Below are 121,810 nucleotides of genomic sequence, written 5' to 3'. Positions count from 1 at the left end.
AAAAAAATATAAAACATGTTACAAATCTTGATTTAAAGCTTTCGTGACTGCAGTGATTCATATTCTTGGTTCTTTCGGTAAAGTCACGTTGAAGGGAAACAATACAATAATAAAAATATATAAAACAATAAAATTCTCACGACATTTCGACTGCCGTTGGTTTTCACACTTGATGATGACTGCTTGTGTTGCAGTCGAAACGTCGTGAGAATTTTATTGTTTTATATATTTTTCTTATTTTATTGTTTCCCTTCAACGTGACTTTACCGAAATAACCAATAATATGTTACAAATCGCTTTAAACTATTGTCATTGTAGTGCGTATTTAATGTGGCGCTGCACTCTGATGTTGTAGGAGAAAACATTTATCAAAAAAGTCTAATTAAGTAGAACGTGTTGTCTATATTTATTTAAAGTTGCGCATTTTGATGTGACGTCACATTTCTCAAACCACCCCCCCCCCTCTCGTCACACATCGTCACAAACGTCTGACCCCCCCCCCACCCAGGTGCCTGACGTCATTTATGGACGGCCCCCTTACATTATCACACCATAGGGCACAATCTGCCGGTCGACTGTGGTGAGCCCATGCACACACTGCTGGGTGGACAGAGGTGGGGGTACTTGGGGAACTTGCTCATTGTTCAAACTTCCGTGCGCGTAGGGATCGGCCCGGTTAATCTCCGGGTGTGCTCGCCATTAAATCGCCGGCAGAATCCCAGTGTATGTATATTCATATCGAGCGCAGCGCCATTCATCTATCGTTTTATCCGTATGTGTGTGATGTGTTGCATGAAGTCTTGTATATGCATGTGATACTGTTACCTTCAGTGTGAGCAATTTCCACCAACACAATCATACGTTGTAATGTACAATGCAAGTCATTAATACAGACGTGAAGAAGACATTTGTGTTATATTTACGAGTGTTTCAGTAAGCAAATACATTTTTTATATATATTTTTTTCTAACTTATTTTAGCGTGATATATGTAAACAAATGCAAAGTGAATGGGGCACGATCCTGGTACTCATCAGTATTTCCAAATTGTGCCACTAAATTGCAGACATATCACGTGTTCAAAAATGGCAACGCCCTTGCACAACTACACATTAGAAGAGCAGTAAGCTGCTGTTCATGTTTGTGTCCCCATTAACACTTTCTTTAAGAATCAACCTGCAACATTTCAATAATCATGTGAACTGTGAAAACATTTACAAATGGGTGCAAATGGCTGCTTTGAGATTAAAAAAATGCATTGATTTCACATACAAACATAGCCAATGATACACCACAGATACAATTCCTGTTTTCTTTATGACCTCACTCGTGTAATGTTTGACACCTATTGAGCTCACACTTCTTGGTAATTGAACTCGTCATGGATTACTCAATCAACTCTGCACACACGAATCCACACAGCCACTGATATGTGCTTAATTTCGACTTGTCCGTCATCTAAAATCATCCTGTAAACACAATGTTTGTTGGAGCTGAACCATCAACTGGCCTCCCACTTATTATGCCATCGCAAACATGTTCACATGTGTTTGCAGTCATTCCGCCCATTTGCAAGTGTGACCACAGTTTGTGCAGTTGTCGCCCAAATCGAAGTGGACAAAACAAAAAGGAAATAATGTTCTTCCAATGTGTGGTTGTAATTCGGGCTCCACCACCATCTTTGATAACATGATACAATCTGCCATCTAAGTGGCACAATCTGAAAAGAAAAAAAATTACAGTAGCAGGGTCATGCTCCATTCACCAACCATTTTTTTTCAAAACAAAAAATTGCACTCACTTCGCATATAGAATATTTTTTTTAAAAAAAATCTCTCTACCAATGAAAGCTCTATCAATGATTTGAAACCACATTATACTGAAAAATCACAGCACTGTGGGACTGCAATGCATAACTGCTTTTAATATTATTCACAACATGCATTACAAATAGGTTATGCGCCTCGAGTCTGGCTCGGAGTAATTGCAGCATTAAACAACGGATCATCTGGTGGCATCGCCACGCTGCCATTGACAGATAGAGTGCCAGCGTCCTCCTCCACTTCCCATTTATGAAAGTGTGCTCTCATTACTGTACGCTCAGCGATTCCTTGCGACGTGGCATGAATCAAGGGCTGCTTGTGGTTCGAGCAGGGCCTCGGGGATTCCTCTCGGGGGCAGCGCTAAGGCCTGAGTTGGCAGGCACCGGGGCCTCTCCCTTTGAGACTAATTTTAAACTCTGCCTTGAAAATGTATCCGTGTGTGCCCCGATCGAAAGATGACTGATGTCGTGGTGGCTGAAGGCTCCGTGAAACTCAGGGAAGGGAAAAAGGTTTGTTGCGTTCCTTTCTTTTTTACATTTCTTCTTCCTTTTTTTCGTGAGTTCCAATTAAATTTTCAACAACGACACTATCACCTCGGTAACTCTGTCTCGTTCGTCCAGTGGAAAACGCGATGGGTCGTGCTGAAGAAGCCCTCGCCCGTGGCCGGTAAGTCAGCTGCGCGGGATAGCCAAATCCGCCTTGGGCTGTTGACGCTCACCCGCTCGCGGGTCTTGCGGCGTTACCGCTACGTGCCTTCTACTTTCCAAGGGTCGACGGGGATGCGACAAACGTGGAAGTTTGTGCCGCGATTCAAGCGAACGCTTATCTGCTTTGCTTTGGCCGGCGTTTCTTTCGCGGAGCGAGGATTTGCGACAAAATGTATTTCTCGCCGTGGAAACGAGCGCGGATTGGGATAGGCGGTTTTTTTTTTTGCACGTCGCAAATCGCTTTCACGTGCGCGGGTCTGGGACTGAATAGTGCTGTGGTGAAGGTGGTTTCTGCTGGTCAGGCAACTTACTTGCTGTAGGTTTGCTGAATATCATGGGGGTTTTTTCTTCTTTTTTTTAGCGCGTGCATGTACACAGATATACTTAACTATTTCACCGCAACTCAACTGAAGAGGAACACGTCGGAATGGGAAGGACACGGATAGCGCTGTATTAATAGCGTGAGAAAAGGATTATATAAGTGCGATATGTATTTGCTTTGATCGTTAAAACTTGATGATGTCTAGCATAGCAAATCACATTTATTTAAGTGACGTGTATGCTTTGCCGGCCAATTAATGTTTTCACATTACATTATAAAAACACACGCAAAATAACTGCCTTTATAGATCCATGCAAATAAAAAGTGTGTTTTTTTGTATTCCCGAATCATCGTCACACAAATATATATTAAATGATTTAAGTGATAATGTATAGGTGAATAAATGTTTAAAAAAAAATGCGCTAATGTTTTGTAACAACTCCTTTGTTCAAACAATAATACATGCGCGTACTATTTAACGTTTGAAAATGTACGGAAGAGCCGTGGAAATCTCTACCTGTTTACACGCCACCTGTGTTCATTGCGGATAGTTCTCGATTATATTTCAGCATGATTGATTGAACATGCCAACAGCTGGTCAAGCAGCATGACCGGTCGTACATGGCTTTAATGAACCATGAGCGCTGTTCACAAGAACAGATGAAATGCATTAACTGGAAATAGGGTTCATATTCATAAAGGTGCCAGTATTTTGTTTGCCTGCTGTGCCACTAAAACATCATTCACATTGAAGTTCCGATGCGATGAGAATATGCTCCTCACACTAAACTAATAAAACATTTTAATAATAGGGTTTTTCCCCTTTTTTATGGCAACAAAAACTGAAACCTTTTTACAAGGATTCATGTCTGCATTAACCACAATACCTGCAGTCAAAATGCAAACAAAAAACATAATATGATAATATATGCATTGTCCATAGTGTGTTTTTTGTTTGCATTTTGACTGCAGGTATTGTGGTTAATGCAGACATGAATCCTTGTAAAAAGGTTTCAGTTTGTTTGCCAGAAAAAAGGGGAAAAACCCTATTTAATACATTTTGGTACTGGCAAAGGAGGTCTAATGATGTAATAAAACATTACAGCATGTTAACTATGTATATATATAAAAAAACACCCATAGCGAAGGCGTTCGTGGGTATGTTGTGTGCGAAGGGGGTGACAGTGGTGCTAGAGTTTGCACTCTGTGCCATGAAACCTGGTAATTGGAGTTTGATTCTCGTCCATGGCTAACATCAGTGGCGGGTTATATTGGAAACTGTCCTGGACCCCTCCTTTACCAACCCGCATTGAACATCGTGGTGAAGTATGGTCAAATCATACCCATGCCACGGTGTTACAAAAAAAAACCCCTTCATCTAGCAGGGGATTGACAGAAGATGTATACCATGAACTACATCAAAATTAACAAGTGTAAAACAGACGTGTCATGATTTCACAATGGCGGAAAGTACATAGCATTCAAATTCTGTAACAATGTTTTATATTTACAACACCTACCAATCAATACAGCGGTAAACACTATCAAAATATTTCGGAACATGAAATGTAATAAATAATGGCATATTACTTTTAAGTTTCTATACATCAGAAGAAATGTATCGCAACAGTATTTTATATCAATGATGGATAATTCCCCAAGAATGTGGAATTATTTGTATGATGCTGTGTATATATGTAACGCATTATTGCATAACATCCCATACTTTCACAGTACTAATTGCCATATATACATCATACTTCCAGGCTCATATACGTTTCCCTCGTGTTTGATAGCTTTCTTAACTCGCACAAACTGTGTGTAGTTAAATATTACTTTTAAAACGACCGCCATGGAGATGGAGCGATGAGACAAGCTCATGTGCGGGTGCAGGTGGATCATCACAAGGCATGATTGTAGGAAATGGGGGGGGCGGCTTGGGAAGGCCTTCATCCAGCAGCGGATTTACTCTGGCTACTGATGATCATGATGATACCTCATTCCATTGTGTCAAGATTAGAACAGAAACAAGCATGTTGTGAGATTGATCTTGCTTGCTGCATCAAGTTGCCCTTGAGAGTACGTAAGGTATTCCACGCGTGACCAAATGTAATTCTAAGACCGAAAATTGTGACATCACCTCTCAACAGCCATGCATGTGTATGCACACTGCAAGGGTTTATGTTGACGGAGGTATGTTTCAATGTGAACAAGGATTTGCCTTTTTCCAAGTGGTGTGGATGCGTGATTAGAAGTGGGATGCCCTGGCCGCAGTCCACATTTCTAGGTCATGTGATTACAAAAAAAAAATCTCGCTGGAGCCAATGAGGGAGTCCCAGGAGTCCTGGGAGACGGTTCACAGGACTCTGCCGACGGGAAATTATGTAACATAATAATTGTTATTTAAAGTCGCAAGGTGCAGCGTGTGTGTTTTGTAGCTGCTGCATCTCAGTTTATTAATAGATAGGAAAAATACAAGAGGGGGAGGGGGGGAGAGATCTTACGTACTTGAAAAGACACGCGTGATGGTGACCGCTTCCATAGTACTATTTTAGTCTTATCAGCCCCAACACTTTGCTTGAGCTATCCGATATTAATTTATCCGATATATATGTGTCGCTTGCATTCTTATTATAATTGGTTTATTATCAAGAGAAGCGAAAGTAGAACAACAACAAAACCCCAAAGGTGATTTCACAGAGTCTATAACGTGACAACATGATCATATTCAAAAATATATTGTTGAGAAGACCATGTGATTGCCTTGAGCAACTGGGGTTGTGCAACACAAGTCTGTTAGGTCATTTGAACGTAATCGTAATAAGATGAACTGCCGTTGTGTAATTGAACACGTTGACTGCCATATGACCCGCCTGTGGGTCATATGGAACTTTCGCTGTGGGATTCATGTGATCCACCTGTGGGCCATTTGCCACTTTAGATTTGAAAGGCTCTGTATTTTTCTCACCCTCACTGTATGGCTTGCATAATGGTCCATTTAAGATGCCGACTTCCATTAGAAAAAGTATTTTCATTCCGTCTTCTTTTGCTCAATTATTCACGGCAAAGTAACGCATGTACCTGTGATGGGTACAAATTTGCACTTCAGTTTTAGTTGCATAAGGGGAGTGCCGATTCTTTTGTCTTCAACCGAAATGAAAAAGGGTAGAGCATGCTTCTTATATACGAATTCGCTCGTGGAACATTAGCACGCGAAATATCGAGCAAACCGAGCAATTGCTCCGCAACGTTGGCGCTTCTCTGGTGGCAACGGTTGAAATGAAGACAAGCAGCCACGCGTGTCCTCACACGCTACGTTACGCTAGCGGCGACAGAAAAAAAACACAGTCGACATGTTCTATGTTGAGGGCTATATGAAAACCCCAGTGAGTTATATGGTCTCACAGTGATCCAATATCACTCAGAGGCCACCACCACTGTCAGTGTATACCAAAAGTTGGATTCCAAGATTGGGAAGCTTCATGGAAAACGTTTGCGCCAATAATGCACTGGTGGTCCTAATCATGCTTTTGGACACGGGGGAGGAATAAGGGAACAGGCAAAGAGAGGGCTTGGCGGTCAATTATGTTACATGATGTGAAATATTACCAAATGCTTTTGTCACAAATATAAATCTGAATAACATTGAGCCTTTTCGTTTGTGATCATTTGTGATAATTAGATAGGTGTAATGCAATTGTTTTAACATTTTATTCGCAATGCGAGAAATATTCAAAGTTACATAAATGCAGCTGAAAGATGAATGACTGTGCTAAAATTAACATGTATTTTTTTTTACGGAATGGGTGAATCAGTGATGCATTGTATATGGAAATGCAGCAAAACCATTTTGCTAATTTATCCATATATACCACATAGAAGCTTTTCTGTCACGATATTTTACCTTGTTGCATTTGTGGAACAAATGAAATATCTGACATTTTCATGTGCACATATTGCTTTATCTGTAAGAGTAATGTTTATTGGGATGTTATGTTTTGTAAACATTGACCTTAAGTACTAATAGTAAGAACAATACATATTTTTTATCACTGACTGAATTACATGCTAGTATACTTGTGTATAAATTATATATATATTTTAAAATGTATAACTATTATGACTGCACATATCACTGACTGAATTACATGCTAGTATACTTGTGTATAAATTATATATATTTTAAAATGTATAACTATTATGACTGCACATATTAAACATTTTGGGGTAGCTGAGCCCACTCAGATTGCTTTACCACATTTAGTCATTTTGTACGGACCATTAGTTGCTTAATTAGAATGGAACTGCAGGCTTTTGTTTGTCCACAAGGCAGGCTTAATTGAATGCATTGCTTCTGCCAGAAAAATATTGGTTCTTTTAAAAGCCCCGCACTAGTGTATTGAACTGTATTTCAATTCAGCGATTAACCTCTGTATTCCAATAAACCAACCAAATACCTGCTCCTCATGCATGCAAATGAAAGCCTCCTCAGTGTTTGATCATACTCAAGTTCCCACCTACGATACTTCTGTGTTGTAGGGAAGATTGTTCCAAAAAAATTAAATTTTTAAAGATGCTAACTGAACGTGTCTCTCTGCTAACAAAGTCACATCGCCTGATGCCACGTGACATCACTTTAAGAGGTAAAAAACATGAAAGTGATTTAACGTGACGTTATTTCCCGTGACACAAAACATTAATATCTTCCAGAATACACCATTGGAATCCTCCTTTGCCAGCAGTACATAACTCTGATAATGTAACTCTGATAACTCTGATAATGTATGCACTGTCCTTCAAGGGCAGTACATACATTATCAGAGTTATGTTTTTTGTTTGCATTCCGACCACAGGTATTGTGGTCAATGCAAACATGACTCCTTGTAAAAAAAGGTGTCAGTTTTGTTGCCAGATAAAAGTGTAAAAAAAACTGTTATCTTCCAGAATCTCGTGTCTAGTCCCAATTTGGAGACTTTTTTCTCGGATGAATCCGGAAATTGTGAGCACATCCCCCCCAGTCTGTTGTTTTCAAATGACCATGTCGACCGCAGACTGCCTCAACCTCCTAGCCTTCAAGGACAGGCGAGACAGCTGCATCGTGGAGAGCAAGAAGGAGAGAGGCAAGGCAGAGCGCGAGCGCCACAAGGAGAGGGACAAGCAGAAGGAGAGGCTGGAGAGCGAGCGGGAGAGGGCTGACCTCTTCCTGGAGAGCGTGTGCGGCCTGGAGGGGGGCCTGTCGCTGGAGGGATGCGACCACGTGCTAGCCATCATCTCCCTCACCCAGGTGCTGCTGCTGGGCTTCGACTCCCCGCGCAGCCTCGCCGAGTGGGATGAGCAGCTGCGCGACTGCCTGGGAGAAGGTGCGGGGACGGTGGTGGCCGCGCTTCCGGCAGCTTTCACGACACTTGCGTCGTCGCTCGAGCGCTTCTGCCCTCCGACATGTACCGCGGTCGTGCGTTCGGCATCGCGTTTCCAAAGAAGCTCCCAGCCGGCACGTGGTGTGAAACGTTGGACACCGCGCCGAATAAACACGCGGTTCACCTCGATGGCACATTGGAGAGCTATCAGCACGGCGGTAAATGCGTTCGTGTACATTGCCCGGTTACAAGTAGTATGCACGTTGCCAGTAAATGTGGCTACGTTTTTAAAGGATTACAGACGGCGGTTTCAGCGAGGTGGATAAAAATTGCGCACACAAATACTTGATAGTAAAAAAAAAACATACGTTTTTAAATGGCCCTTATGACCCAGTATGAATGTGGTCAGAAGTGAATTTTGGTTAAATAATGATGGGCGATGGACAAAAAGTGGAAAAGGATGGTTGGTGTTTAGCTGAGCTAGAGGAGTTGGTCATGATCGGCACCAACTGAGTCGTTCACGCTGGTCTTGCTGGCGTTGTGAATATTACAGGAGAATCGTAAATAATGCTGCAATGGTTTTTTTTTACTGTATATCGATCATTCGTATCTTGCCGTTTTTCATTCAACGTCATTTTTGACAGTGTTACACCTTGTGACATATAATTATAATGAGGTGAAATTAGTAAATGGCAATGAAAGGCGGAGTGACACATTACAATTATGCAGGTTGAGCAAACGCATTAACTCAAAATACATAAAACAAAGTAACACGCACTCAATCAAATACGCAATGCTTCCAAACGAATGCACGGCAGCAAAAATAGGTTCGTACATAATATGACTGTTTCTGATGTCAACGAACAAGGTGAACAGCACCTAGGACATCACATGGTAAAAACCCAATTTGGCATGGAAGGCGCTGGAAGCCACATGCCATCAATCAGTGACAAAGAAATGAATTTTTCCTAACTTGATCAATCAAAATCCATTTCACAACATATGGGAGGTGCAGTCGTCACCATATCTATAATTGTGGTCTAGATTTATGGGCAAATAATGTCATAGGATTAATGACACAGCAAGCGTGCCTGGGAGGTCTTGGTTGCCTGATGGGGTCTGACCTCTACCCATACTGTTAAACAGCTACGATCAACAACTGATACACAGCAGACCGGCCATCATGCATTCAGAAGATGTCAGCATATTACAGTTATTATCATATTTGGGAGACCTACGATTTTATATGGGCTCTTGCAATGAGCTATTAGCCTCGCCAGCACCACCACCACCACATTTCATTTCTAAATCATTGACCCCACGTGCAACAAACTCATCAAATCTGTGCAGTGAATCTTGCTCGGGAGCATTTCATTCACTGGTTTAGGGTACAGTACAACGTCACGTATCTGACTGTCGCATATCCACCACGATCTATCCGCCGTTTACACCCAGTGCCGTGTTGGTGTGAGGTGCAGCTAATTGTCTATGGATGTTCACAAATCCAACCTTTTCACACGCAGTGAATACCGTAACGTGTCCTTAATGTCGCGTACGTTCGCTTGCTTCTAAAGCAACAGTCAAACATCGTCCCCATGCTTGACACGGTTTGTGCTGCATAATTGTCCAGTCACCTCTTTGTGCAATGGTTGTTTAACTGTCACTTGCTATGAATGTTCACAAATGCAACCTCTTCACACATTCCCAGCGAGTTGGATATGCGACGCTGTGCACCTTGTGACATGCGATGAGTGTACCGCCGAGTGTGAGTGGTAGATTTACACAAAGGAGTGCAATAGTTTCACTGCAATGAGCATCCGTGTGCATTCCCAATTTGGCAACCATAAAACGTCAACACAAATCGACATCCTTAATCTACGTATGCAAGTCTACCTGGATATTACATCTGCCTATCAGTACACCATGTCTTTACATGACTGCTTAGTCATTTTATTGGCAAACACAAAATATTGGAGAGTTAGGTACTATATGAATTGCTTTTTGTATTTGATTGACTGATACATTGTTCAACTTTTAATGATAAACGAAGCATATATCCCAGAAAGTATGGGCATCTATTACCAGGCCAGATCATGCAAATTCAAACATTTATAGTTGTATTTGTTTAAGGGAATGTTCCAATTTCGTAATTGTTTTTATTATTATTTATAAATGTTTTATTTAGGCCTCGATATGTGAGATATTTGATGAATTGCTTACATAAGTGGCCAACTTTAGTATAATTTCGAATAGATCTTAGTGGTATTAAGAGGGCCTTATTAAGACACAACGGTCCTGCAGTCATTTCAGAATATGACTTCAAATAAACTCCCACTTGTATTTGACATTTCCTCACGGATGTGGTTCCCGTTATAGTTAATGACTTAATCGCTCAGATATTTTGTTGATACTTTTTCCAACATTTGCCATTTTCGTTGCGGTTGAATATAAAGCATTTCACCGCCATTCTGTGGCTGTAATGAGTAAAAAAAACCTACATGATTGGGTGTGAATACAGGCACCATTTCACCGAACTAAAATTCAGTTATATCCAATAAGTAGATGTGAAAAGTGTGATATAAATGTCATTATGAGATACAGCAACATATATATATTACTGTGGCCTTCCAGTATATACTATATATTGAAATAAATATGGAATTTATTCCATCACTTAATACAAGGAGATCGCTAAACGGCTTTTCACGGTGTCCCAAAAATTATGAAACGTAACTCAATATCCATGGCAGCGTCTTAATGAAATATGCATCGTAATTGCACTTTTTATCCCGAATTTCTTAGAAAATATATATATAAAGCCACATCAACCATTCATTTCAATGACGCCACTTTTTATTAGAAGCTTCATATAATTATTGTACAACTTCCTCCGTTCTAATAAAATCACACCAGTTTAAATCACACCCCATTAACCTGATGATGATTGCTTGTTTTGCAGTCGAAACGTCGTGAGAATTTTATTGTTTTATATTTTTATTATTTCATTGTTTCCCTTCTACGTGACTTTACCGAAAGAACCAAGAATATTGTGCAACACTTAAAAACACCCACATATCACACTGAGTATGATCCAAAGCTCAATGTCATGTAGCCCAGGTTCATACATTAGGGATGAGATTCTGCAGCTGCAAACACAGCAAATATATTATACTATTTGATATCCAGTGAAGACCCCATTTCTGAATATATGAACTCAACTTCTTTTTTGTACATTTAGCACATGCTATGGGTCTTCTCAATGCCTCTCTTCAGTGTATTGCATTACTTATGAAGCGATTTTCTGCCTTATTTAAGATTACAGGGATATTTTATTTTCTGAATGGCATGGGATGCAATACAGTATATATATTCCTGCGATGCAATACAAAACCTCACAATCACATATATCCAGCAGCGGAACAAATCAACTGAACGTGAATCGTGTTTGCAATAGCTCTTGTTCATGCCAACGATAAATTCAAGGTGCAGTTCTGCATTTGCAGACAGGACCTCCACTAGTGGGAGCTCTAGAGAGCACCTCTAGAGGGTATTTAGCCTACTCTTCCATTTATTCCGCTGGGTGGACAGAGATTGGAGGTTTGAACTCTTTCCCATTCCAAGACGACTGCAAGTTGCAGGGTGGCTCCCGTTCACCACAGTCTCGGAACGTGCGAGCTGTTAGCATTAATTTTATACAGAGACGTAGTGCCGTTGCTTTTATACACATTGTACTCGCCGCAGAGAACTGTAGCGACATGACCGCACTCCCGCTGGGGCCAAACTGTGCCACACGCCCTCCCACATGGCCTTAAACTTTCGATTCCGTTCCGATGACGTACAGCTACGTACGTGCGTGTATGTCTATATAACCGATGACGTACATGCACGTCATCGGAATGAGAAAGGGTTAAGGAACGTGTCCCATTGTTTAAATGCCAGGAGGATAAACTGAACCTGCGATTTCTGGATTGCAATTCCATTCTAGATTTAAAGGTTTCGTGACTGCTAGGATCCATACTCTTTGGTTCTATTGGGTAAAGTCACGTAGGTGAAAATAAAATAACAAAAAAATCACGACGTTTCGACCACAACACAAGCGGCCTTCATCAGGTCCCTTCACCTGATGAAGGCCGCTTGTGTTGTGGCCAAAACGTCGTGATTTTTTGTTATTTTATTTTCACCTACGTGACTTTACCCAATAGAACCAAAGAGTATTGCAATTCCAGTTTGCCAACCAGCAGCAGCAGCAGCATCTTCCTCATGCCTCGTATGGATAATTAAATATACACATTGCGAACTGCCCTCAGCACCACTCACGACCTCTTACATGTATTACCTCACTCTTGTTCATTCTGCAGTCATTAAGCTGACATAGGTTATTCAGCCATCGCCTGCCTTAATATTAATTCAGTAATTCACTCCTTTCCCCACGGTGCAGTGCATCCAATACTTCCTACAACCTCAGTCCCTGCGTTAATTAGCAACAGTCCACTCAAAGGCATTGCAAAGTGCCCTCGTCAGCCATCACCAGTGAAGATAATTAAGTGATGAATAGGTTTCGTATATATATACACACACAGGCAAATTGCGTGTTGTCAATACTGGGCTATTAATTTGAAATATATTAAACTTAATATGCATCTACTTGGTTATAAAGATAGCAAAAAATAATACAATTTTACATCAATATTTGTATATAATGAATATATAATAAAACTATTAATTTGTGCTGAAAGAAAAAATGTAAGTTGCCTGCCATCATCACCAAATATCCCATATACATGATGCCTGTTCAGCAGAATACTAATGCATAACATACTGCAGATAATAATTGATACACTTGTTTACAATGCAGGTCGATATCACAAATAGGAAAAACTAAGTTAATGTAGTTAAGCTTCTTAAATAATTCTACAAAAAAAAAACACATCAAAGTGCTCAACAGTACCAACAGTAGCATATTGATTTGGCTGCTATTGGACCGGCAGCAGAAATAAATCTCAACAAAGCACAGCCACTGTTGCCTGACCACCACAGGGTTATCCACCAGGTGGTATTAATTGCATCAACCATGAATGGACAATAGGCTGAGTCATCCATGGCCGGGATTTTAACCCCCACGCCCTGATAATTTGGGAGCCCTACTGACTCAAGGAAAACTCAAAGGTATTTTACGACGCGGCTAGCCGCAGCGTTTGGGACGAATGCCACTGGGCTTAGGCAAAGGGGCCAGGTTGTCACAAAGGAATATCTGGCCAACAACGAAAAGGATTGTTATAACATGCACAAAGTGAAACCACGTGTTTGTGAGTAGGCAATGAATTACACTGTCGTCAGTTTATTCCCCGAAGCTTCACTCGATCCTTTACCCGGGTTGAGGCTGTTCGTCTCACTCACACCGCAAGCCAAGCCACGTTTTCTCTCTGCCTCTCTCTCCTTGCACTGGTCAACTTCAGAATTTCCCGCCCAGAAGAATTACCTCCCATTACCCAACTCATTATTTTACTCAAGGCAAAAATGTATACCGTATTCTCCAGATGAGAATTTGTTGTTGTTTAAATGTCAATGCATTTTAAAGCAAAACTAAAGAGGGTGCGCTCTTATACTATGGTCGGTTTTGTTGTGATAAGAATTGTGGTATAATAATAATAAAAACAATAACAGCACACGACTCGCGCGTGGCTGAACGTGTGGGGAGCGGTGGAAGGAGCGGTTAGCTCCACCCTGAGTGCACCTTTCCGGCTTTCATTAGTTTGTGACTCGCTAACAACACTTGCCCCAACAGTCTGCGGAGGCTATAACGTGGTAAGGGGCCATCCATTGAGTACGTACGCATGGAGGGGGGAGGGACGAGTTAACCCAAATGCGTACGCTTGTGTATGGGAAACAGGGGTGGGGGGGGGGGGGTGAAGCCTCGATAATAATTTGTCTACATTGGCCTTCAAATGAGCCACAGTTCAGTGTCTTCAGTTGTCAGACAACAAGTACTAGCGTGAGAAGTGGGTCTGTGGGAGAGGTGTCACTTCGTGTGCCCACTGACTGCAGCCATCACGCAGCTCAGCAAAACAAGTGGCCAGGGTACGTGACTTTAATGCAGCCGACGGTGCACTATCTGTTTGCTTAAACACGTTAATACATTCGTTTTATCCTTGATCGTTTCTGCGTGGATTAAATATCGGCCGTCCTATAGGATTCGGGGTGGTGGTGGTGGTGGGGGGGTATGCGTCAGGCGTACGTACACAGGTACTGGTGGTGCTGGTGGTGGTGGAGTGTAAAAAGTACGCGTGCGTACATGGAGTGTGGGGGGGAGGGCTCAAAGTTTAGACAGATTTCTGCGGTCCTACTCAGTGGATGGCCCTCTAGCTGGTTGTGGATGTTGTTATTGGTGGTGGCCGGTGAATCTTTGTTTGTGCCCCCCCCCACCGCCCCGCCCCCCGCCCCCCACAGTGCACAGCTTCGCGGTGTGGGTGCCGTCGGGTAGCCGTCTGGAGAGCGGCCCGGCCACGCTGCACTTCCGACACAACGCCTTCGTGCTCACGCGCCACTCGCCGCCCGCCAAGCTGGCACACTGGCGCCTGGCGGAGCTGCGCCGCTACGGCGCCGTGCCCGGGGGGTTCGCGTTCGAGGGTGGCACGCGGTCAGCTGCAGGTCCCCCAAAAGCAGTCGCGTCGCACCCACACCCACCAAGCGTAGACCGTGATTGACTGCTTGGGGCAAGTGCTGTTAGTGGGGGGGGAGAGGGGGGGTGGTTGGTTAGTAACCACGCCCCGGACGCCTTTGTCTCTCCCCGGCGGCGATGTTTACGCACCGCGCCAATGTTATTCTATTGAGGCTGAGTCGACCTAGGGGAGGCCCATGACCGGTTCAGATATTCGCCACTGGTGTTGGCCGGGTTTGTGGCGCTAACCTCTACACACCGCTACACGCTACCAACCACCAAAAAAAAAAGGTCTCGACAAAAATCATGGGGTATTCTTTTTAGTGTTTTGTATTTTTCTCCCTTCGACAAGGTGACACCGTTGCCATGCGTGATGATGATGATGATGTGAATCTTTAAATACACAGCAGCGTTTGGAAAATAGGCTCACTAGCGAGCCATGGAGTTAGTCGTTGCAAAGATTTAATTTTAATTATGGTACATCGATGACCAAGTGGAGGGGGTTGAATTTTGTGGGTCTCCTGTCTGTAAATCAAACCAAACGCCAGCGGAAACCACCCCCCCCCCCCATGCCAAAGTGTGGCTTCATCTTCCTGGCAAATTCTGCAGTTAATTATAAAGTAAACCAATTCCCAAACTATTTACCAGGTAAGGCCCACTGAGCTATGTAGCTATTTTTCAGAATCGAGCTGGTCGCAAATGATAGCTCAACAAAGTGGCTTATCATGTGGAAATGTATAGCAGCCAAATAATCTATACGCATGTTAATTCTAAATGTGGAGGGGGAAAAAAAGCTGTAAGACTCGGAGAAAAATCTGAGGGACCACGGGGAGAACATGCAAACTCCAAATATGCAGGCATCACGGTTGAGGTTGAATCCACGGTCTCCTGTATACCACGCGAGGTAGCTACCATGTCGCCACCTGTTTTTTTATGTATAGTAATTCATTAATGTCATACCCCACGTATATCTATAACCATGGAGTAGCCAAGTCTCTTTTGTAAGAGAGATTGAGTAACATCCAGCTGATTTGTCCTGGCTTCTGATTACTCAAGCTCAACGTTTTTTTTCCTTTCTTTCTGCAATTGAGACAGTTGAATTAATGAATCACAGGACTGGACACTGGAGAGCCATGTGATGTGACTTTCACATGCACACTTGTGCATGTGAACCCTCCTTTAAAAAAGAACAAACTCTGCCCTAGTTCTGTCCAGTATGGATGACTTCGCCGCTAAGCTCACGAGCGCAGTGCTTTAGCTCAAGCTCTCTAAGGGACACAACATCAGTGTATGTTTTCACAATCCTTACATTTAGCAGGTAACGCAAATACAGAGACCAATTATTCACATTTTACATCTTATAATTTACCTCCCTGAATAGAATTGATATTCTGCGCATTTTATACTCTGTTAGAATATTGTAGTGTAGTGTATAGAATTTAACTAAATGTTCATTGGATTGAGTGGATCGCCTTTGTGACTTTTAATAAAATCCCGGGAAACACAACTTTGGGCACCCTGCAATCAAAAAGGACTCCCCGTGTTGAATCGTGGCTATGTGGGTAGCTTTCAATGCCATTGCTAACTGAGTGCGTAGCTTGCACGAATGCTTTCTCCAGGGTGATGTGTGCAAATTCCTAAGAGGATAAAAGTAGAAAAGAAGATGGCGAGCATTTGGAAAAGGCCTAGCAATGCCCCATGCCTTGGTTCCCCTGGTAGAATCAGCTTTCTCACAATGTAAATCATTCCAGCAACCACCGTCTCGTCTATTCTCTGCTTCTACGCAACTCAGAGCACTGGGACATCACCTCCGTATAGCGCCGTGCAATGTATGTGCAGAATTTGCCATTGCCTCTTTATCCTGTTGTGCATGAATCTCATTAGTGCAATAAATGGTAATTGAAGAAACTGATTTTTAAATGCTTTAATGGGACTCTTTGGCAAACAACTTGCGGTGTTTCTCATGCAATGCTGGCACAAAATGATTGCTTTTACAAACAGTCTTGTGGGAGTTTTAGCATTCACAGGCAGATGACATAGCAAGTATAATGCATGCCCACTCTAGCATGCCCACTCTAAAAGGGTAGTTTATTTGGCCATCGTGAAGTACCTTTGTGTTTCCATTGCCAGGTGCCCTGTTAACTTTGTTATTGTTCAGTCTTGATTTGTTATTGTTCCTTGTATTGAACTAATGCACCCAGCTCTGCACTTGGGGTGACGTTTGGGTAATGGATTTGGCTCTTGACTCAGGTGCCGGTGTGTTCTTCCTGGCATGCACGGAGGCCGATCAGATTTGCTTCCTCTTCGACTGCTTCGTCGCGGGATTTGCGTCGCCAAGAACCTTCCGCAGGGCACCCACGCTGTCCGGTAAGAGGGTAACGGCGACCCTGTGTGTGTGTTTTTTTTTAAGCAAGACTCGAGGCTACTTCCGGTGATGAGCTGCCATGATTGATGTGATGGTTAGCACACAGGACTTGCAATCCATCGCCCTCCAGTTCGGTTCATCCTCCCGGCAGTTGAAACAAAGTGGCAAGTTTATTATATCTCCCTGCCTCTGTCCACCCGGCAGTACAAATGTATCCCCTACAGTTAGTTGATCAGCTGTTTTAGTGGGATAAATTGTGGGGTACACCCACCTTTTCAAACATGTCTGCCCAGGGCAGAAGATGAGGCCAAATACCCCCGAGCGGGGCTCTGTAGAGCTGCCTTAGTGGAGGTCCGTCCGCCAGCAGTGGTGTGAGTGTGCAATTGTAGGGCTGCACCTTTAACTTTTACAGTTACCAGTGATGAGCTTAGGGCATCAATCAAATGGTACAGTACAGCTAATCATATGTATAGCAGGACTGACTGTTTGGCTGGCTAGCTAGGCAAATTGGCATGTCAACTGGGAACTGCTAACCGGTTTACTCTATAGTCTGCTATAGGCTATTCCATGAACATCACATAGCGCTTGGCAGCCTAAGGATAATACAGGAATAAATCCTCCCTTGGTGGAGGGCTTAATACGACACCAACTGAAAGTCACTTATCCACAACAAACGCTACCACATTGCTCTCTGATGTGATTTTGAGTCGTATCGTGCGTTTTTCGGTATAATGTCCGACGTTTCACTCTATGTCCAGGGAGCTTGTTCAGGAAGTAACTCGTCATATATCTTGCGAAACAATGCGTGGCACAACCCGAAAACACATCGTGTAGCTAGAGAGCTCTGCGATGTGTATAATATACAACATTATTTATCTTGGCTTTAAAGTATTTAACACTTTATACATTTGTCCAGACAACGATGTACACTTTAAAAAGCACCGCATCATTATCTTTCAGGAATTTCATGCTTTAATGAAAGTAGTATTAGGCCCAAATGGGGCATTCTGTTTGGTGTAAACATCTCAAGTTTGGATGCAGCTGGATTTCATGGTGTCAAATGGGATTTCAAAGTACACTTCAAAAGCATTCATTCGTACTTGATCACACACACATATAATCAGTGTTTAAGCATCTGTAGAGTAATATTATACAATAACAGTGGTCGCACACATTAAAATGCTGGCTCTATATCACATTGTATAAAAAATATAGTACACTATGACATAAAGCAGACTTTCTTTACTCAGCAACGCATCTCAAGAGATGTCTTTTATTTTCATCAGTCTCTTTCACATCACTAGTGACGCTTATTTCTCTGATTAATATAAATTGCTATTGATGTTTTTGAAATAGTCATGTTTTAATTACTAGTTGGTGTGATGTTATTATTTTACTGCTCCGAGATCCAAGAAAAGCCTTTAGTGACTCCTCTTAAGGCTGTTTCGAGAAGGTTCTGCTTGGTATGAAATTTGGACAATTCCCTACTGAGTATTCAATCCTCATGTTTGTGTAGCCCTGTAATTGTTTGCTCATTCCACTGCTGGTAGAAGGGCCACCACTCGACGGAGGTCTACAGAACTCTTTTAAAGCATATTTTGGCCTTTTCTTTCATGCTATTTAAAAACAACTTTTTATTTTAGCAGGTAAGGCCCACTAAGTTATACCTCTTTTTCAAAAGCAAGCTGGCCACAAATGATAGCGAAACGAGGTGGCTTATATTGAAATTCATCGCAGCCTATTTACTCTAAACGCATGTTTCTACATGTGGATGGGAAAACTAGAGGATCCAGAGAAAAATCCACACGACCATGGAGAGAACATGCAGACTCCAAATATGTAGGCGTCAGGGTCGGGATCGAACTCACAACCTCCTGCATACCAGGCGAGGGAGTTAACATCTCACCACAATGGCACTGACTACATGTCTTGGAGTAACAACACTTTACCCCACTTCCACACGTGACCTGCCACGCAGCTAACTGTAGTGACCCATTTATATCGCTGGGTGAACAGGCGCCGGGGGATAAAAAAAGACCATTATTTAAACTGCCACACCGGCAGACTGAAATCAACGGCCTATGGGAGCACTTTCATGTATGGAGCACAAATAGAATATAAGATTGAAATAGTTTATAATAAGATAGAGTATTTCAAATGCAGTACATGTCCATGTCTGGAATGGGGCTTAGGCTATGTACAGGGCTCATCCCCCATGCTGATGCACTGTGCAGTAATGCCCAGTTCCTTTCTCATCATCACATTGAAGCAGAATAGCAACGTGAATTATAACCTCAACTTAATTAACACTGCACCCACTGGGGACAAGAGGAGTGTTTGACTCAATCATAATAATGATTACTTTAATTACATTGTGCGAAAAAGATACGTGTAAAATTCACAAAAAATCTTGTAAAGCTGCTAATGAATGCCTCATAGACTATGGCATTTCGTGCTTTCTCAAAGTCCATGGACTGCCGTTGATCAATTAAGGTTGAAAACAAGAATTTATTAGCTGTGTCTATCCATCCTCTGTAGCAGGAGGCCAAGATAACGCTTGTAAAAAAATAACCATTAGAGACAAAATGTTAGTATAAAGCAGTGTTGCTATTAGAAACTTATCCTCTAGAAAACTTGGCAAATTAATTAAAACTCGGCGATTAAGAAAATCATTTGTGGTCAAGACACTGATGTAACAGCATTCTGCTGGAAATCATTACAGGAACCATGCACATGCATGCTTTTCCTTCCTTGTTTAATGGATACATTTGCTAGGCTGTTCTTTCCTGAATGTCTACTGGGGCTTAACACAATTCTATGAAGTGCCGTGAATGATCCCCTCCAGACATATTTTACCACTATTTAATACTTGACTTCATCATTATTCTGAGAGTACAAATTCTAAAAAAATATATTATTGATTAAATTAGGACCCTTGTTGTGATTCATATCACCTATACGCTCTGTTGGTTTCATAGCCACAAATCTTCATCGCTTTAGCTTTATTATCCATCCACTACTGGATGAATGCCTCTCCATGGTGGTTGTTTGAAATTAATGTACCACACTGGTCAGTGTGGGTTGGTGAAAGGTGCAATGGCCAGTACTACTGATGTTAGCCACAGTCAGAAATTTAACATAGGTGGCTGGATTTACAGTGCAATGTGCTAACCACTGTTGAAAACATTTTCTGCGGTGGTTGGGATTTAGACTGAATATCTTTGAACAAAACTATACAACTTTTCTTTTCCCAGGTAAGGCCCTCTGAGCTATATAGCTTTTTTTTTCAGAAGCGACCTGGCCACAAATGATAGCTCAACAAAGTGGCTTATCACGTGGAAAATTATAGTGGCCAAATACACTTTATGCTTATGTTTCTAAATGTGGAGGGAAAAACCGGAGGACCCAGATAAAAATCCACGCGACCACGGGGAGAGAGACATGCAAACTCAAATATACATCAGGAGTCAGGGTCGGGATCAAATCCAAGACCTTCTGTATACCAGGCGACGTATTTAACATCTCGTCACTGTGGCACCCATCTTGGTGATATCTTTCCTTACCCATGATTGGTTAGCTAATGACTGTCGCCACTCCAGTCTCTTAGATGTAATGCATGATAACGCTCGATACCTAATTAATACAGTTTTAACATTCATAATATAGCTTTTTTGGGTTAGATCGTGTAAATATAAATGTGTCGTTAAACCTGCCACCACCCGACACAGCCAATTAATAAGGTTCGTCACGTAAACAGAACATGCTAATTCGTTACTAGTAGAGCACACTTGTGAGAGCAAATCCACAACATAAAAAATCTGAGTGTGGATTTACTCTAAGTGTGCTTACGTGACAAACCTTACTAATTGGCTATGTTGGGTGGTGGAGGGTTTAACGACACATTTATACTCTTTGGTTCTTTCGGTAAAGTCACGTAGAAAGAACCAAAGAGTATGGATTCCTGCAGTTACGAAAGCTTCAAATCAAGACACATTTATATTTACGTGATCTAAACCAAAAAATATATTTTATGGATATTGGTCACGAAAGCCTATGTGTTAAACTGAGTTTTAACATTATTGTGTGTCGTCGTTGAAACTACTTTCCAATTTACAAAAAAAAACATTCCTAACCCTTTAATATAAATTAACAAAAATATGAAACAAGATTACTTTATTTATAAAAGGAACCTTGTTTTTACGTGAATGAAATTATATCTGTGCAGGATTGTATGCACAGAAACAGAAGTAGAGGAATTGGCAGGTGCAGGGCTATATGTGTCTTGTGCATATGCCTTGGCGTTTAGATAGCAGAGGACTGGTGATCCTTATGAAACCCAACCCCTGGGAACTATGCAGACATGTTTGCGCGTTCATTTTTACAATATTCCATCCTTGTGTGCTGAGCCTAACAGCCTGTTGCATATGCTGATAGAATAAGGGCACCATGATGATGATGATGATCATCATTGTTAAAATAATTAACATCGAACTTGATTAGGCGCTTTCGTGACCGCAGGAATTTACTCTTTGTTTTTTTCGGTAAAGTTACGGAGAAATAATAAAAATATATAATTAACATCACCATCAAAGTACACTTGTCCTGACAACATTATAACCAGAATGGGACAGACCTAATAGGGTTTCTGTTTTTGTGTTGTTGGCTCACCATATGGTCTTGGTTTCTAGTTGACATTTCAGTTCATAGGATTATGCAAGCTTCCCCAACCCCTGCCATGAGGTCGTGGTATTGTCACTCTTTGTCACTCTTACTTTCGCCTGAGCCTGCTCGTGGACCAGGAATGCTTTTGACCGTGCTCTGGGTCGTAGACAGTTGGGGTCCAGGGCTAATGAGCTGCAGATCAGGTTAACAAGTACTAATTTTGTAAACCGTTCTAGATTAACGCTGCATCTTAGGCCGGTATAAACAATGAACAGACTCTCAGAACAGTCTCTCGTGTTACAAATGGGAAACCATTCTAATAATTTAATTCTGTTCTCAGGGTTTTGCTGGCTGTGTAAGATCTCAAATTGAGCTACAATTACACTGGTAATTGTGAATAAAATGTAAAACGCTTGATTTTTTTCTCTTTGAATATATATATACTCTATACAGCGAGTGAGATTATTTCTTCTTGACATGCTTAACTGCCTCCTGTCACTAATAATAATGATTCAGTTTGCAATAGTACATCCATAACGGCCCTTACATGCATTGCTAAAATAGTTATTCTCTGACATCTATTTATACTCTTATCTGTAAATGTTTTCAATGTAATAATACACTTCGTATATAGACTGTAACACAATTCCTAAAAGTTTCGGAGCGAGCAAAAGCATTATTTTAGTCCCTAGAGTGTTAAATCTCCTAAAACGTTTATTTTAACTTTACACGCTTGCGTTCATAAAACACCTCTTTCCATGGTTGATCACTTTAGAGTCTAAAAAGGTCTTCAGATATCTATAGCCCAATATATGTAGCCAATTTCAAATAAACTAAACATTGTTATCCATGCAATAGATATTGATTCAATTTACATTACTCCAGTCGGTGATTGTAACACTGCAATTATCAATATGCTGCCGAGCGAGAACCTTGATGGCTTACAAATCAGTTCACTCATTAATGGAGCCACTTAACTCAAGTCAAAAGTTGGATTCTTGCTGAATCAGCGATGTCTGGTACTGTACAGTATAGTGAATAAATAAATAAAAAACCTTTTCTATCATCATTGAGTACCACGGTCATAGGTATTGTCCAAATTCCAGATTTAAAAATGACCCACAAATGTGGTGCTCCAAGTATCCCTTGCAAAATATATCAATTGCAATTGACATGCTTGTTAATAAATCCATTAGAGGTTTGGTTTTTTTGGGGTTAGATCACGTAAATATAAATGTGTCGTTAAACCCGTCACCACCCGACGCAGCAAATTAGTAAGGTTTGTCATGTGAATAAAACATGTCAATTCATGGCTAGTACAGCACACCGGTGTGTTGGAGAGTAAACCCACAACATTTACAATCTGAGTACGACGTTTCGCCAGTAATTACAACTAGCTTCATCAGGCGACAGCCAGATTTGTGGAGAACTCCTCCTGTTTCGTTCTTAAATAGAGGGATAAATGCGATGTCACCTGTCAGCCAATCAGGTGCGAAGGCCGGGGGTGGGGGTTAATGTAGGCATATAAATCAACACATTGAAGGGTTATCACTTGTAATCACCATCTATCCACTGTTGGACGATGGCCTCCCCAATCCGTCACCATCTTTCTCGATCCTGCGATGAAGTGGTCCACCAGACACCTGCATACGAGTTGATTCGCAGGGTACTGCAGCATGCGATTCATTGTTAGTATCGATGTACAGTAATTCCAACTACAAATGCTTTACATGGTCATGCATTCCATTTGCAAATAACCACAATGCTCGGCCAGTGTTAGGCTTGGCAGGTAGTTTTTCTTTTAAAATACCATTTGTTGAAGAGGAGTGAAACATCATTAATCATATGAGCGGTTTCCTTATGTGGAATGCCCTCGCGTGCATAAACATAGGCATAAAAAGCCACTATTGTTCGCTTAACAGCTAAAATAATGCACACTACGATTCAAAATGTATTTCAAACACAATCACAATGCTCTCTTGGTTTGTTTATGTTGCCATCAAAATAAATGTTTCCCCTTGGCCAAAATTCAAAGTGTGCGCAATTAATCACGGATATCATTTATAGGCTACAGTAATTGGAATACTGTGTCTATTGGGGAAAGAAAAAAACATTAATCAAAACAATGATTAATAATTCAGAAAGACAAATCATACTTGCAGAGGCCCGTCCTAGAATTGTACACAAAGCATAAAAGTCCACGTGGCCCATTTTTCCTATCGCAGATAATTCTCATAGTTTGTGGTACCGTTAAAGGTTTGTTTATAGACTATGTTTAAGATATGAAGACTATGTTTAATGAATATGTTTTTACAAATCAGTTCCACTTTTAGCTAGTTGCAATGATTCATACTGTGAAGTAAACTGCTTATTGGGGCTTCAAATTCTGAGTTATGTTAGCTGCCATTCAATTTTTTTCAGCAACATTTTTTTTCCATATAGACTTTTCGAAGCTCACCTTTACACTCTAATCTCGCTGCTCTCTCAGAGTTTATGAGCAGTGCAGATTATGCTGTAAGTATGGTAGGTGTACGGAAAGTGCCAATTATTATTTTTCTCCAAAAATAACATGGTTGAATTGTAACTTAAGCAATTGTCCAGGATGCGAGCGTAAACCGTTGTGTTTATGCACAGGTAATCACTGCTAATTGAGATCGTAATTACCCAGAAAACCCGTGCTTAGATGGCGTGCAAGGCTATAATTGAATTATTTACCGAAGAGGTAAAGTCAGGCAGACATCTGTGGCATGCCTTGTCCATTAAGCTCGTTTCCTTGTCTATAAATCGCTACACCCACCCCCGTCACGTTACTCATGTCTGGAGTAAATTCCCCTTTGCACATCCTGAACACAATGGTGCATTTCACTGCCAAACTCTTGACCTCCTCGGTGGATGCTGCAATAAGTATCCTCATTTATGAGCAATACCTCCAAATGAGCAATAAGGATTAAACATCTGCATGCAACTACAGTGCCTTGTTATCATATTATTTGGATTATAAGATGCTCCAAAAAGTGAGATGTGCACCACCAAACTTGTGCCGCGGGTGTCATAAAATTATACAAATCTGGTCAAAGGCACCCACACGCACAAACCTACCAGATTAAAAAGCGCACCCTCCTACCATTTGTTTTCAAATATCGGGGGAGTGCACCTTATGATCCAGAGAATATGGCACAGTTATAGCAAATAGCATGCCATTTGGCATGCCGCCTGTACCAGAGTTACTGTTATTTAGAGGACGTATTGCATCGTGTGCCTTGTTCACAATCCAAGAATGTTAATATTTCACAAGAGGACTGGTGGAGACCTACGAACATACTCGTCTGTCTCTGCCCCACGTGGATAGGCATAATTTAAAAATAATTACTGTTGTTTTGGATATCCCAGTTTTAGACACCTTAATTACACACCTTAATTATATGGCCACTTAAAGCCCCACAGGACATTGCAATGGACGAGTAAAGCATTCACACGTCTCCTTATAAAGCTTTTAAACTACGGTTAAACTATCCGATGGTACTGCGATTATATAATAATCTGTTTTAACGAGGCAACTCAAATAATCCCACATCTTTTACCAACAAATTCTCCCTGCCTCTTGTACGAATTTGAATTGAGCAGCAACTATGATCGATGTCTTACAAACGAAATGCATCTCAGTTGAGCCGATGTATCAATTAACAATAATATTATTAATTTTGGAGGTGGCACAGTGGCACACTACACTCTGAACCTGGCCACATGAGTTCGATTCCCAGGGTCCAAGACTAGCATCAGTAGTGAATGACATCTCATACAGAGTCCTGGGGTCCCCATTCACCAACTCACAATGACCAACGTGGCGAAGTATAGTCAAGCAACACCTGTGACTTACATGGCTTGGGAAGGTCGTCATCTAATAGGGCATTGATAAAGGGCCGTCAACTGTTAACGTTATTTAATAGGACTCCATAAATCATTAAAATATAAAGGGTTCAACCACTGCACCACTGCTCCCGGTGTTGACTCATGATCCTTTTCATTTACATAATGAATGAAATCATGAAATGTTATGGGCGGGACCGGGGAGTTGGGAGGTCCGATACTCACAAATTGGTTCAGAGGTTATATTATTATAACAGTTCAATATACACAATTAAAGTATTGTGTGTTCTAAAGTACTGTATACGTATGTTCTTTCTGCTCGTGCATAGAGAGAGAGAGAGAGTTGTGTTGCGCTTGCAGTTTATTTAATAATGTGGTCATGCAGGACAGAATTGGGTCACTGCTCTGTCAGCCATGCTCCATGACCCATGAAAACGCGGGCGTGAAGAGTTGGTTTCTCGGCCATGTATCATTACTTTCCCATCGCTGAAACATCGGCCTTTGCGAGATTTTAAACTTTTGTTATTCCGTAGCTGGAGCCCGCCACATCTGTCAAACAATTTAACCGTGCCATGTGACGCTAAATTGAGAGCAAGCGAATTGAATGAGCGGAAGGGGGACACAGGTTTGGAATTATTTATTTTGCTTCCAGTTTACTGTATTCAACATGGAATTGAACACTTGGTATGACAAGCGTGGTGCCAACACACAACTGCCATTCCCCAGCTGTCACTGCCTCTACTGTACTGTTGTCACCTGAAATATTTGATCGCTCGTGTGAGGTGTTGGTGGTTTGCGGTAGCCAGTAAACACACACCTCTCTACTACGTGTGATTAAGCAATCATCCAGGTTGGAAAATCTTGCACTTTGCCTTGGGTTGAATCCCCATGCCTGTTACCTATTAAGGAGAAAAGAAAGATAGAGGACAGCTCACTTTTGGATCCTACTCAGTTTTAATGCAGTATGAATATCAGCACAAATTCATTCGATGTAAAATATTGCCGTGCTGTGTATTGGAAGGAGGGCGACTTTAGCAACGACTGGGTAATCAAATCAAATGCGAAGTGACACCCGAGTAAAGAAACAATAAAATGGTTTCATTCAAGGCTACGGAAACTGAAATCTCAGCTCTGTATTTTATCCACTTCACACCCATCGTGTATTTGAATAGAATGCCCCACACACTGAATTCAACAAACACACAGCACTCGTCTTCCCCAAATCAACCAAACTCTGCAAGCAATATACTGTACAGTACTTGAAACACTCGAATGTTAGACTAGTGTGAAATAATCAGAATACAAATATAGATGATGTTGCTTGGAGTACACACCCTTCGTGTGGGATTTGTACTTTTTGTTTTAACTACAGTCCTTATAAATTACGTAATTTTAACTACTAGTACTTCGAATCAATCTGTCAGAATGGGTTGTCTTATTGCTTATATGCCAGCCATGCAACACTGTCCCCAAGAACGTCCTTTTGGCTGGCCATACCAATGTGATATATGGGATCTGGTTTCACATTCCAGCAACTCATGGCTGGCCAAGGGGTGTCATCTCTGCTGCTGGGTATGAGCTGGCGTAGGCCTCTCGCTGTGGCACTAATTGAGCCGGATGTAGGCCAGCTTTGAATTGTTGTGCTTCGTGGGGTGGCCCACAAAGGGCATTTGGCACACATTCAAATAAATACATGGTTAATTAAGTAGGAAATTGCTACATCCTTCTGAGGAAAAAAGGGACACAGCTGCCAAGGTATTTGATGGATTTGTAAAAAAAATGGGCTACGTCAAGACGGGGCTACGTCAAGACGGCCCTTTGCGTATTCACACGAATTGTCTTCAGTCTTCTACAGGTACTCGGGGGGGAAAGGGTACTTTGGATCGAGCCACGGCTACATTATATATTGCTGTGGTGTTTTTTCAACGCCTTTATACTATTGTAAACTGTTTACAGTATATATAGCTAGCATGATCATGGTTTAATAATACTTTAATCATCTCATGGGAATGCACATTTAACAAATAAAATGGGAGGGAGCTTATTGCACACTGAAGCTGATTTTTTTCCACCTGCTTGGTCCAGGGAATGCACTTTCTACTGTTGGGCTGTCTTGATTCAAAATGAAGCTTGAGAATTGTTTTTTTAAAAGTCAAAAGATCCATCATTAATTATTTGGTAGGATGGCCTGTGTGATACTTTTATCCAGGCAACCTCAGAGGAACAGCTGGCAAGCACCTCCAATAAATGGTTCAACTTGTGAAATAAAATCCTAGAATTAAATGAAAGCAGTCAGTTAAACTATTGCAACCAAGCATCTCAGAGCATGAATTCACATAAATGTAAAAAAAAATTCTGTCACAAATTGTGAAAGTAAATACATAACATTGGTCGATTAAAGCCTCTGTGGATGAAAGGCCCTTCAATTATTGTCACGATAAAAAAAGCGGCACACGGAACAATACCCACACTGTTTCAACGTCATCAAAACAGACCTGTCCGTTTAAAATCATTCTTGAGAGCCAAGGCGATATAATGAGCGACACATTCAACTGTACTCCCAAAACATTGCAGCACATTTGCAAACATGAACAAACTGCTCTTACAAAAAAAATCAAAACAAGTGCACACAACTGTTCAAGTTCATAGGGCTCTTATTTCCTCCTCCATGCTAATTCTACGCAGGCGTTTTATACACGGGCCTTTCAAGCCGTTTCGAACACCCAATGGCTTGACACTTTGTGCTTGCTCGCCCATGAACCGCATCTTTGTCCTCCTCATTTGCACACGTCTGAGTCTCATTTATAAGAGGAGCAAATTCACTTCGGCCCGTACTCACGCCGCAGAGGACTGCAAACTGTCTGTGACCACCCCCGGTCCCCATGGTGCAAGGTTTTTGGGAACAGGGCACAGCCTATCTGCAGCGTTATGAATGCAGCTAAAGTCAGACAGTGAATGGGAAAGCCACGTGGAATATTTGAGCGTCTGTGTGCACCCACGCAGACGCTTGTGCATTTTGTTTAATTTGTTTTTGGTGACTGCCTACCTGTCCTATTTTGGTCGCACTGGAGCTTCAAGGGTACCGTTAGGAAACAAAAGACTCTCCCAAACTGCTTTGCTACACGTAAGCGTATAACAGGCATAGCAATGCATTCACGTAAGAACCAATGAACCAATTAATGTAGTGCTGTTTGTTTTTCTATTCGTATTAACTTTTCCTGGAATTGGACACATTGAAATGTGTCATTTGTAGCTCGAACAGTATTCTTTTGTGTAAACATATTTATACAATACCAGGCATGATGGCGCACACCTCCAATCCAAGTCACTTTGGAGGTTGATAAGAGCATCAAGATTTAGCTATCGGTGTGACACTCCCAATCTGTTACAAGGCCAGTTAATTTCAGTGATTAAATAGCTTGTCGACCACCCACATGTATGAAGTTTTGAGTCTTATCCCCTCATAAGCACACATGTATCTAATTGCTCTAGTTGCCCCCATGCAAAATACTCATTCAGGAATTGGCGGAACGGCCGATTACATAACACTCATGTAAAATATCATTCATTATCGTTTCTTCAAATGTAAATGAGAGCTGTCCTGTAATTTATTACGCCCATCATTCTCTCCATTGAGTTGCTCGTGAGTCGTAGTACCATAAGCCTCTGGTAATTAAGTTTCCACGTGTATAAACCAACAAAGACACGGGAAAATTGCTGCATGAATAAGCTATCAGGCCTGCCATGGGGGTCACTACGCGCCATGTAAAGCCATGGCTTGAAGCACGGAGAGCAAAGTTCTCAGCATTCATCAAAGGATTTCTGAATGAAGGCACGCATGGCGATAGGGTTACATTGCACGAGGCCAGAAAGCACTTGCTTGGGCCGCAATGTTACTTTTTGACGCTAGCAGGTTTCACGTTGCGATGTCTTCACTCCCCCTGGTGAGCTAAATTGGGCCCCTGTTTTGTCAGGGGGAGCTGTAAACAGTGGCCACACATGGTGGCTCAGTTGAAAACCAAGTGGCCTTAAGCAAGGCACCAAAGTTGTTTGTGTGTGCACAAAAACAGATGTCTCCAGAAAAATAACTGTTCCTTTTCACACGACATGGGAAACCTTCATTCGAACTTGTTTTTGTTACTGATGATAGTTTGTTTTCTAGAACCAGGTTTAATACGTTCAGCCACCCCGAACAGAGTCGTGCCTATATCTCACGCGCAGCTTATAGAGTGAGGGATGTTGAGGCTACTGGCGTTTGTAAAAACCCACTGGCTTATGCAACACTGCACAGCACTCTGGAAGACAGGCTTAGGAAAATGTCTCAAGTTCTCCTGTGATGTTCTCAGCTGACGGAAGTTGTGCCCATGGCCAGATTAACGCTGGGGCTTGAGGAGCTGCAGCCCGAGGCCACAGATTTTGAGAGGCCCCAAACAAAAAGTAGAACGCCGTTTTATATGGTAATAGAGGAAACACAATAAGGTAGCACATCATATGGTAAATACTGTAAAGTCATAGCATCACTGTATGTATTATGTATCACCAGTCATGCGCCAAAATCTAAAGAGTTTTGTTTATTTTACCTTTGATTAGCTTTAAAAGAAGTAAGCAATAACGGAGCGTTTTGCTTTGGGCATGGGTGGTGATAAAACAGTAAAGGAGGGAAAGGAATGGGGCCTCAAAACTATAACAACCCCAGGCTCCTATCAACACTTAATCCGGTCCTGGTTGTGCCATGCTGAACATGGCTATGGGTGTGATATGAATGGTACAACGATCTCAAAACAAAAGTTTATACGTTCCGTAACCATGTACATGTTTCCTGTCCAGACAATTTATTGTTTGAGACAATTTGTTATATATATGTATGTATCAACATACAAGTATAGATGCAAAGGTTTATTAGAACTGAAATTCAGTTTGTACTCTCATATGAAATGTCATGGTAACCTAATCAGATGCCCTTTCAAAGCCAGAACTTTATGGACTAATGAAATAATGATATTCATATGAGTGACTTTGGATAAATGTATTACATTAAGTGTGAATCTATGCACATTTTATTTATATGCCTTCCTTTTAAGATTTTTGGCTGTTTCTTGCATGCATATGCAATTTAACGCGTGTGCATGGTTAGATAAAAGGCTAATAAATCTGTGCTTTTGTTGTGGCGAGTGTGCTAACGCAATACTGCTCTATATACCTAGGCATGATAGATGACATACACATACACCATTGGGCAAAAGTCATACAAGCTCAGTAATAGAACACGTGGAACGGCTGGCGGCTCCGATGAGACAACTCTAGTTAATCCCATTCTTCATTCAAGCACAGGTGTGACATTTCCCATTGGTGTTCTATTGCTCCTTGTTATGGAAGTTGGAATTATTTGATGAATGGGCCCTCGTGCAACAGCGAGTGAGCTACATATTAGGGCACATTTATACAATGTCCAGTTGATGAATCACTTTTCAATACACAATGCTTTATTCAAAACTTCCCCATAATCATATTGTCATAGTTCAGATAACAAAGGAGGAATTGTGGTGCAGTGAGTGTTCATCCTTGTTCCAGAACAGAATGGCAAATTTTTATCCTTGGGATGTAAGCATAACAATGTTTAATACCCTGTCAAATATTGATATTAAAACTCTTTATCTACTTAAGATATAGGAAAATATTACATGACGTAATTCAAAGCAACTACTGCAATGCCTACAACTTTTCAGAAAGGGAGGTGTCATACATTTAGCAAAGTCCCATTGTTAATGCTGCCCAGTGCATTCTATTCTCATGCATATAGACAGCCTTGCCTGGAACTAAACCCAAGGCACTGCAGAGCATCTTCATTCATAAGCCTGACACAAACCAAACAATGACTTCCTTGTAGTGTAACATCTAAAACTAGGACTGACGAAGCTTCACTATGTTCTTTAAACAACAATTTTTTTGCAGAGACTTGATTGTGTAAGACCCACAACAGTTAGGTATCTGTTGCTTTTTGGCATGTTATTATCTTTCTTAGAAATATCCACACCAAGACAGTTAATGTATGTGCATGCTGTATGTACAGTGAGGGAAAAAAAAATATTTGATCCCCTGCTGATTTTGTACGTTTGCCCACTGACAAAGAAATGATCAGTCTATAATTTTATTGGTAGGTTTATTTGAACAGTGAGAGACAGAATAACAACAAAAAAATCCAGAAAAACGCTTGTCAAAAATGTTATAAATTGATTTGCATTTTAATGAGGGAAATAAGTATTTGACCCCTCTGCAAAACATGACTTAGTACTTGGTGGCAAAACCCTTGTTGGCAATCACAGAGGTCAGACGTTTCTTGTAGTTCGCCACCAGGTTTGCACACATCTCAGGAGGGATTTTGTCCCACTCTTTGAAGATCTCCTCCAAGTCATTAAGGTTTCGAGACTGACGTTTGGCAACTCGAACCTTCAGCTCCCTCCACAGATTTTCTATGGGATTAAGGTCTGGAGACTGGTTAGGCCACTTCAGGACCTTAATGTGCTTCTTCTTGAGCCACTCCTTTGTTGCCTTGGCCGTGTGTTTTGGGTCATTGTCATGCTGGAATACCCATCCATGACCCATTTTCAATGCCCTAGCTGGGGGAAGGAGGTTCTCACCCAAGATTTGACGGTACATGGCCCCGTCCATCGTCCCTTTGATGCGGTGAAGTTGTCCTGTCCCCTTAGCATAAAAACACCCCCAAAGCATAATGTTTCCACCTCCATGTTTGACGGTGGGGATGGTATATTCTTGGAGATGGTGTTCTTGGGGTCATAGGCAGCATTCCTCCTCCTCCAAACACGGCGAGTTGAGTTGATGCCAAAGAGCTCCATTTTGGTCTCATCTGACCACAACACTTTCACCCAGTTGTCCTCTGAATCATTCAGATGTTCATTGGCAAACTTCAGACGGGCATGTATGTGTGCTTTTTGAGCAGGGGGACCTTGCGGGCGCTGCAGGATTTCAGTCCTTCACAGCGTAGTGTGTTACTAATTGTTTTCTTGGTGACTATGGTCCCAGCTGCCTTGAGATTATTGACAAGATCCTCCCGTATGGTTCTGGGCTGATTCCTCACCGTTCTCATGATCATTGCAACTCCACGAGGTGAGATCTTGCATGGAGCCCCAGGCCGAGGGAGATTGACAGTTCTTTTGTATTTCTTCCATTTGCGAATAATCGAACCAACTGTTGTCACCTTCTCACCAAGCTGCTTGACAATGGTCTTGTAGCCAATTCCTGCCTTGTGTAGGTCTACAATCTTGTCCCTGACATCCTTGGAGAGCTCTATGGTCTTGGCCATGGTGGAGAGTTTGGAATCTGATTGATTGATTGCTTCTGTGGACAGGTGTCTTTTATACAGGTAACAAGCTGAGATTAGGAGCACTCCCTTTAAGAGTGTGCTCCTAATCTCAGCTCGTTGCCTGAATAAAAGACACCTGGGAGCCAGAAATCTTTCTGATTGAGAGGGGATCAACTACTTATTTCCCTCATTAAAATGCAAATCAATTCATAACATTTTTTACATGCGTTTTTCTGGATTTTTTGTTGTTAATCTGTCTTTCACTGTTCAAATAAACCTACTATTAAAATTATAGACTGATCATTTCTTTGTCAGTGGGCAAACGTACAAAATCAGCAGGGGATCAAATACTTTTTTCCCTCACTGTATACTCTATGCACTATTAAAGACACGAAGCATGCATTGTAGTGCCTGAACGAAGGTGGTTTCACAGGGACATCGATCCTCTTTGGCACAAATGTGCTCATTCCCCTGTAAGACATCAGAAAGCATCATTATATGCAACGTTGTGTATGACAGCATGACTGGGACATAGTGTCAAAGGAGTGAAACAATTCATCTTGTACAACTCATTTCTCATTAGTGTAACATTCCTTGTGCTGAAAATCCTAATAGACTACCGCATCCCCATGGGATTCCAAGATATTCCATGCTGGCCCATGTCAAACTAGCTAGACTTTCATTCCCACTGCCTGAATTGTGCCTGACAATGTTGGTTATTCCATGGAAATGTTGCACCTAACCACTATGGAGATGAGGAATTTACACCACAGACTCAGGAATGTGAACACAGATAAGCACCACGAAAATCACAATTTTAAGTATGGGAACTCATCTATTTGCTTGCCATGAGAAAGACAATAATAATGTATTTACCCAGAAAGGTCACACTGAGGCTGAAGGCTCTTTTTCTGGAGGATCTTGTAATATATCAAATCACCGTGGAGTATGATTGTCTTCATACAACCCAACAAATACAGACACCATTTCAGCACTGATTATACATCATGCATACTGCACACATGTAAAACAGGACACAAGTTGCATCGTTAGCAGTGTGCAGCTTAAAATTTGCATTGGTATAACATCACCATAGGCATCAAGCTGCGCCTATTTGGGAAGTGGTCAAGTGAGAATTAATCCAGACACAATTAAGAAAAATAATATTCTAAATGAACGTCGTATATGATTCTGGTTTGGAGCCTCTGAGCTCAAATGATACAATCTGAATATTTTCTTTATTTATAGAGGCTCTCATGCAGCGAATGCAGCGTTCTCATTCCAGTCATTGAAGATTCACAATTGAATGACCCAAAAAAATGTGTGCTCAGATTTTATTTATTAACGCTCAGTGTGATGAGTACAAAATGGGGAACAATTCGTGAACAGAAATTTAAATGAATTTGTCAGCCCAGTGGAGGGTGTTCGCCTTGTTCAGAAAGCGAGGCTCAGTATTAAGGGATGAAGCTTTTAAAATACACAATCTGTACCGTGCATACATAGGCAAAGCTCTTGTTAAAGCAGCAATTGAGACCGCTTCGTAGCAAAGGTGGCTCAGCAAAATGTACGCACAAGGCATATCGAGCGGGAGAGAAAATCGCAAAATAGTTTAATCTAAAAACAATAACCACAAGACAAGGAGTATCCTTTAAAATTATACAATTTACAGACGCCATTCATCTAGGTATAAACCTTAGTTTTGCAGTGAACTTCTATCTTAATGCTTATATATTGGTCGTTTTAGCACCAGAAGGCCTGGTGATAAATGGGGGTGGATGCAAGAGTTACAAAGCAATGAAAATATATCACATGGATGTGTCACAGTAAATGACTTTTCACAGATGCAAAACACATTGGGTCATCACAGTAATTTAGATGAGTGCACATTTGAAATGTTTAGACATTTTGCTTTACTACAAAAGGTTGTCGAGTTGAGCGGTGGCGCAGTGGTGCGCACTCTCATGGCACTTTGAACTCAGGGGCCTGGTGAAGTATGGTCAAGCAGCCCATGCAACCGGCACGGCTTGGAGAACCTTCCCATCCGGCAATGGATTTATCGACGGCTGGGCATTTACAATGCAATAGAGGTTGTGTTTTGAAAAGGGATTTTTTTTTTAAAAGCATTATTAACCTTTAATTTTAAGGATTTGGTGATGCCATTTTAATGCAATATATGACAACAGGTAAAGTGAAAGTTAAGTCAAAGTCCTCGTTGAAATGCGTGTCAGGCTGTGTTAATTACCAAGGTTGGTCTTGAGCCAATCTCTGGAAAGCCTAAATTGCATTAATCGGCATGAACACGTTTATCCAATGGGAATCTATGCTGACCAATAATTTTAAGTTAAGTCACATCCAAAATTCTGCCGAGGTTCACGCTCCAATTTTGCAAACTGTCAGTGACACCCACACACATGCATTGTTATTATTTTTATTTTTGTTCTGAGCTCACTGTAAGTCTGTGCATATGAATCGTATCGAGGGACTATGATCACATAGCGATTTAACAAAGGCATAGATAACATGGCCATTGAAGTCGAATCCTAACTTTTGGTTAGAAGACATCTCTCTATTTCATCGAAGCCCTTTTTGAGATCATACTTTCCACGTTTGACATTTCCATCCAACGATTCCATAGTCGCACGCACAATGAGCGTCCATGGAACATGGCACGCAGAGACATTCAAAAGTGCGTGGCCACTGACAGCTTTGATGTAATTTACCTGAAAACGCAGCAGCCAGCAGGGAAACGTTTCACTCAGCAGCATTGTCATTTGAAAGTCACATGACCACCTGTGGTTACCCGATCGTCATATGCACCGCTGGGTATTGTGATGCATAAACATCGGGCAGGGTCGCCCAGTCCTCGTTATATTTGTGCTACTGCTTAGGCTTTTTCACGGTCGCCCCGGGGAGCTCTCTCTCTCTCTGATCTGTTTTACAGGTTGTACTGCGTGTTCTTTCGCGTGATGTCCGACGTTTTGCTCCATGTTCTGGGAGCTAAAGCATGTGGTGCAAACGTCAGACATAATGCAGGTGCAACTCAAAAACACATGAGAGTAGTTATATGTATCTATATTATAGATGCTATTTGTTTATTGTTGTTGCTTCAGGGACCATACAGGCTATTGAAGGCAATGTCCCAGGAAGCTCACTTTACAGTGGCCTAACATAGCTTGCCAAGAACGTTCATCATAGTGCCATGTGACACCTGAGTTGTTGATTCGTAACTTTGATTACCAAACTTAATTCTTAAAAAACATGTACAAAAAACTGATCAGGTAGTACGTATGGTTAAAGTCATTCCGTATTACACTCAATGAGTGTTCCAGCATCTTCAACATTGAGCTGCCTTCAGTGAACTTCCAAACGTAACACAGAGGTGACATTTTGCAGACTGAAAATCATCATTAACAAACACAGCTTCCAAAACGGAATAAATACAAAGTTGCAGTGGGTAAATACAAATGTGGAAAATGGACTTGCTATATATTAGTATTACATTCAAGTATGCATGAACTTAGTCAAATTAGTTGTCAGTTCTTTGGTTAAAAAAAATCAGTCTATTCAATCGCTTGTAAAACGTTGAAGGCTGTTTGATTCATTGTTACCTTATATGTTTCAGCAAATAGCACATTTGATCAAACTGACATTTTTAAATGTTGTTATAAATGGCTGAGAAGAACCCACCCTTTTAAAGAAAGATAAAGCCACGGTAGTTTGTATTACGTTTATGCAAAACAAAATGTAATTACTTCATTTACTGCATTCAAACGCACAATTATCGAAATGCAAAACTCTTTGAATGAGACTTGCGCTATGCGTGAAAACAAAACAAGTCTTCAATCATTCAAATGTTGCTCAGTTCCGTTGATCATAACTCTCATCATGACTAAGGGGCCATTTTTATTGGTGGGTATGAATAAGCAATGCGATAAGTGATGTAAATAGCCGGCACATGCATTTGAACTATAAAAGCACGTTTCGGAAAAGTGTCAAATGCAAATATGAATGTCTTTTTTTTCTCGTTTCAGCTGTTAACCCTCGTGCTAAAGCAGCGCGGGCGTTCACAGACAGCTCCGGTGTCTCCGGATCGACAGACGAGCAGTCTGATGGCAGCCCGTCAGACAGCCTCATATACACCTCCATCCAGCAGCTCACGGCACGTGCCAGCCCCCCAACACCCCCCGCCGCCTCGAGGCTGAGAGGCTGTGAGCAGCAACGAGCGGCAGTAGATCTCGCCCTGTTTATATCCACAGGGTGATCCGTTTACAGTATAGCCACCCCCACTAACATAATAGGGAGAAATTACACAATCATAGATCGTGATTGAGGGCTGCCAAGCACGACATCCTGTGAGCGCAACAAATTCCCTCCGGTTTCTTAGTTTTCCTTTGGCGCGTTTTAACAGGAACCTCGTCACGGCATTTGAAATACTATTTTGTAATTCGATTTCCTTTGCGGCGGCGCACCACCGCATTTCTCCCCGGGAATGGATGGCGCACGCCACAGATCAGCGAATGCGAACCACCGCTGTCCTTCTCTGTCCCCCTGGACGAGGCGGAGCCGTCGCTTTCACAGTTACTCTTTCACCCGCTGAGAATGCACAAAGAGGATCATTGGAAATCAGTGGGATGTCTATGAATGGATCATCCTGGTGTTTGCGGCGATACGTTAATTACATCGCCTGCTATACGGGGAGGACGTGGGTTCGATACACGACCCTGGCGCCTCCTGTATATTTGGAGTTTGCGTGTTCTCACCGTGCTCGCGTGGATCTTTCTACGGGTCCTCCGGTTTTTCCCCACCACGTTTAGAATCAACATCACGCGTTTTGAGTATTTGGCTGCTTTTCATTCCCACATGATGGACCACTTATTTGAGCTATCCTTTGTGGCAAGGTTGCTTCTGAAAAAGAGCTTTATAGCTAAGTGGGCCTTACCTGGTAATATAAGAATGGTTTCACACCTAGGCTTCCGCGACCAATATCATCCATAATACAGATTTTTTTTTGGGTTACATCGCGTAAATATAAATGTGTCATTAAACCCGCCACCACCCGACACAGCCAATTAGTAAGGTTTGTCACGTAAACAGAACATGGCAATTCGTTACTGGTACAGCACACCGGTGTGTTGGATAGCGGGTTTAACGACACATTTATATATTTATGCGATCTAACTAAAAAAAAAGTCTGGATTATGGAAGACATTGGTTTCATTTAAATATACACACACAGACCCTCGTTGTGGCAATTCCGCATGAAGCTACCTCATTTTACAAAGAGGAACATTGGCAAAGCCAGCAACGTGCACTGCCTCAACGTTCATTTATGGAAATGATTGCACCTGCTAATGTGAACATAACGTGTTTTAAATCGCCTCTGTTTTTTTTATTGGCAGAGAAAACCTCCTGTAAGTATTTGTACTGTGCAATGAGACTTTAGCTTTATAGCAAGATGGAGCCCAATCTGCAAACAAATCGTTTCTATCTAATTATGACAAAACCAAGACTACAATGTAATATTATTTGTTCTTTCGGTAAAGTCACATAGAAAGAACCAAGAGTATGAATCCCTGCAGTCACGAAAGCTTTCAATACAATGTAATACCCTCACAGGGTTCAGCAACCAAAATAACAAGAAGAGGCAGTTTTTGTTTGCGAATTTGGTAAGCACAAAATAATACTCAGTATTTCTAGAACCGCATTGCACGTGAATACGAGATGGTGGCCCTTAATAAACGTCGTCACGACGCGGTCCTTAAAGTGCGGCACGCAGCTCCGTCGCCGCAAGGTTGCCGGCTCCTGATCTAGGAGAATCTGTGGGGTATTCACTCTGGAACTTTCTTCAATACGTTACGAACAGGAAGTACATGCTATATATATATAAGAATCCCATTTGTCACGGATAAAGACGAATATATATGTTCAAGTCTTTTTTGGTTGTTGTGTGAATATTACACTTGGTATTTCCTAATAACTGTGTACTGTTATATTGCTGCACAGATGCCACCAGAGGCAAAGCTAGCCAGGTCCCCACTCCTGCAAAGAGCTTCCGCTGTGATTACTGACAAGTCCAGACTTCCCACGAAGCCCCACCTGCCATCGACGGCGACAGAACCATCCCGGAGGATATCATCAGACAGCGGGATAACGACAGTCACCCGCTCGGGCTCGGGGTCTGCCTCGGGCAGCTTCTCTTCTTGCTCTGGCAGTGCCGGCGGCTCGGCGAGCGACGAGTTTGAATCCCTCTCCATCCCAGCCAAAGGGCCAGAGGCCTCCTCAGCGGTCCCACCGGCCTTCCACCGAGGTGCAGAAAAGTCCGAGTGCCGCTTTCCATACGTCACCAACTGGTGGTATGCCGTGCCGCGCAGGGAACTCCACTCGAATTGCCCCAGCACCTGCCTGTACAAGGAGAGGCATTCGCAGCAGGAGGTGGGGAAGTCGGCCCCTTTGAGAACTTCAGACACGGCGCAGAGGATGGATGCTGCGACGGCAGCAGAGCCGGTGTCATTAGAAAAGTACGCGTCAATCAGAGTAGGCGACGTTCCTGCCGAGACGGAGGCTTGCGCCAGCTACGTACAAGCTGCCAGAGTGCACGTTGGAAATGCGACTGAGCCCGGAGATTGTCAAAGTGGACACCGTGCGGGCTCTTCGAAGGAGACCTTCCAGGGGGATTTGGCCGAGGCAGCTTTGCAGAGGCTCATGAGGTGCTCCCTGGTGCAACCGCAACCTTCGGTGTCCTCTGCAGCACAGGAGGCGGCCGGCGCCACCGCATCTGGAGCGTGCGCTCGGGGGAGCCACCAGATCGCACCGACAGATGTTGCGGTCCATTCCGACGAGATGCCGCAGACGGAACTGGAGCCAGCAGTCCAGTGCTCCGCTGTCCACACCCTGGCGCGAGATTACAGGGGACCCCACAGGATGCCAAGCGGTGGCCAGATCACCGCTGAGAAGGTAAGATGATAAGCAACTTCTTTTTTTTTCTACCTCCACTTACGATTATGACAACTTGTAATTAATTGCTTTGCTCTGCCAGATGCCTCAAATGTGAGCGTGCCCTACTTTTGAGACAATTTATGGGACACTGAATGTCTGATTTATCTATGTAACAATTGTTGAGGTTGATACAGTACATGTTTCAGCAATAGATATAATGAGTATATTACATACTGCACAGGAAACATTTCTGATAAGTATATAAACTAGTAATTTTTTTAAAATGTTACGCTTACAGTGTACGTCTAAAATAACACTCATGAATACGAATATCTATGCAGCATGTGTATGCCAAAGATAAGACTACAAATTCGCGTCTGCATTGGTTAGATAAGGAGATATTTAGGCACTGCAATTGTGGCGGTAAAAATGCATATATTACATATCGTGCTGCTATTACAGATTCTACATCACGATATAAAATATCTAATCCAAGGTTAGCAATGCAAAAGATGTGTACAATTCCAAGGAGACTGGCATGTTGTGAGATACAAGATATATAACAATATATTGTAATGCTTTTCACTAATTTGCATACAGAAACACTTTTTCTGTTGCTGTATGTAAAAATATACCCATTTTGTCCCGCTCGTTCAGTTGAGATTTGCGGCAAACAATTTCAAGACCTAATCTGAGCAGATTGGAGCTTCTGAGTTCAACATTATTTATGAATATACGATACTCTGAAAGCTTGTGCGTGTTGAAAATACCATCCTGTGTACCGAGAATAATGTGTACGTAAGCATGAGCGTTGGGTCAAAATGTTTTGAGACGAAAACAGTGATGTCTCACACACACACCGTATTCTGCGGCTCGCTTAGAAGACACAAGAAAACAGCTGACAGGTGTTTGTGTTGAGGGTAATTTAATGAAAATTTTTAAGAAAATGAATGTGGCAGTATGAACACTTACACATAACCAATTCTCAAAAAAAGCTCGGCTCTCACATGTACACAAAGATAGCGCAACATATAACCTGTGCTAATTATTGAATAATTTAAATTTCCCCACTGTCATTGGCCGCCACATTTCGTATCGTCGCGATGATTTGAACGAGAATATCACGCGATAAAATGTGATCCGCGTTGTCTCGCCCCTTGTTACGACTGCATGTGCATGCGGGACTTCGAGATGTCTACACCGCTGGACAAATCGGTACCACAGGACGGTTGCTTCGACCATTGCTTTTCCCATCAGTTTAAACCCTCTTGTGCAGAGAAGTTGCTGTAAAGTCGTTAACTTTTGAACATGCTAATTGCCTCCTCTAAAAAAAATGCACAAAACACCACGATTAAAACAGATGTGCATTAATGATTTACCAACTAATTGTTTCAAAAACCTCGCGCCTTGCTAGTCTCGTTAACGCAGAACTGTGGGGCCTGGGATGGGGTGGGTAAGTTTGCGGGAGGCATCACGGACTGTTTGCCCAACTAATATTTGGATCTGCTCTGTGGTGGCAATAGATAGAAATGTAGGCAGCAGCAGCAGCAGCATTGCATCGACCGTGTTGACTCAAAGTGCTGGAATTTGAATTGATGGCATGTGAATGTACACCCGTGGACTCGAAAGACAAAACAGGCTCCAAAGTAACTGTACCCAAACGCGTACACTTGAGTACTGGGGCTAGTCCGTGCATGAACCACCACACCACACTGAACCACAAAGATAAAGATCCCCCGTATAGCCGTCACAGACTGTTGGGGCAAGTGCTCTTAGCGAGCACCTATGAAGGCCATCACGGCACACGAGGGGGTGGGTGGCCAGCACCACGCCCCCGAGTGGCGATGTTTACACACCGCACCAGGTATTCATTTGAGGCTGAGTCGACCTGTGTGTGTGAACCACACACAACCACCCCCCCCCTTGGGAAAACAGGCACACGCACGCACCAATGCATGCAAGGGCACATGCTAATGTGCAGGCTCGGAGGTAATGCATGAGCGCACGTGCATAAATGCACTCATATGCAAGAAAGTGCCTTTAGTTGGAGTTACAATTTTTTTGCCAATGTGGCAAAAAAATGTTTTTATTCTTCCACCAACTGCAACTCCATCTGATCTTGTTGTTGCTTATATTTTTTATTGAATGTCTTTTTTTGCATTGGTGCTATCCTGGTATACAATATATTGGATAGGGGATAAAAAAAATGGTACCATAGTGTACCAGATATATTGCATGTGACTATTCGGTGCGTTTCAATATATACACAAACACTCTGCACGTAGATATATACTTGTACTAACTACTCTATACTCTATGTACAGTATGTGAATCCTGTATACAACTGTATGCGTCACATTTGTATCTAAATGCATTTGCGTGTATTACCATAAGCATACTTGAAACACAATCTTTATTACAGTACAGTTAATATAATTTGAAAAGCGCCAAGTTTACAACTTTCTGCAATACTGCAGAGTACAGAGATCTCAACTTGGGCATTATCAATACTGTCCGCCTGACTTTGTAAATAATACAATGGTGTGTCCATACATTTATTGCTGGGTGAGTGATTAGCTGCGTCCCTTTTCGAGGTAAGATTAACAGGCTTCTTTGTGTGCTTACCCACAGTCAGGATTCTTAGGACACAACCGAAATCCTGAAGGTCCGGGAGCCAAATACAGGCCCTCTGACAAGACAAACTGACAAGACACTAGCACATTGGCAAGACTGCAGTCTATCACTCACAAGACAGGACAAAAAACGGTGGTAACAGAATGCTCAAACATTTCCACACTCACACCAAAAAAAAAGAACAAAACAAACTATATCCCATGGAGAAAGGAAAACATCATGTGCAGAAATTACAAAGTTATTGGCCATTGACTCTTCTGCAAGAGGTACAGTGAGGGAAAAAATAATTTGATCCCCTGCTGATTTTGTACGTTTACCCACTGACAAAGAAATGATCAGTCTATAATTTTAATGGTAGGTTTATTTGAACAGTGAGAGACAGAATAACAACAAAAAATCCGGAAAAAACGCATGTCAAAAATGTTATAAATTTATTTGCATTTTAATAAGGGAAATAAGTATTTGACCCCCTCTCAATCAGAAAGATTTCTGGCTCCCATGTGTCTTTTATACAGGTAATGAGCTGAGATTAGGAGCACACTCTTAAAGGGAGCAATCAATCAATCAGATTCCAAACTCTCCACCATGGCCAAGACCAAAGAGCTCTCCAGTGATGTCAGGGACAAGATTGTAGACCTACACAAGGCTGGAATGGGCTACAAGACCATTGCCAAGCAGCTTGGTGAGAAGGTGATAACAGTTGGTGCGATTATTCGCAAATGGAAGAAACACAAAATAACTGTCAATCTCCCTCGGCCTGGGGCTCCATGCAAGATCTCACCTCGTGGAGTTGCAATGATCATGAAAACGGTGAGGAATCAGCCCAGAACTACACGGGAGGATCTTGTCAATGATCTCAAGGCAGCTGGGACCATAGTCACCAAGAAAACAATTGGTAACACACTACGCCGTGAAGGACTGAAATCCTGCAGCGCCCGCAAGGTCCCCCTGCTCAAGAAAGCACATATACATGCCCGTCTGAAGTTTGCCAATGAACATCTGAATGATTCAAAGGACAACTGGGTGAAAGTGTTGTGGTCAGATGAGACCAAAATGGAGCTCTTTGGCATCAACTCAACTCGCCGTGTTTGGAGGAGGAGGAATGCTGCCTGTGACCCCAAGAACACCATCCCCACCGTCAAACATGGAGGTGGAAACATTATGCTTTGGGGGTATTTTTCTGCTAAGGGGACAGGACAACTCCACCGCATCAAAGGGACGATGGACGGGGCCATGTACCGTCAAATCTTGGGTGAGAACCTCCTTCCCTCAGCCAGGGCATTGAATATGGGTCGTGGATGGGTATTTCAGCATGACAATAACCGAAAACACACGGCCAATGCAACAAAGGAGTGGCTCAAGAAGAAGCACATTTAGGTCATGGAGTGGCCTAGCCAGTCACCAGACCTTAATCCCTTAGAAAATCTGTGGAGGGAGCTGAAGGTTCGAGTTGCCAAACGTCAGCCTCGAAACCTTAATGACTTGGAGAAGATTTGCAAAGAGGAGTGGGACAAAATCCCTCCTGAGATGTGTGCAAACCTGGTGGCCAACTACAAGAAACGTCTGACCTCTGTGATTGCCAACAAGGGTTTTGCCACCAAGTACTAAGTCATGTTTTGCAGAGGGGTCAAACACGTATTTCCCTCATTAAAATGCAAATAAATTTATAACATTTTTGACATGCGATTTTCTGGATTTTTTTGTTGTTATTCTGTCTCTCACTGTAAACTTACCATTAAAATTATAGACTGATAATTTCTTTGTCAGTCGGCAAACGTACAAAATCAGCAAGGGATCAAATTCTTTTTCCCTCACTGTAGCTACGTAAATATAATTTCCAGTACACATTTCAAAGTGTATTTGAAAAAATGGTAAGCGAAAAGAACAAAAATAACATGGTGGTAGTAATATTAATGTATGTTTTATGTGTTTCTTTTTATTTTAACGTGCCAATGTAATATTTATTGTTTTTTTTAGAATATACTGTGCAATGCAAAGTTCAAATGAAAAAATGTATATCCAGTGATGTATTATATATAGTAAAGATACCCAGTTGAAGTTGCAAGTGTATTGAAAAGGCAGTGGTGTGCACACAACCTGCATGCCCTTGGTGCATTAACAATTTAAACATCCAGGCAATAACTTCTTCTGTCAAATGCAAGCACAGGAATAGTAATTGTTCATATCTGGCACAATTATTTTCCCACGTGCTGAACTTCCGAGGGTGTTAGACAGCCATTACCGCTGCCTCCATTTCATTATGAGCTTGTGCCATTACGTTTGTGCTGTTTGATTCCAGTCTTTCGCAGCTCTAGGCTAAATATTGCACATTATCGCAAGGTGTATAATTAGGGGCTGGTTTTCTCATTTAAGATAACTGACGGAATGGGTAGGCAAATTAATAAATGTGCAGCACTGGCAACTCATGAAGTATTATGCAGAGGAAGCCATGGTTATATCTTTTTTTACAGCGCATGTGGATATAAAGTAGCGCATGCCTGTCACCCGGCACTTTGGAGGCAGGGATGATGGCTCACACAGATATGGTCATGTGAGTGACACTGCTGACCCGCATGAGTGCTGTAGAATTATTCTAGTTGAGATAGCTTTCTGACCTATTCAAATGGTTTTTAAGTCTCATCCTCTCATGCATATTTCCCCCCTCCCCCCCCCCCCCCTAGGTAATTAGGTTTCCCCTGACACAAAAAAAAGACTTAACTGGGAATTTAACCTTATGACGGTACCCCGGGGTAGCATAGTACCCGGGGCTCTCGCATAATGTCCGTGATGCGGTCATTTTAATCTGTTGACGGTCGGCGATGTGGCAATCGACTCATCTCGACGAGCCGTACACGATGCACCACCACGGTGCGTACGAGCGTTCAGGGTTTCAGCGAAATCATCCTCGCTGCCTTTCGACATTGCAGAGAGTGGCACTGATGTCGGATTGATTGGTACCCCAGTCGCGGAGTGAAGTACACCCCTGGAAAAAAAGAGTGTTCCAGAAATAAAATATTTAGTTGCCTCGGCCCATTTTGTATTATTTGGTACCCCGGGTTACCGCCATAGGGATCAATTGGCCAAATATCCCAAGCGAGATGCTCATGAACAGGTTTTGAGACTCAGTGAGGCCCTTCAGGGTTCAATCCGCGACACACATTTGTTGAATGAACTGTCAGTAGCTTCGCTGAAGATGTATACATTATCGTGGAAAGTGGATTTACTACATTTATTGCCAGTGACTTTCATTTCATTTTTTTAAGGAGAAGTTTCGACAGGATTTGAAAAGTTAATGTCATTCTGAATAGCGTGATTTTAAAATTGCTATTGATCAAATGCCATCCTGGAATGTAGAAATATATTGAGGAAAATATTTTAGATCTCATTGCCAGTGAAGACATTTGTGTGACGGATAGCATTGGCAATGTAGGACTTAACAGATAGCCAAATTGATTTAACATTAGTACAACGCGATAGCAAAACTCGACGCATGCTTGTAATAACTGAAATCAATGTTGCATAAAACCCTTTACAATATTTGGAACGCAACCAGACGCATTTGGCAACAGCATTTACAGTGATGTAATTGCATTGCTGCAGATATTCGATAACGAAATTTTTCATGTGCATTCTTGGTGATGGAATTCTGAACCAACTCAAAGTATATTGCCTATTTATTCACTAATCACCACACTGCCGACCTGTTAAGAGAGATTGATGGTCATTACAAGTGTACAACTTCATATCTACCACTGGACAATAACAGTGAGAGCAATTGCCTGTTGTATGTATGTATGTCGAACATCTTTCGCACCGCACATAGCCAACCGTACTAATTGGAGGGTGCGATGCACAAGGGGTAACAGAGTGCATGGCCAAAGCTGTTCGTGTCACCGTGCCTCGCCAATGCTCCCACGACCCCCCTCCAGCTCCCACAGCTGCTGCGCAGTGGTCACAGGGCCTCCAAGATCTGCCCTAACAGTGTCCCACCATCTGGTCTTAAGGTCTTGTCCCTTGGTTGTCACTCATGGAAACTATTCCAATGCCCACCTCAACATATCTGCAACATTCACCCTGCCATGTTCTTTTCAGCGTTGCTCATCTTGTCTTACCCACGCAATTACTAAAACCCTTCGGAAAATATTACCGAGTGTATTGAACATTTGTTTATACAGTACGGTGTCATGTTACCCTTTGTGTTTGCTATCTGTTAAAGAAGCAAGCTTGTTTTTGAGACAGAATAAAATGTTGACAATTGATTTTTTTTTATCCTGTTTCTTTTTTTGTTCGTGCCCGAAGCTACAGATAAACCATACAGGGAAACTGTACACACGAGCTTTCATTAAACAAGAATGAGATGCTCTCTGACAGCATGCCAGGTCAAATTTCTGAACATTTCGAGTGGCATTTTCTAAAAAGAGCTGAACCACTGAAAAAGAACAGTGCCTACAATATTTAGTTCGCTTTCAATTTTGCCCACCATGTAACATTTATACTCTTTGGTTCTTTCGGTAAAGTCACGTAGGTAGAAAAATAAATAATAAATCACGACGTTTCGATCGCAACACACGCAATCGTCATCAGGTGGAAAGATACAGCAGTAGAACTGCTGAACAAGACAGGGCTGCTGCAACAAGAGGTTATTTGTAGAGGTTTGAGGTGTGCGTCACCCAAGGGTAAGTAGGCGGGGTCAGAGATGGAAAGGAGTCCCGTCGCCGCACGCACGCACAGCAGCTGCATTAGAGGGAGAGATTGGCATGTCAATGTAAATGAGTTAAATGTGAAGATAGCATGTCCGTGTCAGAGGACCGGGCATAGCGCCACCTCGTGGGAAACACAAGCTGCGGCATTGGCTGCTGCACAGTGAGAGGCCAGCGTATTAACGCCAGAGAACCACCGGTGAGACATACAGCCTATAAAACAGCGAGAGCTACCGTTACATCGAGGCAAAAGGGAGCAGCGGTGGCTATGTTAGTGAGACCTCAGTCTGTTAATGTAAAGACATTTGACAAGGTGATGTGATTCAGAGAGTAGGAAATAACTGCTAAACAATGGCAGGAAGGATGGAAACATCACAGCAAGTTATGATTTTACCTGGTGAATAACATCCTTCCAATTATTGCTCAGTTTGTACCCATCTTCTCGGTTGAAATTGTGTCTGTGTTTATATATTTGGATGGCTTCATGGACAAATCTTTGATGGTTGCCCGAACGTTTGCAGAGTACCTTGGTCTCGGAAAAAATAATATCGTGTGAACCCATCACGTTAAAACGTTGCTTGTGTTCCGATCGAAACGTCGTGATTTATTATTATTTTTTCTACCTACATGACTTTACCAAAAGAACCAAAGAGTATGGATTCCTGCAGTCACAAAAACGTCAAATCAAGATCATGTTACATGTATTATATCTGTAAGAGTTTAAATTCATGTGTATTAAATGTGTCAGTCCTTGATCTACACGCTCGCTGAAATACTGCAATATTTTACTCTAGTTAATTCATCATTGCTGTCCATCCCATAGTTGATGTACAGGCTGTTTTTGACGTTGAAAGCAATGGGTGGTTTTGTCTTAAAGTAGCCCTATCAATGTGCGAGTCTGCATGTTACCAGAAAAGTGGGTTGAAACGTTCCACTTGGCAAATCACAGCAAGGTGAACTTCTTTGACTTACCTTTTGGCAAATGATGAGCATCAAATCCCCCGTGAAGAAAGCCAGTCACTCCTCTAAAATCGCACCGGGTTGCCAACGCGCTGCGAGAATGAGCCTCTGTAGTCCTGGCAGAGTGGCCTCGAAACTCATGCCCAATTATTTTTCAAATCAAACACTAATCATACTCTCTTTAACTGTCGGGAAAATATATTCAATGCTTCACAGCATAAAAGTTACATATTTTTTGTGACTTGCATCCAGTCTGCAGACAGCATTTATGGGTATGGTGTGTTGTGCTAACGTGAAATATGAATGAGAGAGAATACTGCTTGGTTTTAATTATGTTTATGTACCCGCAGGAACAGCTAATTGTACAACACTCAACATTATCTAATTATTACCAGCACCGTGTAGCTGAGGGATGAAATGTTAACAGTTAAATTGAGAAAATTACGCGGAGCACTTAAAATATGCGTGTGTGTGGGCGCTATCCGGCAAAAACAACCCCCTACCTCCTCGTTGGTGCCAGACGGCAACGCTGTGGTGGTCAGTGCCATGGGGGGGAGGACCAATTTAGATTGGCCTTTCCCCTCATGGCGTTTGTAACCACCAAAGCGGCCAAATGGGGGCTCTGGACGGGTGCGAGGGGCTGGTAACCCCTCCACCTTCAATTAACTACCACCAAACTACGTTTTTAAAATTTAATTAAGCTTGTGCCAGAGGCTCCGGGGGGACAGGCGTCTATGATGTCTCCTGGCCAAACCCCATTTGGCGGAGCCAGGAGACTGAATACTTACCCTTGGGGCTCCTCCAGAAACAATAAAAAAAACCACTGCAGATGGCCACGTGGAATGTTCGAACGCTCACTGCGGAGAAGAGGCTGCCATTCCTCTGTCGGAACTGGACCGGTACCGCCTGGATATGTGGTATTCAGGAGGTCCGGTGGACCGGTTCTGGCTCCTACCACCATGAGGGGTGGACAGTCCTCTACTCGGGGCAGGAGACTGCCAAACAACCAGGAGTGGCTTTTCTTTGGAACAAAATAATGAAGAGGGCGTGGGAGCGTGGCGGTGAGGTGTGGGAAGCGGTAAGCCCCAGGCTACTTTGGGCTCGCCTTCCCATCAACCGGAGGCGAGGAGTGGTGGTCGTGGTTACTTATGCCCCCACCGAAGACGAACATCCGTGGAGAGATGCAGGCAAGGCCGATGAGTCAGATGCCTTCTATGACCTGTCACAGGTGCTAGCTAAAGTGGCCCCTCAGGATAGAGTTATCTTGTTGGGTGACTTCAATGTCCGAGTTGGTCATGATGCTGGCACCTGGTTTGGAATTATTGGAAGGCATAGGCCAGATGAGCTCAATTACAACGGCAGGAGGCTACTAGATTTTTGTGCAGCCCATGGGCTTGTGATTACCAACACGCCGTTCCGGCATCGGTGCATCCACACAACATCATGGATGCATGTCGGGTCCAAGCAAGAACATCTGCTGGACCACATAGTGACAGAACAGCGGATGCGGGTCCATGTCCTTGACACCAGGACCTACCATGGAGCTGATCTGCCCATTGACCATCGACTAGTCATCTGTAAGATGTGTCTGCCATTTTTCCACTCTGGGGTTGGGTATACACCCAGGACCCCATTTAAACCAAAAGTGGCCTGGTCTCAGCTAGCTGATGAAAGTTGCAAGTGAGAATTTGATCATCGCTTGGCATTGTCCCCCACTCCTCTAGATGTCGAGGGTAAATGGGCGAGGTTTAGGACTGTGGCTCATGCAGTTGCAATGGCTGACTTTGATACACCATCCAGACCTCCCCAAAGACCCTGGCTGACAGAAGAGGTATTGAGGCTGGCTGAGAAAAAGCGACAGGCCCACTCTCATCGTCTACAGCATCCCACGTCAGAGAATGAGGTGGCTTACCGCAGCCTTCGCTCAGAGGTTCAGAGAGTCGTGAGGTGCTTCAAGGATTAGTGGTGGTCGCGGGTTGCTGAGGAGATGGAGTCTGCCTCAATTGACCACGATCACAAATCGCTCTTTAACTCCATCAAAAAAGTAACCTGCAGCGCCACACCTATTACCATCATTAGGAGAAAGAATGGTGATCCAATCTCCGACCCCCAGGAACAGGTTTGGAGATTTGCTGAGCATTTCTGTGAGGTCCTGGGGGAGGGGAAATCCCTCAGCCTAGAAAACATCGTGGGACAAAGTGGGGATGACCCTGCTGAGGCTGCGGTGTCTCAAATATTGGAAGAAGAAGTCACCCCCTGTGAATGGCTGGCTGAGGTGCCATCTGTTGAGGAAGTACAGAGGGCGATCTGGAGTCTCCCAAGCGAAATGTTGAGGGAGGGTGGCGTTTGTGCACAGACTGCCCTACATGACATCATGACAACAGTCTGGACCACTGGCCAGGTTCTGCAGGATTGGAAGGATACCCTGGTGCTCCCCCTCTTTAAGAAGGGGGACAGCACAGACTGTAAAAACTACAGGGGCATCTCACTCCTCAGTGTGCCGGGAAAGGTCCTCGCAAGGATTATTCAACATCGCCTTGCCAGGCACGCTGAGGAGAGGCTTGTGAAGCCCCAATGCGGTGTCAGGAAATGGCGGTCCTGCACAGATGCCATATTTTCTGTCCGTCTGCTGCAGCAGAGGTGTAGGGAAATCCAACAAAACCTACATCTCTGCTTTATTGACATGGTCAAGGCCTATGATACCATCAGTAGGCCTGGGCTCTGGGTTATTCTTCGTGCTTTTGCAGTCCCTGACACTCTGATCACGATCATTAAGGACCTTCATGATTTTTTTTATTTAAAGCTTTCGTGACTGCAGGGATTCATATTCTTGGTTCTTTTGGTAAAGTCACGTAGAAGGGGAACAATAAAATAATAAAAATATAAAACAATAAAATTTTCACGACGTTTCGACTGCAACACAAGCAATCATCATCAGGTGTGAAAACCACAGCAAGAAAATTTGAAAAAAATGGCGGTTATTTTTAACGTTAGCACCACAGAGAGCGATTTGACAGTTTGTTCAGATGGACGAGTCCATCTGTGTTCGGAAAAGAGGAGGGGGGAGACGAAAATAATGGATGCGGTCTGAAAGCCACCGTAAGCGTGAACAATCAATTAAGACCCAAAATGGTTGATCAAATCCTTCCAATGATTGCTACGCCAGAATCCATCTTCTCGGTTGAAATTTTCTGTGTTTGTATATGTGTATAGCCTCATGAACGAATCTCTCATGGTAGCCAGATGGCTTGCAAAGAACCTCTGTCTTGGAGAAGTCAATGTCATGTGAGCCTACTGAATTATAACAACACTTCAACATTATCAAAATCAATTGAGTGTCCTTGCTGACAAGCATGTTCTGCCACTTCCAACAGTTGTGTTCGAGATAATTTAATTTAATTGATTTTGAAACGTTGAAGTGTTGTGTAAAACGAATTATTACTGGCAAAGACTAATTAGAGAATCCATTGAAATTGAGAGAAATAGAAATAACTTTAATCGCTCTGACAGTTACAGGCTTAGTGCGGCTTGGAAGCGTATTACTAAATAATACATATTACAATTCCTTATAGGGAAACACATACTAATTAAGGGATTACTAACGTCGCATATAATCACAATAACACACATTACAACGAATTGCTAATCTACAACTCATTACTAATCATAACCATTGACTGATTACCAACCCATTATATAATTACAATACCCCCCCCCTCCGCCTCAAATCACTACACCTGAATGAGTTAAATGATGACGTCACCCTGCTGCTCTATTTAAGACCGAGAGCAAGTGAGGGCTTTACCATTCTGGCGAATTGCCCGATGATGTGGGATGTAATTACGAGCGAAACGTCGTCCTCAAACTGTAAATGTTGTGGATTCACTCTTCAACAGACCGGTGGGCTAAAGTAGTGAACTATTTGTCTTTTGTCAACGTGACACTACACTGCTGGGTGTACAGAGTGATGAGTGAAACAGATCACGTGAGTGTTTGTGAAGCTGTTTTGCTTCATCCTCTGGGCAAGTTGTGTATTTGTTGTTTTAAATATTTTTTTTTCGGACAGTATTAAAGGTGTTCAAGGTAATGAATGCTGCTGTCTGAAAAAGTGTGAAATTATGTTAAGCTCTCAGAATCCAGCCCCCAGCATTCCGTTCTTAAAATATGAATGTCAAATTACGTATCACTTTTCCAGCAGTAATGCCAACTCTCTCGATTGATCACCCAACTGTGTTGTTTTTGTTAAGTTTACACGACTGCAAAGCACAGAAACTGCTATATACGACCGGGTAACTACAAATGAACTGGTAACTCAATATCAGCAAACATTATTATACTTATATATTTTATTATTTTGTTGTTTCCCTTCAACGTGACTTTACCGAAAGAACTAAGAATATGAATTACTGCAGTCACGAAAGCTTTAAATCAAAATTATTATACTTTTTATGCTTATTAGCAATACCGAAAGACCCAAAGAATATGCATATTAATATCAAGACCTTCCATATATACTGCACATGTATATTATGAACAGTGAGGGCAGTACTCGTTATTTGATTGAATACACCATCTCGTTTGCATTCGAAAAAATATTCTCAATTCTTGCACCCGTGCCAACATTGACAAATTCATTGTACGCCGAAGTGAGATCTGCAGAGAAAATGCTTTTTGTGAGTGCAGTCGTGTCAGCCACACTATCTCTGCTCCGATAGCAGTAGGTTGAACTGCATTGTTGGTTTCCTTTGACACTTTGCATGACAAGTCTGCCACCCCCTCCCCCCACCATGACCTCTGGAGTGTCTTTTTGGTTGGCTGCTATCCTTGAGTGGGAGAAAAGAAAGCCATCCTGGAGTGTGTGTCGGTATCTGATTTTATTTTAACAAAAGAAAGTTTAAAGTTTGTTCTAAATATAATCCCACAATTGTTTGGCAGCATTACAATTACCGTGCAGTATTTTCAGAGCTTTGCTTTGTGAGTTTCAGTAGCTGTCGGTATTTCAGTGCAGTGTATACATAAACACTTCACTGCTCCAAACGTTCTTTAAAAATAATGTCCTTACACTGCTGGACCACCTATGCACTGATTTGCCTGCAGAATGCTAATGTGAAGCACATGTATCGCCCTTGCTGAATCGACAGCTGCAAAGCATTATCCACATTGTCAGTGGTTCATAACGCATCGGTGCTTTTAAAGCAGTAACTTCTCAACAGCCTGCTCTTGTCCTCTTAAAACAGAGGGTCCTTGGAATTTTAACTAAATCAACCGGAGTATGTATAATACAGTATATTAAAATAAAACAATAAGCAAATGTACAGCCCTTGCAATTGCTTGCTCACGTAACTGTTGGCAGAAGGACCTCCACTAGAAGGAACGATAAAGCTCCTTTATAGGGTATTTGGTCTACTCTTCCATGCTGACCAGATATCCCGGAAGAGGTGGGAATACACACTTTACCCCACCACATACGATATGCTGATCGATACTGCGAGGTGGACCAAGGTAGGGGCATTTGAGAAATTTGCCAATTTTTTTTACTCCCGTGTTACACGGGAGGTCGGATTGAACTGCTGAAGTCCATTGCGCCAACATTATACCACAGCAGCATTCTTTAAAAAAAAACACAGTAATGTAAAAAAAAATCGCTAAAATCCTCCTAAAAGGTTTTGGAGGTTGTTATCCTCAATATGACTCTGGGACTACCGACTTGAACTAAGTCACACAGTTAATCCAAGTAACTTCCAAAGTTCCACTTTGGTTATGAAGCAAATAACTTCTAATGGCTCGGAAAAGATAATTACGTTTAGCAGCCCGTAATTATGTTTAAGAACGTTAAGGTCACAACAGCGCATTCTGATCATAATTGTTGTAAATGCGATTGCTACTGCTGACATTATTTTAACAAAAATGTAATAACTGTATTTAAAATGCTGTTTCCATTCTATCAATTCAAGAATGAGAATAAACATTGGAGTTAAAGATACAAACAATACAGCAACTTGTACAATGTTAATATTTTATTAGTCTTTTGTACTTTTTTTGTTCACATGTAAGATTTTTGTTCGGTGTCATGATTAATTATTCAGTTCACGTACGAAGTTATGGCTTCAGGGTTTTTTTACCCTTCGTGAAAATTACAAATCTGAGTTAAGTTAACGTAACTCCAAAAAGTATTTATGCAATACACTAAGATGTGTAACATTATACACAGTACCTAAGTGCAAGTGGCCAAACCAATATCATCAAACACACACATACGTAATGCTTCTTTGCCAGTTCCACCACAGGTAAGATTGCTACTGCTTCGTGCAGGGAGGGACTGACAAGGATAGGCTCTCACTTAATGGACACCCTCTAGTGGAATATTATAGAATCGTAAAATAAACTGAGGTGTGACGTTGGCTTTAAACAATGGCTTTTCTGTTTGAGCATTATTGAGTCACCTTAGGTCCACAAAAGCCAGCATATGGGACATTCTAGTGGAAACATAAGTCGGTCTTCATGTGCTCTAGCAAGTATCGACATTAAACGACCACTGCTGACTCCCCACCCAGTGTTACTCACAGTGTGGTGCCCATTTTACTGACCCTGGACGGGTGATGAGGTGAGCCTGACCAGAACCGAGATCTCCACTCACAATCCAGTAACTGTATGATCCCCCCCCCCTGCTCTGCTATGTGAGCTTATAAAGTGTGTGAATGTTCATTTGAATGTTCATTTAAAACATTGTCTCCATCCGCTTAATTGGCGAGTGAGCTGCACCAAAAATTGTATTCGTTGTGTAAACCTTCACACAGAAATGTCGTCTTTGCTCCACGTGTGAAGGCTACTTTATGCTGATGCCACTGCATCTGGATTATGTGGAAACGTCCCCACTGTCATGCCAACAACCCTCTCTCTGCATTGGTTATTCAGACCAGTGTATATTGCATGTGGTTGCTTTCACTCCAACAAGAAAACCTCGCTGTGCCTTACCCCCAAACCCTCCACTGTAAACGTGGTGATTAACAATGTGTACACTCCTGCCAGACCTATTCCATATAAAATAACTCGTGTAATGCTCGTATACCATGCAGTAACATTGCCACAGCGAGCATTAAGGAACACGGCCTTAATTTATGGTGTTAATAAAGTGCTGCTCTACAGCACTGATTGTTAGCACTTAGCAAGAATATGCGGAAAATAGCCTAAGGTGCCTGTCGCTATTATCGCGATTCCACACTTTGCAATTGTCGAGCTAATTAAATCCCATAGAGTTACAATGGCCATTGGCAAATTCGGCAAGCACTGGCTGGCTTACCGTTCCAATGGAGTGTTCGGCTTGCACAGAGTTGTTCTGTTAGTGATGGCGAGGTCACTGGCTTCAAACACCGTCGTGGCCAAGCGTGTATGGCAAGAGTGAATTTTGCGAAGATGCAATAGTCAGCTCATTGTAAATGCCCCCCCCCCCCCCCCCGTGTGTGTGATAGCTGAATTGACTCTTTATTCACGCCATGGTCATAAACATCATGGACCAAAAAAATGTAAGCAAACACAAATGGAAATGTTCATACACAACGCAGACGAGTGTACAAGACAAGAAAGTGCGCTGGGGCAGGACGCGTGTCGCGCGAATATTATGGCCGGTAGTCAAGAATAACGTTGGAGAGGCAGCCAAAGCAGACATCGCGCCTGAGAGTGTGTACACCCATGAGATGGAGGAATGAGATCTGCTCCCGTTGCTATTACAGCTTGCACGTATTCAACTCTAAACAACAACAACGACAAAACACACCCTTGTTTGGTCTCAACGATATGTTTGCCTTTGATTTGGCCAAACCAATATGATGAAACGAACCCATACATTGGGTGCGTTTCATCATACCCATGTACACAACAAACAGCAGAAACATTGTATTTTTTTACATCACAAACATTGCTATGCGTGCAAACACTCGCCGCAAACACAACCAATGCCGATATATAACCATTTGAACTTAAACGGCCTCTTGCATACGTTTGTTTTTTTAATTGTGTTACTCATCAGGCTAAAGGAGTGTGCAAGTAATTACAGATGTGGCTGCTGTGCTCGGTTAATCACCTTTGCACATTAACCCCCCCCCTCCCCACTTTGCGCAAGAGTGCAGAAGCGTGGTCACCACATCTACGCCTCCATATAAAGAACGAAATAGGTGGACTTCTCCACAAATCTGGCTGTTGCCTGATGAAGCTAGTTGTAATTACTGGCGAAACGTCGTACTCAGATTGTAAATAGTGTGGCTTGGCTCACCAACACACCGGTGTGCAGTACTCGTGACGAATTGGCCACGTTCTGTTTAGGTGACAACAGTTACTAGTTGGCTGTGTCGGGTGGTGGTGGGTTTTAACGACACATTTATATATTTACGCGATAACCCAAAGAAACCTCTAATATTGATGTTGTGCGTTGTTGGGGGCCATATGTCAGGAGCCACACTAAAGGCCACCAGGGGCCGCAAGTTGCCTGCGGGGCCTTGCATTGAAGAACACCGCTATCAGCAGTCTGCTCGGGAGTCTTCATTGGGTATTCTTGGTTCTTTCGGTCAAGTCACGTAGATAGAAAATAAAAATAAAATACAAAAATAATAATTAAATTAAAAATAAAATGCAAAAAATAATGAAAGCAAAAAAACCACGACGTTTCGAGCGCGACACAAGCGGTCTTCATCAGGCGGAGAGGAAAGAGGAGGGGGGGAGGGGCAAGCCTCCAAATGCAACTCCTTATAAGGGTTTACAAAGTGAGTGGGCAGGGGACGAGAGATGGGAGGAAGGGCGGCGCAAACACCACGGGCGAATCAGCCAGTCAGCCAATCAGCTAGTCAGCCAGTCAGCCAATCAGCCAGTCAGCCAATCAGCCAGTCAGCCAGTCAGCCAATCAGCCAGTCAGCCAATCAGCCAGTCAGCCAATCAGCCAGTCAGCCAATAAGCCAGTCAGCCAGTGACAATGTCAGAGTAGACAATGAGGGGAGGAAGGGGGTATAAATAGGGGAAGAGAGGGGGGGGGTTATAGATAGGGGGAGAGAGGGGGAGGGTAGAGATGGAGAGGGGGGGGGGGCATTGCACCTCACTACACACATCCACACTGCTGACGGTAGAGGTTCACAAGAAAACACAAATCAAGTCATGACCCAAAGTGGTTGATGACATCTTTCCAATGATTGCTGAGTTTAAAACCATCGTCTCGGTTGAAATTGTGTCTATGACTATATATATGGATGGCTTCGTGAACGAATCTTTGTTGATAGCCAGTCGGCTTGCAAAGTACCATCGTCTTAGAGAAATCAGTTTCATGCGAGCCAGCCGCATTAAAGTAATGATCAGCCACGGCAGAAGCATTGGTCCTGCGTTGTTTCAGATCTGCCTTATGTTCACGAACACGGTCCGAGACATGCCGTTTAGTTTCCCCACTGTAACTGCTGCCACAGATACAGCTTAGTTTGTAGACAAAGGGATATTGCATGTCAGGAATCTTGTCCTTCACAGATGGCATCAGATCACGAAACTTATGCACTGTGTTAAATCGGACCTGGATCTTGTGTTTGTTCAAGATTTTGGAGTGCTCTCGTACCCCGCCCACTCACTTTGGAAACCCTTATAAGGAGTTGCATTTGGAGGCTTCCCCCCCCCCCCTCTTTTCTCTCCGCCTGATGAAGACCGCTTGTGTTGCGATCGAAACGTCGTTGGTTTTTTTGCTTTTATTATTTTTAATTGATTATTTTTACTTTATTGTTTTAATTTCATTTTGTATTTTCTATCTACGTGACTTTACCGAAAGAACCAAGAATATGAATTCCTGCAATCACGAAAGTTTCAAGTCAAAATTTAGTCTTCATTTGGCTTTGGTCTGTAAAAGCCCTTCGAGTAAACAAGACAAGGCCAAGTGAGCACTGTTCTCACACATCTGGTAACCATATTGCCCCAAATTGTTAAGGACAATAAGGCAAAAACCAAGATTCGATCAGCAGTGCACACAACTTATGCGCTGAAGAGCCACAGTTTTTTTTATTGTGCATAAATTTGCAAGCACCTAAAGTGTATCACAAAATCTACTGCTTATAATTAGTTATCTGTGATGTGTATAAGATTCTGTATAAAATGTAATTACTGTGTAGCTGCATAAATTTCAACCGGGAGATATATATTATTTTCGTAATTAAATTCTATTCCGTAACACCTTAAATCTGACTGCACAAGCTCTGCTATCACAACATGTTTACACTGAGACAATTGATTTATTTAATTTCAAGACCAGTTGGCAATACTTGATAAGTTTCAAGACACTCAGCACAAATAATCCATGCATTGTTGTTATTTTACTTTAAACGTATCAGCACATCTTGCGACGACATTTGGGATACTTGCAAATGCGATGTGAGTAATTTGTGCAAAATATATCACGACATATTTAGTTCCCTGATTAACGAAACAACATTTTAACAGTTCAACAGTACATGCTGCATATAATTCAAAGGAGAGAAATAATACATTGGACATTAAATGAAAAATAAACCTCCAGGGTGTGATCATATTTTGGCAGAATGTTTAAAATTATAGGGTATGACCCTTATTCAATCGGGCTGTTTGTATTCCAGACCATGCTTTCACTCAACAAATCCGATCACTGTTAAAACCCCTATGCCATGTGGCAGTATTTAACAATAAGAATAGGGAAAGAGAATCTTACCTTTGTTCCATTTCTGAGCATTACATAGGCAAAACTGATGGCACTTTAAAGGCCCTGATGAGTTGTCATGATAGACTCCTCAGATTTATTTAGTTTCAAGTGCCAAAATGACACTACTGAATTATTTACCCGAATGAAATTGTAGCCTGTATTAACTTTTGCCAATCAATGCATTTCATTGTTAATAAAAGCAGAATTGAGAATATCATAAGGCAACGTGTATTTTTGTTTTATTCAGCATTGGCAACCCGAGTCCAATTACACAGTATAAGTCAGTCAATCTCTGCGAGCTCACTCTATTGTAAAAAAAAGGGCCATTGCTTGGAATGTTAACATGTGTTTTTGTTCCAAGGCACTGTTAATGACCGTCTGGTGTGTATTTTTATTCCTATCAAAGTTCAAAGTTCCTTCACAAGTTTGGAAGACAGTGAAATTCACGTGTTAACTTATATTGTGGTGTGATGTGACATTTAAACACTGTCAAAATCACGACACTTTTGAATGGTAACCTCATGACGCTTTGAGCATCCCCATGGATGACAAAAACAGAAACGGTCTTCTGTATTTTTAACATGTGGGTAGTATGTACATGTTTGTAGGATCCTAGTCTTGAACAGTACAGTACTTGTCTTCATATCGACGAGATAACGGTTGAGATATGAGACTGAATGTAGATTAGCACTACCAAGTTTTAAGACCATCCAGGGCTAAAGTTCACGGGTTTATCAGGCTCTAAAATAATGGAATGGAACACTTCGCTCTTATCAGTGAGATATTTTAGCAAATCTCTACATGTTCCAAAAGCAACAACGTTGTGATGCTAATACTGTACAGCTGTAGTTGCATGGTGTGCTTAAAGTAGGTTGGTATTTGATGTGAAAACTTTAATTATGTGTGATCCGTCTATGACTGCATGGTGATTTGTGCTGGTGTGCCTTTGTACTTTCCGTATTGTTTAGAGGCGTGTTACAATTTACCCACCAAAATACGGCATTTAAATTATGAGAAAACCCCATCATAATGGAAAATGCGCCCATCCCGTTTCAGATTTGATGAGCTGTTACAAACTTTGGTTGCAGATTCCATTCAAGAGTTGATTCGCAAACCTCCAGTGACTCCTAGGGTTTACTTAAGCCAATGATATGAAACAAACACACATTTAAAAAAAACATATGATTATTTTCTATATGCACGATTATATGGATGTATCAATGAGTGTAAAAACTAAATTAATCAACGAAATGATGCAATGTTACATGTTTAGCAACGTAATATGTAATCTACTTTAAAATCTAATGAAAATTCAAGGATTTGCACTCATGAATTCTACCTTGGTAAATCAATAACGACAGTACTCTGAATACTTTGAATAATGTCCGTATCTCAGGCACATGATCGCAAAGACAATATTGGCTTCACAATAAATATTAACATATTTCATAAGCTGACATCGCACAATATTTTCTCAACATTTAACACTTTTATTTTAATGGAAAACTAAGTTTTATTGCGAATACACGCAGTCTTTATGTTTGAAACAACCTCACTATATCCCGATCGTGCTATCGGTATTATATTATAAGGTAAATCATGAATTGGGAACTTTCATATAGCAGTGAAACCCCCTAAGTTGTAGAGCAGTTCATGAAAGCAGATATCGCAGAACTACTCCCAAGATCCGTGAATGTGAAGTCTTACCCACACTAGGGGGTAGCAATTAACACTTTTGATTCTCAGAGCAGAAATGTAGCCAATTAAAGTACAAGAACTAAATAAATATGGGACCCTTTTTCAGAAAGGGTCCTGCATTGGTTTGTTTTATTTTAAGATGTTTTCAGCCAATTGATCAGTATTCATACAAGTGGGAGGAAACCAATGTGCGTGTGTGGGGGTAACATTATATCCGTACAGATGTTAACAGATGGTGATTAGTCCACTTTGCTCTACTGCCTTCTCCCGGCGAACCAGGGAGTGGCAACTCATAGGCGTCCACGGGAAGGGAGTGTCACAATATCTGTGCAATCCACCAACCCTCGCTGCCTCTGGAGTGCTGGATTACAGACGTGCATAGCGACCACTGCCCATTTGTGTGCGTGTGTAGTCATTGGTGACCAGGCCTAGACCGTCAACTTGCTCAACATCTCTATTTAATGGGCGGCTGCCCACATTCAAATCCAGCATCGCAGCCGTGGCCAGCTCAGTGTTCAGACCACACACCTCTGAGCCATCCAGCCCCCTCTAATTGCTGCATTATTAAGGTATTTCATGGCACTGTCTTTGCACCACCAGACTGCTGCTCACTAGTGACATGGCTACTAAACATGCTTATGAAGATAACATTTATTGCCACTCATGGCTAGCAGCTGCCCCATTTCATAAGAGACTGATTTAGCACATGCATATGATGCAGACGCACGTCATTAATTATGACAGTTTTTCTAGACAGCAGCTGTGTGCTGCACATTAATAATGCCTTCGCATGCGCCACTCAATGCATGTGTTGGGGGAAGAATCACAAATTAACAGCTATACTATTCGTTGGTTTTAGTTGTGCTGTTTGTTTTAAAAAGTGTCCTGACCCTTCACGTTCACGTCGATTAACAGAGTGGGGGGGGGGGGTGGTGCTTTTACTGTGATTGCTCGTGACCTTCAAATATTAGACATGAGGTTCAGCATCCACCAATCAAACTCTATACTCCACCGTGCATCTCTCTTTGACCTCTGCAAAGTATTTGGCTTCAGGAAAGTGAGAGTAGGAAGTTTACGGCCCAACTTTTACAATGTGGGTATATAGGAAACGTTTATCGTCACTCAGATGCGCCATTCGATGATGTTTTAAACGCCTGTAACTCATGTCACCTACCATCACATTGACATCATTCACACATGATTCTCATGTGAATGTCGTGATGGCTATTTTGGTGACCAGTTGTTGAGAAACGAGTTTCCTTCTGTCAATTGTCAGTGGGCAATCTTTCCAAAACAGATCTTGTACGTGTCAAATGTTCATTTTACAACCGTGTGAAACGGAGTATCCAATGTCAACGTTGCAACCACAGGTGATGAGTTATTTGTGCGCATGAAATGTTAATGGATGCAGAATATTTCACTCTGGACAAGCACTGACTACAGAATTGCATAGCTAATAGTAATTTTATGTTTTTAACACGTTGGTTGTGATACGTTGAAATTATATTGGAAGCATGCCATGTTGAAACCCCATTTGTTTCATTCTAACTTTCAGAGGAACATTGCCATGGCCCAAGAACGTCTAGCTAATGCACAATGACCCACCCATATGCTGGCAGTAATTATGAATGTAATATATCATGAACGCCCTGTAGTGTAGCGGTTTAGCGAGCCGCGCTACCAAGTTGGTGACCCGAGCTCAATCCCCGCCCACGGCCAACACCAGTGACAATTATCTAAATTGGTCCTGGGCCTCCGCCTAAAATGAGCACCTGGTGCGGTCCATAAATATCACCACGAGGAAGACAAAGGCGGCCGGATGTGGTCCTGGCCACCCACCCTCCCGTGTGCCGTGTTGGTCTTCATAGTTGCTCGAATGCAGCACTTGCTCCAACAGGCTGTTAAGGCTATGGGGGATCCCTGTCTTTGCATGATTCCTGGATAGATCACATCGCAGTTTATTGACCAATCGTCGTAACCATTTGCGGAAGTAGAAAATGTCACACTTTATAAATGCTCCTTCTCTGAACTCTCGAACACGTGTCTATCACAATAGGGCCACAGTGGGATTACAGGCGTGCGACGTAAAAACATCCAACAATTCAGCCCTGCCTGCATCCAATCCCCCAGCAATTCCATGCATTGTCGCTATTTAGAGGTAACATTCGACGCTTATTTTTTTGCTGTATTTATATTTTTATTTCTCATTTGTAAAGTTGTCCTCCTTCCATACATTGCGCATACGCTAATGTTCGTATCGCAAGTGTGTGAATTGATTTCAACTGATAAATCGACGCAGCGCTCGAAGACATCCAAGCCACTGCAGAGTCCCAATACCGAGTGGCATCGCCACATGAGGAGCACCCAGGAACGGCGGAGCGCACGCTTCAGGCTTGCGACAACGGAGCGCACGTTCCATCAATTATCACGCTCACGATGCCGGCATCGAATCGTGCGTGCTTTGAGCACGTGGGGTATCTTGCAGTAACAGAAACCGTGCAGACACTAGAGGCGCTATATATTGAATCGATTTCACGAACCACAAATATGGCAATACATCGAATGCCAAGGGTGGCTGGCATAACATAACGTGCCCGGTATTTTTTTGAATCCGGATTTTTTTTTCATCTGGAGAGGTTATTTTTGTTTTTAGTGATCACACCAGTCAATACAGTTCCTTTACTTGCAGTGAGGAGGCGAGCTCAATGTATTAAACATTTAATGGAACCTGCACAGGTTCATAAGGGAACCGTTGGTTGAAAGCTTTCGTGACTGCAGTGATTCACATTCTTGGTTCTTTCTGTAAAGTCACGTAGAAGGGAAACAATAAAATAATAAAAATATAAAACAATAAAATTTTCACGACGTTTCGACTGCAACACAAGCAATCATCATCAGGTGTGAAAACCACAGCAAGAAAACTTGACAAAATAAAAAAAAACCGCCACTTTTTTTCAAAATTTCTTGCTGTGGCTTTCACACCTGATGATGATTGCTTGTGTTGCAGTCGAAACGTCGTGAGAATTTTATTGTTTTATATTTTTTTATTATTTTATTGTTTCCCTTCTACGTGGTGACTTTACCGAAAGAACCAAGGATAAGGGAATCGTTTTCCCAAGACACATCTTGTAAAGTGATGCGGCAAATCTCTGGTATGCAAGCAAAAATCTTAAATTATTAAGACAGATACAGCAGCAAATGCATCTCCTGCACTGAAATTGATACAAAGAGCAGCTTTATTCTGCCTGAATGTTACGGGGTCTAAATATAAAGGCAGCGTTGCTGTACATCCTGAATGGATATGAAAGCATTCTGGCCAAACGTTATTATTTAAGGAGATATATTAGGTTGGGCACTTGCGTGTCACAATATTTATATAAAATACTAAAAAGGTTCCTAGTAAGTCAATTAATGTTGGCACATGTGTTTAAAAATGTGTTCGTTTTTTTGTGGAAACACATCTTTGTAAAACTCCACGTGTTCGAATGTGGGAACGCACTCACCTTGTACACACTGCAAATTGACATTCATCCCTGACTGTGTTGTTTGAGAGTCCAACTTCATTAGTGTAGCATAACGTTAAATCTTAACTAAGAACACACATCCTATAGACAAGCACTCTTAGAATTCTAGTTGGGCGAATGTTTTAAACACTGTACAGTCTGTTCTCCTATAACGTGGTAGTTGCGTTCCCGCAAGAACACCGCGTTCTGGAAAGATCGCGTAAATAATAAATAATATATGATATCGGGGTAAAGCACAGTCCGCGATAACACGTAGGATGTGTGTGCAGGCTTGAACAAAGACTGAGGCGTGTGGGGTAGCATCTAGAAGCATCCAGCAGCATCCCACCAGGTGTGATGCCACACCGAGGCAGCCGTGCAACCGCTTATTCACACTCGTGTGACGTAGTTCTGTTCACTCAATCGCGTTATGTCCAATTCGCACCCGCGTTTTCAAAAAAAGTGTTCCCTAATACGTTCATCTCGTAACATCCGATCCGCGTTATGAAAACAGACTGTACGAGAAGCCCCGTAGCGTGAACCTAGTTTAAAGAGGGGGGGGGCGGGCACATAAATACTCAAGCGGGGGGCACAACGCAAATAATGTTAAACTTCAAACTGATGAAGGCCGCTTGTGTTGTGGCCGAAACGTCGTGATTTTTGTTGTTTTACTTTTTACCTACGTGACTTTACCGAATAGAACCAAAGAGTATGGATCCTTGCAGTCACGAAAGCTTAAAATCTAGAATTAATTTAAAACATAATAATTCAAATATATAATGCGCATTCCATCCTAGGATCCCAATGCGCAATTGCATGGAAAGCAGAAAACAAAACAGAACCAGGGCATATTCTTGGTTCTTTCGGTAAAGTCAGGTAGAAGGGAAATAATAAAATAGTAAAAATAAAACATAAAATAAAATTCTCACGACGTTTCGGCCACAACCAGGGCAACCGATCAAACTAAAGAAGGAAGGCCACTTTAAATAGATGCGTTTTGAAAGCAGACTTAAATGCTGAAGAGAATGAGCAGAACGATAGCATATTCTAGCTCAATATACCTGGATGAGGAAAGGATGAAGAAACCCCACCGCTGATGTTAAATATTTGACCAACCTGTTTTTGACTAGGGGCTGAAGCCTTGAAAAGGCTGCCTCCAGTCCCTCCGATGCCACAGGGGTGGGCTAGGCCACATTTTTATGCAACGTGTGGCTGGTTATGACCTTCGGTTAACTTCGAGCTGTGTTGTAAATCTGAAAACTCAAACACATGAGATATAAAGACAGACACAAATGTGTTCCCACCTTTCTCCATCACCTTTCCGACCGCGTGCTCACCCATGCGCAGGTTTTACTCGTGTCAAGGCGATTGCAGGGTTGGGTTGGGTTGGTTATCATTGTCAGCAACCGATATCTAAAGCCAGATACACTGGACGTACGGCACAATTTGATGTCTGGGCGAATAAAAATATACGCTGAGGGGTAATTTCAAACAGTGTTCACCCTACCATTTATCCTTGTTCAACAAACTTGATGAGTATGCTCTTGCAAAACATTCTAAGTATGCAAATTAAGGCTGAAGTGACCCCCTTCAATTATTCACAAAAATACCTTCTGATGTTTCAGAGATCAAAAGGGAGCTTTAATACATCAGTGGATTGTTTTTTTCACATCTTCTTTCTTTATTGCTCTTGGAAGCTTCTTTGGGATCACGGCAATAGTGCTTTGATATTGTGTGTAATAAACAGATCAATAGCATAGCACAGCGTCAGGAAAGAACTGTGTATTATATTCGTAATGGAAGCAACGCCTTGGAGCAAAAACATGAAATTGTTTGTGTGGTCTCGATGGATGAAGGGCCGAATACTTTTTCTTCTCTTATTATTTCACCCCACCCCCCCCCCCCCCCCCGGTATTAATTCCTTTAAATTTGTGTGCTTGAAAAAAGATAGACTTGTTCATGATTGGTCCTTCTGATGAAATTCTTATTGTAATCAAAACTAATTTCCTTTCGGAAATGTACGGTAGTTCTGCTGAAAAAAAATCTTATTTAAAAAAAAGTAATTCTGCCATGATATAAATGTATACATTATTTCATATTTTTCCTCCGATATAATATGTTCCAAAATCCAGTAAAGTTTACTCATACAAATCTGGTACTGTCCTGTATTAAACAGTTAAGTGCATCGCAGCTAAAAATACGCATTGCATTTGCGTGTTTTGCTTTTTCCTTTCCACAACGCTTTTAAGACAGCACTCCTCATGAAAGTGCCATAGCCAACTTAGCATGGAAAAGATAGTCATACATTTAGTAAAACATACTTTTTTTATACATATAAGTAGTTCCAGAAATCCGACTTAAAATATTTACACACTGAAAACATTAAATATTGCAATGTAGATCCAACGAAACATAAAAAAAAACAGTAAATAAACTGGACAACTTTGTCGGCACATGCTGTGATGTTAAACGCGAGGCATGAGAGTAATTCCGAGTAACAGTGTGGAGCCTATGCAACTCCTCCCGAGGGTGAGTTACAACTGGGAATAGGGTTACAGTTAGGGTCTAGGCAGGTCGACCTTGAGAAAGCTGAGCAGAGTAAATTGCTTAGAATGCCTGCTAGACACGTAATTACTTAACAAGGTAGCTGATAATACCACCTAGCTTCAGTTTCTACCCTGCCAGCATCGATTATTGCCTTTGGCATTGTTTCGTCACACTCCAAAGGCAAACAAATATCCTGATGGCGAATACACGCCACCTGAGAAGAGGCACCGTTTCGTTTGCTACGTGGGATATGCGCAGAAGTTACTCGAGCGTTCTCAATGGAGGCGAAACGCTGATGGATTCATTCGTTCAGCCTGTGAATGTGTAACAATCTTAATGATTTCCGATGCGACACCGCTGCGTGCGAACTTCGCGTCATATTTTATTAAATGTGTCTCATCGTTGACATATGTTAATGCAGCACAATTGAAATTGGCTATTCATTGACATCTGTTTCGGGAAAATGTGAACTGAGACAAAGCAATAAAGTGCGTGCTATAAATCTAGAAAGTGCTTTCATATGACTGTTCTAAGTATTCAATTATTCACGACAACGGATTAACATTTCATGCATTTTAGATGGCTAGGTGCCTCATAGTGAATGTGCTTATGTCAGGAGGACTGAGCCAGCACGGATGATAGACTGCCACGGCGGCTAGATGTTAACTACCTCGCCTGGTATACAGGAGGTCGTGGGTTCGACCCCGACGCCTGTATATTTGGAGTTTGCATGTTCTCCCTGAGGTCGTGTGGATTTTTCTCCGGGTCCTCCGGTTTTTAGCTCCACATTTAGAAACATGCGTTTAGGGTATAGGCTGCTACACATTTCCACGTGATACGCCACTTCGTTGAGCAATCATTTGTGGCCAGGTCGCTTTCTGAAAAATATCTCAGTGGGCCTTACCTGGTAAAAAAAAAAATATAGTTTAGATGTTTGTTGTGCCACTGGGCATACAAGCCAATGTTGAACACTACTACTACCCTTCTGGTTTGAGAATGCTCTCACACATGCACACAGTCATCTTGATTACCTCAATCTAATCGCCAAGGACATTTTTTTCATTTGTTTTGAAATCACGAAACAATCGCTCCAAGTGATCAACCAACACGTTCTGCTTCGCCAGCAGTTGGTCGCCTTTGGGTTAAAAGAAAAAGGTAAAAGTGCAGGGCTGCGATTGCTTGCTCACGCCACGGCTGGCAGAATGACCTCCACGAAAGGGAGCTCGAGAGAAATCCCTACCTGGGGGGGGGAGGGGGGGTACTTGGTCTACTCTTTGACACCGGGCACACGCCCTGGAATGAGTGAGAGGACCCACACGCCAGCTCACCGCACGTGATCTGCCGATCGACTAAATACGACGTTTCCATTTGTGCTGCTCGGGTGGACAGAGGCGAGAGGGGGATTTAATAAACTCGTGCCATTTGTTTCGACTGCCATGCCGGAAGCAATGCCTATTGAATATTCATGAAGAAAATGTTACACAGACTGGTTAGCAGATCGCATCTGGCTAAGGGGTTGCGTCTAACCACTCTCGTGTTGTTGAAAATATACATCATAAAAATGACGGGTTGTGTCTGTTGCTTAGAATCGTCCACTTTAGAACATTTTCATCTTGTTATTGTCCGTTATTGGTTTTTGCGAAATCAATACATATACACAAATACAAATACCAACAGTCACACCGAAATAGCGCAATCACTAAACCCTCCTGCTTACTCGCAACGATTCAAATATCGGATGTTATAATACTCCGATTAACGAGTCTGCATTTGGTCACATTGTGCGTTGTGTTCTTATTCCATATAATCTGTTTTAAAGGCAAATTTGCGTGTATGTCCATTTCAGACATTTCCAGGGAGTGTGGCTAGACATTGCCAGAGGAGTCGAGGTAAGGCGTGCAATGGGTTATTGGAGCTGTTTCCCCCCTGTGCATTTCCAAGTCCAAAAGTATAAAGTGGCACCAACCTATTCAATGATGCAAGTTTACACATCACACAAAACTGTGTTCGTTAAATACCATGAATTGCATTTGATACTCACATTGAAACATCATCATCAGGTTTGCCACCTTATCCACAGGCCAAACCTGGACATGTTTTTGAGTTAGTATATCAACACCGCGCACTCTACTGAAGTACACTTTAGCACAATACCAGTGTCAGATCTCTGTATGCATCAATTCTTGCCACATGAATACAGATGCCACTTTCCGGGCTCTTCTCGTCAAAACCTGGACGGGTAGAAACCATTCATGACGGTTCTGCGATGTAGTAAATTATTCATTATAGCAGACTACGCTGCAGTTGATTGCCAAAGATGCTATCATGCTTTATTTACATGTCAGTGTCTATCATCATCATCAAAAGCCACGATTCATTCACTGTTAGATGAAGACCTCACCAGGTCATCGCCACAGAGCATCAGTGTCCAGCTGTGTTTGGTAAGAAAAAAATAAACTAAACATTGAATATTTCAGTGCATAGAAATCCTTCATAACTCACTTTTGAATGTCCAATATCATTTAACAATGCCATTGATGTTATTTGATCTGACGTATCTTGACACACTTTCCCAGAGACATACCGTCTATCAATTGCATGTCCCTTCACAGTAAGTCCTCAATGGCTCCTTTGCTCTTACAGTAATCCATGTCATTAACTTTCTTCCCAAACACGTTTCTCTTCTCCTCCTTCAGGGACGGCCTTTGTCTAATTTAATTTCTGAACAGCTGTTTAAATATGTGGCTGACTGCACTTTTTATATGTTTTTAATCACGGATAGGTTTACACAAGAATCTTTTTTTTCCCGACGTAGCCTGACCCAGTACTGTATTGTCTAACAAGTTTTACATCTCTCTTTTCACTCAGTTACCCTGCCGTATACTTTGCCTTTCTTGAACTGGAATGGAGAATGTTTTTGTTTTGTTTAACATTACTCCAATACTGTGGTGTAGCTCCATTACCTCTGCATTAGGCACGCGCCATTAGCTCATTCAATGGACAGATTATATGCTTTAATTAATGATACAACCAATTGATTCCTACACTCAACATTACTGTACACTTTGACTGATTACGGCTCCTTCTTACTGTCAAGGGAAGGTGATACAACCCAATTATTTCATGACAGAACTGTAAAAAATATATTGAGAAAAACAAGAGTATTGTACTGTTTTTGCAGGATATGGTTTATAATCTACAGAGGATCACGGACATCATGAGTGGAGACACATTTTGTATTATTTGCAAAATGTTACTGCGTTCCTTGGGTATAAGTCGTACTGCACACAATTCGACATTGGAGGTGTTCTGCAAAAGCAAACTGTGCAAACGATTCGGGTCCCAAACCACTCAAGGGGTCCGTGATTGATGACGAAAGATGGGTGAAGCAAAAATCTGCCGGTATTCAAGTCCTAATACACACAACAAGCGAGTTAATATGAACATATAATTCATCTCTCTCATCTATATCTTGTCTCTCTCTCTTTCTCCTCTAATCGAATTGAAGATGTGTCTCTTGGCTTAATTCCTCTCATTCCACTGCAGCTATCGCTTGTTTATATTAATTTTCTTATCTCACTACGTCCTCTATCTTCTGTCTACATCTCTATATTCACGACATATCTCTCATCCCATTACAGCTCTATCTCTCTTACTCGGAGATGATCAATCGATCTGTGAGGCCCCCACAATATTATTTCTTTCTTGGTCAGAAAACCACCACTGTAACACTGTGTAGGTTTTAAACTACTAAACTTTTAAACTATTTTTTATTTTGAACAGGTAAGGCCCACTGAGCTATACAGCTCTTTCCAGAAGCGACCTGGCCACAAATGATAGCTCAAGGAAGTGGCGTATCAGGTGGAAATGTATAGCAGCGAAATACTCTAAACCCACGTTGATTTTAAATGTGACGGGAATAACCAAAGAACCCGGATAAAAATCCACACGACCACGGGGAGAACGTGCAAACTCCAATTATACAGGCATCAGGGTCGGAATTAAACCTACGACCTCCTGTATACCAGGTGGGGTAGTTAACATCTCGCCACCATGGCGCCCAAGCAAACACAACTTATATTTTCATAATATGACGCCTTCGCTGGTAGCACAGGAAATACCCATTTAGGCTGGGCCAGCTAAAATATTTAAAGAGGGTGTGGACTGATTCTGCATGGATTCTATATTTGCTATGCCAGGTTTGGCTACTACTACTTGAAATTTAAATTACAGTATGTGGGAACAAAATAAATAAGCAAACAAAACGCCTAATTCATGTAATTGATGTGGTTTCATTGGCATATTAGCCCATCGCCTGACAACTTGATATGATTGGCTCTGTCGGGTAGTGGAGGGTTATAGTTAAATTGGCATTTTACCTACCCGACGATCTAACCCAAACTAAACTCATTATGCATCATAATATTGCTCGTGAAAACCTATATATAAAATGTAACTTATACGCCTCCACATACATTTCTCTCTCTCTCTATACATCCATAAAAAATACAATTGTTTTCATGCGACCCATAACGCACACGGTCTTCTGAAAGTGCATCATTTCAGCAGGATTGATTCAGTACAAGCAACCTCAAGACAGAAAACATGAGCAACTCCATGTCTGAAGCCAGGATTGGAAAGCAGATACATACTCTCATGAAAAATAAGAATAGGTTTTACCCTTTCTGGAAATAAAACAGGTGTTAAGTCTGCATTAACCACGCACATTTATGGCAAAAAATGAAAACAAACTTGCTGTGACAATATATGCATTGTCTTTAAAACGGAATGGCCTACACGAGACACAGCATTCTTTATGGCCTTGTCTTACCAGTCTTAAACCAAAGAATGCCAGCAGGCGAACAGTACAAAGACAATGCAAGTCTCAGAACACTTATAGCTCGGGTCAAACAGTTATATTTATGGGACTTTTTTGCCAGTATCCAAAATCATGAAAAATAAGAAGAGGTATTGATTTGAAGCTTTCGTGACCGCAGGAATCCATGCTCTTTGGTTCTTTCGGTAAAGTCACGTAGGTCGCAAGATAATAGATCACGACGTTTCGATGGCAACACAAGCAATCGTCATCAGGTGGGACAACCACAGCAAGAAAAAACTGCCTAAAAACTGCGTAATATGGTATCACCGATTGCATCGGCTTTATCCTAAAAAAACTGCCTATTTTTCTTGCTGTGGTTGTCCCACCTGATGACGATTGCTTGTGTTGCCATCGAAACGTCGTGATCTATTATCTTTCGACCTACGTGACTTTACCGAAAGAACCAAAGAGTATAATTAAAATAGGGTTTACCGTTTCTGGCAATATAACAGGTGTTAAGATGTTCAAACACTAATTAGAAACATTTCGCAAGATGTATCTATTAGAGATGGATACAAACTTTACCTTCCTGTATTTGTGCTCCTGAAATCACAACTTAAGTCTCGTAATGAACGCACCATTCATCATACTGATATTCCAAACCTATCGAGCTATTTATATTTTGTAATGTGCTGCTTGTCTTATTTTAATCTTCTTTTTCCATAAATGTATACATTTCTCTCTCGTATAGTAATGCTCCACGTAAGTGGACACTGTTGTAACGTACGATTTAATGCATGTACATGGGCATTTGTGTTGGCGATTATTTTCTTAATGACAATACGGCATTATAATCGCGATCATCGTGATTACAAAAGGTATAAGGGCGCCACCTAGTGGGATTATCAGAAAACCAGCGTCATCCCTCATTGCACCTCTCTGCCAAGCTTAATATCGACCCTGAACGTAATACGGTATCACCGATTGCATCGGCTTTATCCTAATCCCGAATATAATGACCAAGTCTTCCTCTCTGGGGAGATATACATTTCAGGAACGTTGATGCATTCACCATAGTTCAGCTATCCCCACATAATTATATTCAAAGTTTTAGATTACACAGCAATAACAAATACACAGCTTATTTCATTTGTAATTAAATCAGTCAGTTAATCTCAAGCGGTCGCTGATCACGAAGCACGTATGCGCTAATAAAGCCATTAATTAGCACTTATTTTTTGCATGGGCACTTGACTTTATGTTTAATGGTTCGCTGATACGTTAAGCAAACTTAAGAGTGGTTTTAAATGCTGAGTTTGTGAGGATCTGTTACAGACACCCCACAGTAAAGAATGAGCTCACAGTGATGGTTCTCCTATTTTAGAACATTTATATAATCTAAAGCTATGGAATGAAAAGCCGATTAAAATATTGCCCGCTGAGACATCCCTTTGAATTTATCAGAAAGAGTTTCCTTCTGTTCATGCTCTCATCTAACATCATTCACCTTCAATGTTTCATCTTCTTTGGTTCTTTCGGTAAAGTCACGTAGAATGAGAATAAAATAATAAATTTATAAAATAAAATAACACAATAATATTCTCACGACGTTTCGGCCACAACACAAGCGGCCTTCATCAGGTGAAGGGGCGAGACTGTCTGGTAGGACAGCGCTGGAGTGAAAGAGCCACGTTCAGATCACGGCCTTTAAGCTGTGTGAGAGGAACAAAGCGCCTTGACAAAGGAATTAGCATATAATTTAGCATTGAAATGGCTGAATGATTCGCTTGTGACTGGTCACAGAAATAGCTATGTTAAAAGTTAAAGCATACACATCCGCAGAGGCACCCATTGTTAAAGGAATTAGCATAGAATTTAGCATTGAAATAGCTAAGTTAAGGCATACACATCCGCAGAGGCACCCCTTGACAATGGAATTAGCATAGAATTTAGCATTGAAATAGCTGAATGTTTGTCTTGGTGATGGAAAATTAACTCAAGGAGGGCACCTGGAATGGGCATTCTGAAGATAGACGAGATACAATTTGAGCTGCATGGACGGGTATAGAGCCACAAGATACCACTGCAGGAGTGGTACGTACGAGAAAATAACTTGCAGCTACTACGACTGTGGCTGTGTCAAGGTTAAATACGAATAAATGTTCTACCTTTGACATCCGCACTATTCTTATCGGACGAAGACTATCAAGTAAGGTGCTATGTTATATATAATTTTCCATGTGGTTTTACCCACGTTAACAACGTGCGGGTCATTTTTCAAAAGCAGCCCATTTGGACCGTGACGTCGGCACACACGGCCTACACTTTTTTTCGAATAGTTTCACGGCATCTTTAACACTACAGTGGTGCTGACCATACGTATACTTTCGTGAACACAACCACCATATTAACCAGGGCAGCTGGTGGGTTTGAACCATGAATCTCTGCAATAAGCGGCAAATGTGCTCCAGGCTCTGTCACCATCGTGTGTGGATGTCGGGATGGTCCATCCAAGAGACACTCAATATTTTAAAGAGATATTCATGTTGGCCAGAGTGCACATTCTGTAAAATATGTGGTATACACTGTTACACAGCAGACACAACCTGCAATGCAATAATATATGCACATGTGGATTAATTCATACTTTTACAATACCACCACTGTCTGATGAACTATATTACATCATTCCCATTACTGCACTACTGGATACCCTGCATAGTATCGGTCATGTGGGTTGTTGTGAGAATACTTAAACACTCTGGTCAGTGCGGGTCGGTGAAGAGGTGGGACCAAGAATGGTTCAGATATCTCTCACTACTCGTGTTAGCTGTGGCCAGTCATCAAACGCAGGTTACTGGGTTCATAGCACCACCTGCTATCCCCTTCTACTATTTAACACTGCACAGAACATTCTTACAGGAGAGCTATGGGGTTTTTTTGTAGACATTATTTTTTACGTTACCAGACGCATAACAAGTGAAGAAATGAGCTGGACATTCCACCTCTCTGTGTTGTTGATGTCAGGTCCTGAAAAGAGATGCGACTCAAAGGACTGAAATCTGGAACGAAGTAGTAATTTCCACCGCAAAAGGCGCAGGGAGCAGGGATGGTAAGTGAAAAGACGAATACAAATTCGCAGAATCAGACGTCTTTGGAAGAGGAGTATACATTTTTATGTTATTGCCTGCTGGTAGCAGCATACATTATTAATATAATCACTCCAGCTAAGCCGCTCTCCCATCTGCCTCCCCATGGGCATTGGATGTGGAGATGCTTATGTGCGACAGCAAGGTAGCGCCTACAGGTTTATTTTTTTTTGTTACCGCCTAATGATGAATAGGGCGCTAATGTAAAATGTCTGGTTTGTTATCCACGTTCGGGGAGATGGCGGCAGTGTTTAAGAGGCGGGTCCTGACCTTCGGGGTCACCGGCATAATGCAAAACGTTTAGTCCCGGCATAATCTATTAAGTGTGACTGTCCACTCGCATGACAGAGCCTTTTGGCTCGCCGTCGAACACAGCTGGTTAACGGCATCGCGTGCTTTCCAGATGCGCTTCGGCAGCAGTCTGGAACGCTCTTCCTTCCGATACAGTATTAGGACGCCACCGGGGGCGATGCACTTTTAAATCTAGATTGAAAACTGACTCCCTCAGAACTGTTGGCTGCATACGGTGCGGAATATGTTCAACATACACACAAATAGGATGTCAAATTCCCCAAAGCCGAGGTGTCATTGAAAGTTGGAAACAAACTGAATAGTTCTTACAGAAGGCACCCTGGCATTATACGCCAGCATTTGTGTTCACATCCCCTCAGTTTTATCAATCTTACCTATAAAATAAATGTTTGCCTGTGTGCGTGTGTCTGTCTGTGTGTGGACGAAACTTGCGACGGATTTGACTCGCCAATCGTGGGGTTTACGTTAACAAAAAAGTTGGCAGGTACCACGCGATAAACCCCGTGGTGAGCCAGCATTATTCCAATTTCGCATCCGTCAACTTTAAAGTAGTTAAAGTAACAATGTATTCCCTTTTGTTATTATATTACTCCGCTGAGCGCGCGCCAAAGCACGCATCTGCGCATGCGCGACAAAGCCGAGCTGTGGTTGCCCCTAGCAACGCACACGCGATCGGTGTGGGGAGAGGGGAATTCTCATTCGCGTTAAAAAATACAAAATAAATACAAAACGCTGAGGTAAATTCTTCAAAGTGTGATGTCCCCCCCCCCCACCCCAATGTGTGCAGTTACTACTATAGAGTCGCTAGATGCTACTACTATTATAGGCCGTAGATATTACTGTAGAGCGAGTGGGGGGATCGTGGGTGGGGGGATGCTGGCCGGCTGGGCAATCTAGGCGAGGCCGGGGGCACTGCACGGGACTAGGCCTCACCACGTCTGTGTGCGGTGTCTGTGTGTGTGTGGTGTATGTGTGTGTGTATGTGCAGTTGCAGCCCTCGTAGGTACTGTGGTGTCTGTGTGTGGTGTCTATGTGTGTGTGTGTGTGGTATCTGTGTGTGGTGTCTGTATGTGTGTGGTGTTTGTGTGTGTCTGTGTGTGTGTGGTGTCTGTGTGTGAAGTTTCAGCCTTCGTAGGTACTGATGTGGTGTCTGTGTGTGGTGTGTGTTTGTGTGTGGTGTATGTGTGTGTGGTAGATGTGTGTGTGTTGTGTCTGTCTGTGTGTTGGTGTCTGTGTGTGTCCATACTTCATAGCTGCTGCTGCTCGCTGCGAACTAACAACAGTCTATGACACCACCACAACTACCACCACCATGCGGTGGTGGTAGTTGTGGTGGTCTCTGTCACCGTGTGTTTTGTCTGTTTTGACTATAGTAGTTACTACTATAGATAGTAGTTACTAGTAGTAGTTACTACGATAGTCAGTGGATAGGTCTATAATCAGTAGTAGCTACTTTATAGTTGGTAGATGCTACTACAGAGTCGGCAGATACTACTGCAGTCAGTAGATACCACTACGGTCAGTAAATACTGCTACAGTCAGTAGATACTACTATACAGTCAGTAGATTCTACTCCGGTCAGTAGATGCTACTATAGAGTCAGCAGGTAATACTGTAGAGTTAGTAGATACTTATACAGTCAGTAAATACGTATACAGTCAGTAGATACTACTATAGAGTCAGTAGTTACTACTATAGATACTACCGTAGGGTCGGTAGATACTACTATGGAGTTAGTAGTTACTACTATAGTCAGTAGATACTACTATTGAGTCAATAGATACTACTGTACAGTCAGTAGGTACTACTATAGTCATTAGATACTACTGCAGAGTCAGTAGTTACTGCTATAGAGTCAGTAGATACTACCGTAGAGTTGGTAAATACTATAGTCAGTAGATAATACTACAGTCAGTAGATACCACTATGGTCAGTATATACTGCTGCAGAGTCGGTAGATACGACTATAGAGTCAGTAGATACTGCTATATAGTCTGCAGAAACTACTTTAGAGTCAGCAGATACTACTATGGAGTTAGTAGTTACGACTATGGTCATTAGATACTACTATTGAGTCAATAGATACTACTATACAGTCAGTAGGTACTACTATAGTCATTAGATACTACTACAGAGTCAGTAGTTACTGCTATATAGTCGGTAGATACTACTATAGAGTCGGTAGATACTACCGTAGAGTTGGTAGATACTACTATAGTCAGTAGATAATACCACAGTCAGTAGATTCCACTACAGTCAGTATATACTGCTGCAGAGTCAGTAGTAATGACTATAGATATCAGTGGCTACTGATGTAGCAACATCGTGGATGTCACTGAGTGGTGCCGGCCCTAGAGGGGCACGGCGTGCGATGTACTCACATCACGAACATCACGTATGTAGCAACATCGTGAATGTCACTGGGTAATGCCGGCCCTAGTGCGATGTATTGCCATCGCGGACACGCCGTATATGTGGGTGTAGTACCAGCCCAGGAGGGGGCTCGGTGAGCGCTGAGCGACAGCGCTGAGTGAAACCACGCTCCGCGTGTAGTGCTGACCCCTACAGGGTAGGTTGTGAGAGTGCAGGCCATGGGAACGAGGTTACTGTGGGTTATGGCACTCTGGTTGACCCCGAAGGACACGTGATCAGTAAAGTCTACATGGGGCCCCCAGGTGGGGGCTAGGGGGTGGTCACGTGTTAGGGGAAATATTCTACAGGAAGGGTCGAGAGATGACTGGATGTCTCTTGAAGCTGGTCATGGCCAAGGGCGAGGCCAGCCACGACCCGGGAGCATATAAACCGGGTCCCCACAGGGACCGGGGTTCAGCATTGATACCTTCATCTGAAGATCTATTTTTTGAGCGGGGGGGGGATCAACAATTTTCGGAAACCTTTTAGATCAACTATTTACCCCCCCCCCCCCCCCCACTTTCTATAACTTTATGGACTTCTGCAAGCCTCTTATGATTTTGTTGACGGACAAATGGACAGACAATTGGCATGCCGGGCTTTCACAATAGCTTAGTATTGGTGTATGTATATGTTATGTTTTTAAGATAAGTATTGAAATATATTTTTCCCCCGGGCAACGCCGCGGGTACTTACCGCTAGTCTAACCTATAAAAGGGATTTTTTTTGTCTGTCTGTCCCTCTGTCTGCGTACGCTCGCTTGCGGGGGATTTTACTCTCGGACCGCGGGATTTAGGCCGAAAAAAATTTGCCGGGCTGCACGCCCCGAGCCCCGCGGTAGGAATAGGCTATTTAGTTTTCCCATCCCTAAACTTTAAAGTGGTTAAAATTGCGTTTTGGTGCGATTTCTATTTATTTATTTACTTTTGCCGACCGGCTCGCTGCTGCGCATGCGCGAAACGCCGACACGAGTTGCCCCTGGCAACGCACAGACGCCGTCGCTGCAGGGTGGACGCCATTTCTCATTCGCGTTCAAAATGCAAAAAATGTACACGCAACGCGGAGGTAAATTCATCAAAGTGTCACGTCCTCTTCTCTCCCCCTTACACCCCAATGTGTGCACCTACTATTATAGGGTCGGTAGATACTAAAATTATAGCGATTAAATAGTATTATTGTAGCGCGTGGTGGTGGTGGGGGGGGGGGGTAGCGGCCCAGGCCCCACCCTCAGCCGGCCGAGCAATCTAGGCGAGGCCAGGGGCTCTGCACAGGATTAGGCCTCAACACGGCACTCTGTCAAGTGAGTACATTGTGCTATAGAGTCGATATATACTGCTACTAGCGGGAAAATATATATTTTAAAAAGTCTGAAAACTTTAAAACATAACATACATATGAAAAGATAACTAATTATTTTAAAGTAAAATAAAACCCGAGCGCGCCAAGAATAGATTATTTAAATCGCGCAAAGGTATCGAAGGTTGTAGATTACTTTAGAATCATCTTGAAGCGACGATGCGCAACAGAAACATCCTGGATAAACCAGCAAATCTTAACAACACGTATTACAACGCTGTGTGCTCAAATCCCAGTGTGATGCAAGTCAAACAATAACCATAAGATAGATTAACCATATGTTTTCTAAATCACCAAAATAAAGCTATAAAACAATGTAATAACAGTAATCATAGGAACTGTGATTCTCAATTAACAATAAACGATATAAATAACATGTACGACCAAACTGCAGCCATAGCTGGCAGCATGACACTCCCAGTGTATGATGTGTGAGTGAGTCAGTGGTAGTGTGAGTGAGTGTATGATGTGTGAGTGAGCCAGTGTATGATGTGTGAGTGAGTCATATGATGAGTGAGTGAGTCAGTGGTTGTGTGAGTGAGTGTATGATAATATAAGTTTGTTGCATGTTGGCAAGTATGCTAAACATGTTTGAACAGACACACATATTCACAAATTTCCCTTTCATATATAAGATAGATAGAGTCAGCGTGTACTACTGTAGTGAAAGCTGTAGTCATAGCAAGATACCACCACAGTCAGCATGCACTGCTGTAGTCATAGCAGGATACGTCCACAGTCAGCATGCAATGCTATAGTCATAGCAGGATACCACCACAGTCAGCATGCAATGCTCTAATCATAGCAGAATACCACCACAGTCAGCATGCAATGCCGTAGTCATAGCAGGATACGTCCACAGTCAGCATGCAATGCTGTAGTCATAGCAGGATACGTCCACAGTCAGCATGCAATGCTGTAGTCATAGCAGGTACCACCACAGTCAGCATGCAATGCTCTAATCATAGCAGAATACCACCACAGTCAGCATGCAATGCCGTAGTCATAGCAGGATACCACCACGGTCAGCATGCAATGCTGTAGTCATAGCAGGATACGTCCACAGTCAGCATGCAATGCTGTAGTCATAGCAGGTACCACCACAGTCAGCATGCAATGCTGTAGTCATAGCAGGATACCACCACAGTCAGCATGCAATGCTGTAGTCATAGCAGGATACCACCACGGTCAGCATGCAATGCTGTAGTCATAGCAGGAGACGTCCACAGTCAGCATGCAATGCTGTAGTCATAGCAGGTACCACCACAGTCAGCATGCAATGCTGTAGTCATAGCAAGATACCACCACAGTCAGCATGCAATGCTGTAGTCATAGCAGGTACCACCACAGTCAGCATGCAATGCTGTAGTCATAGCAGGTACCACCACAGTCAGCATGCAACACTGTCGTGATAACAGGTACCACCACAATATGCACTGCTGTTATCAAAGCAGGTTTCACCACAGCAGTATGCAATGCTGTCGTGATAACAGGTACCACCACAATATGCACTGCTGTTATCAAAGCAGGTACCACCACAGTATGTACTGCTGTCGTGATAACAGGTACCACCACAGTCAGTATGCACTGCTGTAAAGAAAGCAGGTTCCACCACAGTCGGTTTGCACTGCTGTAGTGCAAGCAGGTACCATCACAGCAGTATGCACTGCTGTAATCATAGCAGGTACCACCACAATATGCACTGCTGTTATCAAAGCAGGTACCACCACAGCAGTATCCCCAGTATGCACTGCTGTGGTGAGGCGAAAAATAATGGATGCGGTCTGAAAGCCACCTTAAGCGTGATCAATCAATTAAGACCCGAAATGGTTTATCAAATCCTTCCAATGATTGCTAAGCCAGAATCCATCTTCTCGGTTTAAATTGTCTCCCCCCTCCTCTTTTCCGAACATAGATGGACTCGTCCATCTGAACAAACTGTAAGATCGCTATCCGTGGTGCTAACGTTAAAAAAACGTCACTTTTTTTCAAATTTTCTTGTTGTGGTTTTCACACCTGATGATGATTGCTTGTGTTGCAGTCGAAACGTGGTGAGAATTTTCTTGTTTTATATTTGTATTATTTTATTGTTTCCCTTCTACGTGACTTTACCGAAAGAACCAAAAATATGAATCCCTGCAGTCACGAAAGCTTTAAATAAAAAAGCGAGGAAGATGAACAACCCCTTGTTTCTGAGCCTGTCCTCGTGCAATCAACAGTGGCGGCAGCGGAGATTACGACGTGCCGAAAATTGCATCACTGACAGAAACATTGCTTGTGATAAACTTCAGAGCAACAACGTATTGTGACGGATTGGGTGTGGGTGGGGGTAGAGCATGTCTATATACAAATGTATTTGGCGGTACACCGGTGGTGAGCGGTATATATACAAAAGAAAAGTAAATTTTTCACAATAATTTTTTTTCTTTCCCCGTGATTCGCAACCCCGGTCAAAAAAATCTCGCGGTAGTGGTGGTGGTGGCGGTGCGTCAAAATCAGTTCTCATGATGTCGAAGCATAGCAGGTACCACCACAGTCAATATGCACTGCTGTAGTGATAGCAGGTACCAGCACATTTTGATATGAGACTGTTGTATGAGAAACCAGTGTGTTATGCTGCACCGGTGTACCGCCGATACGTCCGTGTGCTTGTTGAATATTTACTTGCTTCTTGGCACGTGCGTGGGGTGTTTTGTTATTGTTGTTAATTTCCAGATTCTCAGCTCTGCCGCGTCTCACGCACGGGCGGCGGGCAAGGCGTAGGTAGGGGAAGCAGTGGCGAGCACGAAGGCCACCCCCCCCCCCCCCTGCGTGACCCGCAGCTGCGAGGTTAATGGGGGGGGGGGGGGGGGTGCCTCATTCTTGCCTGTCGTGAGCGCAGATCGATGGCACGGTGCTCGGCACAAGGGTGGCAGACACCGACTATCAAAGAGTGCCGACGCTGGGGTCAGGGCCATGTCACTTCCCGAGTCGGTAATCACCAAGATTGAAAGCTTTACCTAAAAGTGTAATTAATATTGCAATAATGACCGCGGAAGGGGTTGGGTGGTGTTGAGATGGGGGGGTGGGACCAGGCTGGGAATTTTTAAAGGAACCACTGCTAACGTAGAGAATTGTGGGGTGAGTCATTGGAACAAGACGTGATTCATTGGAAAAATAGAACCATCACCGTTGCTTACAGCTACAAACGCCACGTAAGATTCCCATGATGTCACGTTATATCGTAAATACTTCTGAATACTGTTTTATGCATGTATACTTAGACGATAGAAAATAAAATGCAACACAGACAAAATTGCTATTGTAGTTCTTCCCGAAGCTGTGTGTCCTGGACTGTCTGGCAAGTGTTTGAACCCTCATTACCAAGGCAATACAATTTAAAATCGCAAGTGTATTCTCTTGAAATCACTGCCATTTTAATTTTCAAAGGCATCGGTAATCATGACATTACTGCAGTGATGTTATATAAACCAAGAGGAGTAACTGTAATCGGTCCTACAGTGATGTCGTTAAAATGCACTAGAGGGTGAATTTAAATTCTTATTTTTTTTTTTACGAAGATTTTAAATTATTTCAGAAAGCCCGAACCACAGAGCATAGTTACAGATGTACAAGGATAACAGTTATTTTTATTTATAAAAAATAAAGGTTTTTGGGATAGATTGCGTAAGTATAAATGTGTCGAAGCCATCCACCTCCCGACACAGCCAATTAGTAAGGGATTTGTAACGTAAACAAAACGCCAAATAGTTACTACTTCAGACCACCGGTGTGTTGGAGAGTAAATCCACAACATTTACAATTTGAGTACGACGTTTTGCTGGTAATTACATCCAGATATAAGAAATTACATCCAGCATCATCGGGCGATTTGCCAGAATAGTGAAGCAATCCACCTACTTCTGGTCTTAAATAGAGCAGAATTACGTCATCACCTGAACCCAATATTAAAAAAAAAAACCTTTATTGTGAAAATTGGTCGCGAAAGCCTACGTGTTGGACAAAATAACAGTTATTTGTTTGTTGCGTTGCATCTGACTTTAACTATGTTTGTTGTCAGCGTTTCGTTACTCTTTTAAGTCTTATACAGTATGCATTTTTACAATCAATATCACACCCAGCTACTTGCCTCATGCACTCGTGAAAGGGTGCATGTGTATAGAGCCTGAAAATGTGATCATTAGATTGTGTTTCATGTTATTGTAATTTTGTCCAGCCAATATGAAATTGGATATTTTATGTGACCAACATTTTAATGTAAAGATTCGTTATGTGCTTCATTTTGTTTTATATATAGATGTCTCATTTTAAGAACCATTAACATTAATACAAAAAAATACTTGGAAAATGTAATTTGGCTGGTAATATTACCGTGTTAAATAGTTATGTGACCAATACTTTTTAATTTACAATACAGCTTTTTGGGTTAGATTGCACAAGTATATAAATGTGTCGTTAAACCCGCCACCACCTGACACAGTCAATTAGTAAGGTTTGTAACGTAAACAAAACATGCCAATTGGTTAATAATACAGCATACCGGTGTGTTGGAGAGCAAAGCCACAACATTTACAAATGTGAAATTTGCATTGCATTCGAGCACTGTACACACTATGCAGCAATTAAAACCATAATTCTAATACAGTATGTACTAATCAAAGTCTCGACAATGAAATATTTATTTTTTTAAACCTTTCAGAATACAAAGTTAGTCGCATGTATCTTTTTAAAGCTCATTTGTATATTGTCGGAATTTAAGTACATTGTGCACACTTATTTCTATTTTTAGATTTTCAATTTTATTTTATTTTACCAGGTAAGGCCCACTGAGCTATATAGATATTTTTCAGACGTGACCTGGCCACAAATGATAGCTCAACGAAGTAGCTTATCACGTGGAAATTTTCAGCAGTCAGATACTCTAAACGAGTGTTTCTAAATGTGTAGGGGAAAAAAAGAATCCGGAGAAAGATACACGCGACCACCGGGAGAGAAACACGCAAATTCCAAATATACAGGCATTAGGGTCGGGAACGAAACCACGACCTCCTGTATACCAGGCGAAGTAGTTAACATCTTGCCACCGTGGCGTCCCTAATTATTATTGTTTTATTACCTGCCACAGGTAATAAAACAACGAGTGAGTGTGTGGCAGACGAAATGTCGCAGAAGTGTAGAGAAACGTTCCAAGCTGCCTATAGATTGCTCGAATGCTTTGTGCAGTCGATAGCATTGTAATCAGTGTGAGACTTGGACATGGCAAATGGAAACCATCCGAAGGCTAGAAGCGGTTGAGGTTTGTTTGTGTTTCTCGGAGAGACGTTGCGAATAATATGGAAAAGTAAAATTACTAACGAAAAAGTGTTAAATGCAATGCAATGCCAAATAAGTCAACTAAGATTCATGATATATTTTAATATAATAATGATCTAGGCATCATTCTCTGATTGAGGTATTTCATTTGTCTAAACATGTTTTAAATAGATTCACTTATTTTTTTCTAACAACTTGTCCCACTTAGTTGATGATGTCCAGAGTTACACTATTAGAATTCGGAGGTTTTTCCTTTGTTCATACTGTAAAGAGCAGTGTTTATATCTTCAAGTGTGATATCTTCATCTGATAAATGATTTGATGCCTGGCAACTATGATCATTTTGTTCTACGGTTGGCTACGTATGGTGCGAAAGAAGTCCAACATATATACATGCATACAACATTATTCCACCATCTTGTGTTATGGCTCCATCTGTTTCCCTAAGGGCGACCGTTTATGAATTGCCACTCATCTGTCCTTCGTATTGCTGCGTTCGTGAACGCATTGCTCTCTACGACGTCTGCAATAATTTTAGTGATTTGATCTCTAATTTATTTCCCATTTTTAAATCCTAATTGTTTTACAGTTATTCATCTGAAATGTTTTGTTTTGCATCGATGTTCACGTCTCTGCTCCTCCACAACGTATCTTTTGTGGTTTCAGATCATTTGTTATTCTAAGCTTTCACCCGAATTTCAATGCGCTGTCTCTTGCTATGCTGGTTATTGAAGTAACATGCAATAACCGGTCTAAACAATTAGCCAATGAAATATAATACCTATGCAATACATGTCAATACTAATTTTATATATGCTATATTACGTATTTTTTTTAATAACGTAATATTAATCATTATGCTTTCATTTTATATAGCGTCATTCATTCCAACAGAATCACACCATGCTGTACATTAATTACATATAAGGACCAAATCCCATATACGCGGTTTGCTACGTACGGCACGAAAGAAGACACATGTACCAGGAAAATGAAAACCCTACTACTAACAACCAAATGAAAACCCTACTACTACTAAGCAAATGAAAACCCTACTACCAAGCAAATGAAAACCCTACTACTACTAAGCAAATGAAAACCTTACTACTACCAAGCAAATGAAAACCCTACTACTACCAAGCACAATGAATAAAAATAATAATAAATTGCACCAAAAAAAGCACACAAAAAAGGTTTTCAATTAATAAATATATAAAAACAATGGCTGTAAATCAATGCCTTCATTTACCTCCACTGGATTCACATTGGGTGGAAAATTAAGACAAATTAAAAAAAAAGTTATAGATTATTAGCTCTTTCTTTTGAGTCTTGATATAATGTAGCTTAATGTTAAGACAAATTAGGGCTATGTGCCATCTGAACATATGGGCAGAGTAAGAACCTTGGGGTTTCGTACAATGTTCTGACATTTTTCCCGACTTTAAATTGATGCATTAAGCAAAGTTCATACATGAACTTGATCATTTTGGCCTAAAGTAACATGAAACGGAATTCGTGTATTCCTTGTTCAAACTAAATTATATATACGTCTTCATTACATTGGTGATATAGTTACGTAGTTCTCTTGTAAACAACAAACCATTATAATAAAACATGTATATTGCCCTTTTAAACGCTATGCTTCTTTGTGTTAGCTTGCAAGTTAGGTGTATGAAAAACCGCTTGACTAACGTTAGCATGAATACTGCCAATACAGGACAACTTATAAGAGATTAATCAAGTATGAGGGCAGCTTACGGTTAGGGTTAACCTTTCTCTGCCCAAAATGATAAAACATCAACATTGTATAGGCATGAATAAGTGGAAGGAAGATCACAAATATAATATCACAAGAGCTTTCGATCTGACATAATTTGTTTACATCCAACCAACATAAATTTAGAAATGTTTTCATTTGAAAAATAAAGTTATATACCCAAGATAAAATTAAAAACATCTGAAAATGTGCATTCACGGAAATTGCTGTGTCACATGTCTGACAGTATCTGTGATGTTACGTATGATGTGGCCAAAACGAGTAGAATACACAATTGTGCAGTTCATGGCATAACGTGCAAATGACTCTGCTTGGAGACACATTTTTCTGCTCTGATTAGCCTCTAAGTATCAAAGTACAGATTCTGGTGCATAACCTTGAACATTCCCGTCTTTAATATTAGGACTACAGTTACCACATTCAAAATAAGTAACTGTTTTGATAAACAAAAGGTTTACCATTAGTTCATATTGGAATTTGATATGATCCCATTTTTGCCCAACTAATGCATTACTCTAGGCCTCGGTACACAATATTTGCGGGCCATGAGGGATGGCGTTGACATGGGAAAGATAAATTCACCCACCCGTACGTAGCCAGACAGTGGCTGATACTGATGATAATTTCAATGTACATCAAATGTTTTACGATCAGACGTTAGCTATTTGTTCTTGATGGTTATTATATTGTATGAATATTTATGGGAGGAAAAATGCCTTATTTTGCGTGGTTTAGTATAGACAAGATCTCTTTTTAGAAAGTCCTACTTTAACCTCCATGAACAGGAGAAAAATTAACACCTTTAACAAAGTTTCTAATTAGGGTCATATAATTTTTATTTTCAAAGGTTACACAGACACAGCACCACCAAAGCCCTAAAATTGTACATAATAAAAACAAAATTGCTAATGCTTCAGTTCTAACTTCAAAGCCATTATCACATTTTTATAAAGATAAACTGTAATACTTGAAATACAGTCATTGTTTTCTTTATCGCTTTACTAAAATGTGCACTTAATAGGCTATGATCTAAAATGAATCACTGCTGGCTTGTGATACGTGCCCTCTGGTTTGCACTACTGGTCTGTGTCTCTGCTCACGCTTGTTGTACACAGGACCAAGTGCTTTTCACGCTTGAAGAAATCACAGCCAGCAAGGTGCCTGGTGCCTCTGCGAGGAGACATAAAGGTGATATAGAAACAATCCATTGCTGGATGAAGGCCTCCCCATTGGTAGTCTTTGCATTAATATGCATATGTTGCACTGCACAACGTCGTACCGCGTACATCATATATCCGACCATCACGTATCCACCCTGACCCGTTAACTGGTCACCCCTGGGTGCTGTATTTGTGCACGGTGTGGCTTTAATGTTGTAACATACAGATGTTCACAAATCCCACCTGATTACATATCCACCTATAAACCTGTCCCCAAAAAATCGGGTATGTGACATTGTCCTGTATGGTGGTTTAAGCATATATACAGTACTATACTATACGGTATATGACAAGACATATCAATAGTATATGATCAGAGCATGTTTGTTTGTTTGCATGTTCACCACAAGTACGTGTGCTTAATGCACACAGGATTAAAAAAAAAAAAGGATAATCTCAACAACATCTCAACACCTGTTTTATTGCCATAACGGGTAAAACCTATTGTTATAAATCCTGAAGTATTACATCTGACATCGTAACGTCGAAATGCTGGGCCCCCCAGGTTGCAGGGCCTGGGGCAGTCGCCCCGATTCGCAGTACCCTCGGGACGGCTCTGCAAATGCTGGCAAATATATTTTTTCGTGGCATTTCATCTCCAGATCACAAATGTGTATGATATCAAGACGAACGTGAATGATTAGTACATATATAAACAAATAAAACGGCATACAGAAATGCTATGTTCGATATAAAACATTATTTTGAAAAGAAAAGTAAATGAATGTGATATTAAACATCCGTGAAATATGAATATAAATGGAAAGTGTGTATTTGTGCAACGGACAGTATGTATACGCTACGCCTTCTGCCCACGGTTGGACATTGGTAGTATTTGCCACCGGAGGTGGTACCGACTAACCCCACCCCACCCTTGGCACGTGGAGTAACACCAGACCGTGCAGTACTGGAGACTCGAGGCAGCGCGTGTTTTGTCGCCCCCTAGCGGCAGGAGACTCGTCCGTCCCAGGCAAGAGGCAGACGTGCTACGAACCCATGGCACCCTTTGCCGCTCCTTGCCAACCCAGAGGGTCCATCCTGCGCAGCATCAGCTGCATTGAGCAGGGTAAGAGGGTTATTTGACTGTTTTGAGGGAACTGTCCGAGGAACATTTTAATTTTCAGGACATTAAAAAAGGTCAGTTGTGTAATGATGGATTACACTATGTAACACAATTTTTGTTTTTGGGTAGCAAGTGTTATTTCCTAATTGCTTATGCCTAAAAAGTATAGAAAATGGCTATTATTCCCCACAAACTTTGCTTTTGTGACCAGGACAGTGATTTTTGGAAATGTACCTATTTCGAATGAGAAAACGGGCGAATTTGTGTCTTTTCGTTCACATAAAGTAAAAAAAACATGAATCAAAATTAACATGAATTTATACTAAAGTAATAAAAATTTACTACGAAAGATTTAGAAGTGAGTAGTTTTCGAGATTTACGATTATACGGTAAATCACTTTCACGAATTAGCCCCCAAATGTAGTCTCCCATCATGCTCTCGTTATACTCTCATTGGTAGCGGCGTTCAAAGTCCAGTTTATCCTGGTGGAAGCGCTGCCTTGCTCTTCCAAGTACGCTCCCATGTTCTCCTTGAATTTATCAACATGAGCATCAAAGATATGGACTTTTCAAGGACATCCTACAGCCCATTGTGCCGAGTTTTTCACCAGAATCTCAACCAGCTCCACATAGTTTTAGACCTTGTGATTGCCCAGGAAGCCACGAACCACTGCCACAAAGCTGTTCCAACCCACTTTCTCCTTACTAGTGAGCTTCTTGGGGAATTCATTGCACTCCAGGATCTTCTTTATCTGTGGTCCGACGAAGACACGGGCTTTGACCTTTGCCTCAGACAGGTTAGGGAAGAAGTCCTGAAGGTACTTGAAGGCTGCCGACTCCTTATCTACAGCTCTGACAATTTGTTTAATAAGGCCCAATTTGATGTGCAGTGGTGGTATCAGCACCTTCCGGGGGTCCACCAGTGGCTCCCACTTGACGTTGTTGCTCCCCACAGAGAACTCGGTCCGCTGTGGCCAGTCCTGCCTGTGGTAGTGCGCATTGGTGTCCCTGCTGTCCCAAAGGCAAAGATAGCAGGGAAACTTGGTGAAACCGCCTTGGAGACCCATCCGGAATGTCACCATTTTGAAGTCTCCGATGACCTCCCAGCCCTACTCATCATACTTCAAGGCGTCCAGCAAGGTCTTGTTGTTGTTGTAATCCTCTTTGAGGTGCACCGATTGAGCCAGGGGAAGAGACGGGTACTTGTTTCCATTATGGAGCAGCCCGGCTTTGAGGCTCCTGGATGAACTGTCAATGAAGAGGCGCCACTCATTCTGGTTACAGGCGATTCCGATTGCCTCGAACAGACTGGTCACATTGTGGCAGAAGCAGAGCCCATCTTGACGGGTGAAGAAGCTGCAAAAAGGTTGGTGACGCTTCCTCTGATCTGAGACTTGCACACTTTCATCCAACAAGTTGCACTGCTTGAGCCTAGACGTCAAAAGCTCGGCATTGGACTTGGTGAAACCAAGATCTCTGATCAAGTCTTTGAGGTCTTTTTGGTTGGGGTAGTCTGGGTTTCTCTCCTCAGCTCCACCTCTGAAATTGTCATCTGGATCTACAACGTCTTCCTCGCTCTCTGACTTGCTGCTCTCTTCTAAAGACGGCTGCTCTCTCTCCGGAGGAGTGGGTATGGGGAGCTCATGGCAGTGTGGCATCGGGGCGATGGATGAAGGAAGGTCCGGATATGTAATAGCAGGAGCATTCTTGCCAGTCCGACGTTTGGAAGGTCCACCATGCAGAAGTAGCAGTTGTTTGAGTGGTCAGTGAGTTCCCGCCAAATTCCTGGGATAGCGAACTTCATGGCTCTCTTTTCCCCTCTGTACCATCCTACAAAAATACATCTATTTCACCCATGACTAATGTGTAACAGATTCTCGTAATATTTTTCATATATGATATATTTTTTCAATAATACTGAAAATTGTAAAACATTTTAAAATTGAAAATATTTTATAACATAAAATTCCGAGCAACAATTGTCCATCTTACCATCGAGTTTTTTTGCATTGCTCGCAGGTGAAATGAGATGCCCAGGGTTTGTCTTGATCCCCGACAGGCATGCCGAAATATGCCTTGTAGGCTTCATACATTTTAGCAGATGCTTCCACAGAGTACTCTTTGCTCGTCTTGATTAATTGGCTGCAGACATAGCAAAATGCGTCTGCCGGATGCTTGCAGCCTCTTGATGCCATCTCAGAAAAATGCAGATATGTATCCACTTAGGCAGCTGGAACTAAACTGAACCGGTGGGCTTAAGGCCCTGTATTTATACTACTATTTACTACTGGAAAATTTTAGAATGTTCTAGAAGTTACTCCAAGTTTACTCAGGACTGAATCTATCTGGAATGTTCTGGAAAATAGGTAAATTTCAATATACCACTGTCCTGGTCACAAAAGCAAAGTTTGTGGGGAATAATAGCCATTTTCTGTACTTTTGAGGCATAAGCAATTAGGAAATAACACTACCCAGGATAGAAAATTGTTACACAGTGTTATTTTTGCCTTGATTATACCTCAGAAGCGGCAACCCTACTCTTCCTGTGTGTGCGTATCGGTGTTTGATGGGAGCAAACTGAGTACAGTATTCCAGTTTGTCAGCTAACCCTCAGTCACATAACCCACAATACTTGTGTCCACCCGCGTGACCTCTGACCAGCGAGCCTTCGACACTTTACGAGTTAGACTGATGGCCTTAATCTTAATTGTCTTGTGGTTGTTGTTGTTGTCATTTGACTTGCATCCCACTGGGATTTTTGCACACAGCGTTGGTGTACGGTGCTATTTCAGGAATATTTTGATGTTTTTTTCCTGGATTTTCTGTTTGCACAGTCACAAAGTCACTTTAAGATGTTTTATTGTTCGTGTTTTTGTGTTTGTTGCGGTTGCACCCGATTCAAGAGCCGAATGGCTCACAGGGGGATTACCAAATAAATGAACTATGGAACTATGGAACGTGACCCTCAAAGTGCACCAAGTTCCGGCACAAAGTGGCGTGGTGACATCGCCGTCACCTAAAAGAGGCGAATGACGGGCTGTTTGTCGATGGGAGCTAAAGCACCTTTGGGGGGGGGGGTGGGAGAGGCTAAGGGGAGGAGGTCTACGTGGCAGTGAATGTGATAGAGAGGGGGGGGGGGGGTCAGGTGTCAGGATAGCTGTATATTGATTTCGTGCTGGCGAGGTGAGGTCTATATTCGGTTTCCACTGCCACTCCCCAACATATGTGCAAGAGGCAGAGAATGCAAAAAAAAAGGAGTCCGTGATGGGATTTAGACCGCTGAGACAGTCTCAAGCAAACACATTTGAATTAAACTTTAAAACACTTCTATATCTTTTCTAGATTTGAAGCTTTTGTGACTGCAAGGATCCATACTCTTTGGTTCTATTCGGTAAAGTCACGTAGGTAAAAAATAAAACAACAAAAAATCACGATGTTTCGGGCACAACACAAGTGGCCTTCATCAGGTGAAGGGACCGGACTGTCCAGAGGACAGCGTTGGAGTGAAAACAGCCAAGCCCAGGTCGCGTCCTTTAAGCTGTGTGGGAGGAAACAAAGCGCCTTGACAAAGGAATTAGCATAAAAATGAACATGATGCAGGTAGGAGGTACATGAAGGACTGGCGCGGGGTGGGGGGGGGGGGAGTTTATATAATGTTGGTGTGCAGGGAAATAAGCAGCTGTGATAGTTTGGGATACCACTACTTGAAAAAATATACTGTACCATTGAAAATTAGTTTAATCTTTGGTTTGATTCAGAACATCTTTCCAGTGATTGCTTAATTTGAAACCATCCTCTCGGTTGAAATTGTGTCTGTGTTTGTAAATCTGAATTGCCTCGTGGACAAATCTCTGATAAAAACCCGTGGGTTTGCAGAGAACCTTGGTACCGGAGAAAACTATATCGTGATCACCCACAGTGTTGTAACAGTGATCAGCCACGGCAGAAGAATTCGTTCTGCCGTGTTTCAAATCTGATTTGTGCTCGCGAATTCGGTCAGAGACATGTCGCTTCGTCTCCCCGATATAGCAGTCACCATAGGTGCAGCTCAATTTGTAAACCCCGGGGTACTGTAAGTCAGGAATGACATCCTTCACGGATGTGATCAGGTCAGGGATTTTGTGTACTGTATCTGGTTGCTGCTTCAGTAACTGCCCAAGGTTAATCCGTTTAAGTTTGTCAACTGAGGCTTCACCCATGCTGCAAATTACTAAAGGCGTTTATTGGAGTGTGCATTGGTAAAAAGCATGCCCCACACCGCACGCAGAATGTGTAGCCGTATGCATGCATGCACCATTAGATTTCATATTAAGTTTAATTAATAAAGCGCCGTTTCTACAAAAAGGGAATATGCCAAAGGTAACCCTGAAACTCGATTTAATGTAAAAAGTAACTGCATTGGTAATCAAGCTTTGTATATACACACACACACAACATAATGCCTCCTAAGCCTCGAGTATTGGGAAATTGTATTTATGCAAATAATTTGAAGTGAGAGTAAAACATGATATCCGCTGTCCTAACACTTATTTCTGGCAGCCGTACTTCTGCTGGCTGAGCGATATTGTTCACATTAATCCTGCACAGTCGCAAGCAGCGCAATGATGTATTGCATATTGACAAGACAGCTATAGGCGTCACACATTTCCTCACCGTCGTTTAAAGAAGCACTCCTTTTGATTCTGGAGTTATTTTACATTTCTACAGCGTCATTTTTAACGTTATTTTTTAAAAAAAGATAGTTTCAGTAGTGTCGCATGCTTGCCTCTTAAAGATATATTCCATGTTATGTTGGGCGAACAGGACGAATGATCAGCACGAGACTAAAAGAACATCAGAGAAATATTCAATTCTCCCAAATACAACGGTCAGCATTAGCAGAACACGCGTGCCAACAAGGACACTCAATTGACTTTGATAATGTTGAAGTTTTGTGTAAAACTAGCTACTACTGGCCAATACTAATTAGAGAAACTATCGAAATTGAAATAAACAAAAAATTATTTTAACCGTTCGGATAGCTACCGCCTTAGTGCTGCGTGGAAGCGAATCATCAAATAATACATTATTTTAATGCATGCCTACAAAGGGCAGCGTACTTCAACAGGGATTACCGTTGGTAGGGCTATTTTAATGAACACAATAGACAGGAAGGACAAGTTCAAAGGGCTCGCATAATGCACATGCATAATGTACGTTGCCTCAGTAATCCCCCCCCCCCCCCACATTGTGAAAGAGCGCAGAAGCGTGGTCACCACATCTACTCCTCTATATAAGGAACGAAACAGTAAGACTTCTCCCCACGAATCTGGCTATCGCCTGATGAAGCTAGTTGTAATTACTGGCAAAACGTCGTACTCAGATTGTAAATGTTGTGGTTTGGCTCTCCAACACACCGGTGTGCTGTAGTAGTGACGAATTGGCATGTTCTGTTTACGTGACAACCCTTACTAGTTGGCTGTGTCGGGTGGTGGCGGGATTTAACGACATATTTACGCGATCTAACAAAAAAAAACTCTTATGGATATGTTTCATGGTCTGAGATCCCACTTCTACGTGACAACCCTTACTAGTTGGCTGTGTCGGGTGGTTGCGGGTTTAACGACACATATTTACGCGATCTAACAAAAAAAACTCTCATGGATATGTTTCATGGTCTGAGATCCCACTTCAGCTTTGCCAAATCAGAGCCATGGACACAGAGCAGTGTGTCAGCTTTGCTTGTGATCCTTGCAGATGTTACAGTGCTCCTTTTATTTACAAATAATACACTGGTGACATTGCTTTTGGGGCCCCCTTCGTTTGAATGTACTGTATAAACCCCTAGAAAGAGCATAGAAGATAAAATAGACAAGGGATAGCTATGCAGTGGGATGAGATGGATGTAGAATAAAATGAAAAAGATGAATGCGATTTTTTTTTCATGTTCGGATTTAAATTTCAGCTGAGATTTGTTTCACCCCTATTTATTTTTTAAATGAATCCAGTACCCTTGAGCTACTTGTGGCCCAACATATTTCCTTAGTTAACCTGTGCATAGCACCACCACTGAGTGCGATTGTCTTGTAATTTTTTTTTTAAATAAATGGATACTCGAAAGCCCCAATTATTGTGAGTGCTTCATTGCCAAAACATAAAAGGATGAACAACAAAGCTAAATCACAAGAGTCTGAAGCCACACAAGCATTTGTAATTTCCTCATCTTGACCCTTTCGGTGAATGAGCTGATAAAATGTGTGGCGACGTGCAAGTCTAAAAACAACCACCTTATTTTTTGTTACGGACCATGACATTGTCGTAAATCATATGATAAAATTAGCATTATTTGTTTGGCAATTTCCATTTACATAGACACTAATACAGAAACGAAGGGAGATTTATATAGTATTAATCCCTGCAGTCACGAAAGCTTTAAATCAAAATTTAGTATTAAATGGTTTAAATTAACCTGTGCAATTAAACCGTAATACGCAATTGTCCATATTTTCAGTACGTGAGCAAAGCAAAGCGGGCATTTGGTTGTGTCGGCATTGCTGCCAAATCCTGAGCACACAGCAAATATAACCGAGCAGTTGCCCTGTTAACCTCGTGCCTCTGCACCAAACCTCAGATAGGAGGGAGCCTGCGGAGTGCCCGGCTGAGTCCACCTCCATCGTGTCTGCCCTCGCACTTTCCACACCGGACCACACTTACGTCAACATGCCCCAGACACCCCCCAGCCGGCACCAACTCAACTACATGGAGCTGGACTTGCAAGCCCGCAGGAACCTTCGTGGTGAGTTGCGTCTCTCGTTTTATCCCACATGGAATTCCGGAAGCTTCACAAGGCGATTGTCTTTACTTTGTTATCAGCTATTGATTTGGTGGGTGGAACATTTGTACACTCGACTTGCAATTCCAGAGGTCACCGGCCGGCACAGCAGTTGAAACACCACCACTGTCCACCCAGCAGTATAAATAGGCACAACACAGTTGATTGTGTGCTGAACTTCTTTCGCACCGTACGTCGCCAACCGTGTTAATCGGATGTGCTAAGGGTTGGAGGGGGAGGACAATAAAACACAGACAAGCAGTTAGTCGATCGGCAGGCCGCGTTTGGGTGGGGTAAAGTGTAGGTCTTCTTACCTTTCCCAAGATGTGTGGCCAGCGGTAAAAAAGGGGCAAAATAACATGGAGATTGGCTCTCAAGAGCTCCCTCGATTGTAAGCCCGTCTGCCTGCAGTGGCATGAGCAAGTACTTGCAGGGCTGCACCGTTTTTATAGACTGCTCGCTCTGCGTGATTATGTCTTTCACGACAATCATACCAAACTGTAATATGTGGAAAATCTCCGAACGTGTTGAACACAATGTGTTGCCTATGGTTTGAGACCATAATGGCAGCAGTGATTGCAACTTTAGCATATGCTTTACTCCCGCTAAGCCACGTATTTATCTACAACACATTTTTTTACGTTTTTTTACGACTGCCCCGTTGTTGTGTACTCAACGGCAAGAGTCAATCAACACGCCACTTGCATGTCACACTTTTTCAATGTGGTTATTCAAAGTGGATCCAATGTACATGTTGTATGTTCCATTCAGCTGCACGATGAATGTGTGTGTGCGTGTGCAAGCCAAGCTAAATATATAAATGAGGGTTGGTCTACGTTATCGCAATGTAGATGACAGCAATTATGTGTAGCAATGTCTGCACATCTCTTGTTACTTATATTCTCCACAATAACGCGAATGATTATTTCGTGTTAGCCATTATTAAATGTTTTAAGTTGACCTAGGACTCATGTCTTGTATGTATGTTGAACTTTTTTCACACCGTACGTAGCCAGCCGTGTTAATCGTGTTTTTTTATTATTTAGGGCACCTTTATAACATATGCTACAGGCCCCGCACTAGCTTAATCCGGCACTGACTTCATCCCTGCCAATACGTGACCTGTCGATGGACTAACTGTGATGTACTTTTTGTATACTGCTGGGTGAACACAGACAGGGGATTTAAGAAACGCCGCTTCAACTGCTACGCCAGGAGATCTAAATGGCGACCTCTGGTTTTTTCAAATCCACGGGGTTTTCACAGCATTTATTTTTGTTTGGAAAATTGCAAGACAAAATAACAATTAGTAAATGTGACTCTACATAATATGCACACTCTACTGCGGTAATGTTTAAATTAACTTATATATAAAATGCTGGCATCTTGATGCACCACGTCTGAAACAAATGAAAATGTGTCTTATCTCTCTCTCAAATTTCACACTTAACTTATAATTTAGCAATCTTTGAAATAACGTAATCAACCACACCATGCGTCAATTGTGTTTTGACCGACCCTCTGTGTTGCATTATATTGTTTCCAAATTTTACTAAATCTTGTTCGATTTAGTGTGCTTCTCCATCTCTCTTTGTCTCCCCTACATGCTAAGGCCTCGGCACAGAGACCCTGTCTCTCTGTGTCCCATACGTGTGTCTCTCTTTGTGTCTCTGTGTTAACTCCCTCTACTTAGGTGTCTCTATATATGTCTACGGTTCTGTGTTTCCTCTCTCTGTTAAATATAGCTCTTCTGTGCCTGATGATGATTGCTTGCATTGCAATCGAAGCGTCGTATGCTATTATGTAGTATGCTATTGTGTAATTGTATTATTTCTTATTTCTACGTGACTTCACCAAAAAAACCAAAGAGTAATTCCTGCAGTCACGAAAGTGCCAAATCAAAAATGAAAATGTGTTTCTGTCACAATTGTTCGCAAAAGCTTATTTTGAAAGTGGGAAAAAAAAATAACACCATTGTGTATGCTTCGTTTAACAGAACTGGAACAGCTGCTGAACTCTAAAGCGTGTTTATGCGCATTTACAATAACACCAGTTTACACCAGAAGCACAATGATAATTGATAAATGTAGACAGTTGTGGTCTCCTAAGCCTAGCTACGTATGGTAAACAGCTGCTCAGAGAGACACAATGCACCGCATTGATGTGCTTGTGCTGGAGCCAGATTTTGAGATATAAGACAAAGCATGATCTGTGCTTAAATTATTTCCATATAAAATTTGTTTTTAAATAAACATACCAAAGAGTACATATGCTTGTTGTTAAAATGATCATTTGTATGAACTAATGATTGGTACGTGTTTTATTCCCCCAATAGTCATCATGTTAACATAATAAGTTGCTTATTTAGCTATATTTAAAAAGCTTTAATATACAGTATTGTAATTCAATGTATGAATAAAATGAATGTATGAGAATAGGTTTTCCCCTTTTTTTCTGGCAACAAAACAGGTGTTAAGATGTTAAAACACCAAACTGAGACCTTTTACAAGGATCATGTCTGCATTAACCACAATATTTGTGGTCAGAATGCAAACAAAAAACATACTCTGATAATATATGCATTGTCCACACCAGAGACAGCTTTCTTTCGGTGTTAGACCAGAGGACGCCTTTTCACATTTGAAACTAGACTCGAAAGAAAGCTGTCTCTGGTGTGGACCAATCAGTCTCAAAGACAATGCTTATATTATCAGAGTACGTTTTTTGTTTGCATTCTGACCACAGGTATTGCGGTTAATGCAGACATGATTCCTTGTAAAGGTTTCAGTTTGGTGTTTTAACATCTTAACACACCTGTTTTGTTGCCAGAAAAAAGGGGAAAACCTCTTTTCTCATATTTTGTTACTGGCAAAGGAGGTCCCATGATGTAAAATGAATGTACTTGACAATCTATTTTGTAATGTGTCTGGTAAAATAATAGTACATTTAAAATGCTTCTGCTTCAAACTGCACTGATAAGGCTCGCACCAGTCAAAATAAAAACTTTCCAATGGAATCTTCGTGTTTGCAAACAGCACAGAATGTCGCACCTGAGAGCAACACGTCATTACGATTCACGAGACCTCAGAAGCTAGACAGGAAATAGGGCTGTGCGATTCAGGTGTTTTTGTTTAATGTTGTACGATCACATGACCAGAATTGTATCGAAATCCAATTCCAAACAAAGCCAATCCAATCCCCATTCACCCTCTGCTCAGTTGCAAGTCGCTCATTTCGATGCTGCTCGCAAAAAAATCGTACTGCTCGCAAAAAAATCGTACTGCAGACTCCCCTGCCCTTTGTCCAAGTCACTCGAACATAAATTATGGCTGTTTCTGTTCAGTGTATTGAGATGCTGTTATATCCAGACACTATATGAATAGGAATTTTAAGTTATGTTGACCGCTGATTATTATTCAGTGTTACTTATTTACAACGTATTTATGTCAGTTTGTTTTAAACGCAACGTGATTACATCGTATTTACGTACGACAGATGCGGAATGCATCGTGCAATTTTTACCGGTTCTCTGCATGTAAAATAATATATCAGCCAATTAAATGTAGCAATGTTGTTACAGTCTCATTTTCATTTCGAATCAATACCAATTGCAGCAATATGCTAAGCTGATCTCCTGAACCGCCAGATCGGATGTGGCAGGTATAGAGCTGTTTCTGATTTATGATCGATCCGATGTACACTCCGAGTAAATAGGATTCAGCCGAGTCAGTTCGGTGGAGCAAGTCACACCTGCATCGAACGTGATGCTAAATTAGCGCCAGGTGTAATGCTTCAGCGTGGTTCTTTGAGAGCAATTGTTCTGTAAGTAATGCCATTCTCCTCAATAAGATGCCAAGCTAATGCTCTGCTTGTTTTTTTCAATACACATTAAAGAGCTCGCGACAATTTTCAGTGATCTGCCAACCTTGTATACATATCTAACAATGACCACAGACATACTCTCAACCAAACTCTAGAAAAGACACACGAATACCAAATACAGTTCATGTACTAATATTGCTGACGTTTATAAACAATAAAAATACATGTGATTCATGGGCAACTGAAGCTATCAGCAAAGCAAAGGCGTTATTAGAAAAATATCAAAGCCATTTATTAAAATAACGGATCGCTACAATGAGTTTGCATTGCGGGAATGTAACCCTACAAATCGGAAGAGAATCATGTAAGGAGATATCCCATAACCAAGGCTGTAAGAGTAAGAAGTATTTGTTTTTCTAATCTTTTGTAAAAAAAAAAACCCCTTAATCAGTCTAATAAGAAATATCCAACCTTTGCATAACATCTCTACTTAGTTGCCGCTTACAAACCAAGCCTCGGATGTGACACTGAACACACCGAATACGAATGTGGCACATTCATATTTAATACTGACGCACGCCCTGCGCGAATTCGTAATGTAATTGCACAAAACCGTCTGAAATGCCTCCTGCCATCTGCCCCCATTCCCTCGAATGCCACGTGTCTGTTCCCACCCAGTCGGCTCCCCGGTGAGCTACGCCCAAATCGACCGCGCCGCGATGGATATAGCGCGCAAGGTCGGCACACAGCACGCGAAGCGGAGGGAAGGGCGAGTGCAGCACAAGCAGAATGATGCCCCGTGAAGAGCAGCGAGGGCAACCGGAATGGCAGCGGAGGGGGACGTGGTCCAGGCCGCATCGCACCACTCCCCCACCATCCCAAACTCGAGCGCGGCTGCCAATCCCAAATCATCCGGGTCGCGTCCGACTTTCGCGACCGACTTTCGCGACGGTAGCGCGCCCATTAATCACAGACGAAGCGTCTATTTTTGATTTAAAGCTTTCGTGACTGCAGTAATTCATATTCTTAGCTCTTTCGGTAAAGTCACGTCGAAGGGAAACAATAAAATAATAAAATATATTTTATTGTTATATATATTTTATTATTTTATTGTTTCCCTTCAACGTGACTTTACCACGTCGAAGGGAAACAATAAAATAATAAAATATATTTTATTGTTATATATATTTTATTATTTTATTGTTTCCCTTCAACGTGACTTTACCGAAAGAGCTAAGAATACGAAGCGTCTATTTTGTTTTAATCTCGTGCCTATGGATTTTCTGTAGAAAGAGGTGAATTGAAAACACTGAGACATGGGATGCGCACTGGTCGGCCAGTGGTTTTTGTGTGGCACTGTTGGATCAAGTTCACACGAGCTTCTGAGTGCTACGAGACACGCACTGTGTGGTGACATCGCAGTGTCCGCGATTGGTGATGGCGATGTCGCTCTAGTATACAAAGTACGCTCATGAAGTGTGAAAGAGTCAATCCCTGTGCAGCATCTGGTTCTTATTATTTGCGTCGTACAACCACTAAACTTCGGGGCACCATCTTCATTGGTTCTTTCGGTAAAGTCACGTAGAATGAGAATAAAATATTTTTTTTATTTTATCAATTTATTATTTTATTCTCATTCTACGTGACTTTACCGAAAGAACCAAAGAAGATGAATCATTGCAGTCACGAAAGCTTTAAATCGAAATTCGGGGCACCAGATAAAAAAAAACATTGACGTTCTTTACACCACTAGCAGCTAGCACGTGGCTTATCACAGTGTTCACTGATGAACACCTAAACAATTCTGGCGTCGAGATCACAGCAATGTAACATGCTGCCTTTTAAAAAAATGGACCGTGCAGACATATGACATTTCCAGAGCACTTCACGGTTAAAATTATAGTAGATGCTCTGTGAGTATAGTCCACTGTTCATGGCATCCAATCCATATTATCCATACACGGTTAGAAGGCTTTCAAAAGCATCACCAACAACTGTACTGCTTCTCGTATGCACTCAGGGTTAATCCACTCAATGTATTCTACTCGGTGTAAATGTAACTAATAATTTGGTGATAACGTATTGGCATTGTAGCACAAGCAATTAAAATAAATCCTCAACACATTCGTCAAAACTTGCCTTAAAAGGGGAAAAAAATAGGTGATGTTTAGGCCCACTGGGTCCTTATTTGTGTGCTATTAAAGAGGGTAAATTCCTGAAAAACAGCTAAATCTTGTTTTATCTTCTTTGGTTCTTTCGGTAAAGTCACGTAGAATGAGAATAAAATAATAAATTGATAAAATAAAATAACACAATAATATTCTCACGACGTTTCTACGTGACTTTACCGAAAGAACCAAAGAAGATGAATCATTGCAGTCACGAAAGCTTTAAATCGAAATTTAAATCTTGTTTTATTTTAGGGCGGGGCTGGGTATATATTAGTTACGTAGTGCAATTTATATTCCTAATAAATTAATAAAAATGTAGGTGTACAAATGATAATTCGCTGTCGAGATGCGGAAGCCCAATCACCATGGAACCAGCAATGGGGTGGTAGCAACAGAAATGAATGTGCATTGCCATGGTAACGCAACATCTCACTTGGTGCCACGAACAACAACAAAAACGCTTCAAAGGAGATAACATATACTGCTCAGCAGCAGGTCTGCTTTGTGTTACGTGGATACGTGGAAGCATTAAAACCTTTATTGAAAATGTACCCCCAGGATTTACTTACTTTAGGCCAATCCCATGATGATATACAATAATGGCTGGGCTGAAATGGTGATTAGCTTCAAACATGTGACCAGTCGAGCTAATGGGTCATTTACGACTGCACTGGTGAGAAACGTCTCCGCAGTGATCTCATGAAAAAGGACCATGCAGTGAAGGAAAGGTTACGTCTAAGAAATAAATTCAGCAGCTATAACAAGGGCATGCATGCAGCAGCAATAGAACAGTACGTACTACTACAGCAAGTCAACAGTGGTGGCGACGAGAAACGCAAATCGGCACACACGGCCATCATTTCTAAATCTGAACTTTGCAACTATTTGTGTTTACGCTGTGGTATGCTCACACCAGCACTGCACATGCCCCAACTAGACGCAAGCCGGTATGCGTCGTCAGCTCAGAATCGATTGTATTCTCTCCCAAACACTGTACTGTAACCCTTAATAGAGGTTGTTTGGGTTATGGATCGCGTAAATCCACCATCACCCGACACAGCCAATTAGTAAGGTTTGTCACGTAAACAAAACGTGCCAATTCGTGACTAGTACATCACACCGGTGTGTTGGGAGAGTAAACCCACCGAGTACGTTTCGCCAGTAATTACAACCAGCATCATAAGGCGACAGCCAGAGTTGTGGATACATCCTCCTGTTTCGTTTTTAGACGGATAAGTGTGATGTCATCACTTGTGAGCCAATCAGGTACGAAGGCCAGAGGGGGAGGAGGGGTTAATGTATGCATTCGCGCGATCGAACCCAAACGTCTATTATCGATATGGGTCCCGAAAGCCGACGTCTGAAACTGAAACCCTTATTTGCACTCCGTCATCACTCGGCGCGCTGTTCACTATGCACGCCTAACATCCTGGGCATTGTGGAAGAACACGAGGAAAAAACCAGCTCAGTTTGAAGAATAGACAATATACCTTCCTTCACCTCTATGTTAGCACGTGCTTTTGCTGGGTCGGTGTGTACAGGTATCAATAGTCTGTGGTGTTTGTCACCTTGGTAACACGTACGAATATGGAGACTTGAAAGAGAATAACATTTTAGCATCGTTTTTTTAATATGCACTTTTTGTAGTGGTTTTGTTCAATTGCGAAAAGGAAATGTACCCCAGGGATTGTGAAACTATACACGTGGCGTATATTGTACTTAATTGGTGTACATATGCATGATGCATTATCACAATTTTCAGACCGTGATAATTGTATTTAACTTTGTGCCGAATGTATTTTTACTTTAGTTATTGAACTTAATTGTGGCTAAATTATGAATAGCATTGTCCACCGAGACCTATATTTGGAAGGTAACCTTGTTTTGTTATTGAATTGCTTGTGGCAGTGTTAATGAATTAGCTTCGCTAAAATAACATTTCTTAGCATCGGACTTTTATTTTATTTTAAAAGGAGAAAAGTTCACGCATTATTTAGAGAACAATATTCCAAATGTTCTGGCGTGAAAACATGCACAGCTTATTTTTTTACTGTTTATTGATACCATTGAGCGCTACTAAAATATTTTGACTGTACATATTAGGCAGAGAACACACCATTTCACCACCAGCGTTATTGCATATCTATCAAACTTAGTTAACAGATAGCTTTTACTTGCAAATGAAACTCTAGTGCTATTTCAGCATGGGTTGTCATAGCATGTAAAGATAATCATGCTGTATTACCTAAGTGCCTTAAAGACTATGTTGTGTAAACTCAAATACTTGTACTGCCATACCCATACATATCAGACCCCACAACTCACGTGCTTGCTAAGACTCAAATGACATTTTGCTGGGTTTACACATTTCCTACAAAAATACTACCCAGTGTGAATCTTAATTCCCCACGTCTAACTGTTGGGGATCTTGAAATGCCAATCCCACCGCAAATACTTGCAATGGTTCCATCTTTTAGCGCATGTTAATAAGCCAGCATAACCGATTAAGACTGCCGTTGTGAATTCACAGCTGTACGATAGTACTTTATGCATCTCTTGGCAAGATACATCTGACAAAACTATGAATCATACATTGTGGCAACGTCAAACATAGATTGCATATTCTCAACATCCTATACATCAGTATGTACAACACTATATATAGTAAGACCATGATTACTGTGTTGACTACATTAGTGCACTCTCGGTTTTAAATTTAGTAACATCTATTCAAGTACTATTTTATTATTCTTAATAAAAAAATGACCTTAGGCAAAAGGCAATAAACTATTATTGCTCCTGCTATATTTAAAGCATGACTTTACAATCTCAGAGTTACCTTTGCAAACAACGGACATGACTTATTTTTGTTGGCTCTGCAAACATCCACTTTGATCTTCCGTTGAGTCACAGTGGCGCACCTTTGCTTTAATTCATCTATCTTTCCATTGAGGTCCAGTAGAGCTTTACCACGTGCTCCAAGAAAGTTATTCAAAGTACTGTACAGCATGTCCGGCACATATCTAACTCAATGGGGACTGAGGCACAAGCCGAAATATAAAGAGGTCAGATATATGAACATATTTCTAAGATGATTTACACTATGTACAAATGGGTTACTGGGTAGACAAAACTACTTTAAACATGGGAATGTTTTGTTGTGGTTTAGTATGCGAGATTAATACAATGACTGCGTGAAACTCTAATTTGTGAACGTCTCACAATGCACTGGGTGTCGACGGTTAATTGGTCAAAGCAGATATAGTCGCACATGTACAGTATTCATTAACTCAGGGTATGCAAGTTTGTGTGGTTGTGTGCATACTGGTAGCACCATAGGCCCACAAACATATAACCTACAGTATTTAATGTTGTTTATCGAAGCATAATGGGCATACTAGAAATTGTCAATACAGCACTACACTAATTTATGATATAATCAAATTTTTTTTAATACAATGTAGTCTGTGCACTCACAGGTCATACATACAATACACAGCAGTAGAACTTCTGCAATAGCAAGGTATCAAACAAATTCATTGTGGAAAAAGGGAACCTATTTATTACACGCGCATATATTTACATGTGAAACATGTACAAGTAAAAACTGATTGCTAAAGCGCCACGAACACAAGGAAAATACCTAAACATGGCTTCATTTCAGTGATATTTTTTACAGATCTTTATACATTAAGAAATATTTTCTGTATTTGATTTATATTACAATATCAACACCTTCTGACATCTCCTTGTAACACGAGATTTTTTTTATATAAGCAGTATTTTTAAAGTTATTGCCCAAAAATTGGCAATGTCAACACCAGTACCATAAAGACTGGATTAGTTATTGAGCAATATTCTGCATTGAAATCACCATCAGTGACTTAGCAGATGGTAATTTGCGTTTCACCAAGTGTAGATGCCAAAACAACACGCAATAAATCACGTAATTGGCTTTAGACCTGAGGTTTGTTTCATTTATTACATACCTACAAAACTTGTGGCACTGCAAAAAGTTACAAGGTGGACTGAAATCAAATTAATGTACACATTTAATTGTGTCAAAAGGCAGACTGAACTGAAAAAGACAAGTCAACAGTGGGCAGATATCCTGCTAGAATTAAAGGCAATCCGTGGTTGTGTGTGCGTGTTCTTTTGCACATTTAATGTTACTCAAAATACATAAAAAGCCACTGAATGGCCATGGAGTTTGTCAAGGTTTCATTTCACAAAGACCCCCTACATATTCCACCATTGTCAAAACAGTTATTGTTATTTTTAGTGCACTATTAACCTGACAAATATAGTGGTAAACTTTAACCAGGTATTTTTCTCAGCGTAAATCAGCACATTTCAGATAAACTGGATAACATTTTGGTCTTTTATCAATTAGCTCATATCTCGATACTTACTATCAACATAAAATCACATAATAATTTAACAGCAATCGCAAAAAAAAACGGATTTATATTTTCACTTCTTAGCCATATTTTTTCTTGTCTGCCTCTATCTCCTGCTTTCGACGGAGAATTTCTGCATTTTTTTCTTGGATTTTCCGAATTCGTTCATCAAGCTCACTCTCTTTGTCTGCCGAAACATCCTTTTGTGCTTCGGCCTTCTCTTTTCTATGGGGAACAGATATTTGTGAAGCCAATCCTGAAACAGGCTCATTATTTCTGCTCCGCTTTGACATTTCCCAGCTTCCACCTTCGCTTGATGCTGGCTCCTCTTGCTGCTTTTGTTTTCCTCCTTCCGTTTGATACGACCCTTTGGAGTTGCTTTGCTGCACTAAACAATCAAATGTTTTTTTTACAGTTATGTGCTGCTTGACTTCACCAATTCGCAGGTGCACTGGCAGACGTTTTTGGAGTGACTCCTCCTCCCCTGAAGAAGAGACAATCACAGTTCAAGTCATACGCACCAAATACACACCATTAACAGCCCCAGTAATCTTACGTCTGCGCTTAATGCCCAAACGCTGCATGTAAAGTTTGTACTAATTTGTAGTTGAAATCATTGATCGCTATACATTTCTGTGTAAGAGGAGGTTATTCGAGATAAGCTTCATTGAGACGGCTGACCACCCCCACTGCTCATAATTTACACAACTACATTATGCAGTGCCGCAAAACAGAAGCCCACTCCTCCATCATCATGTACTCTTGCATTAAACCCTTACAGGAAATGCCATTCAAAGTTTCACACGTTACCTTGCTTGTAATAATATACAAAACAATAGTTAATAATTATTCCTATCCTTTTGCATAACACAACTTAATAACCGTGAGTTTGTTTATTTGAAGAATGTATTTTCATCGATCATAACCCTTTCAAACATTACACTTGACATGTTTTATTGGACCTTAAATAACGTTTACTACAGTCGTTTGTCTGGTTTTATTTCTAAATCATAAATATCCTACTTCCACAGCTTTACAGATCGTTTCAAATAAAATCATGACAAATGCTTCAGGTGAGGACATTGTAGATGTCACACTTGAAGAGATAACCAATGCCCTTCACTCTATGCAAAACAGAAAGGTTTTCAGACCAGATGGGATAACACTGTGGCGATCATAAAAAATTCAGCCGCACATCTTGGCTCACAACCAGTAGATACATGTCCTAAATATTTCCTTTACACAAGAGAATAAACGCCTCAACCGTATAAATATCCTTAATTTTTCCATTGATAACAGACAAAACAGATTTTGGGATAGTTATAGAATCATCAGCCTCTTACCACACCTATGTAAACTGTGCACGAAGGTTGATGAAGACAAACTAATGGCCACCCAACCATGTTAGCATGCTGGTTTTAGAAAACGTGTTTCTACCTCGAGCACATACTATTACGTCGAGAAGAAAACACGATTTGGCAGGCAGACCTCGCTTTAGCGCTCAAGATGCATTTCTGGAGAAGTGGGCGCTCATCAAAATCAGTGCTACAAAGGTGTAATCATACCATTGCATATATGAGGATGCATTCCCGGCAGCGTTATATCTTTCGTATGAGCAATATATGAGCGCTTCACTGGGGTATTGGTAATAGCACTAATAATAACAATACAGATGGCAAACATTATTTAATGAATAAACAAATATATAACAATCGAATTTCGTGCTGTACTCACGAGTGCTATCTATTGTACTCCTGCAAGGCAGCGGCGGGAGATGAGGTTGGAGCTGCTGCGCTCCCAATGCCGGTCTTAGTGATGCCCTCAGTCAAACGTTGTGGTGAGGTTTCTTTTAGGTGGAACCTGACACTATCCTGGTCTCGTGAGTTCTCACCTGGCTAAATTAACATGGGGGGGGGGGTAGATTTTGTTTTAAATGTAATCATGATCACCACTCATGATAATCATCATGATCAATTCCTGGGGGGGGGGGGGGTCTGACTGGCTCAGCGTACGTCACTCTCATTGGCTGAGCGAATGATGGGGGGTACACGTTGCCTCGCCTGGCGCTGCCGTGTGTTCTCACTCATGAGCGCTGTTTAAATGTTTTCATTTCATTGTAGTAAAACAATTTCTCCAGGACAATGAGCGCCATAACAAATCAGAGTTCTACGGGGTCGCGCTAAGCAAGGGCTGCATGGTAAATATAATTCAGCCTAGCTTTTTAAGATGATGAAAAAGGATTAAACTTGAACTGGGTCAATCTTCAGACTGAAGCTTTTGTCTTCACAAATGTATTCAACCTATCTCAGCTCACCTGTTCACCAACAAGTCCTCATATTAAAAAAACCCCTGATAACTCATCAATCCTTGACGTCATCATGTCAAACGCTCGAGAAGAGTCTGTAAAAGTGTGCCTGGGTAAATCATCTAAGTGACCACTCAATGATATTTGGCATTCGACACATGCATCTGCTTCAAGTTCCACATTATTTTACATTTAAACGCTCTTTGAATTAATTTTAGTATCAGGCCTTCAATCTCGGCATTGTTAATTCTGATTTCCCTTATGTATGTAAGATTCCCATATTGGACAACCAACCTAAAGACCTTGCAATCTATAGTTGACAAACATGCTCCAGGAGAAATCAAGCCCCCTGGTTCAATACAAACAATTGCCCAGTTCATCCTTTCCAGAAATGCAGATTGGAAACTTACTAAGCCAACAGGTTTAGACTCAAACTGGAGCAACTACAGGCCTAAGGAACTGCTGCAGCCCAAACACCATCATTTTCAGGCTACCCCCTTTGGCCCAAAAGATAAACCCAAAATTTTCTGGAAAGCCATAAAGACCCTTGAAGGTAAAACATATTGGATATGGAGTACCACCAAGACTTTGCTCAATGGCAGTTGCCTTTCTGACCAAAGTGCAATTATAAATTGGTTTAATTCGCACTTTGCATCTGCCAGCCTTGTGACACCACCTGCCTTGTGACCTGCCCTCCTCACTTCCCCCTAAACATAAATTGTATTTCCTCCCAAAGGACCACTTAGTTATCCAATCTCCCTCATGTAGCCTCAATAAAATAAGATTATGAACACACCCTGTTCTTAAAATTACCACACCTCAGTGTTTCTAAGGGAGCACAGTGACAATACCTTCCATGATGAGGACTTTTCGCTCCATGTTGCTAGAAGTCTTGCCTTCTCTCCTCTTGCTTTTGGCATGAGAGTCATCCTTATCTGGACTCTGGCTCCTTGTGTTCACCTTATCTTCTCGTGGCACTGAGTCTCTTTTTTCCATCCTGTGCCTGTATCTCTCCAACTGCACTGACGTCTGCTTGATCGTGCCTTTCTTATCATTTATGACACTTTTTAAAATGGCGATGGGGTCATAAGGCACATCATCATTTGCATTAAATGTTCTCTCGTGTTCTCTTGATGGTCCAGAGACAGATTTTTTGCAGTCTTCCTTCAAAGGTCCAAGCCTGTGTTTCAGTGACTTTTTTTTGTTTTCATTGACCTCATCTCTGTTCTTAAAATGTTCCATCTGATTTGCATCATTGTCCACGCCACCATAAGCCAGAGACATTAGTTTTTCCTGAAGAGATTTCTTTCCATCCACCCGACTCATTTTGGCATTAATGTCCCTCTCATCTCGCAGGTCATGTTTTCTCGGATCCAACTCCTTTCTTTGGGAATAGGTCTCAAACTCATTTCTTTTGTCCACAAGCCCATCAGTTCCCCTGGAATTATTTGTTCTCTTTTCAAATGACTTCTCTCTTTTTGTTCGCTGCACTGAATCATCACTATCAGGATATCTGTCATTATAAATGCCATTATCCTTTGCGCTTGACAGATTTTCCATTACTGAACGTCCACTGTGATCCTCTGAACAATTATCTTGTTTTTTTTCAATTGACCTTTTCTCTCCATCCTGGTTTTCTTTAAAAACTGGATATACTGATGCATCAGCCTCGTTGTCCACTTCTCTTTTTAATTTTATGTGTTTTAGGGAAATACGTTTCACTTCAGCAGAGCTGACATTCACCTCCTGACATTCAAACTTTCTCCTTCTTGCTGCCAGTGTGGCTTCATCGGGAAGTGGGATGAGCTCCGCATACCTATTTTTTTGACTATCTTCCTTTTCTTTTTCAATGACAATTGCATGAGCATTTTTCTTGGACAAAAGCAAATCATATCCTTGTTGACCTTTGTCATCCTCTGAAAAGGTATTTCTGCTGGATGTTAAATGAAAGGCATGCAATGGGGAGCGAGACCTCGATCGTTCTCGAGAATATGTTTTGCCCTCTGTTTTTTCCCTGCCACAAAACCTTAAAGGTGATTGAGAATGAGACCTTCTTTGTAAATTGTTGCTTACTTCATGTTTCCTCCTATCTAAAATGTTATGTGATGAATGAGGATGCCTGGTTTGCTTACTAGATGAACCCAATTCTCTGTCCGAACACTCATTAAATCTCAATGACTCACTGTAGCTGTTACCATCCTCGTCACTGGCCGATGTATGTTTACTTTTACGCTGTGATGAACTGTCATCCTTTGTGTGGCCACAAAGATTCTCCTTGCCAGGTGACAAAGATGACAATGGCCGATGCACGTCTGAATGCGGACACTTTTTGTCCACTCTGTCATCTTTTGAATTCTTGCAGGGAGAGTTTTCTTTTGGTGATGTTTTAGAAATATGAGAATCTTCTACATAATGTGCTGGGCTTTTATCAGATCTTTCAAGAGCTTCAGCAATCATTTCTTCTTGCACTGTATTCATACTTTGTGAAGCATCACCTACTGGCGACTTATTTTCTAATATAGTTTCAGCACTGGATATTCCTGTGCTCATATCAGCATCAGTAGTTGCAGAATAATCTTTATTTTCCCTTGAAAATCCTTGACATGCATCCTCTTCAGAATCAGAAGTATCTGACCTGTAAGAACCCTTTTCCGATTGGTTTCCCGAGTCTTCCATCTCATCCGAACTTGACTCCGACTGGCTTTGTTCATTGTCCGAGTCACTGTCAGATTCAAAGCGACTGAATTTGTCATCCCGTTTTGACTGCTGTGGGGATCCCATCACTTCAGCACCCTGCAATGACATGCATATTTCGATTTCATTGTTAAATCCTCCCCATGTTAAGTCAACTCATGTAAGCCCTGTGCAATTTTACACATTGCGCATGCTATGTCAACATAAACTTTTAAATCTCAACCAAAACACTAAGTTACTTTGTTGCAATCATCACCCTTAAAATATATTTACATCAGACGAGGAATGTCACTATGTATTAGCTACACTGGTTGAAATGAAAATGAATACTAGGGCAGAGGCAGGAACTGGAATCCTCTTTTGTTGTCATATATTTGTGTTGTAAAAGCCATCAATTTCACAGCGTAAAGAATGCACTCCATGAAACTTGAAAATAGCTGTATGTCATAACAGTGTTACAAAAATCGATTAACATTTTTACTAAATTCACTGTTTTCCCACCTAAATGACTGTGAATCCCATTTTCATAACGGGAAACAATGCACGTAAACAAGCACTTGCAATCTTAGAAATAAGCAAACCTCATGAATGGTTATTTTGATTGCATAAATCAGGGGTGGGGAACCTTTTTTCCGCCAAGGGCCATTTGGACATTTATAACATCATTCGCGGGCCATACAAAATTATCAACTTTAAAATTAGCCTGTTATATTTGGCCAAACATTTAAGTAACTCACCCCTAATGTGATGGTTGGAACAGACCAAATTATTTCGCGGGCCTCATACGGCCCGCGGGCCAGACGTTCCCCACCCCTGGCATAAATTGTCAACATTACCGTTTTTCCCCCTCAGATTCGTGTATTTATATTAAAACAAAATGCAATGAGCACAAAACCTTCATCATTTTTATATTTACTTCAATAAATGTAAATAAATGTGCATGTAGTGCAAAAAATATTAATAAAATAAACGCGGAACGTTAGTTACATTTTCAACCTGTAGTAATATTGAAATGAAATGGTCAACTGCCAGTCTATTGCCTTTTTCCTATACAGTAAAACCTTGGATTGCGAGTAACTTGGTCTGCGAGTATTTTGCAAGACGAGAATTTTTTTTAAATATTAATTTGATAAACGAGCGAGGTCTTTGTCTGCCGAGCGTCACGTGATCACAACTGATATACGAGTGCTTTGATATACGAGTGCTTCGGATTACAAACACGTTTCCGGAACGAATTATGCTCGCAATCCAAGGTTTTACTGTATTGCAACTTATTTTCAATGGTGCTAAATAGATAACAGAGCAAAATCCATGTGTTTTAACATCAAACTTCCAGAGCTGAATTTCTATTTAAAGCTTTCGTGACTGCAAGGATTCATCTTCTTTGGTTCTTTCGGTAAAGTCACGTAGAATGAGAATAAAATAATAAATTGATAAAATAAAATAACACAATAATATTCTCACGACGTTTCGGCCACAACACAAGCGGCCTTCATCTGAGCTGAATTCAGTCAAGCATCTAGTAAAATATAACTTGTCGCAAACCCTACCAAATAGTGATCTAATTAAAATATGTAGAGCATTCTGTAAATCAGAGCGTACAATTAAGAAGCATGTAATAAAATTTAGTTGCTTATAATGTAATCGCTGTGTTTAACTCTTGGTGATGTTTCCTTAAACCCACCTCTGTAACGATGTGATGAGGCAGGCGCTCATTCACGCTCATGTTGCACTCTCCGCCAAGGGGTGGATTTGTCTGGAGATCCGTCTCAGTGTAGACGAGAGGAATGACTATCAAGTTACTCCGCTTAGGATACACTTCTAGTCTTTCATCGGGACTTGCAGGCAAATAGGTAGCATCATCTTCTGTTTCAGTGCCCTAAACAAAAAACATTTTTTTTACAAATTATAAAAATCCTGCTGTAGAGAAACTGACGTTTTTGTTTTTCCGCTTGTAGCAGCATTCAGTGGGAAATTTCTAAACACTTCCCATTATTGCTGCATTATGTAATAAAGCAAAGAAATTAAAAGTAATAGTAAGTTGGACAGCTTTAATGGTCATCGTGATAATACGTCAGTTTAAAACCAGTTCCATCATACCTGTCTGGTAATGTCTACATTAAGAATATGCACCATCGGCTTAGCAGGAAATAGCAAAGACCCCATGACAATAATTGTAAGCGCAGGTTATTGAATCAGTTACACTTCCAATCCAAAATCTGAGAAAGTAAAAACATTGTGAAACACCAATCACCTGGCCCTATTGACGCTTACCACTCACCCACACTGAGCACACACATCGCAAACACTCAAAACATTACTATGTCCAAAAAATATAAATACGAGCTGCAACAGTACTGCATATACGTACTGCATCGTATAAGCAGCGTTATTAAGTGCAATAAGCATGCTTTATCTAGCAGGTAGTATACTATTCATGATCTTTGATTCTTTCGGTAAAGTCCAGTAAATACAAAAAATTGTCAACATTACCGTTTTTTTAGTCTACGTGACTTTACCGAAAGAACCAAAGAATATGAATTCCTGCAGTCACGAAAGTTTTAAGTCAAAGTTGAGGTAGTATACTACTCATTGTTTAGCAGGCACTTATTACCTCAGAAGCCAAATATATCACGTGGTGCCAATTGCGAGATTTGTAAATGTTGCTTTCTGATTGGTCAGTAATGTCAGACTGCCAGAGAACCATTCTGATTGGTCAATAGTGACAGATGAACACCAGACAGACAGCCCTTTAACATATACATGGGTCTATGTAATGAGTTAATCAGGTCTCATTTGCAAGATATATGAAATTCAACAGGCCTATTAAAGTTTGTGAAGCGAGATGTAACATTGTAAAGAATGTAGGCCAGGCTTCCAGACAGTTGTTAATCCCAGGATTTTTTATATGGTCACATTTTTAAACATGACCTTAATATTCAATGGATATAATGAAACAGCACACGCAAAGGTTACAAAATTTCAAAATTATCTCAGTTTCATTGTGCTACCCATCGTTAAAGGACAGTGAACTTGCCCATGAAAACAGAATATTCAATGAATCTGCAGAATACAGTTACAGGATTATAAGAGCTTACTGTGAAGGCTGACAGTTTCTTCGTCTGTAAAGCAGCCAAACGCAAAACCTCCAGGTCTTCGTCATCCTCTGCTTGGCTGCTATTCTCATCCTGAGACAGACTCGCTTGTTCAATCTTTGTATCTGCAGATTTCTGTATATGCACAAGTCAGTAATTTATGTTAGGGACATTTATTCTGCCATTCTGGAGTCACATTTAGCAACTGTGACTATGCTTCAATTAGACGTCTGTCGTAATGATGTATTGTTTGAGCATATGCATAGTTCTGCCCTCTTTTCTGATCATCTCTACAGCTGTCTATGTTTGGAATAATTCTGACTGATTTGTAAAATCTGATATCCGGATAGCTCTTCATACTTCCAGCTACATATGCACCCAAAAGGTTACATAATCACCCATAACACATAGCCCTAGATAATCACCATCAATGAAACAGCAATATGTGCAATTATACAGTTTAATTGTATTATGTTTAATAATACACAGCAGAGCAACACACAGAATTCCATATTGCCAGGGTTCATCACTAACTATATTCTGCTAATGCAAAATCATCTTAATTTCTGTGTGCAATGAAATGCAGGAGTCGAGGAAAAAATCTGTCAACCAATAAATGTTACTATCATGGTATATTTTCAACATACAATTTCAACATTGAAATTAAATACACAAAAATTGCTTTTAGCTTATTATGAATTGTAATGTACGAATATGTTGAATGTGTGAAGACCATTTCCAAACTGTTTAAGCTAAAATGGTCAATGAGCACTGTTATATTTTCAGCAATCTTTATTTATACAGGAGAAATCTGATGTACAGTATGTCTATATTCTTGGTTCTTTCGGTAAAGTCACGTAAAAGGAAAACAATAAAATAAAAATATAAAACAATACAATTATCACGACGTTTCGACTGCAACACAAGCAATCATCATCAGATGTGAAAACCACAACAAGAAAATTTGAAAAAAAATGGCGGTTATTTTTAACGTTAGCACCACGGAGAGAGATTTGACAGTTTGTTCAGATGGACGAGTCCATCTATGTTCGGAAAAGAGTGGGGAGACGAAAAATAATGGATGCGGTCTGAAAGCCACCGTAAGCGTGAACAATCAATTAAGACCTGAAATGGTTTATCAAATCCTTCCAATGATTGCTGGGCCAGAATCCATCTTCTCGGTTGAAATTGTCTGTTTGTATATGTGGATAGCCTCATCAACGAATCTCTCATGGTAGCCAGATGGCTTGCAAAGAACCTCTGTCTTGGAGAAGTCAATGTCATGTGAACCTACTGAATTATAACAGTGATCTGTCACGGCCGAGGTGTTGGTCCTACCGTGTTTCAGGTCTGCTTTGTGTTCACGAATGCGGTCCGAGACATGTCGTTTGGTTTCTCCAATCTAACTACTACTACAGAGGCAACTTAGTTTGTAGACGCCAGGGTACTGTATGTCCGGAATCACATCTTTTACAGGTGGAACCAGATCACGGATTTTATGTAATGTGTTGAATCGGACCTGGATCTTGTGTTTATTCAAGATTTTGAAGACCTTTTTTGTGATCCCCGCAATGTAGGGTAAAGTGATGCTTTTGAAAGGCTCAAGAGGGTCCTTCTTCATGGTTGGAGTGATAGCTTTGCGGATTGTGTAGTCGGAATAACCATTAGCCTTAAGAGCTTGGTGTACGTGCTTGAGTTCACTGGCTATGTGTTCCTGGTCGGATATGCATTGGGCTCTATGGTGCAGAGTCTTGATGAGGGAATTCTTCTGTGGTTTTCACACCTGATGATGATTGCTTGTGTTGCAGTCAAAACGTCGTGATAATTTTATTGTTTTATATTTTTGTTATTTTGTTTCCCTTCTACGTGACTTTACAGAAAGAACCAAGAATATGAATCCCTGCAGTCACAAAAGTTTTAAATCAAAACACAGTACGTCTGTTAACTAGAACATTACTGCATTATTACTCATATTTTTTCACAATTCACATGGCATTTGTTTCTAAGACTAAGTGTACAAAATATCATCAGTCATGATCTACCCACTGCTGGATGATGGCTTCTGCAAGCAAAACTATGTCAGTTCTATTGCATCACTCCATATTTGAAGTGAATGCTCTCTTGGGTATGGTTCCTCACTTGGCTGTGATTCCGTCCCATCTGTTTGTTAAGAATTAGACTAAAAAAAGCTAAATCCTACCTCCATGTTAACCATCTTCACTTTGTAATTAGCTTAAAAAAATATCTACCTAAGTGTAACTTTAAGATGTATCACACCAGTCTTTGTTGAATTTGATGTCAAGCAATATCTCAATCTGTGGTTGGTCAACTAGAAGTAGGGCCAGCAAGTCGATCACAGAAGAATCGGTTTATAATCCAGTTTACGTTAAGTTTCAAAATCGATTCTATTTCATACAAAATGTAATCTACGCCAACCCCACGATTGATTCCAAATCTTGGAATTTAAATAACACAATTTTTTTTATTAATTAAAACAAATTATCTTTTATTCAATTGCCATAAATATCCGGAGGTATTAAATGTTACTTGTTAAGGAATGTTACGAATCTATTGCGCGATTGATCATTGGCACCAGTCTCTGTCAATCAGGGGATTCGGGGGACAGTGCAATTTGACAACAGCAAGAGCTGTAGTTTCAAAAAAATCTCAGCTGTGTCGAGTTGTTTTTCGTTTGTTGACGGAATGCATAAGTGAACTTGCATACAACATAACATAGCCAATGTGGAAAAAAACCTTGTAAATTTCAATGCGACATAAAAATCGGCATGTATAAATCAAACCCGGAAGGTATACGTCTCTCTCCGAGTCGTCCGAGGAAAATTAAAAGTAGTAATTAACCAAATGTCAAATAAAGATTAACACTGTACCAATGTAATTTAACATTTTAATAGAAAAGAAATGTTTTTTTAATGGACAAAGGGGAAACCATGCACAGACAGAAATGTGATACTGTTCTTCAAGGCTACTATGTAACAGTGACCTGACAGCAAACAGTGACATGAGTGCTGATTCGGAGGAGTGTTCTTCAAATCTGGAGAGCTTATTTCAAAGATACGCTCAAGACTGAAGGCCGAGCAGATCAACATGATGCTCTTCCTGTACTACGATATGTAGCTGAAGAAGAAATTACTGGTATGAGGTGGTATGAAAAAAATTATTGTGTGAATTCCAATTATTGATCAAGTTTTAAACAAAATTATAGGTGCGAATTGTTTAGTTTTTAATAGAGTAGTTATGTTTGTGTATAATGGCCATTATATATTTGGCTAGCAGGTGTACCCATTCTTCGCACGGAAATTAATAGTTTAGTCCATCACAGATGTGACGTCACCACTCACTTGCCGTGCAATAGATTATATTCCCCCCCCAAAATACAAAAGTCTATGTTTAGACTTTTTGCATTGTGTACAGTCTGGAAGCTACCCACATGCCAAAGTTCAAGTTTGTTGCATGTTGGGAAGCATGCTAAACATTTCGAACAGACACACCAACTATGGCTGCAAAGTTTGGTCGTACATGTTATATATATCGTTTGTTAAATTTGAATCACAGTTCCTATGATCACTGTTACATTGTTTTTGTAGCTTTTTGATTTTGAAAAGTTTTGGTTTAGCGACATTTGTTTGTTGTTGTACAGAGTTAGCCTGATAACTTTAATCTACATTGTCTTGTGATTGTTATTATTTGACTTGCATCCCACTGGGACTTTTGCACACAGCGTTGAACTATGGTGTGTTTTCTGGAAGACTTTGCTGTTTTTTCCAGGATTTTTCTGTTGCGTGTAGTCACTTTAAGATGTTTCTTATTCATGTTTTTGTTTTGCTGTGGTTGCACCCGAGTCAAGAGCCGCAGGGCTCACAGGGTTATACTTAATAACTGAAACTGAAAAACATTCACAAAGTTCCCTTTTATATATACAGACTAGCTTTAATACCCGGCTTTGCCCGGAGCCGACGGAGGGAGCCGACGGAGAGAGCTGACGGAGCCGGGGGAGCCGACAGGGCAGGGGGGGGTCCGACGGAGCGGGAGGGGCCGACGGAGCCGGGGGGGGGGGGGAGCCGGGGGGGGGGAGGCCGACGGAGCCGGGGGGGGGCGACAGTTCCTATGATTACTGTTGTTGCATTGTTTTTGTAGCTTTATTTTGATCTGGTTGTGGTGTAATCGTTTTCTGCAATGTAGATTCATATTTTGTTTGTTGCGGTTACACCCAACTTAAGAGCCGCATGGCTCACAGGGCTATACCAAATAAATGAAACTTGTCTTGGATTAATACACGGCCTACGCGGAGGGTGGGGGAGATGCGTGATGTCAGCAGGCACACTGCATAACGCTGCCGCATGCGGGTGACATCACAGATGTGACGTCACCGCTCACGTGCCGTGCAAAATATATGCATTATTGCCCCCCCCCCCCCAAAATACAAAAGTGTATTTTTTTATACTTTTTGCATTGTGTACAGTCTGGAAGCTACCCACATGCCAAATTTCAAGTTTGTTACATGTTGAAAAGTATGCTAAACATTTCGAACAGACACACATTCACAAATGTCCCTTTTATATAGATTAATACTTGTATTATTTTTTTCAATATATTTACATATAGTTATACTCAAGTATTTATAGCCTTCAGGCACAACATATTCAGAACCTTCAGTTAATGTGTACTGTTTCTGTATATAGTTAGTTTTTATCACTTAAGTCTTGAATTATGCATGCTGTATTCATCCAGCAAGAATACATTCTAAAACAAAATAACGGGTTTGTAAGAAGTTAGTTTTTCTCAGGGGTGGTGCGAAGTTAAATCGGAAACGACATCAGAATCGATTTCATTCACTATAGATCAGGAACTCTTTCTCAAGTGGATTCTGAAGTTCCAAAACAAATCTTGTAATTCAGTGAATATTACTTATGAGCAAATTTTTTACGAAAGCTGAAAAGTATGCATGGAAAGGGGCGCACTTGCAATTACTGAGGCAAAAAGGAACACATGATGAGGAAACAATTGAAAGTTGTTAAATGAAGTGAACTTGGTGGTAACCTAATGACGCAGTTAGTTATCACCAAAGTAGAAAACATGTTTGAGAGGACATCTACTGTGGAGATGGGTTAAGAAAAGCCGCTCTTGTGCAGGTGCTAGATGGATTGTTACATTGCAAAAATGTAGAGATCGTGAAGACTCGGAGAGGCATTTATCAAGCAGTCGATGGATCATGGCTGCTGCTGATTAACAATGTAAACAAATACATTTAAACTGATCACTTTGTCATGTGCAAGCACTTTAAAACGTTGTCCAAATGAATGAGTATATATTCTTTAAAAAAGTAACAGGTAATGGAGTGTTCCTGAATTTGGAGCTATAAGCCTTTCATCTCATTAAGGGACTTAAACTATTGATGTTCCAAGTAGTTGGATTGGTTTAGTGTTATAGCTAGGATACAGCTTGCGTATTAAAATCAAACATGTTTTTGTGATAATCTTTTACTAGTGGTTTGACAACCAAATGCCTTAATAGGAACAAATATATTTAGTGAATCATGTAGGGCAGTATTGACAAATTCGTTGAATTTCCAACCTAGCTGAGTGTCTTGTAAGCATAAGAGTGTAATACTCATATTCATTAAGGACCAGAAATAAACAAGGCACAAACTTCAGTAACATATCCGCTACAACACTCATTAAAACTGTGCCACCTCATAAAGTTAATGAAATTGTAGTTTGTGTAAATGAGTAGACTGTTTAATACAGTCTAGTTAAAGCAAACACCATTATTGGTCAAAGTGTTAACCAATTTGTAGCTTACAGATTTGAACGAGGCCAAGACTGCTGATCTCAACTCTGCCAATTCTGCATCCTGAAATGATAAAAACATGTAAATTGGTATTAGAATAAAAAAAACACTCAAAAGATAACTGTTGGTCAATCCACTATTCGTGAGCATGTATACTATATGCTGCTGTTATGAGTAAAAATGTCCCCATGTTCAAATGAGTATTGAGCCGTGTTCATCTGAATTGGCGTGTCCATGACAAAGGTGGAGGGCCCATATTCCTACGACCCGGTTACAGGCTGCCTACAGGATATAAAGTTATCCAAGTCAACCTATGGCACCTGAAGATATTCTGCCAGCGAGCCTTCGACACTTCACGTGGCCTGAAATTTTACATAGCCTGGGACAAGCGCCGTGATGACGTCCCCGCCACTTAGTGGCGGATGACGGTTGTTGTTTTTATAGGATGCCCACACAGTGCTACATACTATAAAGTGAATATCTCTATGGTCAAAGGGACGTTCAGCAATGCACACGTTAAAAGGCGGCCTCTGGGGCTTGCGGTTAACATTCCATATTCTCGTGACGGGGACCGATATATCCTTTGAACGATTAACTTTTCTACAACAACAAAAAAGCACTCATCTCGTCCGGGTAGGATGATGGGATGTATGTTCAACTTCTTAAGTTACGTACGCAGCCAAACGTGCTAATCAAAAGATATGTTTCCACACGTGCGCTAACGTACAACACGTGCACATACCGAACTTATACACGCAGCTCAATGGCGATTTAATTTTAAACGCCTTTCGCGTAAAGGCCAAAACACCGGGGCGGGCTTTCGCTCGCAGCGTTTGTAAAGTACAGATTTTTTTTTTAAACGGCGGTGCAAGAAATGTCTAAGGCCATTTTTTTTCAAAATCGTAAACCAATACTCCTCCGACAAACGAATTCGACGAACCGAGCGTCGAGGAGTAACTCGGTTAACAGTGCCAGTCTGGCGAGGCCTAGCCCAGAGGGAGGCCTGGCGCCACCTTCCACGTCTTGGACCACAACAAGTCTCGCGCGTGGCGCCTTCGGCAGCCAGCGCCGCGTTTAATCGACGTGCAGCCGCGAAGTAGCAACAACGCCAAGCTGGGCTGATCAAAACAAAACAACAACAACAACAACAAAAAAACCGCCGATAACAAGAACGCATCCGCAGTTACGACGGCACGAGAACGTGCGACGACTCACATCCTCGCTGGCCGCCATCTTGATCCGGACTCTACCACTGAGCCCGGTCACGAGGGGGGTGTTCGGGGGGGGGATGGGGGGGGTAGACTTCCGCGCTAAGCTAACGAGGACCGCGTCTTATTTTTTTACCCTTGCAATGTTATTCGGATAAATGCCTTTGCATTCGAACGCGCCGTTTAACGACCGGCGTCGACCGCTGGGTAACATTCAACGCTTTCGTTACAAACGAACACCTTGTTGAACATCGCGTTCGTTCCCCAGCGTTAAGGGGCTCCCACCTGACCGGCAATGGAAGATTAAAAAAATATATATATAAATCCTCGCCGGTGCCGAATTCCCACCGTGCACAGCCCACCACAAATGTTTCACCCTCTCGGCGGCAAAATTGTTGTCTTTAGTTTATTCCTAATTGATACAATTAAGAGTCGCGTTAAAATAGTTCATAGTTTATTTTAGTTCATTGTATTTTGGTATAGCCCTGTGAGCCATTCGGCTCTTGAGTCGGGTGCAACCACAACAAACATAAAAAAACACGAACAATAAAACATCTTAAAGTGACTTTGTGTGACTGTGCAAAACAGAAAATCCAGGAAAAAAAACATCAAAATATTCCTGAAATAGCACCGTACACCAACGCTGTGTGCAAAAAAATCCCAGTGGGATGCAAGTCAAAATAACAACAACCACAAGACATTCTTAGCTCTTTCGGTAAAGTCACGTTGAAGGGAAACAATAAAATAATAACATATATAAAACAATATTGTATATAAAACAATATTGTTTTATATTGTTTTATATATATTTAATTATTTTATTGCTTCCCTTCAACGTGACTTTACCGAAAGAGCTAAGAATATGAATTACTGCAGTCACGAAAGCTTTAAATCAAAATTTAACCACAAGACAACTAAGATTAAGGACATCAGTCTAACTCCGTATACAACAAAAAAAATAAGCACGACGTTAAAAAAAAACACACTGTAATGTGTGGGCTAAGCGTTCAAATTAACGTTGTTTTGGTGAACCCTGCCGCGAATGTCTTTACGCCCCAGTAATGACGGGCGAGAGAGGCACGTGGGTCATCAGAGTGCTTGATTAGGGCTTAGAGGCGCAATACAACAGGGTCATCATTACGACGGGGGGAAGAAGAATATGCGACAAAATGGGAAGACGGCGATAACCATTATGTTCATTCACTGTCTTGAAGTGACTTATTTTCACGCAACTGACAAAATGCTGGACTCTTCCATGGCCTTGGAAGACTTACAGATTTCTCAACAGGAGAAAAGTGGCATCGATAGTGATGGATTTCAGCA

At 41.5% G+C, this 121,810-nt stretch overlaps 2 protein-coding genes across 5 annotated transcripts; one reads left to right on the top strand and one right to left on the bottom strand.

Moving 5' to 3' along the window:
- Nucleotides 1-916: 916 nt before the first annotated feature.
- On the top strand, nt 917-46,910 carry LOC116940236 (protein Dok-7-like). Of its 3 annotated transcripts, XM_032949730.2 has the most exons (6): nt 917-2,331; nt 2,443-2,488; nt 7,903-8,211; nt 14,656-17,233; nt 37,113-40,035; nt 42,649-46,910. In XM_032949730.2, exons 1-4 carry the CDS (start codon nt 2,278-2,280, stop codon nt 14,910-14,912), a joined length of 666 nt encoding a protein of 221 aa, XP_032805621.2. In that variant the 5' UTR covers nt 917-2,277; the 3' UTR covers nt 14,913-17,233; nt 37,113-40,035; nt 42,649-46,910. The 3 variants fall into 3 exon arrangements, with proteins under 3 accessions (XP_032805621.2, XP_032805620.2, XP_075921776.1); XM_032949729.2 differs by lacking the exons at nt 14,656-17,233; nt 37,113-40,035; nt 42,649-46,910 and having other exon boundaries at nt 7,903-12,286; XM_076065661.1 differs by lacking the exons at nt 917-2,331; nt 2,443-2,488; nt 7,903-8,211 and having other exon boundaries at nt 14,930-17,233.
- Nucleotides 46,911-104,512: 57,602 nt separating this feature from the next.
- On the bottom strand, nt 104,513-120,562 carry LOC116940234 (uncharacterized). 2 transcript variants are annotated; one of them, XM_032949725.1, is made up of 6 exons: nt 120,495-120,562; nt 119,292-119,342; nt 113,475-113,606; nt 112,061-112,255; nt 108,534-110,475; nt 104,513-105,861 (listed from the first exon to the last, which is right to left on the bottom strand). In XM_032949725.1, exons 1-6 carry the CDS (start codon nt 120,510-120,512, stop codon nt 105,458-105,460), a joined length of 2,742 nt encoding a protein of 913 aa, XP_032805616.1. In that variant the 5' UTR covers nt 120,513-120,562; the 3' UTR covers nt 104,513-105,457. The 2 variants fall into 2 exon arrangements, with proteins under 2 accessions (XP_032805616.1, XP_032805618.1); XM_032949727.1 differs by lacking the exon at nt 112,061-112,255.
- Between the last annotated feature and the right edge of the window lie 1,248 nt (nt 120,563-121,810).

Source organism: Petromyzon marinus, chromosome 8 (genome assembly GCF_048934315.1).
Source record: "Petromyzon marinus isolate PM22_M1 ecotype Great Lakes invasive population chromosome 8, UKy_Petmar_22M1.pri1.0, whole genome shotgun sequence".
Taxonomy (NCBI): domain Eukaryota; kingdom Metazoa; phylum Chordata; class Hyperoartia; order Petromyzontiformes; family Petromyzontidae; genus Petromyzon; species Petromyzon marinus.
This window is presented reverse-complemented; position numbering and strand designations above follow the sequence as displayed.

Coding starts and splice junctions, on each gene's coding strand:
- LOC116940236 (XM_076065661.1), top strand. CDS start 39,085: ATGCCACCAGAGGCAAAGCTAGCCAGGTCCCCACTCCTGCAAAGAGCT. Junction 40,036..42,648: donor GCCAGATCACCGCTGAGAAG/GTAAGATGATAA, acceptor GCTTACCCACAG/TCAGGATTCTTAGGACACAA.
- LOC116940234 (XM_032949725.1), bottom strand. Junction 110,476..112,060: donor CTCATCACATCGTTACAGAG/GTGGGTTTAAGG, acceptor ATGTCATTGCAG/GGTGCTGAAGTGATGGGATC. Junction 105,862..108,533: donor AAAAGTCCTCATCATGGAAG/GTATTGTCACTG, acceptor TCTCTTCTTCAG/GGGAGGAGGAGTCACTCCAA.